The sequence below is a fragment of the Melanostigma gelatinosum genome, assembly GCF_949748355.1.
Source record: "Melanostigma gelatinosum genome assembly, chromosome: 1".
Classification (NCBI taxonomy): Eukaryota; Metazoa; Chordata; class Actinopteri; order Perciformes; family Zoarcidae; genus Melanostigma; species Melanostigma gelatinosum.
The window spans coordinates 31,111,837-31,239,734 of record NC_136634.1 but is presented as its reverse complement, the minus strand read 5'-3'; the positions used below and the strand labels follow the sequence as shown (position 1 = coordinate 31,239,734).

General features: G+C 42.7%; 6 protein-coding genes across 7 annotated transcripts in view; 2 read left to right on the top strand and 4 right to left on the bottom strand.

Annotated features, from left to right (window-relative positions):
- The window catches only part of gins3 (GINS complex subunit 3), a 5,069-nt gene extending 4,955 nt beyond the window's left edge, over positions 1-114 (bottom strand). Inside the window, exon 1 of the mRNA XM_079267856.1 lies at positions 1-114. This exon is cut by the window's left edge and continues 149 nt beyond it. Coding sequence (XP_079123982.1) covers positions 1-22 — 22 coding nt within the window. The 5' untranslated portion in view covers positions 23-114.
- Positions 115-13,687: 13,573 nt separating this feature from the next.
- znrf1 (zinc and ring finger 1) lies at positions 13,688-86,141 on the bottom strand. Its single transcript, XM_079280921.1, has 5 exons — positions 85,630-86,141; positions 41,218-41,313; positions 24,645-24,750; positions 14,521-14,611; positions 13,688-14,031 (listed from the first exon to the last, which is right to left on the bottom strand). The coding sequence occupies exons 1-4, from the start codon at positions 86,021-86,023 to the stop codon at positions 14,554-14,556; spliced, it is 654 nt and encodes a 217-aa protein (XP_079137047.1). The 5' UTR covers positions 86,024-86,141; the 3' UTR covers positions 13,688-14,031; positions 14,521-14,553.
- Positions 86,142-91,293: 5,152 nt separating this feature from the next.
- Positions 91,294-104,645, bottom strand: ldhd (lactate dehydrogenase D). Of its 2 annotated transcripts, XM_079267613.1 has the most exons (11): positions 104,525-104,645; positions 101,378-101,490; positions 99,332-99,473; positions 97,281-97,422; positions 95,675-95,834; positions 95,382-95,581; positions 94,649-94,777; positions 94,062-94,189; positions 93,604-93,694; positions 93,016-93,127; positions 91,294-92,510 (listed from the first exon to the last, which is right to left on the bottom strand). In XM_079267613.1, exons 1-11 carry the CDS (start codon positions 104,615-104,617, stop codon positions 92,330-92,332), a joined length of 1,491 nt encoding a protein of 496 aa, XP_079123739.1. In that variant the 5' UTR covers positions 104,618-104,645; the 3' UTR covers positions 91,294-92,329. The 2 variants fall into 2 exon arrangements, with proteins under 2 accessions (XP_079123739.1, XP_079123740.1); XM_079267614.1 differs by lacking the exon at positions 104,525-104,645 and having other exon boundaries at positions 99,332-99,571; positions 101,378-101,470.
- A 2,248-nt stretch (positions 104,646-106,893) lies between these two features.
- Positions 106,894-117,985, top strand: fam169b (family with sequence similarity 169 member B; the record flags this gene model as incomplete). Its single annotated transcript, XM_079267694.1, has 8 exons — positions 106,894-107,028; positions 107,320-107,422; positions 107,499-107,584; positions 108,490-108,652; positions 114,134-114,316; positions 114,858-114,983; positions 115,694-115,761; positions 117,489-117,985. 8 exons carry the CDS (start codon positions 106,894-106,896, stop codon positions 117,807-117,809), a joined length of 1,185 nt encoding a protein of 394 aa, XP_079123820.1. The 3' UTR covers positions 117,810-117,985.
- Positions 117,986-119,536: 1,551 nt separating this feature from the next.
- On the top strand, positions 119,537-124,871 carry arpin (actin related protein 2/3 complex inhibitor). The gene is given in 7 exon segments (XM_079287148.1): positions 119,537-119,674; positions 120,233-120,308; positions 120,577-120,690; positions 122,709-122,735; positions 122,739-122,898; positions 123,863-124,022; positions 124,359-124,871. Coding segments are annotated over 7 exon segments (729 nt in total). The 5' UTR covers positions 119,537-119,582; the 3' UTR covers positions 124,459-124,871.
- Positions 124,872-125,027: 156 nt separating this feature from the next.
- anpeplb (alanyl (membrane) aminopeptidase-like b) overlaps positions 125,028-127,898 on the bottom strand; it is an 18,173-nt gene continuing 15,302 nt past the window's right edge. Inside the window, exons 18-20 of the mRNA XM_079269189.1 lie at positions 127,779-127,898; positions 126,893-126,956; positions 125,028-125,719 (exon numbers count right to left, since the gene is read on the bottom strand). The exon at positions 127,779-127,898 is cut by the window's right edge and continues 21 nt beyond it. Of these exons, the coding sequence (XP_079125315.1) occupies positions 125,579-125,719; positions 126,893-126,956; positions 127,779-127,898 (325 nt within the window). The 3' untranslated portion in view covers positions 125,028-125,578. The remainder of the gene's footprint in view (positions 125,720-126,892; positions 126,957-127,778) is intronic.

Here is a 127,898-nt window from a genome sequence, read left to right as displayed (position 1 = left end):
GTAGATATGACTGTGTATCCATTTTGTACCCGAATGAGGTTGAAAGTAGGTTTATGCCAATATATTTACTGAAATATTGAGCAAATAATATCCTTTATTGCGTTCACAACTCTTCTTCCTTCCTATTTTTGGCGCTAGGACCTGTTGGCCAATCAGAGCGCTTGTTGTGAGATCCAGACCAGAGCAATCGGAATTCACATCCATGAGTCGAACTGAGGCAATTGATGGTGTATTTTTCTGCTTTAAATTCTAAAAGTTGCTTGTTATTTTTAAATCGTTTTCTTCAAGCTGTTTTAAATGTAAGTAAACTGTGTTGCTTCAGGGAAAAATAATAATCTTCCTATATTGCATTAGTTTCCAACAATGATATGAATTACAAAATTACATTCGCTTGTTTTGCCTTTAAAAGGCAGGTGCAATTACGAATTTAGCCAATAGAGGTCAGAATATTACCATTACAAATTCAAAGCCCCCTTGTGTAATGTTAATCGGTCATCAAGCTTTTTAAAATAATAATAATAGTATACTCATAATAATCAGAATAATAATAATACAGCTAGATGATCATAATGATAAGTTCTTCAAACAAGCACTGGAATGTCAAGCTTGAATTTCCATTAAATTAAATAGGAAAAATAGAAACTAGCATGCTAAATGCTTCTCTATTGCGCTGCCCTGATCACACTTAACGTTAATCCATGTTGTAATCTTGCATTGTCCCATCTGTTAGGGTAACGTTTTTAATATTATTAATTTATGTTTGTCATGATTACTCATCCTGCAGATTGCACAAAGTCATCAGACAAGGTACTCGGCGTCCCCAAAAAGCAGGCAGATGTCAGATGAAGTAAAGGCATATTAATTAAATGCAGGTACTGTATTGTTGTGTGTCTGAGCTGAGTGGGCGGGCAGGCGGTACAGTGGACCACTGTCTACTGTAGCAGCAGTCTGAGAGACTCATTACATATTTTCATTCTGCAAACTAAACAGACAAGCGCACATAATTTCTCAAATGAGATCATCCCCCTCCGTTAGCTGCAGGCCATGATACACAGGGAACACTGTGTGTCACACAGATAGGCAGTGAGGTTAGCGGTATTATCTGGCTTCTTAGGGCCCGCTGTTATGCACCACGATGTTGATCTCCATCCTCACTGAAGTCAACCCTGTCTGGAACCCTTTCACGTGTCACGGCCTAATCAAGGAGCAGGGACGATGTCAGCACCAACGGGTCTAGTAACGGTTTAGCTGAAGTGGTGCCAGACGAGGCATCATAACCACATAAGTGTTTTAATATTAGGTGTGATATTATGAGGAAAAAAACTCCTATGGGATTGAAAATGTTCTGCCCAAAACAATTTCATACCACATTGGAAGTCCGCCAAAGCTGTTATCGCATGATGGCCAACGCAAATGGCAGCGATTTAAAAAAAATGCTATGAGGCAAAGTCACAAAGCATGCTGATGTTTACCAAACAAGGGAAAAACAACAGAGTGATGACAACAATCTGTCACTCCATGCCCCAATAACTTTATTTGTTAACCATGTCTGAAGTTTTGTTGATGTTGACTTTTTTTCTGAAATAACCAGCAGCTTTAATGTATGTCAGTGCATTCTAACACTGATTGTTTTCTGAATTTAATTGCTAATGCTGCATCTATCAATTTTTGGACAGCACAACCATGACATGATCACCTCAAGTTTTTTACAGCAAACTGTTTCCTCGACATCCATAGAGCAACGTCAGCATCCATTTGGATGCTGTTTAGAATAGAATAGAATTGATACTATCGTTAAGGGGGACATTTGTCTCTGCATTTGACCCATCCCTGTATATAGGGAGCAGTGGGCTGCCAATGACAGGCACCCGGGGGTTCAGTGTATTGCTCAGGTACACTTCGACACGTGACACCAGTCGGGGACTGAACCATGGACCTTCCGGTTCCCAGCTGACCTCTTAACCCAGTGCGCCACGGTCGCCCCCATCATTTACATGATCGTGGCGGTCTCCTTTTAGCGCAGTTTTGGGTTAACTCCACTAACTTCTGAGAAAAGCCCAGTCCTTTAGCTGCTAAATGCTCCACTACGTTCAACAGCTAGTCAATAATTGTCGGTGTGCCACTAAGTGCCGGGCAGGTAGCATACAGTGGGTTTATCAAAGCGTTCTCCCTCTAACAGCTGCTGGAAACAAGGTTGACTGTGAGCGTGAACATAAAATAAAGTGTAAAACCAAAACGATGAGCTGAAAGAAAATGTCCTGTAGAGCTGAGGGGAACTTTCACTTTGTATGTTGTCTTTTGACCCACTGTTGATCAAACCTATTGATTAGTGCAGCTTTAAGCTAACACCGAGGGGCCTACACATACTAGATATATGTTTACAGTTCTCATAATGCCTCGTGTTGCACTTCAAGCATAACATTTTATGAAAAGATCTCATGATAGAGGTCCTCACGATGGACCGCGTGGACTCCATTTTTTTTTTTTTACAGGAAATAGAAATCACTAGCGCAGTGAGTGCAGAACAGGCCATGAGGTGCGAATGGTAGTCCCAATTTATCACATCTCTGTCAGCTTCCCTTTGGAAGAGGACTCATTCCGTTGTGTTAAATTACATACTTCCTGGTTTTAACACATAAAAGTGACTAAAGAGCAATAAAACAAATGGATAAAGTAAGAAGAGACAACTTCCTGCCCATAATCATTTCAGCAAAGATTCCTCAAGAAGTAGAATGATTGTGTTGGGAACTAAAGGAGCGTGTTTGGGTTATCAGCATTTAAGAAACTGAATTCTTGACATCAATAGAATTATTGATGTATGTAACAATTATTAATGATTATTAATATAAACGGGGCACCACCCTGCGAACAGGGACCAATAACCAAACGATAAAACTAAGTCTCATAATTAGTAGTCACTCATAATGTCAATAGTCTGCGTATGACTATACATTCAGTGACAGTGAAGGTTTTTAAGTTCGAGCACCGGCTACTACATACAGTCTTATCAAATACATATGCACAAGTAATCACAGACGACTGCTCCTGAAAGTATAACAGAGTTTATTGAATCAAAATAATAAATGATCAAATCAATTAATATTGCAACCAACAAACATTATCATACAATTTTATATGCCTAAACTAAAGAATGAATAAAATGGATGAGGGTGTATGTCTGTGTGTGTATGTGTATGTGTGTGTGTGTGGGTCTGTGGGTGAACAGGAAGGAGTCTTACAGCTACGCTAAAGACTACAAAGATGGCGGCGTCGAGTGACGCTGGCCAAAGGGGAGGGGCCTTAAGAACTACAGCTAGAAACTACAAAGATGGCGGAGTCGAGGGACCCGGACAAAATGGCAGAATGGGGCTGCTGTGCGTAATTCACGTTTGCCTGGGCAGCACGTGATGTGAGGCGCTCGTTTGAACGAGGTTCCCCAGGGGTAGAATTCGGAGCTGTGTGTGTGTGTGTTTCGTGAAAGGAGGAAAGAGAAAAAAGGTGGGGGCTCATGAATCAGACTTCTGCGCGCGGTGCGCGTTGTAGTGAGCCTGAGTTGGCTGGCTCTATCACGCATAAATATACCGCTGTCGTCTTGAGAACTGCCGGTAACTTATGCCGTGATAAACCACGCACCTCAGCTCACTCACCGAGTCGAGTTAATGAAAAGAGAACTTCCACACGGAGTGGAAGACAATGAATGAAATTAATCCCAAAGAAACAGTCATAGTTGATACACAAATACAGCGGCGCTTCTCTGCGCCGTAATGATTGCGTAATACCTCAATATCACGCGACAGTCTTAAACACACAAAAACACGGGAATATCAACATATAAATGAATGGCCTGAATTAAACTTAAGTTAATTTAAGCTAAGCTATGCCCAAATGCCAAGAATCTTACTTGTAGATGCTTCGTTGCAACGTGGAAGTGTTTGTGGCAAAGCTGTCCGTTTTCCTCGTCGGGAAGGGGGACAGGGGGGAGCTTGCGGGTCGGCGCGGCTTTGCAGCGGGCGCTGTGTGTCGCGCGGCGGTGAGCTGGCGCGGCTTCGGTCCGTTAGCGTGGCTCTGGAGCAAACGCAGGTCCGGTCTGTACTCGCTGCAGGGAGAACAGTTAACTTCGGATGAGACGACGTGTCTGCGCGTCTTGCCGGGAATCCTCGGTCACGAGAGGAGCGAGGCTTCGTCGGGCTCCTCTGTGCCGGTTTGTGCACAAAATAAAAAGAAACAAAAAGCAGAGAACGGATCGCTGATGCGGATTCGTTTCGCGGGCTGTTTCGTCCAGCGAAATGGCTCGTGACCTGTCAGGGTTTGAGGGTTTGAGTAGGGTTGAAGGGCCGTTGCTTCCTCGTGGCCTCGTCGTGCTGGAGGGGGGGGAGGAGAGGCCGATGTGTCTTCATGCGTCCAGGACGAAGGTCCGGGCGAAGAGAGCGGTTGTGTGCCTCCTAACTCAACCGAGGTCAAAGGGGGAAAGCCTAGAAGTGTGAACTAAAAACAGTTTTATAGAACATCGGCTGAACCACAGGGGTCCTGGGGTCTCTTGGCTCTCGGCCAATGAGATTGCCGCGGTTACCATGGTTATTTGGGGGGGGGGGAATTCACACCTGAGTGTGAAATCCCTTTGCTCTCCTCAAACTACAAGTCAGGATGAGACCTTTGCTTGAAAAAGCGAAGGCCCGATTGTCTTTGTCCACAGCACATGTTTAAGCCATATGCCAGAGCCCAACATCCCCCCTTTGTTCTGAAGAGCGAGATGTTGGCTTCGGTCTTTAGAGCAAACCAAGGGCTGGCATGTGCATCCATGTGGTGGGGAAACCTGAAGAGGTGAGACAGTCCAAGTGTTCCTGAGACCAAAAGCAGTGGTTAAAACAGGCAGTGTTCATTGTTCATAGAGTTCAAGGTTCATAATGGTCAAGTTCATGGTGTTCAAGTTCAGAGTTCATTGGCCATAGTGGTCAAGTTCAGAGTTCATTGGCATCTGGGCAGATGACTAAGGTGGCATCTGGGCAGATGACTTTAACTACTTCTACCTACATCTACTATCATACACAATTCAAATCATAGGTGAGCAAAACATTATTCCCAAATAATTCAATCGCTATTATGATGTTGTGATATTCTAGCATTGTGGCACAGTGTCAAAGAAAGTAACAACCCAAATAAACAAAACAAAACACAAAAGAGAGAGAAGGAAAGAATAGAAAGACAAGAAGCAGGTGAGGGGCAAACAGTGGTTACTGGTTCAACTCCTAGACAGGACTGGAGTCCGTCGGCGGAGCAGTCGTAGGTTGGCTACGTGGTGTTATGAATAGGAGGGAATCCAGTTTAGTCTGTCGCTTCTGGATCTATTGGTACATGATATGTGCGTCTACCTCTCTCTAATCGGTAGATTTAGAGCGAGTCCTGTGTCTAAGTTTTGGAATCTATCGATATTGGAGTTGCGTTTGCCAAGACTATAGGCCAGAGGTACCTGTGAGGGTTGCATAACAGTAGTGGTAGCAGATTTACAGATTTCGTTAGCACGGCTAGTGTGACTAGCTAGGCTGGTCTCTCGCTGCTCCAGCTGTTGACAGCTGAGCCTTCTCGGATGAGGTCCTGGGTTAAATCTGACTGCTACGGCAGAGGTTATGTCTTCTTTGGTTACTTCTGGTAGAGTCTATAAAGCATGCAAAGGGTTCTCTATGAGAGTGGAGCATCAGTTTACAGTCACAATGGTTTGTCAGGTCATGCAACTGTTCTGGTTGAAGTTGGATGTGTTCGCGGTTAGTGCATGTCTACAGGGTGAGTTGAAGCATGCAGTTAAACGTTAGTAGTCAATAGTAAGCTGCCATTCTGCCGGTTGGTTTCGGCACTGGCGAGATTAGAGTGTACTTCCTGTGAAGTACATCTCTCTAAGTTTCTGTTGTCAGAGATCCACCCCCCTCGCGCTGTTCAAGTGGCGAGGGCAGATATCCCCACGTTACCGCCAGCACTCAGGGCAACGTCGCGAACAGTTTCACTCTGGAGTGTGTCATGGCGGGCTGGTGATATCTCCCTCCCCCCACCCTCCTAATTAGAGATGGAGACAGGTCCGGCGCACAGGTCAAGTTCAGTTACCTACGGCACTGGCGACTTGACAGGACCGGGCGATGACTCGGCTGAAAGAAGGCGGTGGCTTCGTTGAACAAGCTGGAGGTGGCTCATGCTGAGAGAGCAGGAGAAGAAGGCTTAGTTGACGAAAGGTTTTACGAGCTAGGGTGCTCGAAGGGCCTCTAAGGTTGTGGCACCCTAGAGGTGTATGCGAAAAGGTGGGGGAACACCTGAGGCTCGTTTCTGACCCGGAGTCGGGTAGAGCAAGAGTGTTATGACCCCCCAGTAGGACTGAAGAATATGTATAGATTTATACATAACGGGCATTGCCTTTGCGAACAAGGTCGCCCAAGAAGGTTGAAGAACGAGGTGCGAAATTGGGAGTGGTCGTTTCCGGAAGTGTGCTGAGTTCTCTTCCCCCCCCCTACCACGTCGACTTGGCAGCAGGGGGAAAGGTCACTTGGCTTAGTCAGGTGGGCTGCGAGTCAGCGTTACCTGATGGGTTGCCCTTGAGGGCATCTTTCACCCCCCTGGTTCCGTTGGTCTTTCGACCGCCAGGGTCGTCTGTTCCTCGGGGGTGACCAGGGCTCGCTAGGCCAAGTCCTCTCGTCGTCTTCCGACGCTAGGTCGGAGTCGCTCGACTGTTGGATGCCTAAGACTATGGCGGTGTCTTCGTACCGATTTGTCGGCCGTCCGCGTGTCTTCCATGCAAGTTGCGCATATTTCCTAATCTCTGGCATGGTGAGGTTACTCGTTCTGCAGTGCATAGTAACATCGTATCTCACGTTGTCGTGGAGATTGTGCAAGAATAGCGACTTGAAGGCATGGTCTTCTTCTAGACCTGGGGCGTTACGTCCTTGGAAGTACGCAGATCTCAAGCGCCTGAAGTAGTCTCTCGGAGACTCTAGCCTTTCCTGGGAAATGGCAAAGGCGCCGAGGGTGGCAGAAGCTGGGTCGGTGTACAGGGAGTACTCCTCCCTAAGGGCGTGACAAAGGGATGAATAGCGGTCGCGGATGCTCGGCTGGAGCGTTTCAATGAAAGCGTGGACGCTTCGCGCAGTGGTTTTCCACACTAGCTTTAGCTTTTCGCGCGATGAGGGGCGCGATAGGTCGAGGAGGCAGTGATCGATCTCCCTAAGGTAGTCATCGATGCTCGAGTCGTGATTATCGGGATTGAAGCGCTCTACGTCTTTTACCAGAGACTCAATCTGTCGAGTACGCAGGCCTCCAAGGTTGATGGGGCCTGGGCCATCCGAGTCGTCTGAGTCTCCATACTCGCGATGGTGGTAACGACTATCATCCTCCCTCCCTGAGGGGGATGGGGTCAGTTCTTGTTGTGCGCGTGAACCGCGTGGAGGATTGCGTTCGCCTGAGGTGGTTTTGAAGCCACCTGGGCCGTCTAGGACCTGGTGTTGGTCCTCTCTCCTCCTGGTTGGGGAAAGCGTTTTCAAGAAATGCAAGGTGGTTCGGGTCTCGGGGAATGAGGGAGCCGAGACCAAGAAATGACTGGGCTGAAAGGCTCGATAGGGGGTAGCAGTACCTACCGGGGTTGCTGGAACACCTTGAAGCGCTTTCAATTTGTCATCACTCTCTGATGCTTTAGAGAGTTCTAGGTTGACCTCTCTGAGGTCACTGCGCAGGCTACTATTTTCTGACTGTAGGGCTCTACAGTCACGTGACAACTCCTGAACCTCTGTTCGGAGTGTCCAGATCTCGCGTTGCTGCTCGTCGCTCTGTGCCCGGGTTCGGGCAGCTTGCAGCTGCATTTTCTGATGGTAGATGAGCAGTATTTCGCCGATTACGTTCTGAATCAGGCGCTCTCTGTTACCTGCTGGGTTATTTACATAAGCCACCAGCTGCTCTAATTGCTCGTCGCATAGGACAGCAGTGTATTTTGCAAAGTACTCTCTTTCCTTTGCTGTGAGTCCGAGGACATCAGCCACTGCATCTCGTAATGCGGTGTCTTCTGGAGCTACAGCTCCAGGAATGGGGGATTTCTCATCGCTCATTCTCTCTAATGAGCACGACTCCCAGTAGTTGTTAATTCCCTAGTGTTAGAACGGAAACTGTTAGTGTTTACGGTTCTCAGTGAAATGTCTAGTTCTGTAACTTAGGATTTCTACTATTAGATGTTTATTACTGTTAGTGTTACGGTTCATGCAGGCGCACAGTGAAATGTCTAGCTCTGTGACTTACGTTTCTACTGTTGCTGCTCTGAGGTATCACTACTGCTTTGCAGCCAAAGGTGCAAAAATGCTAATGTGGTTTAGCACTTTGGGCCTGTGACAGCTGTGTGTAACTTCTTTGGAGGGATTTAAGAAAACAAGCAAGGTATTACAAATAAACGATCAAATCTACTACACAGCTGGCTGTTAGTTTAAGAAATGAAACGAATAATTAAACCTGGAAACGAAATAAAATTTCGAGAAGGGAATTAAAGATTAAGATTAAAAATCTGGATTTAAAATCAAAAATTTAATTACAATAAGACACGATTTTGAAGATCAAAGCCTACCTATTTTGGGAAATAAGTTTCAGGAATTTGGATCATTCAAAAGAAGAAGAAAAAATAATTTTTCGAAAAAAAATATTTTTTGGAAAATTAATTATTCAAAAATAATTATGGATTAATGTGCATATATACTGTAACAAAACTGGAATAACGTATCCTCACACGGGGCACCATTATGTTGGGAACTAAAGGAGCGTGTTTGGGTTATCAGCATTTAAGAAACTGAATTCTTGACATCAATAGAATTATTGATGTATGTAACAATTATTAATGATTATTAATATAAACGGGGCACCACCCTGCGAACAGGGACCAATAACCAAACGATAAAACTAAGTCTCATAATTAGTAGTCACTCATAATGTCAATAGTCTGCGTATGACTATACATTCAGTGACAGTGAAGGTTTTTAAGTTCGAGCACCGGCTACTACATACAGTCTTATCAAATACATATGCACAAGTAATCACAGACGACTGCTCCTGAAAGTATAACAGAGTTTATTGAATCAAAATAATAAATGATCAAATCAATTAATATTGCAACCAACAAACATTATCATACAATTTTATATGCCTAAACTAAAGAATGAATAAAATGGATGAGGGTGTATGTCTGTGTGTGTATGTGTATGTGTGTGTGTGTGGGTCTGTGGGTGAACAGGAAGGAGTCTTACAGCTACGCTAAAGACTACAAAGATGGCGGCGTCGAGTGACGCTGGCCAAAGGGGAGGGGCCTTAAGAACTACAGCTAGAAACTACAAAGATGGCGGAGTCGAGGGACCCGGACAAAATGGCAGAATGGGGCTGCTGTGCGTAATTCACGTTTGCCTGGGCAGCACGTGATGTGAGGCGCTCGTTTGAACGAGGTTCCCCAGGGGTAGAATTCGGAGCTGTGTGTGTGTGTGTTTCGTGAAAGGAGGAAAGAGAAAAAAGGTGGGGGCTCATGAATCAGACTTCTGCGCGCGGTGCGCGTTGTAGTGAGCCTGAGTTGGCTGGCTCTATCACGCATAAATATACCGCTGTCGTCTTGAGAACTGCCGGTAACTTATGCCGTGATAAACCACGCACCTCAGCTCACTCACCGAGTCGAGTTAATGAAAAGAGAACTTCCACACGGAGTGGAAGACAATGAATGAAATTAATCCCAAAGAAACAGTCATAGTTGATACACAAATACAGCGGCGCTTCTCTGCGCCGTAATGATTGCGTAATACCTCAATATCACGCGACAGTCTTAAACACACAAAAACACGGGAATATCAACATATAAATGAATGGCCTGAATTAAACTTAAGTTAATTTAAGCTAAGCTATGCCCAAATGCCAAGAATCTTACTTGTAGATGCTTCGTTGCAACGTGGAAGTGTTTGTGGCAAAGCTGTCCGTTTTCCTCGTCGGGAAGGGGGACAGGGGGGAGCTTGCGGGTCGGCGCGGCTTTGCAGCGGGCGCTGTGTGTCGCGCGGCGGTGAGCTGGCGCGGCTTCGGTCCGTTAGCGTGGCTCTGGAGCAAACGCAGGTCCGGTCTGTACTCGCTGCAGGGAGAACAGTTAACTTCGGATGAGACGACGTGTCTGCGCGTCTTGCCGGGAATCCTCGGTCACGAGAGGAGCGAGGCTTCGTCGGGCTCCTCTGTGCCGGTTTGTGCACAAAATAAAAAGAAACAAAAAGCAGAGAACGGATCGCTGATGCGGATTCGTTTCGCGGGCTGTTTCGTCCAGCGAAATGGCTCGTGACCTGTCAGGGTTTGAGGGTTTGAGTAGGGTTGAAGGGCCGTTGCTTCCTCGTGGCCTCGTCGTGCTGGAGGGGGGGGAGGAGAGGCCGATGTGTCTTCATGCGTCCAGGACGAAGGTCCGGGCGAAGAGAGCGGTTGTGTGCCTCCTAACTCAACCGAGGTCAAAGGGGGAAAGCCTAGAAGTGTGAACTAAAAACAGTTTTATAGAACATCGGCTGAACCACAGGGGTCCTGGGGTCTCTTGGCTCTCGGCCAATGAGATTGCCGCGGTTACCATGGTTATTTGGGGGGGGGGGAATTCACACCTGAGTGTGAAATCCCTTTGCTCTCCTCAAACTACAAGTCAGGATGAGACCTTTGCTTGAAAAAGCGAAGGCCCGATTGTCTTTGTCCACAGCACATGTTTAAGCCATATGCCAGAGCCCAACAATTGATAGATTAAAAAGATCAAAATATAGCGGCTCCTTTTCCACACACATACATACACAGCCCGTTCTCACTCCAAAGTTGTCAAATACGGCAGCTTGGTCAGTCAAATGCGCCAAATGACGTTCTACGTGGCCAGTTATGGTGGGAGTAAAGGAGGAAGTCCAAGAGACACAGCACCATCACTCAGGAGGTCTGTGTTTGTGTCCCATGTGAAACCTAAAAGTCTTATTTCAAATTACATAACTTTATTAAAGTTACGTTTTACTAACCCAACCAAGTAGTTTCCAGTGAACACTGCAGTTCTTTTTGAAAATACATCATTTCCATGTAATGTCCAAAATTGACAAGCAAAACTGACACTAGAGGGGTACCTAGAGCATCGGAGTTTGAAGCGTAGGGCCACTGACAAGCTGCTGTATTTGGGAATGAGAACGTGTTGACATACACACACACTTCTAAGAGCTGGATTCCTCAAGTTACACCCCAAACAAAAGATGGACCATGTAGCATCTGCTGTTGGAAAAAACAAAGGATGCCCTGATGCTGTTAAGGGCTCATCTTTGATCAGTCACTTCCCACCAACATCCAATCTGAAAAACAACCAGAGCATCTTAGCAGTGAGTCCAACTCTTACATACTGACTTGTTGAAGGTGTAAGAGTAGAACCCAACATGATTCATCATAGAGTGCAAGGTAGAAATGGTCAAGGAAAAATCCAGACTTCAATGTTTCAACAACATAAAGCAGCTTGTCGTGTATTTGCGATGCATTTCTGGCTCGAATTTAACGATTGGTACATTGCATTTCTTCCCTTTGATAACTCGCCAAATAACCTGGTCTCAAACTGGAATATTTCCAAACATATTTTGAAAAAGAAACATTTTTCCACCTTAGCCTTGGACTAATATACACAGTTGAAAAATGTGGTTCTTTGATAAAAAAAAAAGTGGAAGCTACAAGCTGGTGTCCATAAAATCAGAAACTGCAAAGTCGTGTTTACTTTAGATTAAAGAAACAATTGACTTTACAAAGGAACCGGAAGTGCAAAACTGCTGACTCATTTCTGGGTTTTAGGACTCACAGGGATCATGGTTATTGTCGTGTTAAATGAAAAATATCGAAAAATACTTTTAGAAACAAAGTTGAAATAATCAAAACAGATGGCCATACCATAAACTTAATATATTGTTGAATTATCCATGGTGAGCCTCTGTACTTCTACGTTTAGCAACATTGAGAGAATCGTTCGAAGAAAACTTTAGACATTTTCGGAGGAGAAAACAATCTTGTGGAGACAGCCCTTTTCTTGTCAAACGGCATTCTGGGAAATAGTAAAATGACTAAATGACATTGGACTACACACTGCCTTCTCAGAGAAAGAGGATACGTCACACTCCATCATAAAATAACTCGGACTGCTGTTGGAGTGGGAGATGATTTAAGACTTAACTGTATCACCATGTCCCCATACTGTACACCTAGAACACATACTGTGTGTCTATAGGCTGACCATAAAGTCAGGATTAAGATGTTTGATGGGAAGTCCAGTGCTATTCACTTTGGATGAATTGTATCTGGGTCACAGAGGGAAAGTGAAGAAAATAGAGTGTCATCTAGCACAATTTATTCCACCATTTGTTTACAGTAGCTTTGTAAATGCAGTTTGTTCGTACGTTGATTTGTAGAAGTCTTCATACATCAACTCTTGGCATTCTGAAGAGTGGGTAACACCTCACATGATTGGAATATTAAACAATTTTTGTTAAATATGAACAAATTAATAAATAAGCCCCGTCCAGTGGATCCACAGTGGGACTACAGAGTCCTTTTTTTTTCCTGATCCGAGTGGCTCGCGTCTCCAGTCAGTCAGCCAGAACTACTCTAGCGGCAACACAACGCGCGGGGGGGGGGGGGGGGGAGGGTCAGTAGCGTAGACCAAGAGGCGCCTTTGGAATCACACACGCTCACACACAAACAGTCATATGCACGGAGACGCACGCACTCGAGACTCTCACGGGAAAATGACGTATCACACAAAATCTGGCAGATCTAACAAAGAACGGGCCGAGAGAGAAGTCGGGCACGTAATTTACAATGTGCCATGTCGCTTCTCTGTAGCTGTAAACATCAGCAAAGTAAAGGGAGGACTGCCAGTCGCACACACGGGGAACATGGACATCTAGACTGTAAACATTTCAATACACTGACACACACATACGGCACTGTCCTAGTCAGTCCTCAACACTGACCTTTCACGCTGTCTCTGTCACACACACACACAAGGCTTCAGCAAAAGCTATGTTGTCACAGTTCCAAGCTCAGACACACACACACACACACACAGAGTATATACACATACCAGGTGAAGCCTGACACTGGAGCATCCCGAACACACATGTTACACACTAGGAGCGCAAACTACACTGCTGGGCCCTTCCTCCTTCCCAACCAGAACTGAGCATGCTCCAACCACTCCTCCGCCCCCATACATACAAGACAAGCTGACACCCCAGTTTGTTTCTTATCCCTCCATCTCCCCCTGCCTGCTCAGGTGTGCACAAACCAGATCTAATTATTATACTTGATTTGCTTATTATGAGTCATATTGGCGAGGGAGGGCGCAGAACAGAGGCATGAGCTATAAGAAAGAAGCACACTGTTATGAGAGGACGTCACGAAGTCGGACTCCTGCTGTGACATGAGAGGGCCCCCGAAGTCTGATCTCAAAGCAGGTTTCTGCAGCTCAAACAATCCTCACATCGTTGGTTTCCTTCTCATCCTCGCCGCCTTCCTCCTTTCTTGTGTGGTTTCCTTCGTCCCCCCCTCCCTTCTCCGCTTCCCCTCCCCAGTTAAGGCCGTGGGAGGGCTGGACACAGACCGTTGATGGGCCCGGGTCCGGACACAAGATGGGAGGCTAGCTGCTGGAGGCCTACAAGGACCTGTGCATGTCAGGGAGGCGACGGGCCTCTCGAGTCGGGGGGGGGGGAGCCGAGGCGGATGAAGCCCTTTAAGGGACTGTTAGCCTGGAGAAGTGGGAGGGGAGGGAAGGAGGGGAAGCGGCAGGGGGGTATCAGCGGTCTCTTCAGCGGATGTAAAACCGTGGGCTCGGGAGGGGCCCTTTAATGTACGATGGATTGACAACCACGTTTTTCTGGGTTCAGTTTAAAAGGAATTTAACATCTTGGATAGGATGATGGATTCTGTCGGGATAATGTGTTGATCGCTTTGATTGTTTCATCAGATTTGGTTTGTGTCTGCGTCCAGATATCCATGGCAGGACCACGAGATGTCCTGGAAACGGGGGCGGGGGGAGACAGACAGACATGATGTAGTCATATATGGTTCATCAAGCAACATATTAAGAGATGAAAAATGCTTTCAGTGGCTTATATGACAATCATTTTCTTTCTCTAGCTAGCAAAGTTGTCTCTTTAACACTAGTAACACCGGCGAAGACGTTACTACCATCATCGTTACTACCATACTGTGCTCATTTTTTACTCACAAAACTAACAAATTGAATATTTCTTTATTTAACTGTGTGTTTTAACTATATGAATTGCTGTATTAATGAACTAAATATTCAACATTAAATGTAATTCGGTGTTCCCATAACTTTACATCTAGCTACAATGAATTTGTATCAAGTCAAACGCATAAAATCCATCAGTGGAAGACAACAGTAACTGGACCACATCTGAATTTAAATACAAAAACATCATGAGCTTTCGTATGTTGGTTTCCATTCACACAGTACTGTGTTTGTGCCGTGTGTCTCACCTTGAACAGAATTCAGAGAGGGCTGGTGGTCAGTCAGTCAGAGGGGTGTTCGGGGCAGGACCGATTGATCTCAAACCACGAGTCTATACAGCTACAGACATGCACAAAAACGCACAAGTTATTTTGACAAACAGCAAGTCTATATAAAATACAGCTGCAAATACAGAGGTCATAAAATGGATTCAGCGCCACAGAGGATTGTTGCTAAAGTAACACGTAGGCATGTTGGAAGGCCTCCATTCACTCCCATATTAGGAGAACATACACAATATGCAATATAGAAATGAGACCGGGAGGGAATGTCACATTTTCACTGTGTTTTATGGAACAGTTTACTATCATCTCCCTGTAAGTATTCACGTTTGGTTGAAGAAGATCCTTTACTCAAGTTAAAGTAGTCATTTAAATCAGTGGGTCACGGGCCTTTGCCTGACAAAAAACAAAACAAAATCGAAATCTTGTGCTTTTATTTTGAAGGGGATTTTTATGTAGCGGAATTATTCCAGCATTTACGGCACTTGTTCAGCAGTGCAGGAAAAACACAGACCAATGCGTTGCGAATCACATCACGTGATACAGCTCAGCCAATCAAATATGGGCATTCTGACAAGTGTCCTGCCTCGAGTGAGATACACACACACACACACCATGACACACGGGGGAGAGACGAGGAAAGAGATAGAGCAGGACATTTATTATGTGAGTTGTGAAGGGGAAAAAAAAAAAAAAAATCACAGGACGGTCTCCAAAAGAGAACAATGGCCAGAGTCATTAGACTCTGACTGGACAGATTCGTAGAGGTGAATTCTTCTCACGGGCAGCTAAAAACATAATGTCTCATATGGAGCAAACGTACCCACTCACAACTGAAATGAAGACACAGAAAATAAACCCAAGAGTCCAATATGATCAGAATCCTAACACATCAATTCACTGTCCAATAATGTTGTAAACACCCTAAAAAATGAAAAACCTTTATAACGAAAGTTACGAACGTAACTACGGTTCTATGAATCCTGGATGACCGCCAGAGGCAGTGCTTAACACTGGATATCTTCCGTCGCGCGCATGCGCAGGTCGAATATTTATATCAACAAAGTCACGTGTGACCTCGGATGACCACCGTCGTCTATAAGTTCCGGTGTCATCCTGAGCTCAGTCCTATGGAATCTTCTCGCGAGTTCACGGGATTCCGAGTGACCAAGAACTCTGGCGGTCATCCAGGATTCATAGAACCGTAGTTACGTTCGTAACTTTCGTTCTATTTCATCCTTACTGACCGCCAGAGGCAGTGCTTAACACTGGATGACTTATACCAAAAGAGTCACGAGGAAGCACAGTAACTACCCCTTATAGCTCCGGCAGAGAAAATTGGCCAAGAACCCTCCCCAGTGGGTGAGGGTCGGCAACGTTAACTCTGTAGTGTTTGGTGAATGTGCTCGGTGATGCCCATGAGGCCGCCGCACATATATCCCCCACAGGCACACCACTCAGGCTTGCCCTCGGTGTGGAGACACTCTTGGTAGTGACCCTTCACCCCGGATGGCCGAGCGCAGCCGCTCGCCTTGTATGTATCGGCAATGGCCTCCACTATCCAGTGGGACAGGTGCTGTTTTTCCTTTTTTTTTTTTTTTTTAAAAAGGAGCACAGCCCTTCTTAGGCTCACCATAACTGACTATGCAGGCGGTGGCTTCCCTATAAGCTCTGAGGGCCCACACTGGGCACAGCAGCCTTGACCTCTCCTCTCCCGATGGGGGAGGGGGGGGTCAACTTTGCCAGCTGGATAGGCCGGTTTATATGTGAACGTATCCACCCCCTTGGGAGAAACACTGCCTTAGGCCAGAAAGTGACACCCAAGCCATCTGAGTTCCACCTCAGACATGATTCTTCCACTGATAGGGCATGCAGCTCGCCCCCACATTGAGCTGAATTGACAGCAAGGAGAAAACCGTCTTGCTGATAGCCATCTAGGCTCCGCCTGTGCCAGGGGTTCAAAAGGACAAGCATAAGCTGTCCAGCACCAAGGGTAGGTCCCATGCAGGGGAGACCGGCCCTTATCCAGGAGGGACTGTAGAAACTCAGTACAGCAGGCACGGGGCGCTGTACTGGGACCTTGTTCTGAGCCGCACACTAGTCGGAGAACAGCTTCCACCTGTTTCTTGTACTGCAGGCAGGTAGACCGTGCACTGGCATTCAGAATAGTCCGTCAGACTGGTTCTATGCAGCCACTCAGCCTCCGGTCGGGCCCTCCCGTGACCCCTAATTGAAGGCGGCAGGGATTGGAATGCCAAATCCGACCCTCTAGTTGCGACAGGAGATCCCTCCTGTCGGGGAAGAACTCTGACAAGCTTATAGCAAAAGCAGAGGGACTGGTGGAAAGGCATAAGAAGATCCTCTGGCCACGTGTGAGCCAGGGCATCTTGACCCAGAGGGCCGGTCCTCTCCGTCAGGGAGACCCAGTGGGGGTAGTGGGTCGACACGTCTGGATGCAGCCGCCACTCTCCTGGTGGAGGCTTGTAACGGAACAGGAAAACCACAACCTTGTTCCATTCTCCTGGTGGGTACATTGCCCACAGGCTGGTCAGGCGAGGGGCCTCCCAAGTCAGAAGGCTACGGTGATCCCCGTAGCAACTTCTGCAGATCTGGTGCCCCATCGATAGTTCATGGGAAATCACAGCAGAGGTGCTGTCCACCGGACAAGCACATGCTTTCCCTTCAAACATGGAAGGAAGTGCTCGAGCGCTAGCTCTAGAACCTGGACCTGCGGTCTTTCAGCAGACAACTGCCCCCAGGCTGTCCTGTTCTGTCACCCTGCACCCCGCCTTGAAAGGCAGGTATCTGTTGTGACAATCTCCTGGTGGAATGGAACAGAGCCCCTGGGGCTCGGTTCCTGGGACACTGTTCGCCAGATATGCACTCCCTCCATGGGGATAGTGACTAGATGAATAGACACTGTTTCGATAATATTATTGCCCTGTATCTGTGCCACTTGGCATCCAAGTGAAGGCTGTTCAGCCATCCGCACTGGGGCGACAGACAGGCCCTCATAGGGCCACACTAATGAAGGTTATGCTCTGAGAAGGGCTCAGGTAGCTCCTCTCCATGTTCACCTTGAGGCCCACCGGGCCACGTGAGAGAAGGCGAGCAGTGTCCTGTGGCGCCTGAAGCCGGGACGGCGCCTAGGTCAGCCAGTCTAAGTACGGCAGTATGTTCACGCCCTGCGATTGCAGGGGGAAAGGACAGCAGTAACACACTGTGGACACCCATGGGGAGATGGGAGAGTCCGAATGGAAGCACCCAGGACTGAAAGTTGTGGTGATGCACCATGGGAACAGGCGTCGATAGACATGAACCACTCTCCCTTGGAAATCCGCTGATGGGAGAAAGAACCCCGACAGCCGGCCTGGAGACATCTCCTGGCACCCCTGCCGGGGGGGACGGGGACGTAAGTAGGGTTGTATAGGTAGCGGTCCGGCCTCTCAGCAGGACGCCGAGGCCTGTTGCGGCTACTAGGGTAAGCTGGAGGCTGAGAAAACGGCCTTGTGGGCCAAAAATGGGACCCCTAGGTCTGGGGGTGCAGGCATGTCCCTGCAAAGACCAGAGAACTGCTGCCTGGTCTGGCTAGCTCTAACAGTCCGCTGAAGCGCCTGTACAGCAGCTGACTCGAACAGCTCACCAGGCTCCACTGGGACAGTATGGAGGGTCCTCCTACATGTCTCAGATAGGGGTGACTGCGCCAGCCAAACCTGGCGGTGAGTCTGAACCAGGGTGGACATCATACATCCACGTTCCCTCGATATGAGCGCAAACGCCTGCAATGAAGCATCACTGAGCAGAAGCGTCGAAGTAGCCCGCTGCAGAGAATCTGCGAGGGAAAGCATGAGGTGGGCGAGGGAGTTGTCGATACGGTGCACAGCGCTGCTGTGTCCTAAGCCCTGGATAGCAGGTCATCTTTGACCCGACATTGGGTCGAGGGCACCTGGCATCGGGCCTCAGAGTCTCCTCAGGGGAAACTGATGGACGCCATAGTCGTCTAACTGGCTGGCATACGTGCAAGGCCAGATTTGCCACCTCCTGCATGGTCTGATGTAAGGCGGGAGAGAGCCCTGGTGTCTCCACCATGCACGCAACTCCCTCAGATATTCCTCGGAGGGAGGAACAGAAAAGGTGGTGAGGGCGGGAAGGTGCCTGAAGAAGGCACTCACAGGTGGATGTTCCAGCTGCTGTGTATGCCCGGCGTGCAAGCGCCATACAAATGACCAGGGTAGGTTGGTCTGGATTCAGCTGCCCTGACAGGGGGAGGTAGACCTCCCGCATCAGGTGTTCCACTTCGGCCAGCCTAGCAGACCTTACTGCTCAAGGCGTGATGCCGCAGGTCCTGCCTGGGTTCTCCCTGCTAGGGCAAGAGGTCAGGGCCGTCCTCCGGCTGAAGAGGAGCTATACAGGTCCTACAGCCGGGAGAGTTTAACATGGCCGCGATTCTGGTGGAACCCTTGTCCCACTAGTTTCTGCGGAATTCCTAATCAGTCCGAGCGGGAGCGCTCTGCTGAATGTTGAGAGAACAGGCAGGGGGCAGTCAGTGGCGAGTGATCCTTCGGACACTCTTCCCTTGGCCAGCCGCTGCGAATATTGGTGACCCACCAGTTAGCCTGAGCGAGAGCACTCTGCAACTGTGGAAACAGGTCAGGCAAAGTCCTTATAGTGAGAGGGGCGAGGACACTCTCTAAGCTCACTCTCTTCACTAAGATAGTTGCTGCAGATATTGGTGTCCCACCAGTTAGCTTGAGCGAGAGCACTCTGCTACTGTGAAAAACGGACAAAAAGAACAGTCCTTACAGTGAGAGGGGAGCGAGGACACTCTCTTCACTAAGACAGCTGCTGCAGATATTGGTGTCCCACCAGTTAGCTTGAGCGAGAGCACTCTGCCACTGTGGAACAGGTCAGGAAAACAGTTCTCATAGTGAGAGGGGAGCGAGGACACTCTTCACTCGGATAGTTGCTGCAGATATTGGTGCCCCACCAGTTAGCTTGAGCGAGAGCACTCTGCTACTGTGAAAACGGACAAAAAAAAACCACAGTCCTTACAGTGAGAGGGGAGCGAGGACACTCTTCACTTGGACAGGTGCTGTAACTCTTGGTGTGCTACCAGTTAGCCTGAGCGAGGGCACTCTGCTAACTGATATCCGCTACCGATATGTCCATAATGTTTACAACAATCAATGGACACAATCCGAGTATTAGCTTGGTCTAGTTAGCCGGAGCGAACTCGACAGCCGTAATGCGTAAAAACCATCAATGGGCACAACCTCAATGTTGATTTAGTATAACTAGCATTCACCGAGTTAGCCTGAGCGAGCACATTCCGCTAACTGTGATCGTTGTAATGCTACAAAGTTGATGGCCACAGCCCCAGTACCAGCTTTGTTTAGCTAGTTTCCCACTGAGTTAACCTGAGCGGGGATGCTCTGTTAACTGTGACAGCCGTAAGGATACAAAGTTAATGGCCACAGCCCCAGTATCAGCTTTGTTTAGCTAGTTTCCCACTGAGTTAACCTGAGCGGGGACGCTCTGTTAACTGTGACAGCCGTAAGGATACAAAGTTGATGGCTACAGCCCCAGTATCAGCTTTGTTTAGCTAGTTTTCCACTGAGTTAACCTGAGCGGGGATGCTCTGTTAACTGTGACAGCCGTAAGGATACAAAGTTGATGGCTACAGCCCCAGTATCAGCTTTGTTTAGCTAGTTTCCCACTGAGTTAACCTGAGCGAGGACGCTCTGTTAACTGTGCCAGCTCTGTTAACTGTGACAGCCGTAAGGATACAAAGTTGATGGACGCAGTCCCAGTATCAGCTTTGTTTAGCTAGTTTCCCACTGAGTTAACCTGAGCGGGGACGCTCTGTTAACTGTGACAGCCGTAAGGATACAAAGTTGATGGCTACAGCCCCAGTATCAGCTTTGTTTAGCTAGTTTTCCACTGAGTTAACCTGAGCGGGGACGCTCTGTTAACTGTGACAGCCGTAAGGATACAAAGTTGATGGCTACAGCCCCAGTATCAGCTTTGTTTAGCTAGTTTTCCACTGAGTTAACCTGAGCGGGGACGCTCTGTTAACTGTGACAGCCGTAAGGATACAAAGTTGATGGCTACAGCCCCAGTATCAGCTTTGTTTAGCTAGTTTCCCACTGAGTTAACCTGAGCGAGGACGCTCTGTTAACTGTGCCAGCTCTGTTAACTGTGCCAGCTCTGTTAACTGTGACAGCCGTAAGGATACAAAGTTGATGGACGCAGTCCCAGTATCAGCTTTGTTTAGCTAGTTTCCCACCGAGTTAACCTGAGCGGGGACGCTCTGTTAACTGTGACAGCCGTAAGGATACAAAGTTGATGGCTACAGCCCCAGTATCAGCTTTGTTTAGCTAGTTTTCCACTGAGTTAACCTGAGCGGGGACGCTCTGTTAACTGTGACAGCCGTAAGGTTTACAAAGTTGATGGACGCAGTCCCAGCTAGCATCCAAGTTAGCCTGAGTGAAGACACTGCTAACTGCGAATTACGTCAGATGTAAAGATTAAATCTCCATGTACACAACGCCAATGCGGATCTAGTGTCTCACAAAGTTTGCCTGAGCAGGAACACTCTGCTAACTGTGATAGCCGTAACACTGTGAAGGGCGGGCTGACAGCGTAATTCTACGCTCTCGTTAGCGCGCCACTCGATTACTAGAGCGGAAGCGCTCTGCCAACCGTGGAACAAACAACTGTTATAGAAAACAATGTTAATCGATCTTACCGATTGCTGTCATCACGACTTAGCTGGCCCTTATCAGACTGGTGACGACCGATGATAGGGGCGTCCACCAGTCCGGGGCTCGATGTCCGAACGGCGAACACACCGTTCCCTCCGAAGAGGGACAGCTCGTCGCAGCCTTTGGAGGGCGAGAGAACCGCAACTCCGACCGGTAGTCACAAGGCTACAGCGACGAGCTCTAATATGTCTTGATCGTAGACACATCCTTGTTTATGCTACCATGGTAGCTAACCTGCGACGCGAGAAGAAAAAAAGGACTGAGCTCAGGATGACACCGGAACTTATAGACGACGGTGGTCATCCGAGGTCACACGTGACTTTGTTGATATAAATATTCGACCTGCGCATGCGCGCGACGGAAGATATCCAGTGTTAAGCACTGCCTCTGGCGGTCAGTAAGGATGAAATAGAACTGATTTAGATTACAATACTGATGCTAATGCTGTTATTAATGCAAATGACTAATTCTAGAGACAACATATCCATCATACATGTGTGAAATCCAATCAGACTTAACCTGCAACATTGCATTGACAGTCAGATATATAGTTGAGAAAAACATACAAAATGTATCTTTAAAGTTTAGTGAAGTAAAAATATGAAGTAGCATAAAATAAAAATACTCATGTACAGCAATAAAAAATGTACAATGGATGTGACAACTAATACAGGTTTTTGAAGCAGATCAAGGCATCCTTTAAAAACCTAATTTACATTGAAATCAAGGAGAATAATGCTAATGCCAATATTATTCACAAAGAAATCATAAGGACACCATATTCACTCATCCATGTGTACAATCAATTCAGTTTTACTCTGTAAAGCAACTATAACTGTCAGGTAAGCTTGGTTTAGTAAAAAGTACATACTTTTCCTTTGAAGTGTGGTGGAGAAGAACTATGAAGTAGCAGCAAATGAAAGTACTTGAGTAAAGTACCTATGTGGTCTTTTTTTCAACCTATATAAACGATTTCAAGTTATTTTTGAGAACAGTACGTGTGTAATTATATTGCCAATAAACTCATACTTATAGTATACTCTGAAGCTGCATTAAAAATTCACAACTCCTAGCATTATTTATGGTTTGTGTTGACAGATTGGAGCTTAAAGGGGACATATCATGCTCATTTTCAGGTTCATACTTTTTTTTATTGTGGGTTTCTACTGGAACATGTTTACACATCATTTTTCATGTCTGTCTGAATATACCTGTATTCACCCTCTGTCTGAAACGCTCTGTTTTAGCACCTGTCTCTTTAAAGGTGCAGTAGGTAACTTGTAAAAAAAACAAAAAAACAACCAGGCTCCTCTTATGCTGCGTTCACACCGGTCGCGTTGATTTTTTGACGCGCGTCGAGATTACATACAAAGTCTATGCACAGACGCGATGAGACTGGCGCGCCGCGATTTTGCGATGGCGCGGCACGTTGGACGCGTTATTGCAGTGCGGTGGACGCGGTGGACGCGTTGGACGCCGCAAAATCGCCAACGCGCGAGTTGAAATTTTTCAACTTCAGCGACATAATCGCGTGACGCTGTGGCGCGATGGCCAATCAGCGTTGAGTTGCTCCCCCTGTCATCACTGGCTTCCTGCCGTTGTTGAATCAGGAAATAAATCCTGTAGCCGTCTGTGTTCACCCAGAGCTCTACGATACCTCATATCAATAGAGACCGGACCAAACTATGTGTATACATGTGTGTGTGTAAACCATACGGTACAAACAATGAATAGACGCTGCCGTATTTATGTCTACGTGACGTTATTGAGTGCTGGTGGAGCTGCTACGATGTTAGCATAGCCTAGCACCGATCCATCAGAGCTCCATTGAGAAGACAAGTAACCTACAAATCGGCGGCATCATTACGTAGTTATTTCGGAGTCCCTTTTTGTCGGAGAAGACAAGTACAAATCGGCATCATTACGTAGTTATTTCGGAGTCCCTTTTTGTCGGTTTATTGCCGTTGAATCACAGCCAAATCTGTTTATTTTGTGTTCCTACAGCTGTAGTAAACAGCGACCGGTGGCTTGCTAGACACAGTGAATACAGCTCGATACAATCCACGGAGCTCCTCTGAACAATATTATGAACCAGACATGACGGCGTTTGGCATTCCGATGTTTGAGGGACTTCCACAACACGTACAAAACACGTATAAACACGTCCTTATTCCTTTCACGGTTGACAGCGGAAAGAAATGGCTGCCAGGTGAACGGCTTCCAGGACGATAAACCACGCCCCCTCTCCGGCGCTACGAGATTTTGCGGCGTTTGGTGTGAACACGACCGGCGGCGCGTTGGACGCGATTGTGCAGTGCGTTGGACGCTTTTTTGCAGTGCGTCAAAAAATCAACGCGACCGGTGTGAACACGGCATTAGTGCTCGAATCACATTTACAACATTTCATTGCACCCGAAGAAAAACAACCATGAGACAGTTGGAGCCAGGGTGCCAAAGCACCGGCCGCCAGCCGGAGCAAACTTGCAATTTTTCTTTTCCTTTTTTTCTCTCTTTTAGCTAAACAGAACAATGAAATATGTGTCTGAAGACACTACAGGGGAGAAAATGGCAATCTTGATTCATCTTTGATCGGCGCTGCCTAGTTTCACAGACTGATCAGAGTTCACAAGCTTCATGAGCAGTGATTGATGCATTGTTACAAATCCCACTGCTTTTCTTGGCAAGCTCTGTGTAGCTGGTTGAGTAGAGTTGATTGGTTAGGGTTAGGCATTGACCTTGAGTACTTAGGGTCAGGATGGCCTATTGGTCACAGCATAGGACACGAACAAATCGGGTTACGTGTATCATGGACGCCTGGCCAATCCTAGCGAGTGAATGCTGCACAGGGTGGGTCTTGCCAAAAAAAGAAGTGGGATTCATAATAAGCTGCAGTGGAGGCTCACTGACACTGATTGGCTTTGTCCTTCAGGCACAGTGAAAATCTAAATGCCATAAGGCGAACTGAAAGATTATCTGTCTCATGAACTACTGTCAGGATACAGTTTTAGCAAATATGATTTTAAAAAAAATCCCCCCCAACCACCTACAACATTAGAAATGTCTACTAGCTTCTTGACATTGAGTCAAATTGGAAGGGTGATAATCCAAATCGCTTTACGGCACAAAGCAAGCAGAGGTTCAGATGATGGCAGAATATCGCAGAAGCGAACAGCCAAACAAATTCTAATATTTGCAATTATTATTTTTGGGAGAAATAAACTGAACATAAAAAACTGCCAATCTTTAAGGATTATTGGAGTGCATTTAATTATAAGAAATGCAAAATGATATGAAGGGCAGTGATTCAAATATGTGCGTGTGTGTCACCTTTTGTGGTAGATGCAGAGGCACGGCAGTCTGGCTATGGTCTCCCCTTGCTGCAGTTCCTCTAGACAGATCACACACTCACCGGCATCCCTCGCCAGCACATCATCTAAACACACACACACACACACACACACACACACACACACACACACACACACACACACACACACACACACACACACACACACACACACACACACACACACACACACACACACACACACACACACACACACACACCAATTTCAGACTCTGACAGCATATCAAACACAGCAGAGAGCAGTACGGTTGGTGCATTACACAGTGGTTCGTTTCTGCTTGTACCAATGAAAATGCACAAGGAGGAGTTTCAGGATGAATTAGGAGCCTTGAATATGTTTCCACTGTAGAAAATATCACCCATCATGCGAAACTAACCACTGAATATTATTATTTCTACTTACTGTAATGAAGGCATGCCCTTAGAGAGTATCGGATGGTTTGGTGGTTTATGTCTCAAATGTGTTTGTATTTTTTCATAGGAGAGATTTTACATTCTTTCAGATGTAGTCAAGGCTGAGCTGGGAAGAAAGAAAAACAAAATAAAGCAATATGGCAAATAATGAATAAGGATTAAGATAATGAAAAAAAAAGTTATATAAATAAAAACACACAGGAACATGACAGTCACATGGAGTATTTCCAGTCACAGCATTTTGTGTCAGATGTCCTAGGAGTGTTAGTGGTTCACCAAATACTATTGACATATCATTTATTTATCACCATAGACTGTATAAAGGAAGTATACATGGTCACCACCTCTGTCTCGAGCCTGGAGTTTATGCATTTTTGCCGTCCCAATCTTGGTTTCTGGCCTTGTGACACAAGAGGGTGGAGCTAACTGAACGCTGAATAAGACATTTTCAGGGGGCCAAAAATTAACATTCATGAAGTGAATAAAAACACTGTGAAAGGGTTAAAGTTCTAATACGAAAACACAAGACAACTCACAGACTGGACAACGCTGTGATAGCGACCTGTCAATCACAAGTCAACCACGCCCCTAAAGCATAGCCTGCTTTATGGTCTATTTGACTCTAAATGGACCATAACTTACTAAATGAACATCATGCTGTATTGAAGAAGCGCTGTGTCTTTCACAAATAGAGGATATGTGTATGCTTTCCAGGCTGCCATGTTTCCTCTGACAAATGTATTCCTCGACCACATTCCCAAACTACTTTGATGCTAAAGTAGGAAGGGTTTTTGATCTTTTGTATTCTGATGTAAATAATAGATCGTTCCCCTTGCCATAGGTTCAGGTTACTTTTATTTATACCCGTAGGTAGACTTTGTTTGCAAGTAGAGAGAGAGGCATCCATCTCAACAGACATTACAAACAGCACAGACAACAAGACGAGAGTACACAAGGCTAAAAATCTGTCAATCAAGAAGTAAAATAAATAAGTACACACACGTCTCTATAGCATCTGTGCACTATGCTATGATTTGTTCACCTGCGTGATGGCTGCTGGAACAAAGCTGTTTTTATAGCGCTTTGTTCTGCACCGTGGGACCTCCGTTTAGAAGGAAGAAGCTGAAATTCCCTGTGCAAAGGGTGGGAGTCGTCCTTTAAAATGGAGCCGGTGATCCGTTGCATCTGTCTGGTGTACAAGGACTCTGGGCCAAGCTGTGACTCCCCAATCAGCCTGCTAGACCATTTCACAATTTGATACAGAGAGTTCCTGTTCTTTAAAGAGAGGTTTCCAAACCATGACACCAAAGAAAAGGATCAAATGGATTCAATAAAAGCACCATAAAATAAGGTCATCATGGTTTTGTCAATGTGAAAATAGGACAGTTTCCTGAAACAAAACAAACGTTGGTGCCCCTTTTTGCACACAGCTACACAGTTTGCTTCAAAGTTCAGTTTTGAGTCGATAATTGTCCCAAGATATTTGTAAGACTCAACACAATCCACTGTCTGATCCTTAATGGATATGCCTTCATGTGTGTGGGCTCGTCTTCTAAAATCAACTGTCATGTCTTTGGTTTTAGAGATGTTCAGTTGAAGATAGGACTCATCACACCACTTCACAAAGTCGTCGATGACCGGGCCGTGGCTGGTCTCATTGTCCTGGAGCCGACTAACAATAACAGAGTCATCGCCATACTTTAAAATGGTCCTATTTTCATACCTGCTCTGACACATATTTGTGTAGAGGATGGAGCAAACTTGATCAGACAGAATTCCATTGACTCTCACTCTTTGTGTCCTATTAGTTAAATTAAGAATCTAGCCGACGAGATTATGACTTAAGTCAAATCGTTCTAAAAGCCTACTGGTTCAAATATGGGGTTGAATTGTGTTAAAAGCAGATGAGAAAACAAATAAAAGTCTGACATGGGATCCATTCCCCTCCAGGTGTTTAAAAAGTAGATTAAACAAAGTGACTGTGGCATCTTCTACTCCTCTGTGTGGCCTGTAAGCAAACTGCATGGGATCAAGTGCTTGCTCAGTTTTTCTTAAAATTTCTGAAATTACCAGTTTTTCAAAAGTTTTCATTAAAATTGATGTGAGAACGACCGATATAAAATCATTTAGACTTTTGGGGCAACTGGATTTAGGAACAGGGACTACCACAGCATCCTTCCAGACCTTAGGTACATGCTGTGCCTGTAAAGATTTATTAAAAATGTAGTGCAATACAGGACTCAATTCTTTTGCACAAGATTTAAGTAAACGACCACAGATGTCGTCCGGTCCATGACTCTTATTTACTCTAGTCTTAAGGAAGGCCTTCTCCACATCCTTTTGGTCTATGTCAAAGTGCTGGTTGTCTTTCAGTTTGTAATTTAGTTCCTGAATTTCATTACTAAAATCAAAAGGTATCAAAACTAATATAAAAACGATTGAGGGCATTAGCATACTCAGTATCTGAATTAAAGCCATCCAAAGTGACATGACTGCTGTTCTTTGAATTCCCGAGGCCTGCTATAGTTTTCATGCTAGACCAGGCTGAGCCAAGGTTGTTCGCAGCCATCTTCTTCTCTAGTTCAGTTTTATATTTCTGTTTTGCTTTTAAAATTTCTATTTTTAGCTCTTTGGTAGCTATATGCAGATCAGAGGCTACTCCCTGTCTGTATGCTGGACTTAACAGATTTGGTCACCCATGGTTTGTTATTCGGGTCAATTTTAACTCGCTTACAAGGAATGATCATGTCCCTGCAAAAGGTAGCATATGAGCATGTTACATCAACAAGTTCATCCAAATCATCACCACAAGACTGGTTAAACATGTCCCAGTCAGTGCAGTCATAACATTCCTGCAGGCAGAGCACAGATTCTTCTGTCCAGTGTTTTATGTCCTTTGTCTGTGCTTTCTCTCTCTTTAACACCGTTTTATATATGGGCAGTAGATGCACACAGTTATGATCCGCAGAGCCCAGTGGGGGTAGTGGGAGTGATTTATAAGCGTTCTTTACTGACCCATAACAAAGGTCTAATGTCTTATCCCGCCTGGTTGGACAGGAGACATGTTGATAAAAGTTTGTAAGTGTCTTTTTAAGGGACACATGGTTAAAATCACCCAATATGATGTTTGGTGCATCAGGTGAAGTCGACTGCAGTTTTTGCACTACATCAAAGATAGTGCTGGAAGCAGAGGCGGCATTTGCCTTCGGGTGGATGTACACTGTTATAAAAAGTTGTGGAAACTCGCGGGGCAGGTAAAAAGGTCGCAACGATACCGATAAAAGTTTGACATCTGGCGTACAGATGCGTTCTCTGACAGTCACAGAGCTGCAGTATCGTTTGTTTAGGTATAAACATACCCCACCACCTTGAGTTTTCCCCGTCACTTCAGCCTTTCGATCCAAACGAAATGGAGCTCCAAAACAGTCGATGGCCAGGTCGGGTCCTGGTCATGCTCAGTGAACCATGTCTCAGTGAAGGCCATGATGCAGCAGTCTCTGAAGTCCTTCTGAAACGGAACATTTCCCTGGAGTTCTTCCACTTTATTCCTCAGGGACTGGACGTTCCCCATGATCATCGAGGGCAGAGGAAACCGGGTGAGCCGCTGTTTCCTCAGGCGTAGTTTGACGCCTCCTCGTTTACCCCGCTTCCTCTTCTTATCCCTCGTTGCACCACAGGTTCCATGAGAATCTCTCAGAATAAAGTCCGGTAACTGTAACGTGACATCTGTCACACAAGCTAAACTCGCAGAGTTCAGTTGCAGCAGCACATCTCTGGTGTACTGTGTCCTTTCCCCGTAGACAGCCCCGCTGACATCGTAGGCAAGCAGCAGATATAACAAGATCCACAAAGCGGCAGGATATAGAAGATCCATTGTAGATTAGATTTAGCAGCACTAGGAGCACTCAATCATAACGACACTCAATCGATTCATTTAGAAAGGACACGTAAAACATTCAAAACAACAAAAAACACGAGGACGCCAAACTGTCACTGCCGGTCGCTGCGTGCGCATGAGTCCTGAGAAGAACCAAAAGCAAGAAAGCGTGCACGTTATGCATATGGTATGATGTCATCAAACACTGCATAGACGCACTGTTTGCAACATATAAACCATGGATGTCTGAACCTGAAATAATGAGATCGTATAGTACGACGTGTTATATCACAACACCTCATGTCACATCTGTCACTGTGGAGCACAGCTACAAAGACCCTGCAGCCCGGTTGCTGCTCCACTTTGGGATTGGCTGGCTGCTGGAGCAGAAGCTGAATGCTCAGTTTCTAATCCACCGTGAGTCAATTAAGAGCCAAGCTGGTCGCAGATTCTCTCCAATTATCTGCTTGTTTTCTTTTTTTTTTTGGCATGTCATCTTTCGGTGCTGAAACGACCAGGTGAATTTGACTGCTTCAACTGCTCGTCATGGCTGGTCTCTTCATCTTTTCACTCATGGTGGGTATTCGATTATATTAAAAACGTGTTATTCCTTATGTTAGAGGCGAAACATAGAACCACACAAAACACAGCAATTCATTCAAACAAATAAGAACATGAAAACAAACTAGAAAATGCATTTCCTGCTGAAAATGCGTTGGAATGCTGAAAGGAATCTCAAAAACATTGCTGAAAATAGATATCCAATTTTAAAACAATTGCAAAAAGCTGAATAATTCAAAAAGTTGAAACATGGCAAATATGAAGTTATATCACCCCTCTCCTGAAAGAGCTGAACATTTTGATATTCGAACGGTTTCTGTTACTTAAAAGAATTCCAGCGGTAGTGATATTTGTTGTAGTAGTAGTAGAAGTATTATTATTAGCAGTATAAGTATTCGTAGCATTTGAATAAGTACTAGTTGTAGCAGTAGTGATATTTGTAGTAGCAGTAGAAGTTGTAGTCGAAGTATTAGTAATTAGAAGAAGTAGTAGAAGTAGTAGTATCAGTAGTCGTAGTAATAGCTGTAGTAGTGGTCGTAGTATTTAATGTAGTAGTAGTAGTAGAATAAGTAGTAGTAGTAGTAGTAGTAATAGTAAAGTCAGTTTTTGAAGTAGCAGTAGTAGTAGTACTAGTAGAAGTCGTACTAATAGCTGTAGTATTGTTAGTACTGGTAGTAGCAGGAATAGCAGTATTAGCAGTTGTGGTATAAGTAATAATAGTAGTGGTAGTAATACTAGAAATATTAGCAGTAGTAGTAGTTGTCGCAGTATTAGTAAGAGCATTCATTATTTCAACAAAAAAGCGTAATTTTGAGCTAAACGTTGAAATACAGTTAATCCATGAGGCTTTTATTTTGAAAGGGTGGGACTGGGTGGGGGAGAGGAGACATAATCATAATGTTTGACACATAAACAGAGGTTATTAAATGACAGGCTTCATCACAAGCAGTTCAGTTAGAATTCACTCTCTGGGGCTTTTATTTTGAAATGGGGTGTGGGGTGTGGGGGAGAAGGGGAGAGGAGACAGAATCATAATGTTAGATAAACACAAACCGGTTATTAAATGACAGGCTCATCACAAGCATTTCAGTTAGGATTCATTCTGTGGGGCTTTTCTTTAAAAATGGCGTGTGTGTGTGTGTGTGGGGGGGGAGTGGAGGAGGGGGGAAAGACCTCTAAAGATCCCTAAGACCTGAATGACTGTATGAGAGAGACACACAGAGAGCTAGAGGGAGAGGAGTGTATGTAAATGTCACTCGAATCAGGAAACTTATCAGAATACTCATATCTGATTGGCCGAGCTGCAACACGTAACAGCTGCAACAAATCATGTGTGTGCAGCTTTTATTTTAAAATGGGGTGGGTGTGTGTGTGTGTGGGGGGATCCTCTAAAAGTCTCCAAGACCTGCATGACTGTATGAGAGACACACACAGAGAGAGGAGCGCATGTGTGTCTGTGAGTCTGTGTGTTTATCAACATCACTAATTGGCTCAATCGCAAACACCTGTGTGCCTGAAGCCATTTCATGGAGATAAAACAGGGAAACGCCTCTCAAACAAATCCTCAAAACTCCCATAACCGTAGCTCCTATTGCTCCAATATTAATAATTGAGAGGAAGGATGAGTGGAAGAACAGATCCTATAAAAATTTTGTCTGTAGTGTAAAAAATGTGGCTTAATTGGCGATCTAGAAATGGGGTACCGTGTTCTGTGGAAGATGTTTTTGAAGCAAAATTTAACATTGGTCTCTATGGAGCAGAAAGTTGGTTTTCCTCTCAATTAACGGCTTCTGTGTCAAATGTGGAAATATGTGGGATTCCAGTCATTTTCCTACGACAAGGACAAGATTAGCTACTTCTACATCCAGAAATTATGCATGAAGAGTGAAGATTGTGGACACAGTGGCAAAATACAAATGTTTTTTTCACAAGAATCTCAAGCTGCTCTTCACTCTAGCGGTGACATCACGCACTCTAAGCTGCGCAATACACACCCATTATAAAGTCAGAAAAGGGCTGAAAAATCATAAGTTAAATTGCTGCAGTTCAAAAAGTGTAAAAGATATCAGAAAGCTGAATTATGCGGCAATAGTTCAGGGTTTTCTCAACATTTGAAAGTTGAAATGGTGTCTGTAGCTGAAAGTATGAGGAACTTGAAGGATTTGAAAGTTGAAGAAGTTTAAGAGGATTTGAAAATATTCTCCATAGAGATCCCATTGAAAATAAAAAGCTTAATAATTCAAAAAGTTTAAAGGTTAGAAATATGAAAAGTCATAGCACCCCTCTGGTGAAAGAGAAAGAGCTGAACATTTTAATAGTTGAACGGTTTCTGTAGCTTAAAATATGAAGGAGAAGAAGAGGTGGGACGGAATAAATAGAAGTTGAATAAAGATTCGAAGAACAATAGTTGCTAAACAGCATTCCAACAAATATGATGTAAAGATTTAAGAAAACATTGCCTCATGGCTTCTGGAATAAAACTAAACTACATGCAGGTAATCTAAAGGACATTTCTGATGCCATTAGCCTGAAGGATTCAGAAAGGACATGTGTGGGGTCATTGATAATAATTTGCTGTTTTTTGAGGATTTGATGACTGTTTTTTGAGCTGAGGTTTATGACACCTTGTAATTGATTTCTTTTGACAAAGGGATGTAAACCAGCAACTGAAAATGTGTAAATACCCAGCATCTCTCTGCTGCGGATTAAATTCCAGGATTCTACATATACACTGTCTGATGACAATACAGCAGCTCTACTCCTCTTCCCCAGATTTCCTGAGCAAAAACACCCAACCAGGAAACACTCAGAGATTAATCAACTCCCAAAAATGTCTGCATTAGACTGTGAGTGCAAAGTGCATTAAGTCTGAAGTCCACATCGGAAGAAAGCTCTTGTAATCAAGTGAAGAGGGTTGTTCAATCGTGTTTCCTTCACCTGTGAAATTTTTAAAAAAATGAGGTCATCCGGAGCGAGTGCCCTAACTCATCACAGTCCCGCCTCGTCCAAAACTCTTCACACCTGCAGTTAGTACGAAATGCACCTGCGAGGCTGTTAACTGGACCAGAGAGGAGTATATAACCAAAGTTCGAGCTAACCTCCACTGACTTCAGTGAATTTTAGCTGATATGAGATTTTATTAATAATCTATGAATCCGTTTAAGACCTTGAAGCGACATTAGTGAGTTTTTAACCCTTTATGTGGCAGCATCGGACCCAATATCCAGCTGAATCTAGGTCAATGCAGTACAATAACATACTGTACTACACGAGAGAACAAACTGAAACTTGTTGGTCCATGACCTCTAGAAACAAAATTATTGACATCAATAGAATTATTAATGTCAGTAAGATTATTAACAATTATTAACAATAACAGGGCACCACCCTGAGGACAGGGACCAATAACCAAACTATAAACTAAGTCTCATAATTAGTGTTCACTCTGGCTTAATCTCCTTCAACCATTCCTCAACGCTCCAATGAATCGATGCAGACTTGCCTGCAGGCCCAGCTCAGATCCCTTTGTTGACGAGCACATGGTCAGAGCCAAGTCTTTGTCAGACCGCAACATCACTATCAGCAGGACATCATTTATTTGGCTGTGCCTTCCAGAACAACTAAATCTGTTCAACAATGTTAGAACGCTATGGTTGATATTTGTTTAGGTTGCTTTACTAAAATGTAGTCCGCAGTTACACTTGTCTTTACAATGCAAATTTTGTCTTCCGATCATGCCAGGACACGTTAACTGTCAAATCTGGACACTCCAAGATCAGAACACATGCCGGGGTGGGAACCCTCACATTGAGTCAGGATCTCAGTTAGGTGTGGAAAACGTGGGCTCAATCCAGACAATTTGTCAAACGTAGGTCTCATCATCTTCCTCCCACACGGGACAGCAAAGGGAAGAGAAGAGGAAAACCGGGACTGTCTGAGTCCTGTTGATACCCAAGATTTCCTGACTTTGCTGATTCAAAATAACATTTTAAACAACAAAATAACGGAGGACTTTTATTGTAAAAATGTTGTAGGAAATTTTGAATAACACAAGTATCCTAATACTGCAGGGAGGAAGATAATAGAAAATAACAAGGGACTTTTATTTGGTGTCTATCCACCGTTTTACAGCCGCTTCTTTGACCACAAAATATATTAGATCACCATCGAATCAGGCAAGTCATACTGTAAACACACAAGGACACAGCTGAGTTCGAATTGAAAAGTGTAGCCTTATCCTTACTCTGTTCTCCAGTCCTAATTAGTGAGTCTGAAAAGACTGATGCTGCCATTGTTCTTGGGAGGACAGTCTCTGTCTGTGTTTAGCATTAAAGCACTCTAAAGCTTCATTGGACTGATTTGTTAAGGAGGGCGCTAGAGGAACATTTAACATGAAAATGCTTCACCCTCTGGGGAGCATGAACATGCTCAGTAAGTTTCATTGCAATTGGTCTGTTTCTTGTCCACAGCCAATTTTGGCCTTCTGAGGTTACTTAGGAAAGGACAGAAGGCCATTAGGGTTTATCCTCTGGGAACCATGAATATGTCATAGCAATCGAAAAAGTAGTTGCCAAGATACGGTAGAGACTGACAAATGAAAAGATAAACGGACTGACATTTACGTTGGCCACTAGCAAATAATATAAAGAACAGACAACACTGAATATTCAACCTGATTGCATTCCTGCTCGTCATATTTTTCCGCTTGAAGTGTCCCTTTTGTGTCGTATCTTGACGCTAAAGGTTTGCACATGGTTAATGGAAATGGCGTTTATGAATAAGTGTGCCTGAACGCCTACATGCGACTACAACGCCAGTGTGCGTCCGCTTACACCGGAGAAATGTAAGAAAATTAGTGTAGTGGACTTAAGGACTGTAGGACTGGTGGTGGGGTTAAGTGATTAGGTTATAGGGCTCACAGGGATAGCACTCTGATGCTGCTCAGGTTAAGGATGACGGGTTCCCTTTTAGGTTGGGGGTTCAAGGTGAGAGGAAGTCAGTCTTTTGAGATGTCATGATTTTGAGAGTTGAAATAAATGGCGACGTTTGCTGTACTTATTTATTCCGGCGCTCCTACCGTAGTTTATTTATCTACTTTTAAAGCCAATTTCATTAAATTCTTTCCCACTTTAACGAATACAAAAGGTCAAACAGACATCTGTAGAACATTAGTTACATTACAAAACATTACAATTAGTGCTGGGCAAGCTAAGGTGTTAATTTCACGTTAACGCATTCATTAATTAACGCCGATAATTATTTTATCGCGCGTTAACGTATTTTTTAAAATTGATTTATTTATTTTTTTATTTTATTGAAGGACAAGAGACAATACATAGACATAACAAAAAGAGGATGACAGGAACAGTGGGATAACAGCCAGCAAACGTCCTATAGTCAGTTGTGTATGTATGCGTGTGTGTGTCCTTGAGCCTTTTGAGATGGGAAAAAATAAACACAAACCAATGGGTGCCGCCGCAAAGACTACGTCCACTTCTTATATGTAATCTATTCTACAAACTCGCGTGACTAGAAACATGTCGTCTGCAAAATCCTTATTTTCCTATGGTACGGTGATTTTCTAGAATTTTTAGATGCGCACAAGCGTGAAAATCTCCTCAAATTGGAGCTAGTCAATGTCACACTTGACCCAGGCCGCCAATCAAATCAAGAAAAAAGGATTTTACTACCTTACCACTGACTTCCTGTTTTGATGCCGATAGATGGTAGATGCCTGGGAATTCATATCTCATGTGATGTAGGCTACGGTAAGTGAGGGAACGATTGAATCAATTTCATTGATTGAATTTGGAGAAATGGGATGAGTGATGTGCGGGTCTCTCAATCATCAGCTCTCTCCTCACCTGCCCCGTTTCCCTCCTGATTTTCAGCTGTCTCCCCCAGTTGCCGGCTCGCCAACAGACATTTGGCATCCAACACCTTCACATCAATTATGAGTTAGAGAAGTTGCAGAGCTTCTCTGAATCACAGCGCTCAGTTCCCTCTTTCTTGTCTCTTTCTGTGTCCTCCGTTGACCTGAGCTGCAGGAGGCAGAGTGTATGTTTCCCATTTCTCTCTCTCTCTCACTCACACATGGTCTTTCTTTCTGAGTCCCTATGCAGCCCTTCTGACTTCTCTGAGTGTATCTGGTCCCCATCTTCCTCTCTGTGCGAGGGGGCTATAATTAGTGGGAGGCATTAAAATATCATGCAAAGTCTAAGCCCAGAAAAGATCCAGTGGTCAGCTCACGTGTGCTATGTAACCCTCAATGGCACGTGGTGCAGACAAGTTGGTAAGCACGGGGGGACACATAACGCATGTGGTTTGTGTGTTTTTCTTAAATATGCGTTTAGATTTATACAGGATTAAAGCTGCAATGTGTAAATGTACTGCTCAGTCAGAGCGGCAAAGATGGGGCATTAGGTGTCACATTGTGAAGTTATTTCACCTAGTTGTCATTAGTGTGCAGTGAAAATGTGAAATCACATCTTATGGATAAAATAATTAAATAAAAACTTTATGGATTTCAACTTTACTATAATTATCTACTATATCTTTTCTTTCCTACCGTGTCATTTAGAGCAGGGCTTTACAACAACTAACTAATAAATAATCGACGTAAAGCTAAGGTGGGTAATGTATCTGCCTGCCTGCCTGCCTGCCTGCCTGCCTGCCTGCCTGCCTGCCTGCCTGCCTGCCTGCCTGCCTGCCTGCCTGCCTGCCTGCCTGCCTGCCTGCCTGCCTGCCTGCCTGCCTGCCTGCCTGCCTGCCTGCCTGCCTGCCTGCCTGCCTGCCTGCCTGCCTGCCTGCCTGCCTGCCTGCCTGCCTGCCTGCCTGCCTGCCTGCCTGCCTGCCTGCCTGCCTGCCTGCCTGCCTGCCTGCCTGCCTGCCTGCCTGCCTGCCTGCCTGCCTGCCTGCCTGCCTGCCTGCCTGCCTGCCTGCCTGCCTGCCTGCCTGCCTGCCTGCCTGCCTGCCTGCCTGCCTGCCTGCCTGCCTGCCTGCCTGCCTGCCTGCCTGCCTGCCTGCCTGCCTGCCTGCCTGCCTGCCTGCCTGCCTGCCTGCCTGCCTGCCTGCCTGCCTGCCTGCCTGCCTGCCTGCCTGCCTGCCTGCCTGCCTGCCTGCCTGCCTGCCTGCCTGCCTGCCTGCCTGCCTGCCTGCCTGCCTGCCTGCCTGCCTGCCTGCCTGCCTGCCTGCCTGCCTGCCTGCCTGCCTGCCTGCCTGCCTGCCTGCCTGCCTGCCTGCCTGCCTGCCTGCCTGCCTCAATCGACCTGCCTGTCTGCCTGTCTATCTATCTACCTACATTCACTCATTGCTCGTCATTAGAGTTTTCCAAAAGCGGCCATATTGACAGCTGTGAGTACTAACAGCAGCCATATTGGTTGTTTACGTTCCTAATGTATTCATACTAGCTTATTGCACTTATTGTATTCATATTAATTTGTGGCATGTATTGCATTCGTTTGTTTCTGCACTGTACGTTGGCACTGGTTTATGCTCTTAGATGCTTGTTTGAAAAAAGGAGATGTACTTATGACTTCTGGTGACTAGTAGTTCTCTCGAAAACCGATGTTGAATACACTTATTGTAAGTCGCTTTGGATAAAAGTGTCTGCTAAATGACGAATGTAATGATAAGTTTGGGGGAGGGGCTTTGGAAGGAAGCCTGATGGGATGTGCTGTCAGTGTTGAGGACTTGTAGACTAGATTTAATGACTTTTAGAGCTAGTGCTGCTAGCTACTTTCATTGGAAAACAGTTGGCAGGACTGGTTTGGGTTTTTAAGTTGGATCATTTTTTATTTTTTTTATTTTTTATTTTTATTGTTTTTAAATCGAGCGACCAATGTTAGCGACCCATGCTTTAAATGATTGTACCAGTCAAACAGCAGAGAACTCCAGTGATCTAGTAACACTTCCACCAAACAAGGATACTTGTGAAAGACCGATTTTAACAGCCAAAATGAATGGTGAGATATCCTGACTTTTAGTCTCTAGTATGGGCTAGACTTGCACCAGCTGCAAGACTTACCATTAAGTACGTTATAAATGCAGGTTTGCCATCTCAACTTAGAACATCCAAATTAATCATCAGTTTTAATGCCTAAACCTAACTAAGTATTTCACAATCTTTTCCCAAACTAAAGTAGTCTTGTTGCCTTAAACATAACCGAGTTGTTTCCTGGAAAGATGGAAGTTCATTTTGAAAAGACATTTTGCATGTAAGGTGCTGGAATTGACATGTGCCGCAGGACTTTTGTAGGGAAACAAATAAAAAATGAGGAGTAACGTTTTGTCAGATATCATACAAACCGTTGTACGAGGATATGTTGAATGATGACATATTTGGGCTTTTCCATCCTTTTAGATTCGTGCATCTCTTGCACAGTAAATGAGCGATGACCTTGCTCAGAGATGTGCTGACGCGCGACAGTTATGGGGCCCAGGTGATTGACAATGGACACCTGTGCATGCTGGGAAACAAGATAAACTGCAGCTCGGCCCGTTTTGTGGTTCTCAATAACCCAAGAGAGAGCGAGGGGGAGGGAGGGGAAAAAGACAGAGAAATTACAGAGCGATTACACGGCGGGAACAGAGCCTGACGGACAGACGGACTCACGGAGGACAGAGGGAGGACGAGAGATTTGCTGGAAATAAAGTGACAGGACAGACAGAGCCGTAGAAAAAAAGAAGAGGAATTATGGGAGTCCTTCTCCTTTTACCCTCTCTCCTCATCCGTTATCAGCCATCAGGGTGCTCCATCACTCTGGATTCCCATCTTCCCTAAGACAGTTTCACTCTCCTCTGTCACTCTCCTCGTTCCGCTCACGGTCTGAGTCCGGCTGCAGGCGTGAAACGTACATTATTTTTTACTGCGCTGGCCTCATGGGCCCAGTCAAATGCTGTCTGTGGCGCTGTAAAATAACTCCCCACCTCTGACGACTTTACATGATTTAATCTGTGTGGTTATTACCATGAGACACAGCATGTGCGCGTGCACACACACACACACACACACACACACACACACACACACACACTTCTACAAGGTGACCTTCAGGCTCCAGATCAAACAAACATGTGCCTAGTCTTGAGTCAAACTGGCTACAGTCAATCACGTGTCTCCAAGCCACCAGGAGGGGTCGTCACTAAAAACAGCAGCCTGCTCGAGTAAGTAAACAGTTGGGATGAAGGTGTCTGTAGCAGTGTTACTCGCTCGTTTTGCTCTTTGTGTACATTTTTATTCCATTCATAAATAGCCCCATATGGTATTGCCATGGACACAGAGTAAATAGCAGTATAAACATGATCTTTATTTTTTTTTATAATTTTGCTGAAGTGAGCAGAAATGGCCAACATTCACCACTGCGATGATTTGCTGCTTTTCTACACTTTTCAAATCAATATTTTTGGGGATTTTGGACTGTTTGACAAAACGATTTGAAGACATCATCTTCGGCTCTGAGAAAGGTTAGTAGCAGCCTTATGTATTCACATTTTTTAAATATCATTCATACACTCTCAAAGGTAGCGTGTGGTGCCATGTTCTTGTGAACGATATTGTTAATTGTCATAGTCTTCAACCAATCAGATCTTTACTTTGACATGTTGGGCATATTCTTTGACATACCAGAGCCTTCTAGCTGACAAGTACATCAGCATTAACATGCAGCTTGATTGGTCAGTGGGCTAGCGTGACTGTTGTGAAACTAGCTATCAGAACTTTGTAGTAGTAAGAGTTCAAGTTTAAAGATATGTAAGAAGTTTTGTGACATTACTTTTCAGCATTTTGGCATGTTTGGCTGTGACAATCCCAATATCAACTGCCTCTGTCGAGCGGACATTTTCAGCCCTCAAACGCATTGAAATGTATTTAAGAAATACAACTGTGGAGGCTCGACTGTCATCACTGGCACCCATGAATTGAGAAGGACCTCTTGCTGGAACTGAACTGCACCAATGTGCTGCACAACTTCGTCATTGAACTCTTTGACCTTTCCACATTCAAATCACAAATCAAAACTCACCTGTTCAAAACTGCTTTTAATGTGTGACTATTATTGTGTACTTTGTTTTTAGTGTATTGTTTTTATATGTGATGATTTTAATGTAAAGTGTCTTTGAGTGTCAAAAAAAGCGCTATATAAATAAAATGTATGATTATTATTATTATTAGTAGTAATCAAAGAAAGGAGGATGGACTTTGTCTTTATAGTTCGACTGAACAGCAGCTTTGGTATGTGAACTGCTTTTGTTTTTTTTACATCTGCAGTAGCGTTACTACTGTGTTCATTTTTCTATCGTGTCGTTTTTATGATATGGTTAATATTGTTCCCTCTGATGTGAATAATATTTAAATGGTGAGTCTGTGGCGGAATGCGTGTTTTAGCACTGCAGTTTTGCTGGAATGTGCAGAGGCCTGTTGAATCGAGTTATTTGGGTTTTATGTTATTCTACCTGCTTTGTCGTCATATCAATATATGTGACTGGTTCTTGTGAGTTTGTTCTTGTCATTGTGTTTACTACATTGATTTTGACTATATTGCCCGTTAATGACGAAGCATCCCGTCATGCGCGTATTCATGTATCTGCACTCTGCAGTTAGTGTATTTGTAGGTGTTGAGCTTCATGTAACACTTTATTTCACTTGTCAAATGTTGCAGTGTTATGTGAATATGCATTTTTTTACACGAAAAAATTATAACCCGTAGCTTTGGCGTCATGAGGTTATTAATAATGGTTCAACTGTAGCAGGACAGCACTGAAGGCCCAGGTATTAAATACACAGCCCGCCACTGGTATATTCAAAGTTATTGTCTTTTTAGCACCAGATTTTGAGGGATGCACTGATGGAGATTGTAAAATGGGTTGTCAGATACAGATGCACTGAAATATTCTTCTAATTGATTCGGTAGATTTATAGGATCTAAAGGAGTGTTTTTTCAAAGAATCTTCCTCATGTGAAAGTTGATATCAAAGGTTGTGACATGCATTTGTATTATTGAATTTGTGCTCATACAAAGACAATGTAATGAATTACTTTAAAACAGCTGTTTTTTTAATACATGAAGATGTTGTAACTTTGTTTTCTGCTGTCATATGCGCCACCTTTTTTGCGTCGTCATCCACCAGGGACACTTGGATGATTTTGTCATCTCAGTCATCTCATTGGTTGGTTAACCAATACGACAAATTCCGAAAAGTGTATGGTGCTCCTTTAGGATTCACTAAATAGCATTTCCCCCAAAACATGAAATACACTACGGAGTAACAGATTAGTGGTCACAAAATCGAATCAGTCAACTGATGGTTTAATAACAGGCGGAGAGGAGAGACAGTAAGGGATGAGCTGACAGAGTAACACATATCAGCTGATGATCAGGTGATCAATATGGCAAAATAAAAGACTTTTCCTGATTCCCTCTCATTCATATTTATCCTGTTTTAGAAGATCTAGCTCAACGGCACGCACCGGTCTGTGGACCCGGCCACCTCCTCGTGAATATTTATTAGCACAGCAGCATCGTCAGGAGACTTGGCATGTCGGGAATGCCCATACGTATGAAAAAAACTACCAAAGTATAAATCATGGCCGTTATTAGCTCATTACTTTCCCACGTTCCACATCGAACCTCCTGTCTGATGAAGAAAATGTACCTACAGAAAGAGACAAAAGCCTTCCTTACCATTGTAGGAGAGGCGAGGCTTGCTTAGACACATGATGAAGTGAACTTCCATTTCATTTGACGGCACGGACTTGGAGCAGACAGGACACTTGAATCCTAGGAAGAAATACAGAGGACAGATGAGTGAAAAAAAATCAAATAAATACCTCTTAAATAAATAACGATCATAAATATATGATATAATGTTAATATAGTAATAAAAGCTGCATCATGATGTGATTTTAACCCAGTTGACAGCCTACAACATCATTACAAAGCATATTAGGGGTGTAACAATACGCGTATTTGTATTGAACCGTTCGGTACGCATAACGGACCGAACATACGCTTGAAATTTTTTTTTTTAAATCCTTTATTTAACCAGGTAGTCCCATTGAGATTAAAAATCGCTTTTGCAAGATGTAAGTAACAATACAAGATGTAAGCAAGATGCAAGTAACAATACTACATAACATTAAGGAGCAGTTTTTGTTTTTTATGCTTATGTGTTGCTAAGAAGACACCCCAGAAGATGGGTCACTCAGGTATTGTTATGTGGTAGTGTAGTTAGTGGACCCAAACGCACGCACACAGCAGGTTTACTCCAGCCAAGACTTTATTTAACGGTGCAGGAGCAGTCACAGAATGAACCAACAAAAAAACAAAGACTAACTGTCCAACAAACTAAAGTCACTCCGATAATCTCCTCCGGAGTCGGGAGGGAAGCTCAACCGAGGCCGGGACAGGTAGCCTCCGGAGTCTGGAGGGAAACTCGACCGCACTCAAAACTGAAGGAACAGAAAACAAACAGATAACGATCGTCACTGAATCGGTGTTCAGACTTACGTGACCAGACAGACTGCCGAGGCAGAAGACAATAAGGGGTTGAAGCGGGTGAAAGACAGCACAACCTGACAACACCAGACTGCAGGACCAGAGTTTATATAGTGTCTAGAACAGGTGAGGAGAGTTGTGCTGATGAGGGAGTGTTTGATTAGTGATCAGGGGCAGGTGAAGGGAATTAGACTGGTGAGGGAGTGGCAGATAGGTAGCTACAGAAAGAAAACACACAAAGACACAGAAGGCAAAGCCTGATCGTGACAGGTATAGTTCCATCATTGTTGAAAGTCAAAGAATAACTTCATGATGTTAGTTGTAATGAATAAATATATTTTAAAATGAAGTACATTTCTCTGGCATTTATAGTTTTCTACTGTACCGAAACGTACCGAACCGTGGCTCCACTGTATCGTACCCAACCCAACCGTGAATTTTGTGAACCGTTACACCCCTAACATATATATACATCTCTTTTGCAAGAGATGTATATATATATATACATATATACATATATGTATATATATATATATACATATATATATAAGGGCTTGAGATTAACATTATGGTACACATTTATCTTCTAAGACAATGATGTAATGTCTAGGAGCCCTGGTGATAAATCACCCATCAGTAGACCGAGTAGAAGTGATGCTGTTTTTTCTCCAGGGCCCGTGCATCCCATCTAATGACAAACCATGACAAACTAGGCGTGGATGCTGTGATATAAAGCACGGTTCGGCCCGGACGAAATATTCCTCTTTGAGTCTCCAGCAAAGTCACGGTAGGGTCAGATGGTGGAATGCGAAGCTATTTAACACCAGTGATGTTTTACATTTCTTTATTATCACTTTAGCAGCTAAAAGGCTCTGGCGCTAACATCTAAAAAAGTGTGAACCAAAACTCTAAAGACAACTAATGAAATGTGGATTGAGGCATTGAATCTTTTTTTCCCCATTATTCTGAAACAGCTATTAAATCAGTAAGGATTGTAGCTGCTGCACTTTATACAAGCAAATGTTAAGTGAAGCAAGATCTAAAGGTCGGCACGATAATATGACATGAACACAGGCAACACAACATAAATGAAAGACGCCACTGTGACAAGGATCTTCTTCTGAATGAAAAACATTGCCCTTCAATATGGTGTGTGGTTGTGTTTGCATTTATCTTTATACAGCTACTTTTCTGGGTTGTACTGTAACCTGTGAGTACAACCCAGTAAGTTAACTGGTGACTTTCAGCCGAATGCATCCATGGTTGCTCGTCCACACATTTACACACACTACCTTGGTTGTGCTGTTTTGATGGAACCCATTAGGCCTAACTATATTAGTTTAACACATAACAGATAATTACATCAACCACTGGGCCACATGAGCCGAGTTTGCACACAGCTGAAAACAGACCCGACTGCTCTGCGATTAAGCAGACTTTTGATCAAAACAACAGCAGTCCTTGACTCTAAGCAGAGGTCAAGGATCAGTCATATTGGGATAGCAGGCCATATATATATATACTTGCAAAGTTATGATACCATCAAGCTGGAAAACATGTTTTCAGCCAACGACCCCTCATCAGTTTGGAGAGGTCTGCAGATACTCACTAACTACAGGAGTCTTCACATCTTCACACAGATCTTCAACCAATCACTGGAGCTGTGTGAAGTCCCCGCCCAAGAAATCCTCCATCACAGGAATAAATGACTACAGGCACGTTGCCCTGACGTCTGTGGTCATGAAATCCTTTGAGAGACTGGTGTTGACCCACCTGAAGGACATCACAGGGCCCCTGCTGGACCCCCTGCAATTTGCCCACTGTGCAAACAGGTCAGTGGATGACACAGTCAACATGGGACTGCACTACATGCTGCAACACCTCGACTCCCCAGGGACATATGCAAGGGTTCTGTTTGTGGACTTCAGATCAGTGTTCAACACCATCATCCCGGAAATACTCAAACCCAAACTCTCCCAGCTCACTGTGCAGCCTCCCCCTGTCAGTGGATCACAAACTTCCTGACAGACAGGACGCAGCAGGTGAGGCTGGGAAAAATTCCATCCAGCACCCGGACTATCAGCACTGGCGCCCCCCAGGGATGTGTGCTCTCCCCACTGCTCAGTGGACTTCAGGAGGAGTGCTCCAACACTGCCCCCCCCCTCACCATACTCAACAGCACTGTGTCTGCAGTGGAGACCTGCAGGTGTCTGGGTTCCACAATCTCCCAGGACCTGAAATGGGCCTCCAACATCGAAAAAGGCCCAGCAGAGGTTGTACTTCCTGCTCCAGCAACTCCTGAGGAAGTTCAACCTGCCTCAGGAGCTGCTGATTATTTTTTACTCCACCATCATCCAGTCTGTTCTCTGTTCTTCCATAACTGTGTGGTTTGGATCGGCCACCATACAGAAACAGACTACAACGGATTGTCAGGTCTGCAGAGAGAATCATTGGTTCCAGCCTGCCCTCCATCCTGGACTTGTTCTCCTCCAGAGTCAGGACACGGGCAGGAAAGATCACTGCAGACCCTTCACACCCTGGACACAAGCTGTTCCAACTCCTCCCCTCTGGTAGGCGCTACAGGGCTCTGTACGCCAAAACCACCAGACACAGGAAGAGCTTCTTTCCACTGGCTGTCACTCTGATGAACAATTAATCAGTCATACTGCACGACTACCTCCAATTGCACTATCACCTTAATTCTATTGACACTGTTGTTGTATTGTTATATAGGGTTATGTTCATTCATATATATATATATACTTTTGGACAGATATTTATATTGTACATAGTAGTTAAATGTTTATGCTTACCTCTGTTATACTTTTTTTGTTTTTTTGTTGTCCTTGTTTTTTGTTTTTATATCTTACAATTTTTTTGATTGATGAATAAAAAAAACGACATCAGTGGTGTATTATTTGTCCGTGTTTTAATTGTTTAACTGTCTGCAAACACAATCAGCTGTTTGTCTAAGAAATATTGTACAAATATGAATTTAAAAAAGCTTCAGAATCAGAGATATGGAGGTTCGGCAGTTTTACAATTTGTCAGGTTACACACATGGACAATTTCCCAACACTGAACACCCCCCCTCCACATGGCACCTGACCCACTTTTCCCTTGGCTGCTATTTTCAGATGCTCCATAGGGAGGAGCAGGAAGAGAGATGAGTAAAAAAGAGGTGCAGAAGGACGGTGAGAGAGTCCATGAGGAGGAATGAAGGGTTATGATACATGGTCCAGCAGGACTCTAGCCGTGCAGTCAGGGAGATGTGTGTGTGTGTGTGTGTGTGTGTGTGTGTGTGTGTGTGTGTGTGAGTGTGTGTGAATTTGCCTTTCGACTCAGCTAAGCACCACAAATCCTTCAGGACTTTTCATATCCAAGGAGCGCTTAAGGTCAGATAGGGATGAAAATAAATGAAAGGACTGGATCATAAATTAATTATAGCGGTGCCTATGTGAAAGTGTGGATGTGCGTGTTTGAGCAACTTGTGCCAGAATTCCTGCACCGCACAATACTGTGCAGATCTGGTTTATGTCGAATTGGCACATTTCTCTCAAATGTGTTTCTTGACTGTCATCGCTGTGGACGTCAGTACTTTGATGATCACCAGCGACGGGACACTCTCTACCAGAGACTGTAAAACCTGTTGTGCTATGACTGTGGCTATGCCATTGACATTTTTAGACATTATTTCAAGTAATATTTTAGACACAAGTGCTTTTTTTCAGGCGAACCTGAAACTTTTTCAATTTGAGCTGTGCCATATGTGTATTTGTTATTAACCAGTAACATATACACAATTTTACAGATATCAGCACATCTCGCAAGTGTTACCTGTATTATACAATCAAAAAATTATTAAAATACACTCTTCAGTATGGGTATGCAATTTTCGAGCAGAGGCCTAAAAATAGGGCTCGTGTTCAAGAGGATAATTCACAAAATTAACATCAGAAGACTTGAAACTACACTGAAAAAAATAAGTAACATTTACTTGAAAAAAGCTAGGTAACAATTTGCACGCAGAAATTGTGAGTCATTTTTACTCAGATATTCTCAAGTTAAGTTTACTTACTAGTAAGAATTGTTTTTTATCCAAAATATGCAAGTAACTTTTACTTGCAAATTTCTCCCTTAGACATAAAATGTACTGAGCCTTTTATAGTAATCTTTACTCAGGCTACCTTTGGATCTAATTACAAAACCCCAGTAAAAATCAATTAGGTGTTTCATGTATATTTAACCAGCTTTTCTTTACTTTTTCTGTTGAGAAATATTAAGTAATATTTACACAATATATCTTTAATCTACTACTTCTCTACAAAACTATTCAAATATGACTGTTGCATTTTCTAAACTGGGCTACTGTTATTTAATAAAATTGTCTTAACATAAGGCTTCTACAAAACATGAAACATCTTCTTTTAAACTGCAGCAGCTTTACTTGTGAACTGTGAGAGGTCACTGCTGACCGGCACACACCAATACCAACATATATAATCTGGTTGGCATTGCCAGACAAAACATTTCTAAATCAGTGCTGCCAATAACAAATTTAAGGACACAAAACGCTTAGTCATTTAACAAACACTTTTAATTAGAAACGATGGGTATTGCTTGACAACACTTAGATACACAGATGAAGCCCATGAGCAGAAGGAAAGCCTTTGCCACACTTTGACAGTCATCAAGAACCTCTTTTCCCTCGATGACGACGAACACATTGTCAGGAGTGAAGCCTTTCTGTGTTGCATTTCCATTGATGACAAGGATCTTCATGACATGTTGAGCATAGTCCTCTTCAATGACATCTTTGAAATTCAAATTTACGAATGTTCATTTTTATGTCTTCGAGTCTGATGTGTTCTCAAAAAAGGACAATAGTGGGGGAAACTAACAAAAATATTGAATGTGTTCAAATGCGTCATTATGTATCTATTCTCAGTGTATATGAGGCCAACATAATTTTATATAATATTAATATATGATATCCAAACTTTACCAGGCTGGGTGAATCCAGCATGGGTCTTTGGTTCCTGCAACTCCGCCCTTTGTCCCAAGTATCTCCAGAAAGTTGGTAATGCAATTGTCGAATTTCGACAAAAAGGTTCGCTCGAGATGAACTGTGGTTATTCTTCTGAACTCCTCATTGATCTGAAACAAGACACAATAAAAAACAACATGATCAAGATGAGGTACCTTGCTAAAACAATTAATGCAGTTGTCCTTATAGTAGTCCTATAATGTACTATTGAGCAGCAACACAAACTACGGCCTTCAAAATGAATCAGGGTGTTTTTCTAAGAATTCAAATGTATATGTCAAGTTAAACTATAACACTACTAAGTTGATTTTACCTTGTGTCAACTTGCTGATGTCAACTTGCTGATGTCAACGTCGTTTAATATCCTGTGAAATATATAGAGAATTATGTTAAAACATAAACACACAACATTAAATCTGAATTTGACTTAAGTCTTCATATCGATAGCATGTTTTATCCCCACACAAAAAAACAGCACATAAACAAGTCACCATAACGTTAATACTGAGATACACAGCAGGCCTGGTCATGTTGATATGTGACACTAACTCAACACAGTACTGGCACCTTGTTTCATGCCCACAGCCTTCATCATCAAGGACACCGCATTGGATAGAGACATAAGAGACAAGTTTAAAACTGATGACAGAAATATAAGTTACTGTAAAAATATATCAGAATATGATAGTGACAAAATATTGTTACGTTTAGCACACGACCAGTGTGCTCGTTACTGCTCAGCTATGACTCCGTCTTGTCACATTTCCCTCATTCGACCTCGGCTGGACTTGAGGATGTCTGAGAGGAAGCGCGCTGTGTGCGTGACTCAGCACAGCAAAGCACCTGTGTGGCAGAAGTGGGCTTCACTTAACCAAAGTAATTCAGCCCCCCTCCCCCCACGTCGACGGAGCGCAGCCGGTCGAACACCGTGTCCCCAGGCCAACAACTTTTCAAGAGAGAACCCTGTAAAGTCGCGACCAAAAACAGCCACAAAATGTAGCGCCGTGAGCCATGTCTGTAATGCTGCCCCAAGTTAGCTAGCATGATAGCCTAACTAGCTAGCACGCTAAACTGACCAGTTCGCTACTCTTCAGTATTCACAACTCAAACACCGACTTGACCGAAGGCTCAACAGCAACGTAGAGCATTAATTAAACATATAACCTACCCCAATGGCTCCCGTCCATGAAGTTCCTCTCCTCAGGTGAAACTCAGCCGTCCTTCAGGTTCTGCTGTTCCGTCGTCTCATTGAAGAAAGGAGCGCGAAATCTCCTCTGACGTCACCCCGAGTACGCGCTATAGGTTGCCAGGTTTTACTCGTATTACCCAAGTACATTTTACTTTGTTGTGTCAGGTAGTGCATTCAATACAGTAGTTTAGTAGATATTACTTGGTGTGAATGATTACAATTTACTTATAAAAATGAGGATACATAATTACAAACAAATACCAAGTAACACATTCAGTAAAAGGTGATATTTTAAAGTAAAAGCACTGAAATGATAATTTCTTGTAAAATTTACAAAAATAATCGAGGTAATAATTACAGGGCCAAAAACTCTTTTTTTTCAGTGTACAGATAAACTCATGTTTACTGAGGTAATAAATCAAGTGAGACATAGAGTAATTTTCTCATAGACTTCTATACAATCAGACTTCTTTTTGTAACCAGAGGAGTCACTCCCTGCTGTTCAGCAGAGATAATGGAAGTTTTAAGACACTTCCGCATCGGCCTCAATCGGCAGAACTGGAGGTTGTCGCCTGGTTGTGACGTTATTATATGTTTTTTACAAACCTCAACCAAGTCGTTTCAAAATATTAACCACATGGCATTGAGGCAGGTATAAAAAGTATTTATGAAACGTATTGTATATTTAAAAAAATCAACATTTAGCATAATCTTGTGGTTTGCAGACACATACTACGCCCCCAAAACAATTCTGGCGACTGGGTTGGATCATTTCTTTTCAAATTATGTGCTTGCATAGAATCTTTTTCTGTGCTCTACATGTCCAGTTACACTCTCAGCATTTAGGAAAAAATATAATTCCATGTAGATAGAAGGAAGGGAGACACTACACAGAAGCTCAAATTCAAACACAATGTTCTCCATTCTACCTGTCTGTGCGGAATATCCTAAGAACACACAGGCAATATACACACATATGCACCTACACGCCAATGCACACGCACTCTTTGCATTACTATGCAATAACAGTGAGAGAGATTGAATAGATGGAGCCGTCACACACTCTGAGCTGAAGTGCGATTAAATGGTCCCAAGGCGACTTATTCTTGTCAATCCCTGCACAGAAAACACACACTCACACACTTCTCAGGCGAGGTCACTCAACTCAATCTCTGGCCGATGCATATTTCATCAACCCTTGGCAGCTCGGGCCCAGCCTGAGACCCTGACGCAGCTCCCAAATATCCACTGATGAAGAATTCAAGACAAACAAAGATACGCAGCGGGAAGTTGAGCTACAGATAAACAGCGCAGCTTTGCTGGGTATGAAATGTTTGCACAGATTGGTACTTTTTGTGCCTACGCTGCAGCCGGTGGAGAGCTGCTGTATTTGCTCTTAAATGTTCAGTCTCAATCTATTTAATCTCCAGGACACACATTAGTCTGGGATGTTATTTAGTTACGAACACAAGAGAATATTAAAATCCACGAGTTTTATGTTGTTAGCTGGTCACTAAAACATCCAAGATTCACCGTGCTTTTGTTTACAGTGGTTATGACTAGAGGTGCAACGGATCATAAAACTCACAGTTCAGATCGTATCACGGCTCAGTCACGGATTGGCTCAAAAATCACAAAAGAAAAAAGAGCAAATATAACTGTTAGAGATCCCTGATCATGTTGTTTTGCCACTGATAGTAATTGCAGATCATTGATGATCCATATTAACAGATAAAGCACAGGGTGAGGAAATTTCCCCACCTAAATCTCCACTATCATCTCGTCAGTCAACTCTCCCCCGTCACGTGCTAAGTGAAATCTGACCTCTCACTAATCTGTGCGGCGACTCTGCTGCTGCTGTATGGAGCAGACACTTTCAGTTTCTATTAAAAATAAGTTTTATATCAGTTTTTGTTAAAAAAGAGGGTGGAGACGGTGGGTAAGTTACCTCGCAACGCAGCTGGATTCTCGCGATATCACGATATTCCGAGAAAATTTTGGTATGTGATGTTGATGTACAGTAGGGTGGGACTGCTGTTGACATAGTTACCACCACAATACACACACACACATGTGTCATTTTTAGCTGGATTCTCAGAAGACACTTGCCGCTGCTGCGCTGAAAAACTGCTTGAGTCTCTCTGCTCAATAAAATGGCTGTTAATCAGACAGGCCACAGGTGACTCTCACCCTGTTTGCCCTTGGGAGGTGTGTGTGTGTGTGTTTGTGAATGAGAGACAAAGAGGGAGGGTGATGGGGGATGAAAAAAGCTCAGAACCAGTGTAACAAGGGACAGCAGATTGTCTCTTTAAAATTAAAGACAAAGGCCGGTGGTGATGCAGAAAAGTGTGTGTGTGTGTGCATGTTGATGAACAACCATTCAGATGTTAAGAGATGCGTTTACTAGGCTAAAGTTAATCACGACACAGACCAGTACAGTAAGAGCCTCGCTGCAATTGCGTTTGTAATATAGCCTTCTGTGGTCCCCGCCTTGAGATTGCGTCCTAACATCCTCTAATGCACACACACGCTGTCAAGACACACACACACACACACACACAAAGCAGCAGCAGCAGTCAAGTGGCCTCTTCCTCCCATCCATCTTCGGTCCGGTGCAGGTAGAGGTCAAACAAGCCACGTCGGGGTGCATTAAATGGCTGCTGCTTGATTCAGGAACATGAATGAGTTTGAGGATTCAGCATTCATTCATGTTTTTTACAGCAGCTTTATTTCTGTTCCCTTCTCCATTCTCACTATTGGACTGCTGACAGAACATGTAGCTGTCAGTGTCAGTGAGTGGTGGTGGCTGTTCAATAAAAAGAACCACAGCTGGAATTCAGGAACTGAGAATGTTTTTATTTTTTTGTGTGTAGTGTTGATTAAGAAAACAATGTTCTTGCAACATAATGTCTAACCTTGTCCATTACGTTTTCTTGGCAATGTGTAAGCAGCAGTTGAAAAACCAAATTAGAAGATGATTGGAAGTAGATGGAATGTGATGCGAACAAGCAGTCTTGCAGAATTCTAAAAGGCTGTTGGTTTGTTTTAGTGACATATGCCAATTCTTTCTACACAGATTCTGTCGAATGCTGCTGAATGATGATCAGTTGCTGTTGTGTACCTCATCAAAAATAGATGTTACTCGCATTCAACTGACAAGTGTCAATGACAAAACCATAGCATTTTTAAACAGAACTTTAAAATGACAATCATAGCGTAGCACCAGCCAGTTCTGCTCCATAGACTCGCATGTAATGGTTTCAGGTGTTCTTCATGTTCAGGCTGGTTTAGTGGAGTTGGATCTCGTCATGGTTAAACGTTGTGCAATAGTGTTACTCGTTAATCTGAGAGGTCGAAAGGAGATATACATTTCTAAAACATTACGTTTCTACATAAAAACCTGTGGAGCTAACATTAGCAGAGTACGGCAGTAACTAGCATTAGCACTTATATGCTATGCTAGGTACTGATGGTAGACTGAATATCTAGATATGCTTTAGCTTTTTAATGATTGTACAGTGAATAAAGACCTACCCAGCTTTACAGGAACAGTGTTGTTCCTTCATTTCATTGTGTTCTGTCTCGATCACCAGGTGATGTGTTTTTTCACTTTTACAGCGTGACTTAACCCTTTATCTTTATTTTCTAACCTGATTTCACTGCTAAATCAGTTTTACATCCTGTATATATTCGTAAAAGCCTATTGTAGACCCTACAGTTTTTTTTGATTTTCCATAAATTAGATGTTTCTTCAGGGACTGCAGTTAGTGACAGTGTGGGCTCCGTGGTAGCAGCAGCTGCGGGTTTTAGTGAAGGGTCAATTATGCAACATGGCTGGGAAGAATTATTATTTATGTCTATGCTAGTAGAAGAGCAGTTGCATGCACAAAGTGTTTCTTTGCACATCCCACTAAAAAAAGAGCAGCATACATTTAGCCACAAAGGTAGCATTACTTTGTACAATTCTACTAAACGGAAAGTAAAGAAATAAAAGACACAGTTGCCTGAGATGCGGACAACATGGTCTGATTGTTTTCAAAGTTCAGTTTTATATAATCCTATATGGATTGTCACTTTACCATGACAGTAGTACATCAAACAGATAATCTTCCTCTGCCTCGTTTTAGTGCTCCTGATGACATGTAAAAGATTTCACTATATATTCTGTTACTGCATTGTCTATTTCTCACTTTTCATAAACATATTTTAGTTTAACTGTAAAATTAGTATGTTTGCTCCGGTCGGTCGGCGGTGCTTGGTTTTGGCTTGACTGTTTTCACCACGCTGGGTGGGTTACAAACTTTCTCATTTTACAGCTGAACAGTCACTAATATATGTTTCTGAAAACATTTGAGGTGATTCATATTTGATCAGTTTGATCAGAGTTCACACTCCTCGGCTCTGATTGGTTGGTTCCTTCGGGCGCAATAGAATCTTGCAAGTGACTTTCGGAGCACTATAAGGAGGCAGAGGAACCTGATTTTTTCATAAATTATCTGTCTCATGTAGTACTACTTTAAATAATGGATAAACAGATGAAATAGTTCCCCAGTTAAAACTAAGAAACTGTTGAAACATCCAGCCTCTGCCCTAGTAGTATAAATGCAAAGTTATACAAACTGACCTAAACCTTGAAAATGTAATTGTATTAAAAAGGTGTTGCAACAGATACACTTAATAGGAAGAATAGTAACATCTTTGGAACATGAATGGTGGATGTCGACGAGGGGGGACTGGAGTTCATCTGACCAAATGGTCTGGGAACTGCTGTAGATCCTACTAATAGGTATGCCACAGGTGCAGTGTATACCAAAAGGTGTCTTCGGTTAGGTTTGTTCATTTGCTACATCCAACTCAACTGAGTGACCAAAAGACAGTCAACCAGAGGATATTATTATCATATATATACATATATATATATATATATATGTAGACTGATGGAACACAAATACCAACACAAACACAAATAACTGAATTTGCCCAGTGCTTTAGCAGGCCTTTGATCATTATACCAATCAGTCATCCCTCAGACCAACGGGCCTCTCCTACCGCCCTTCTGCCTCTTTATCGACACGTCCCGTCAATACAGCATCAGTGCTTCATCAATACAGTTTTGCTTTTTTTTCGTGACCAACATGTTTAATCCCTGTCCACCTTGGCTGAAGATTCCCCCAGTAGCGCCTTGCAAAGTGGGAAAGCATTTTTAAATGCTTAATCACATCGCCTGTTTGAACAGAACAGAACAGATAGGAGAAGAACTAGTTTACAATTCAATACAGGCCTTTGCGGATGACTCACGAATCTCCCAGTAGCACAACCGGTGCGATCACCCAGGTCCGTTTGTCGCGCGGTTGAACAGTAGTGATGGGTCAATTCACAAATCGATTGTTCATTTTTACAAATACTTTTAAGCGGATGTGTTGATTAAGTTCATCGCTGGACCTGAATCAGATTCTCAGACCAGATAAGCCTCCATGGTTAGACTGTAATTGTTTAACACAACAAAAAATCATGAATCTAAATTGATGATTAAATGATATTATACATACGTTTTCCACTGCAAATATTTTAACTGCCAAGTAGTTTTTTGACAAATAAATAACTGAACAATATATACAGCTCCATTGCTCAGTTGTAGACCCTTCCTGACACTCTGTTGCTGCCTCAGCTGCCACAGCAGAAACCTGGGAACATTCTAAACAAATTAATTGGATAGCTAATCACACTGTTCGGACTGTTTAGCTTTCCCAGGTGTGTCCTCTGGTCCAGACTGTCCTTGCGTCCCCTCGGGACGAGACCTTTTGAGTAATTTGAAAGTATTTTTCAATATTCATCTGGATTGACTGAGCAAACATTCAACGTCAGAGTTGTAGAAGTAGCGTTCTAACTAGCTATCTAGGCTCCTTACATGTTTGCCGATAACTTATTTAAAGAGTTGGGTCTCCAACATTGACAGCATTGTGTTAAGAACATAATAGACTAACTAATGAGAATTTACCGTAGACTGTATATAAGAAGTGGAAGTAGTCACCGTGATGTCACCCATCGAACTCGAGTTTGGCATTTTGGCCATCGCCATCTTGGTTTTTTGCAACCTGACAAGAGGGTGAAGCTAAATTCAACTAAACACTGAATTAGACATTTCATCATTTTTTTTCTCTTTCCTCTTACACATACTAGGAGTAAGCGAAAACAGATGGACTGGCCACGCATGCTTTTAGTTAATGTAAGTGCATGTGAGCGTGCCCCACTGGTTAGCTCTGCACTGCTCTCATATGCCGGTTACACCTGATAAATCTAATAACCCTAAAATAAACACTATTAACTCTGTCAGCATGTTTTCCATAGTATGAACTGCTAGCGCTATTAGATGCAAGCCACCGGCTCAGGCATCACCATGTTGAGAGCCATTAGGAGGCAATTGAAATGCTTCCAATCTCACATAATGCACCTTTACAAAAACATGGCCGCCTTGGTAGCGACCTGTCAATCACAAGGTAGCCCCACCCTAAAGCCTACCCTGCTTTATGGTCTATTTGACTCTAAAGGGACCATAATGTACTAAATGAACATCATGCTGTATTGAAGAAGACTTGAAACTAGAGATTGAGACCATAAACTCATGTTTACAATGTTTACTGAGGTAATAAATCAAGTGAGAAATAGAACCATTTTCTCATAGACTTCTATACAACCAGAGGAGTCGCCCCCTGATGGACATTAGAGCGACTGATGGTTTATGGCACTTCCGCATTGGCTTCACTTTTCAGAACTGGAGACTGTCATTTACTTGAGTTAACTTGAATGCATCAGCTTAGGAAAAATTTGCGCAGAGGTGTTCATGATACTAACGATTATTGAGCTCTGTATTCTGTATTCTATTTAGAAATTCAGCCCTCTACTGCAGGGAAAAGCCAAAAACTAATTCTTCCTCCTGTGCATGATCACGTTTTGATTCAGAAAGGAGTTCTACAATGAAACAAGAGTGAACTCACTTTAAATAGTAATCAAATATAAATGTACATGTATAACCACCACTGTACTCTCTCCCATACACAAAAAGGTAGTGCAGGTAAGGTATTCACATGCATGATAGACACATGTTGTGACACACAGTGGGAAAAAAACAGAGTTCTATCCTCTCAAACAGACACATGCCCACTGTTGGCTTCAACCAGGTTAGAGGGTGAACTGATGACGCTGCATGTAATCTGTTCTGTGGAGTTCACTCACCCTTCTGAGGTGAAAAGCAATTACTCAGCAACCCCATTACTTCCTCTGTCCTCATCTCTTTGTCTCACTGAGTGGATGTCTGCATGCTATTGTTTTCAGATTACAGACACATAAATCAATCTTCCACTTTTATATCCCGGTGCTTTTTAATTTACTGCAAATGGCAATAGTGATACAACCGTACCTTGTTTCTACAGGACAATAATCTGATTAAATTATTCACTCTTAAAGTTCTGTCAGTTGCAGCAAAGTCAAGCTCACATTCAATTCTACCCACAATTCTCACGAAAAAAAACAATTATGGTGTTAAAAAATGGCATCTTTCTTCAGACACATGAATGGCACAATCTTTGAATAATGATCAAATAGTTCCAAGTGAACTATTTTACTTCTAGATACGACCCTTTTTCTGTATGTCATACCGCTGTCTCTCTCTCCCCTTGTTTCCTGTCTGCCTCTTCACTGTCGACTCTCATCCATGCCTTCAGCCGAATACAATGGAGGTCAATGGAATTATTTTTCACTTAGTGGTGCTAAAAATGTAGAAAATACATTAAAATATAACAGTAACAGTCTGAATCAACTTGCCTGATATGCTAAGTAATCCATACCTCACCGTAAACAGTTGTTTATTGGATCTCTAGATAAATTGATCCAGACTCCAGAACTTTGGCAAACCTCTATATGCTGTATTTCCTACTTGTAATGATGCAGCCATGGGATGAGCGAGTGTAAAGAAAAAACTCCCCCAGTTCTCTCCGGTAGAGAGAATGATTAAGGGTCTGCTACCTGAAATAACTCTTCCTAGCTGCTGCTCGGCCTGTGCTTGCATGATAGGGATTTTTTGGAGGGATGAAAAAGAGCCTTCCCACCAGATTCTGATTATTGACAAGTGTACATCGACGTACTCCAACATGTACATGGGGTCGAGTACAGTGCTTCTTTATGCACAGAAATAAATCATCCTCCCACACATGCTCTGCACACACAAACAAATAAATACGCAGCTGATACATCACATACATGGGCCACACAGTTAGCAACTGACCGGCGTTCACACAGTCGGCTGGATGTTGTGGCTGGATTTCACGGCCGAACACAGGGATTGGGGGAACATCTGTGCCGCTGAACTGATTGCGGGATTCGGGAATATAGGTCAGCACTGCAATTTATTCCTCTGCCTCTCTCTCCCACACAGACACACACACATTCACACTCTCCCCATCTTCCCTCTTCTCTTTCCTCCCTGTTAGCTCAGCGCAGTGAACGCACAGAGGAGGCATATGAGGACACAAACATACACATTCTGCATACATACAAGGGCAGAATGATGTGATGGAGAAACTGCGAGCGAAGTTTGGAGATTTTTGTTGCTGTGACAACTACATAGCCGCCCGACACTGCTGGTTTTTTTTTAGACACGCACGAGCCCTGCGTGCATGCTGTGACACAAACACACACACTTCCATCACATTTTAAATTGTCGCCCCAACCTCAATATTCCCTTCCTGGATGACTTTTGCCGCATGCACACACAAATGTTATTTACACACGCATTCAAAAATAAATTTCAAAAAAAAAAGTCAGAACACGAGGTCAGGAAAAAGAGAGACAGAGTTAGAAAAGGAGGAGAAGACAGATAGTCTTGGACCTCATTTTAAATGGTCCCTACAAGCAACAATGTAAAAGGTATAAAGGGTATCAAAGGTTGCATCAGGCGTGTGGCTGTATGTCAACACCATAATAGGTACTGCAATTGCTATGGGCTGGCCAATTACGAGCGGCGAGGGCTCCGGCGGTCGTCGTGGCAGTCGGTGGGCAAGGCGACAGTTGCCATGGACAGCGCCTAAATGTCGTAACGGCAGAGCAAAAAGACTTTCAAAAGATAAACCTCTGACTTTGGGTAGCAAGCGGAGCAGGGACAGGTAGCAGCATTTATACAGACTGTGTTTAGGACAGACTACTGTAATACATTGGACTGTCAGAGTTACAGTGAGAGTTACAGAAAAATACCCGCCATGCAATGTCAGACAGTTCAACTTTCTTGCTTTATCCACTTCTCTTTGTTATGTCTCTTTTACATAAGTAAGTGATTTCCTGCATTTCCCAGAATGCACTTTAACAGTGGCGGGCCATGCATTTTATACCTGGGCCTTCTGTGCTGTCCTACTACAGTTGAATAACCTAATTATGAGCCACAGCTATGGTTATTATTTGTTTCTAGGGGTGTAACAATACACGTATTCGTATTAAACCGTTCGGTACGAGGCTTACGAACCGAACAATACGATTGAATAATACTAATGCATTTGGAAAATGTAGAAGCTTAAATTGTGGGAAATATAATGTTTTCGGTGGACTGCGCTCACGTAGGAGACAACGGGCTGTGTGACCTCTCAACCCGGAACAAAACAAAACAAAAAACACCTGAGGCTACGCTAAACTAGCTTAATGGGAATTTAAGTTTAAAAGCATCCCTAGTATGTTTAATAGCACCCCTAGTGGTGGATATTGTATGTTACAGTATAGTTACTTATAGAAGTTTTAAACCAAAAAGCATAGTCATTGAATGTAAGTATAGTCACTAAGTGTATTAAACACTGTGAAGAAGATTTGCTGAAATGTATTGAACCATGAATGAGATTAGGTGAGTGAGGGTTTTGCAGGAGACGACCATATATGAGCCAGCAGAGACACCGGCATCTGGAAGGATGCAGGAAGTGGTCAGCGAGGAGGACTGACCATCGGGTCAGAGGGCAAGGAGGAGTCCGAGGGAGGTCAGCCAATCACTGAGCTGATACAAGACATTCCAAAGACATTCGTAACAAAATACTCTGTTTCTCAGGAGAATATTCAGACCTCGTGCCTTTCGTTTTACAGCTAAACGGATTTCGTCGGACTGTTGGATGGAACTCATTTCGTCTCTGCTCCATGGACCATATTACTATTAATAGTGTGATTCAGTTTGTAACTGTTTTTGCTTCTATTAATTATCAAATACTTTTTGATTATAACTCGAACCAGCTGATTTTTGGCACTGCTTTGTTGACGGAAGACGGAGCAGAACGGAGGGGCGGCCTTCCATTGTCTGCGAGAGTCTGGACCCTAACACAAACCCCGCGATGACGGGATGCTTCGTCATTAATGGACAATGCATAGTCAGAATCAATAACAATAACAAGAACAAATGAACCGCCCAACATGTCAAACTAAAGATCTGATTGGTTGAAGACTATGACAATCAACAATATCGTCCATATACTTAAACTGCAAAGGCATCGGGCATCGGACCTCTCTCCTTACATGGAGACATAGGGGCTGAATCTGATTGGATAAAAGCTCTCCTTAAAACAAGCTGTGCTGGAAGCAGCGCTGCAGGCTGGAAGCAGAGCAACAGAGGAAGACAGGAGCTGTGCAATGAGAAAATAAGCTAATGGGAAAAAAAATGATAACACATATAGTGTACTTGTGAAAAATGATTAAATTGTAAAATAGCTATAACTTTGTGATTCTGTTTAGGCCAGCAGAGAAGGCTTAGCTGGCCCTGACGGCCCACCACTGTCCTTTAACAACCCAACAGGGAAGGAGCACACACTTGCTGCAAAAGACATTTCCAACAGAAAACTGTTCCTGCCTTGTGAGCAGTCCGATTACAGAGAGTTAATTACAGCAATTGTGATACATTTTTTTTGTGCAAATTGCCCAAAACACAAACCAAACAAAATGCTGGTTCCAGCTTCTTTTCTTTGTCTTGACGAATCATAAATGGGATGTCTTTGGGTTTGGCTGAACAAAATCAGCAATTGGAAGATGTCAGCTTCAGAATTAATGATTCATTCAGAAATTGATCAGCAGATTTATTGATAAAGAAATGAAAAGGAGAATAATAGTTATTTGTAGCTCCAAGCTAGACATATTAAATATATGGCATTTGCTGTGTGCAATATATTGCACACAGCTGTTTTTTTCTTCTGAAGGTTCATGTATAATTTCATAAAGGTATGTTCACGTTTCTCGCCAAGAGCTACATTTGTTCCCAAGATTTAATTGGAATGCATCATAATAAAGTTAAAATGTACCTTCGCCCCATACCCATTTTTCAGCAAGAGGACTTGAACACATCATAATCTAACTTAATGCAACCTGCGCTGATGTTAGCTGTAGTTATTTAGCCAAAGCAGGACTGTGCTGCCCACCGGCTGCTAACAGCTAATGCTAACTAGCTCTCCTCCTACAGGTTTCAACACAGATTTCTTGTTCACAAAGTAGCAAACAGGGAAATTTACTATCTGTGTCTGATAGGGGTGCAACGGATCACAAACCTCACGGTTCGGATCACGGTACTTGAGTCACGGTTCGGATCAGCAAAGAAAAGGGGAGGAGATAAATATAACTTTGCTTTCCATTTATTAATTAAAGAACTTCAAGAACACTAAAAGCAAAGAACTTTGGGCTATAGTCTTACATAACAACAAAAATAGTGACGATGTCCAATTTGAAACAAAATGAAATAAATAAATAAAAAAACATTCAAGAATACTCAATTCTGTTAAGTTTAAGTGCAACATGACGTATGTTGATACCCTCGTCCTTTGATCAAAAAACAGCCAGTGAGCTAGCTTCCACTGTTTCAACTGAACTGCTCGGCAACAACTTGGGTCTATGTTTACTTCGTGACAGGCGAAGTCATTCAAATACACTGCAATAATGTTTGCATTACTGTGAAATGGTCTACAATTTTAAAACATTTTTCAAAAAGATGAGAATATCTACATTGTCTGGGGAGAGGGTAGACCTTTCTGTGGTGACTGGGATATTGCTATTGGGCCTGTATAGCTTCCACTCTACTGCTTCTCGTCAGGTGTGTGTCTGTGTGACTCTCACAGAGGGGGCGTGTCTACAGCACGGACTATGAATCTCCCACTCCGCCGTGATGAAGTGAGCCGTCCCAGTCAGCCGTTGTCGTATGTCTTTCTCTTTAAACAACGCCTACATACCGTAACGGTTTTGTCCAGCACCCTCATCCCATCATTATATGTTACAGTGAAGACGAAATGCTCCCAAACTTGCGACTTAAATGACGTGGGGGGCTTCTGAAGTTCCTCTGCTCACCATGACTTTCATCGTTAAATGCTTTTAACACGCTCCGTTCACATGAACACACTACTGCTTCATATCTGTTCACTGACACTCTGCATTGATATTCGGGGACTTGTTACTAAACAGCAGCAGTAAAACGTTATTACACACTACAATGATTTAACAAATATGATTTAACAAATACATTTAAAAAAAATACTCCACGGTTCACAAGTGATCTGAACCGGGAGGGGTGATCCGAACCGATCACAGATCGATCCGTGATCCGAAACACCACTAGTGTCTGATACCCTGTAGCTATGCTACCTGCGATATTGTAGAAAGATGAGTTACGTCATGTTTTCAGAATTTTGTCATTGACTTGATACGAAAGTATCGTTTCCCGTCACATCCCTACAAGGCAGCCATTACTCCACTTAGGGCTGGGCGATAAATCGATTTAATCGATTAATTCGAATGTGTGCTTTAAGGCGATGTGTTTTATTGAAAATCGAGAAAATCGCCCCCACCCCTCCCCCCGTTGGGTTCCCGTAGTTGAGTGCGCGCGCATTGTTTACAAACGAAAACAATGGCGGCCAGCAGTGAAGCTCTCGTTCTTAAGAGAGGGAAGAATGTGTCTTCCGTGGTCTGGAAATGGTTCGGGTTCGTGTCATCTGACACAGAACAAACAGCCTCAAACAGAGGCATGCCGCCGAGTGGGAGAAGTGTTGCGCCCTGAGGAGGGAGCAGGACCGCGGGAGCACAAGCGACGCTGTCTTCCTGGCAAAAAATATTTAGAAAAAACATGCACTACTGTTTAATACTGTTGGTTATGTTGTGAATGCACTTGATTTTGTTTACATGCACTTATTTACTGTGCACAATATGTTATGTTGATGTTAGATCAGATGTTGGACTTTTGAAAATGTGAATGGTAAAGGGTCACATACATTTTATTTCATGCTGTGTTTGTATCAGTGTATTCAGTTAGAAAAGCTTACTGTCAAAAGTTACATTTGCACAGTTGTTTACAATGGAAGGCTACTATTTAATGCCATTTAATGTTATCTTTAATTTAATTTTATATTTAAATGATTCAGGCAAACAAAAGAGTGACCAAATACTTTTTGTATACTACAGGCACCTTTCTACAATGTTCAGGTTTTGTTTGCACTTTATTTTTATCAACCTACGAGGGAAAATCATCACAAAATAAAATAAAAAATTGTTTTCAACAGCTTCTGTCATCTGCAAAAATTTGTGGGGGAAAAAATCGATTTAAATCGTGAATCGGATTTTTTGTAAAAAAATCGGAGATTTTATTTTTAGGCCATATCGCCCAGCCCTAACTCCACTCTATCTTTACATTGCAAATAGCTGCTATGTTAATGCTCTGTATATAATGATATAATATAATGTAGAACCTTTTAATTAGTGAGTTTCAGAGGTGGTTTTCCCTGCTCTCAGTCTCTGTGCTAAGCTAAGCTAATTGGCTACTAGCTCCAGCTACATATTTAGTATGCAGACAGAGTGGTATTGATCTTCTTATCTAACTCTCAGCAAGAAAGCAAAGAAGTGTATTTCTCAAATGTGGCATGTCATTTGACTGGCATTTTTACCTGACGAATTGAGACTGAAAATAATTGTTAGTTGGAGTATTGCTGATGTAACAGCTCATCTTTACCGCATGACTGTTGAGGTTGCACTGTGATTGGTGTTCAGACCAAGTTATGTTCACCGTGTTGTTTACTGATCCCTGTCGGGCCCCCTGTGCCCTCTGGAGAGACGGGCTCTGAGGGGTTGATGGAGCATTCAGGGCTCTCCGGAGCAGAAATCCTAATTTAACCCCCGGTGACGCAGGATCGTACAGACCCAAAGCACAGGCCACAATGTCTCCAAGCTGAGGCCCTGTTCTTTTTTTTCTTGGTATGACTAAACATTCTCTCTCTCCCTCCCGCCCCCATTTCACCTCTACCTTACCTCCATCTAAGGTCATGTTACCTCTCAGTGAGACAAACAAAATAGACATGTTTCTCATTTTTCTGTTTCTGTTACGCTCTCCTCTCTCCAACACCCCCAGCCTCCATCTCTCTCCGTCTATTTTTCTCTTTATCTTGTTCTGTCCTGTTCCCATGGAAACTGCGGGTCTTTCCGGTAAGGTAAGGAGAGTTTATCAGAGAGAGTTGCGTTAGCTGTAAATTGTGATGTAATTAAGCCAACAGTTTCCAGGGCTGCCGTTTATGGTCATGTCAGTGGTAGGCTGCGACGATCTGGCTTCCTCCTGTATGACTGTATGAGGCTCTCTGAGGTGGAGGGTGTGTGTTTGTGAGAGAGAAAATATACTACAAATACTGCTGTCTCATCCACTTATTGTCTACAGCAGGGGTGTCAAACATACGGCCCGCCACGTCATTTTATGTGGCCCGCGAATCCGCCAGATAAAAATAAATTAATTTAAAGTTACATTTGATAAAAAAAAATATCCCCATAGTCGAAATTATGAGATAGAAAGTCAAAATTATGAGATAGAAAGTCGAAGTTATGAGATACTTAAACACACAGTCATAGAAGCAGCTCTTTGGCAGGTCACTGTACATTTGAAATGGAAATGTATTGAGAGTACATTGAAGACTACTTTAAACGTGGCTTTACAACAGATGAAATACTTCACGTGGGATTGTGCAAACGCACCCTTGAAAGGATTTTAAGCATTGAACAAAGTTAATGTAATAACTTGTGTTTGATATTTGTCTTTGATATTTTCTTTAATAGTTTGATCTTTGATAGAGTAATGTGGGTTTCTTAACCCTACATTAAAAGGATTTAAGTTATAACAACGGAAATGTGCTTAAATATATTTTTACATTTATATAACTGCATGTACAATATTTTTACACTTGAATGAACAATAATCAAATGCAGAGACAGTTATTTACCAATATGTTAGGAGTAGTTACATTTACATAGTCTTACATTTACAACCGGCCCTTTGAGGGCGACTGCGATGCTGATGTGGCCCCAGAGTGAAGATGAGTTTGAGACCCCTGGTCTAGTATCTGTCTGTGTATGTACTGCTTTCTTTGCGGAGTTCTGAATGCAACTCCTGCTGCTACATAAGAAAGGTGGAAAAAACTAAATGGAGGTGACAAAGGGAACCTGGTTACAGTTAAAGGTGGAGCAAGGATATCACATATCCATTAAGTACAACAACATTGAAAAGACAAATATCAGCACAAATAATAAAAACATTCGCCATGAAAACTAGCACGCAAATGTCCTCAGGACATTCGTTGAAAAAAACAAGAGCCTGTAAGTCTTAAAGGATAATTTTGGCTTATTACATCAAGATGAAGAAGAGTTTACAGCCATGCTTGCAGTTAATTGAGGCTGCCAGGCCACAACTTCCGGTTCTAAAAAGTGAAGCCAATGCAGAAGTGTCTAAAGCCTCTACTGTCCTAAAACCTCTACTGTCCATCAGGAGGCGACTTCTCTGGTTGCATAGAAGTCTATGAGAAAATGATTCCACTTCTCTCTTGATTTATTACCTCAGTAAACATTGTGAACATGAGTTTATGGTCTGTTAGATCCTGGGGTACTTCTGGCCCGATACGGGGCTACTTACTGACTCAGCTCTCTATTAAAAGATTGTCGAGCTGGTGTTCTTGCGAGGGAACTCGCCTGGCTCTTCTAACTGCCGTTACTCCCGACGTCTACCCTGCTTCCTCCGGTCTGAGTGCACTCGGTCGAGGGGCCACCCTGACCCCGGGCGCTCCTACCAGTCGCGTCGGTTATGGCAGCTTCCCTCTTATGGATCCGTGCTCTTGGTAAATGCCAGGTTAGGTTTTAACGGCTAGGATTACTTCTTTCTAAAACCGTAAGGGATTGTTAAGTGGATTCGGTCTCTAGGATAACCTTTCAGAACTCAGTTGTTAGACATACAATGGCTTTAACTTTTTACTGCCAGGAGGAACTTTTTACTACTTGAGCAAATGAATGCACTTGAGAAATTTACTTTAAATGCAGATTAGATATTTATTGCAGGTTATATTTTAGTTAGTTTGCAAGGGTTAAGCTACAGCTCACATAAAATGTCACTACACTTGATTTGTTACTTTAATTTTCTTCTTCGATTATACTCATTAGTTTTAGATGCTGACATGGCTCGGTTGGAGCTGGATGTCCAATGGTGCGATGAAAAGGTTCTTTTGGAGTTGTTAGGAGCGAAGGTCTGGCCAGACCCTCGGTCCTCCTGCTCTGCAGCAGAGTCCGTTCAACAGTCCTCAAAACTCAGTACAAAGTCTTTCTCGGGCTGCTGCGTCTTCTCCGTTGTCCAGTTGGTAAAGGCGAGCAGGGGGGAGAGGTGATTCTCCGTCTTTCAATCTTATTGTCCACGAACAGCGGTCTTCTTTCCGTGAACAGAGACGAAGTCCTCAATACATCAGTCGCTATCGTCCGTATCTCCTCATCGGTGCACTTGGACGGCACCCGTGTCGAAATCCCGTCTTGCTGTTTGCAAGTTACTTCTTTTATAACACTTTTGGGCTGCCTCTCGCGTCTCTCCCCCCTCTTCCTCAACACGGGGTCCCTCAGCCCGTGATTAACATGACATCATTGATCTGGTGCCTGTGCTTCGAAAATGACCTAACTTTTGTGTGTGTGTGCATGAGGAAATCACCCCAACTTCCCTGTCTGGGTGTTCAACATCTGTTGCACTTCCCCTTTTCCTACACTCGCACATTTGTTCCTAACTTCACTCTTTCTGCTGACTCATCCTGACAAAACACTCTTCCCACATCTCGGCTCCGGTCACACAGAACATTTGTTAATCAGTTTTTACATTTGTTAAATCAGTTTACTTAGTACACATTTGCTTATAAAATGATTATTGATCTCATCCTTCATCATTATTGTGCTTTGTGTCTTTTCTTCTCAACCATCATTATTTCCCCATCCCTTGAAGCAACCACCCTGCTTACTTCCTCTTTCTCCGTACTTTCTACACTCAGACTGCACTATACTCAGATACTTATTATTATTATCAGGTTTACATTTGTTAAATCACTCTATGCATTAGACATTCGTTACATATTGATTAAACATTTTGTTATATAATGATCATACACTTTATCTTTCGATTACACTTTAACTATTGATTTCTGAGTATATGCTTTATGCTTTTTATATCCTGACCTTCCCCTGATCGTGTATGCATGTTTTCGAGGCAGCTCTCGTGAGCTCAACTCTTCTCGACATAGGACTGCCGCGTTCCTCCGTTGTTCAGTTGTTAAAGTCGAGCAGTGGGGAGAGGAAACTCTCCGTCTTTCAATCTTTGTCCACGAACAGTGGTCTTCTTTCCGTGAACAGAGACGAAGTCCTCCGATGCGGCTGTCGAACGAGGTCCAGTGTTTCTCCATGGATGGCTCGGTCGGCGTCCCATCGTGAATTCCCGTCTTGCTGTTTGCAAGTTACTTATTTTATAACACTTTTGGGCTGCCTCTCGTGTCTCTCCCCCCTCTTCCTCAACACGGCCTCCCTCAGCCCATGATTAACATGACATCATTGATTTGGTGCATGTGCTTCGAAAAGTACCTACATTTTGGGTGTGTGTGCATGACGAAATCACCCCAACTTCCCTGTCTGGGCGCTTACTTAATCAAGCTCTGCGCGTGTCTGGGTGTTCAACATCTGTTGCACTTCCCCTTTTCCTACACTCACACATTTCTAACACAGATTAGTTATCATAATCACAGTTACAGTTGTTATAATCAGTTACAGTTGTTGTAATCAGTTACAGTTGTTGTAATCAGTTACAGTTATTATAATCAGTTACAGTTGTTAATCGCTTTATTCAGCACGCGCTTGCTTTTAAAACACTAATCCGATTTTTCTCTCCTTCTCTCTGCAGCCGTTATTTTCTTAAGGCCTGCACTCAGCTCACTTCCTCTTTCTCCGTACTTTCTACACCCAGACTGCACTATACTCAGATACACATATTATTAGTAATATCAGGTTTACATTTGTTAAATCACTCTATGTATTAAACATTCGTTATGTAACGATCACACACTTTATCTTTCGATTACACTTTAACTATTGATTTCTGAGTATATGCTTTATGCTTTTTATATCCTGACCTTCTCCTGATCGTGTAGTATGTATCCAAGGCGGCTTTCTCTGTGAGCTCAACTCTTCTCGACAGGTCTCAATCTCCAGTTTCAAGTGTTCTTCAATGGAGCATGATGTTTATTTCGTAAATGATGGTCCATTTAGAGTCAAATAGACCATAAAGGGGAGTATGCTTTAGGGTGGGGCTACACGGTGATTGACAGGTCGCTACAATGGCATTGTCAGTGTTTTTGTTCACTTTAACTCTTCCACAGTGTTTTTAGTACTTGAAAGTTCATTGTAACATTTTGGTCGCCGAAAAATGTCTCATTCAACGTTACGTCACCAAGTCGTCGAGCTATTTGGATTGTTGGCTAATGCTAACTAGCAGCTAAGTTAAAGCTAAGTAGCAGCAAGATGCCTCCCTTCTCCACGGATGACTACTACAAACTCCTACAGAAGATTGCAGTCTTGGAAACAAAAATCCACAGACTAGAAGTAAACGTGGCGGCAAATGGACTGTGTGGGAATGATACCACTCTACCATGGACTCAAAACACTGGACAAACGCTAGCTAAGACACAGCTAACTAGCACAACCAGGCCTACCAAGAAACAGGAGGAGAGAGCAGATAATGAATCTTCAAATGGTAGTCCTCCCTGGAACTCTCTCGGTGCAAAGCCGAAGAGAAAATATGTGGGAGGACGACTAACAGGCAGAGCCCAGCGCCCTGAGATTTGTGATGCGGCTGGCTGGCCTGCACTAGCACACAGGCAGAACTCCTCCTCAACCCCTGCACCCAGATGGACAAAGCCAAGGACAGCTAAGAAAAGTAAAACCTGCAAAACACCTCCACAACAACCAAGCCTACAACTTCAAAACAGATTTGCTCCATTGTCGCAGGATCCTAAATCTCCATCTGATGACCTGGATAAGCAGCTATCTCCTCAAAGCAGGGTAAGAACTGAGAGTAAATGTGAGAAAGGGCCGCAGGCAAAGCTAATGACTGGGCCTGAGACTCTGATTGTTGGTGACTATGCTGTAAAAGATGTCAGAAAACTGTGCAGCAAGAACACCAAAATACTCTGCTTTCCGAAAGATATGGTCTCTGACATGAGAGACAAAATTCTGGACATCGTAGCTGACTATCCCACAGCGAAAAACATCATTGTGCATACAGGAAGCTGTGATATTGTGAAACAACAGTCTGAAGTTCTGAAGCGAGACTTTATTGATCTGTTAAACACAGTCAGCTCGGTCAAGGCTGAGGTGTTCATCAGTGGCCCTCTCCCACCAGTCAGAGGAGGAGATGAAGGATTCAGCAGGCTGTTTGCACTGAACAAATGGCTGTCAACTGCATGTACTGACCATTCAGTACATTTTATCAACAATTTCTACCTTTTCTGGGAGCGCAGACATGTTTTTACAGCGCATGGAGTTTGCCTAAACAAGTCAGGGGTAAAACTGTTTACCTCTAACCTATTTTTCTCCCTGCGTCACTCGTCTGTCCCTACTGCCAAGGACAAGATACAAGAGGAGTCTAAACAAGAGATAACCACACAGCATCGCCATGGAGACCTTACGGGAAGGATGCCCCCGCCTAACGACAGCCAAAAGGAGGAGTCTCCAACCTCATCATCAGGGACCGCCTCCGATCTCCCACTTTCCCCACCCTTCCTAGATGCGGAGTCTTTACCTCCCTCCCCAGCACCTACTTCAGGTCCATACTTTGGACTGCAACTCCCACTTTCCCCACCCTTACCTCCCTCCCCAGCACCTACTTAAGGTCCATACTTTGGACTGCAACTCCCACTTTCCCCACCCTTCCTAGACGAGGAGTCTTTACCTCCCTCCCCAGCACCTACTTCGGGTCCATACTTTGGATCGCAAGCCTCTCTCACACTCTCCCCATCCTCCCCCCACCTGGAGTTCACTGACCACATGAAAGAGCTGGTCATTGCTGGAACCAAACACACTCCTCTCCCCACTCCTCGACGGTACTACAACCATCCTCTGTCTCCCCTAAATAATTGATATCTTCTGGGTCCAGGCTACAAGGCTAATGATACCAATGACTCTCTCCAGGAAAAGTCGGGGCCCTGTATGCAGCTAGCCGTTTCAATTCCTGTCCTGCAAGTTTATAGAAAAAGAAAGGTGAGGCTGCGAAGAAACAATAGTAAACATGCAAACTTATTGTCAGGATCCAGGATCCCTGTCTGACCAGTTGTGTGTTTCCCCTGATCTCCTCTACTCATTCTCGTTATTGTGTGCCATGTGCTCTGTGTTTGTCCTCTGCCTCGAGACACCTCCCATGGCCACACCCGTGATTGTGCACAGCTGAGGACACTCCAGCCGATCACCTCCTGCGGCCTGACACACCAGACTCAGGTCCCACTAATGATTCCCCTGTCTCTATATAAACTCTGGTCCTGCAGTCTGGGGTGGTCAGGTCGTACCGTCTTTCACCCGCTTCAACCCCGTGGCATCCTCTGCCCTCCTTGTGTTCTACGGATTACACTCCGCCGCTCTGCCCTCCTTGTGTTCTACGGATTACACTCCGCCGCTCTGCCCTCCTTGTGTTACACGGACTACACACGCCGTCAAGCTGCCAGCCCTCCGGTGTCGAGCCACGGGACTCACACCGTCGATCTGCCTACTCTCTGTTATCGAGCCATGGGACTTCACGCCGTCAAGCTACCAGCCCTCCGGTGTCGAGCCACGGGCCTCACACCGTCGATATGCCACTCGGGTGTCGGACCACGGGCTCCACACCTTCCTGTCTTAGTCAGGCTAAATAAAACCTGTTTCCATTAACTTCTGTCTATCTGTGAACTCCCGTGACACTTATCAAACTTAGCATACATTCCTCGTCAGCCTGTCCAAATAAATTGGGCAAAGAAAGCTTTAACCACATTAAACTTAGCTTTATTAAATGTCAGGTCTGTCAGGAAAAACATTTTTAATCAATGATTTTATTATTAGGCACAAACTGGACATTTTGTTTTTAACTTAAACTTGGTTAAATCAAGATAACAGTGCAGCTGTTCTTATTGAATCAACACCTCCCAACTTCAGTTTCATGAGCGAAACAAGAGCGCATAAGAAAGGAGGTGGAGTTGCTGTTTTATTTAATGATTCTCTTCAATGCAAGCAGATGCCCTTTGGTCATTTTAGTTATTTTGAATATGTGGCTCTGAATTCCAATCAAGCTTTATTCCTAAACATTTACAGACCGCCTAAATACTGTGCAACCTTCTTTGATGAGTTTACTGAACTGCTGTCTGTAATCTGTCTTGATTTTGACTGTGTTGTTATTGTTGGTGATTTTAATATCCATGTTGATAATCCCCAGGACAGAGAGTCTATAGAACTATGTGGTGTCCTTGATAACTATGATCTGACTCAGCATGTGACAGGACCCACCCACAACAGGGGGTACACTCTGGACCTAATCATCACCAAAGGTGTAAACATTTCCAAGGTTGCTGTGACTGATGTTGCACTCTCTGATCATTTCTGTGTTTTCTTTGAGAGTGCAATCTCCTTGCACACAAATGTCCAAACCAAGGTTGTGACAAAGCGTTACATCTCTGAAAACACCAGTGAACTTTTTATTCAGAAGTTTTCCTCCACACCAGCCCTCTCTTGCCTCTCAGTCAATGAGCTTGTAGATGGCTTCAATTTTAAAGTTAAAAATATTATTGATGCCATTGCACCCACTAAAGTGAAGGTTGTCTCGGGTAAGCAAAGATCTCCTTGGAGAAATGCTACGTTGGTCAAAATGGAGAAACGAGAGTGTCGGAAAGTTGAGCGCAGGTGGCGAAAAACTAATCTCCAGGTTCACTGTGACATCTATAAAGAGAGACTTCGCAATTATAATTTGGAACTTAGAAATGCAAGGCAGTCATTCTTCTCTGACATCATAACCAAAAACAAGAACAATACACGCGCCTTATTTGCTACTGTCGACAGGCTAACAAACCCTCCAGTGTCGGTAGCTGCTGAACTCCAATCCACCTGGGCATGCAATCAATTTGCCTCCTTTTTTACTGACAAAATTCAGAAAATTAGACAGTCAGTGCCTCCACATCAACCACAGGCTATGTGTTGTCCCGATCTCTGAATAACATCCATTCAAATATCATGACACAATTTCATTCAATCGACCGTAGAAGCCTAGAAGACATTATACAACATCTGAAGTCATCCTCCTGCTGCTTGGATATTCTACCAACACACTTTTTCAAAAATATTTCACACTGCATGACCACTGATCTTTTACAAATTGTAAACACATCCCTTCTCTCAGGTGTCTTCCCACAAGCCCTAAAAACTGCAGTTATTAAACCACTCCTAAAGAAGGTTAGTTTAGACTCCGCAACGATCAAAAATTATAGGCCAATATCAAACCTCCCATTTTTAAGTAAAATAATTGAAAAAGCGGTTTTCCAACAGCTGACCAACTTCTTGACCGTAAATAACTGCTTTGATGTTTTCCAGTCAGGCTTTCGACAGCACCACAGCACTGAAACTGCTCTTGTTAAGGTTTTCAACGACATCCACTTAAACATAGACAATGGCAGAAGTTCAGTCTTAGTGTTACTAGATCTCAGTGCTGCATTCGACATGGTCGACCATGCCATACTCCTAGAAAGACTAAAAATCTGGGTGGGACTCTCTGGCACAGCACTTAACTGGTTTGAATCCTACTTGAAGGGCCGAGAATACTTTGTGTCTGTAGCTGATTACACATCAGAACTGACTAAAATGACATGTGGTGTTCCCCAAGGTTCAATACTAGGGCCTCTTCTGTTCAACATCTACATGCTTCCACGAGCTCAGATTATGGAAAACAACAAAGTGTGTTATCATAATTATGCAGATGACACACAAATCTACATAACTATGTCACCAGGGGACTGGGTAACTGCATTGAACAAATCAACAACTGGATGTGCCAGAATTTTCTTCAATGAAACAAAGATAAAACAGAAGTAATTGTTTTTGGTACCAAGGACGAACAATTGAAAATCACCGCTCAGCTTCAGTCACTGATGTTAAAACCCACAAACCAAGCCAGAAATCTCGGTGTAGTTATGGATTCAGACCTCAACCTGAACAGCCATATCAAGACAATTACAAAATCAGCCTATTATCACCTGAAGAATATATCAAGGATGAGAGGACTTATGTCTCAACAGGATTTGGAAAAACTTGTCCACGCATTTATCTTCAGCAGACTGGACTACTGTAACGGTGTGTTTACAGGTCTCTGTAAAAAGTCCGTCAGAAAGCTGCAGCTGATTCAGAACGCTGCAGCTCGAGTCCTCACTAAGACCAGGAGGGTGGATCACGTCACTCCAGTTCTGAGGTCTTTGCACTGGCTTCCTGTCCAACAAAGAATTGACTTTAAAATCCTGCTGTTGGTTTACAAAGCACTGAATGGTTTCGGGCCAAAATACATCTCTGATCTGCTGCTACCTTATGAACCATCCCGACCCCTTAGTCAGAACTAAACATGGAGAAGCAGCGTTCAGTTTTTCTGCTCCACATATCTGGAACAAAGTCCCAGAAAGCTGCAGGTCTGCTGAGACCCTCAGCTCATTTAAATCAAGATTGAAGACTTTTCTGTTTGCTGCTGCCTTTAATTGAACCACATTCAATTAATATATTAATCAATTTCCTGCATTTTACTACTGTATTTTATTTCTTACACTGTTTTAAAAAAAAATGTTTTAATGCAATGAATGTTTTTAATTGTTTTTAAATCTCCTTTCCTTTTGCCTTATGTTTTGATGCTTTTAATGGTTTTATGTGAAGCACTTTGAATTACCTTGTTGTTGAAATGTGCTATACAAATAACTTGCCTTGCCTTACAGTTGGTAAATGGCAAAGCTGTCACTACTGGGCTGCTCATGTGTTTTAGACCTGTTAAAGATGCTTGAGCACTTTGCAGCTGCACCACAATTCCACAATAAGGAGAAATTCAGATGCAAGTCAGTCTCTAAACTCGACCACACTTGCTTTTTTTTCTCTCCTCCTACATTTGATCTGTGTCATTTTCTCCGCTCTCTGCTTTTCTCTCGGTTCAATCCGCCCTTTTTTTGTCCCACTTGACTCCCTTCCTCCTTTTCTCTGTACCACTCTGTATCCCTCCACCTCTCACTCTCTTCTCCGCCGCTATGTTCCTTTTATTTAATCTTAGTATTCTCCCTTTTTTCCTTTCTATTGCTCCCTTGTGCACTTAAATTAATTCCCCCTTCAACTTTCTGTCTCGCCTTTTTTCTCCCCTTCTGTTCTGCCTTTTCCTCTCCTCCTCCTCACTTCTGCACCATAAAGTAGACGGCTGGATGATTCATCTCTTCGTCTGCCCCCGGACTGTTGTGATCCTTATTTTACTGCACAGTTGAAGCAGACTCCCCCTTCCTCCTCTCTGACGTCTGTCTGTACTCTGCAGCTATTGACACTCATCAACCAAAGCAACTACTGTTAACACAGATAACAGCTCTGACTGGAAACAATGACAGTGCCTTCATCTGCTCCGTAATTATTGTTCTGCAGATATTTTATGTGAGCTTTGAATACAGTCAGGATTTTACAGTGCTATTGATTTGATCTGAGTGAGTTGTTTGTGCAGCCATTACGCTCCCAGGCACTGGTTTGATTTAGACCAGTAGACCCTCTCGATGGATGTCGCTATGTACAGTCCAGCTGTCCTCTTCTGGATATAATTCATTATTATGAGACAGGCTGATCCATGTTTTAATCATCAATTAAGAAATGCATGTGGGCGACTGTGGCTAAGTGGAGAGCAGGGTCGTCCTTCAATCAGAGAATCAGTTCTTCGATCCCCGGCTCCGCTAGTCGCATGTCAATGTGTCTTTGAGCAAGATACCTAACCCCAAAATTGTACGGCCCGAGCTGTTGCCGTCCGGCCCGCGGAAGGTCATTGGTAAATTAGGAATAAAACGTAAATAAGTGTACATCATGAACAGAATAGAGCTGCATTGCTTTTATTTTGAAGGCGACTTTTGTTGTTTTTTTTCTTCTCAATTTACGTATGTCAATGAACGTATGTGAGCAGCAGCGTCACTGCAATGTGTTGGCGAACTGAGTTTACAGGAGATATACCTGCAAACTCATGAGAGGTGAAAAAGGTGACAAGCCCGAAACCCTGTCGGGGGAGGAGGGGGGGTGCTCCGAGAATTTTATTTTAAATTTGAGGTTTAAAATGTAGCATTCTGGTGTACTCTGAGAAGAAAATTAAGTGATAAGACATTTACTTTAAGCAAAAAACTAATTTATTATTCAGTTATTAATCACTATTTCAGCTCTATTATTATTAACCTTTATTTAGACAAAATCCAAAGAGACAGAGGTCTCACTTTCAAAAGTTTTAGTCATATAAAAACAAAGATAGCAAGAGTAGTGAGAACCATCGCCTGTACAAAATAAAGTGATTAGTTTTCATTGAACCCTGTTACTGTATGGCTTCATATTAACTTCTACTGTTACTGTAAAGCTGTTGGAATTGTGGCCTATCTAATATTTGCAATTAATATGCATTCAATCCAGTTAAATTATTTAAATTAAATGATAATCTACTCTGGCTAAAGTAGCTTATCAAGAGTAAAATAATAGCTGTGATCTATACACTCCTCTGCATTAACAACCTGCTGAAATGAAGGTACAGGCACCTTAACCCTCTCATTACTTCAGGGTTCTTGAGAGCAACGTGGGACTGTTGGTACACTGGCTGTGGTCATCACAGTAAACAGTGTGATGAGAGGACATGTGAGCCCTTGTTGCTGTAGTTCATCTCCTTGGGGCAGAGGCTGCATTCAGCATACCCTGCCTTATCAATGTATTTAAAACACTGTGACTGCAGGAAGCTGTACTCACGTCTGTTTAGACCTCCACCTTTATCCAGGCCCAGCTCCACTCATAGCTCAGCCCTGCATCAAGCTGCGCTACAGACAGCCTCCTCTCCCTGAAGCTCTTTGACCTCATCATCTCATCAGTATCTGGGCAGTATCTCATGTTTCGTGGTCATGAAAGTTATTCTGACCACGAAATCGCCTCATTGTACTTTGAGTTAAAAAACAACCTGCAACCAGATGCGCCGGTGTTCCGGTTTAACGGAGTGACCGTGTGAACTGAACCAGAACACGGAGGGCTGCATGTTTCATCACGTTATGTTTTTTCCGTCTAAATCGCGATAATGACGAACGTTAACAGTCGACAAAGTTCCGCATGCAGTGGACGTTAACTTACACCAGCAAGTCTGAACGGTAACGGAACATAACGGAACTTAAACTGTGACGGAGGGAAATGAAGACGCTGTAGACATCTGAACGTTGATTGGCCAAGACTCGACACGTCAAAGATGTTCCATTGCGAAGATCACGACATCACATTTTCTCCTCGTATGACTCCAATCTGAGAAACGCTGGCTGGCCAGTTGAACCCCCCCTCTATAAAAAAAACCTCTATGGATCTATACGATTCACGTGGATGATATATTTTGATTCAAAACTGCGAATTTCGCCGAAAAGCAACAAGTTTGCAGGTATGACGAGATGTGACTTAGCTGTTAGCCCTCAGAAATGTCAGCCTGTGTTCAAAATAAGAAAGACTGACACAGAGTGTAGAGTTTTTAACACAATATGGACTTTAAAGTGTTTTTTACTGAAGTCAAAGGTAAAGCCGTGTGCTTAGTTTGTGGAGAACAAGTCGCAGTGTTGAAGGATTACAATTTGAATCGTCATTACGAGAGGAAACACGCGGAGACATACGAAAGAATTACTGATGCAGAGCGAACACGGACATCTGAGGCTTTGCTATCTAAGCTGCAAAAGCAACAAGGCCTTTTTCCCAAGCTTCACACATCCAGGAATGCAGCCGCCAAGACCAGCTTTGTGATATCCCACAGAATTGCAAAAAACAGTAAGCCATTCTCTGATGGGGAGTTTGCACGACTATGCTCTCCAGGCGCACCGTAACGAGGAGGATCGAGGACATCGAGGGAAATCTGGAGCTTCAGCTGCAAAAAAAAAAGCTGGCAATTTCGAACTTTTCTCCTTGGCTCTGGACGAGAGCTGCGATGTCCGCGACACAGCCCAGTTACTCATCTTTGTACGTGGGATAACGAAAGTCTTCATGATTACAGAGGAGCTGGCAGCAATGCAGTCAATGAAAGGGACGACGGCAGGGAGTGATTTGTTCACGGAGGTAAATGCATGCTTCCACAAGCTGGGACTGAAATGGGACAAACTGGTGTGTCACAACCAATGGTTGTCCAAAAAATCTGACGGGGAAAATGTCGGACTTTTAAAGCGGATGCAAGATAAAGTGACTGAAATCAACCCAGAACTGAACTTGGTATTTTTGCATTGTATTACATCAGAATGTGTTGTGTAAGTCAGTGCTCAAAGTTAACCATGTTATTGATGTTGTAACTAAAATAGTTAACGTTTTGTTACAAGAGTTTTGTGAGAAGAAAGGCAAGGACATCCCAGAGCTCTCTGATGTAAACTGGATGACATATATTGCATTTGCTGTTGATGTGACTGCACTAATGAATGATCTGAATACCAAACTGCAAGGGCCTCTTTGCATGACACCATGTAGCCTGGTGAAGGCTTTCATGACAAAGTTGCAGTTTCTTTCAAGCCAGATGCAGGTAACACTCTCACCCACCTGCAAACCCTGAAAGAAGCCACACCATCAGTTGTACATCTCCACAGGTACTCATCCATGTTAGGGGCACTGCATGGTGAGTTTTCAAGGCCATTTCAAGACTTCAAAACAGTTGAGAGTGAAATGCACATGATTTCTTCTCCTTTCACGTGCAGTGTGGATAATGCTCCCAGTGATGTTCAGCTCCAACTCATTGACCTGCAGTCTGATACAGTACTGGCAGAGCACTTTAAATCAGTATCACTGCTGGATTTGTATTCTTCTCTCAAAGAGGAGAACTTTCCACACATGAGGAGGCATGCTCAGAAGATGTTGGTTCTCTTTGGATTTACCTACATCTGTGAACAAACATTCTCCGTGATGAAGTTGAACAAATACAGATACAGAACCTCTCTCACTGACATCACCTGTCAGCTGTCCTTCATATCTCACACATTCAGCCTGACTTCAGTGCACTTGTTCAAGCCCAACAAAGACTAGATTTCTCACACTGAACTGAAAAACAGAAAGAGGTCATTTGTATAGTAATAGTTATCATAATGAAATTACAAATGTTGCAAAAACATGATCCCCGTCAGTGTTCTACTATTATATATGGATATTACAAATGTATATGTTGTTTGGATTATTCCTGCTGCAGATGTTTTAGGTGGAGCTCATTTTAACTCTTTTATACTCTGTTGTTCAGTTAGGAAAGGTTTGAAAAATTATAATGTGCAAAGTAACTAGTAACTAAAGCTGGCAGACAAATGTAGTGGAGTAAAAAGTACAATATTTCCCTCTGAGATGTAGTGGAGTAGAAGTACAAAGTTAAATAAAATATAAATACTCAAGTAAAGTACCTTGAATTTCAGTACAGTACTGAAGCAAATATACTTAGTTACATTCCACCACTGATCATAACATTTACTCTTACCACTCACAGCTCATCAAAAACATACAACATACTGCTTTTTATAAAGAGGTGGAATAATATAGAGCAGGATTGAGTTCAGTCTATTGGTCCGGCCCTCAACAACAGTCCCTGTTTCTCATGTGGCCCCTTGGGAAAAATAATTGCCCAGCCCTGAGCTAGACAAATCTGCCATGCCTGCCCCTTTCTTAATTTTATATCATTTTCACAGAAAAACTTCAATCTGCTTTCGGTTTCATCATTTGATAATGCTAGCATATTGCCACTTTTGGTAGTAACACTCCACAGGACTGAGAGAGGTATGGGTTGGTGTTGTCAGATGGGATGAATGTCAGACAGCGCCTCATATTCTCAAAGTCAAACAGAGTCAAACATTTCTTTCAGACAATACAGTGACACCACATGTTTAATAGATTGCCTTTTCTATTATGCAGAAATCTGGTGTTAAAAACTCAGTTTAAATGTAACTCACATTTACTGTCTTCTCTTCTAGAGTGCATTCCATCAGCAGTGTTAGGATACATAGCTACCGTGACCTAACATGCTAAGTGATATCAAAGTCAAAAGGTCGGAAGAGTTTACCAGTGTTATTGGCAATATGTTAACCTCGGTAGTCGGGGTTACCGGGGTTACAGTGTTTTGGCACATAGATTACATTTCTTGCCCACCAACCTGACTGGCCACATGTTTTTTTGTAAACAAACCATGTAACAAACCAGAACAAGCCAGAAGCCGTTATTAGGAACTGTTTGGAAAAGGGCAGGTAAAAATATATTGTTAGGTGATTGGATTAATCATTCGTCAATCAAACTTCTACCAAAGCCAGTCGGGAGAAGAGCGAAAGCATGTTTTCCATCGAGAAAAGCGAGTGTCGTTCTTTGCTCTTCAATAAAGAAATACTCTCCAGTTCTGATATAACTGATGCTATTGCAGGATCTACGCTAACCCCTTCATCATCGCTTTGAACAAAATAGTCAACTCCCCGTGTCGTTGCGTCACACATAAACCACGACTGTATCTGCCTTTAGCTGCTCACAGAATGCTGATTGATCGGGTCACTATAGTCATGTTTTCTTTCAATTGTCAAGTGAACATTTAAGCAAACTTTGAAATGAAGCAAAAAGAGAACCACAAATTAGGTGCTGTTTCCATCAACTTTCTTTTTTTAGCGAATAAATGAGAAAGACTGGAGAGGGGTCGTCAGGAATTTCTCTAAATTAGGTAAGTTATATCTCCTTCCAACCTCTCCGGGTAACAAGTATCACCACTAAACAAAGTTTAACTGTGACTAGCTGGTCATTCTGCATTTGAGAGGTGGGACTTAGCGGAGGGTAAGTAAACCACTAAAAGAATCCCTCAGGAAAGTCTGGCTCTGTGCAGCATACCAACACTCCATCTAGGGCTGGGCGATAAATCGATTTAATCGATTAATTCGAATGTGTGCTTTAAGGCGATGTGTTTTATTGAAAATCGAGAAAATCGCCCCCACCCCTCCCCCCCGTTGGGTTCCCGTAGTAGAGTGCGCGCGCATTGTTTACAAACTAAAACAATGGCGGCCAGCAGCTTCACTGCTGGCCGCCGCCGCCGCCACCTCACAACGACAACCCAGCATTTTGGAGACATTCACCAACTGTACTCCGCATGAGAAGAAGAGTGCCCGGTGGAAAGCCATCACGGATGCAGTCGCGATGTATATCGCAAAAGATATGGTGCCCATATACACCGTGGAAAAGCCGGGGTTTATTCACCGTCTCAAAGCTTTGGACCCCAGGTACGTGCTACCAAGCCGTAAACATTTTTCTGACGTTGCCTTGCCTCGGCTGTACAATAGTACACGCCAAAGGATCTCTGCGGAGCTGGAGGGGATGTCATTCTACTCCGCAACAACTGACCTGTGGTCCAGCAGGTTGACCCAGACACCGATCCACTTGACTGGTGGAAGCGTCACCAACTTAACTTTCCAAGGCTAAGTACTTTAGCAAAGAAATACCTCTCTGTGCCAGCTACAAGTGCCCCCTCTGAGAGGCTTTTCAGTGTGTGGGGGGGGGCATTGTTACATGCCACCGTGCATGCCTGAAGCCAGAGGTAGTAGACAGGCTTGTCTTCCTGGCAAAAAATATTTAGAAAAAACATGCACTACTGTTTAATACTGTTGGTTATGTTGTGAATGCACTTGATTTTGTTTACATGCACTTATTTACTGTGCAAAATATGTTATGTTGATGTTAGATCAGATGTTGCACTTTTGAAAATGTGAATGTTAAAGGGTCATATACATTTTATTTCATGCTGTGTTTGTATCAGTGTATTCAGTTAGAAAAGCTTACTGTAAAAAGTTACATTTGCACAGTTGTTTACAATGGAAGGCTACTATTTAATGCCATTTAATGTTATGTTTAATTAAATTTTATATTTAAATGATTCAGGCAAACAAAAGAGTGACCAAATACTTTTTGTATACTACAGGCACCTTTCTACAATGTTCAGGTTTTGTTTGCACTTTATTTTTATCAACCTACTTGGGAAAATCATCACAAAATAAAAGAAAAAATTGTTTTCAACAGCTTCTGTCATCTGCAAAAAATTTTGGGGGAAAAAAATCTATTTAAATCGTGAATCGGATTTTTTGTAAAAAAATCGGAGATTTTTTTTTTAGGCCATATCGCCCAGCCCTAACTCCATCCTTTCCTATTTAACCCAATGACAGTGAAGGATGATGGATGACATACAATGATAATCCCCCTGTTAATGTCTACAAACAAAACTGGGAGCAACAGTCATATATGAAGTAGCATATTATGTGGGTTTGTTCAGACTATATTTTGTTTTGTAAATTCTCAACAGACTCAACAGAAGCTTCCGAGAAGAGGAGCAACTTGTACAGTTTTTGTCCGGTGGATCGTTTAGCGACAACCACGATTGGTATCTCGTATCTTCTCTAACCACATTCTATGACCCAGTCTGATCCATACGCTAATAAACACTAATAAATATAGACAAGTGACACAAAACTCATTTCATCTAGTCTAGTTCAAGACCTTATGTGATCCTTAACACCATCAAACCTTTTAACACTTTCATTAACACACATTCATGGCAAAAATCGAACTGAACATAATGTTGGCAGTGACAAGTTACCTAACTGAAGGAAGGTTAACTAGTTAGGTTTCACATGAAGATGTTGAAATGAGCCATATTTCAAAAAGGAAAGATGCATTTTCATGGTCCACGAAGGAGACTTCTTCCAGCATAAACAAGCATGAAGCATCGGATATGAAGAGCATTGAATTTGTTTAAAGTAGTATTCTATAAATAAATAAAAAACAATTATCTTCTTTTTTCTGGAAAGAGATTCACAATAAATAATAATAAAAATCCTTTTCATTGAGATGATTTCCTCGTGTTGGGAACAATTACAAACTGATTGTATTAAATTCATATTAGCCTGTCCTTCCTATCGCTAGGTGGGAGCACAGCTGCATCAGTCCCAACAGATTTGAAGTGAAGCCTCAACCGAGTCTTGCTCTAGTTCTTTTGCTCTGAAATGGACGTGCAGCTGAAAAGCTCCGGGGTTTGAAATGCCTACTCTTACTAGGTGTGATCAGGCAGAGGCCAAACCACAGAAAAGCAGCACGCGGCTTTACAGGCATCACGTTGGACTTGATCCTGAGGGTGTGGTTCTTTTATTTTAACCCTCAAACACAACACCCCAGTAGTATTCTCTGCTGTGTGTTGTACTATAATTACAGTTGTTCCGGTATAACACAGCGTCGGAAATACACGAGGGCAAAGGGCAAAACTGCCCCGAAGAAATATCATTTTGCCCCTGATATCACTAGGAGAGGGGCAAAAAATGCCCCCGAAAAAAATGGAGCACAGACCTGTGACTGCGAGACTGCGGTCAACTCAGCAGACACTTACAAGTTAGTGCACCTACATGCTGAAATTCACGGTAAACGCATTTAAACGGCGGAGATCGGGAGCGAGCGAAGGACTTTCAAAGTTAACGGAAAGATTAACGTGAGACAACATCCGGTTTCTTCAGACGAACATCCGGTTTTCAGAATAAGATGCCAACAAAGTATACAAATTGCATAATGGAAATTTGATTAAATGAATTATATTCACATTAAGTATAAAACATGCTACCTGCATCTCGTGAGTTAAAGGGAAAATACACCTAAATTGTGCGTAAAGTGTCTTTTTTCTTTGATTTGAGGGTTGCTGGAAATGAATAATACCTGACTGACAGTCAATTAAGATATTTTACTGAGTAAAAACTCTGAACTGAATTTGTACCTTCAAATGGCACATTTTTTTAAATTTTAAGGTGCTATAAAAATGTTTTTCTCAAAAATTCCACACAATGACTAATGCATAAGTTCAGGACAGAAATGGGTAATATCACAATATTTGAGGATGCTACCAAAATATCTTTTCTCAATAATTCCATACAATGACTGATATATATGTAATCAAGGCATCGTTGACTTAATAATTGTTAATAGTTGTTTAAAACATTTAATAATAACAATAAATAACCACAAAGAAATAAGAATAAAATTGAATGTGATTGTCTGATTTATGTTTGTTTTTTGTTAAATAAATCGAAGAAAACACTTTGAATCTGTATGCTACTGCCTAATAGTCTTATTATTGCCATTTGATGACAATTGCTCATATATTGTATGTATTATATGTATTATTTTGAACAAAGGTTAAATGTTATTTCACAAGTTTCAAAAAATGCCCCCAATTTTTTGAAAATGCCCCTGGATTTCAGTCAGTGGGGGCAAAAATTGCCCCCAAAAAAAGATGTGAATTTCCTACCCTGATACACCACCAGTATCAGAAATGGCTCTGATACGGCGTAAAATGCTGGATCTGGTATCGGTGAGTGAGCAAGTCTATGCATCGATCATAAAATGTATCAGCTCATTAATGCTGCACAGGAACGACAACATGTGTCACTCACTTCCCGATCACCCACTTCCCGATCATATATCCTAGGGCAGGGATTCCCAAAGTGGGGTGCGCGCACCCCTGGAGGTGCGCGAGCTGCCTCTAGGGGGTGCGCGAGAGGAAAAGTGTAATGGCGGTCTGATGGTGTAATAATATTAAATATTTAAAAAAAATGTAATTTTAATTTAAAAACTGTCAGGTGGGACATCTGAAGCTATCAGTCGTAAAAGAGGAGAGGGACAGAGAGAGAGAGAGGAATCGGAGGCGAGGGGAACGGAGAGGTGCGTTGGGGAGAGACCGGGAGAAGAAATCGAGCCAGAGTCAGAGGAAGATGAGACGGAGGAGACCGAAAAGGAGGAAGGGATAGCACAGACAAATCGGGAGCACATCGGCCCATCGCGGAGTCAAGGTGAAAAAAGAGGAAACGAGAGTGAGCATCAGACTGGGAAAACAAGAGGAAATATGATGAAAAGTATCTGTGTCTGGGCTTCACTTGGATTGGCAACGCAGATTCCCCAAAGCCACAGTGCGTGGTGTGCAGTGAGGTTCTGGCTAACAGTCTGAAGCTCTTATTTACGTCGCCACCTGAACACCAAGCATGCCAGTGCAAGTCAAAAGCCCCTTACATTGTTTATATCCAAATTGGAGGAGTTACAAAACAGCCAAAAACAACTGGAGTCTCATTCATGTGTTGGGTCTATAAATGACGCACTACGGGTTTCATATCTGGTTACAGAATAGCGAGAAAGGGGCTACCGCACACAATCACTGAAGACGTGAGCTTGCCAGCTGCCAGAGAGATGGTGGAATGTATGATTGGAGAGAAAGATGCAAAAAAGTTGGACATGATCCCGGTGTCCAACAACACTGTGTCGCCGCATCGATGCTTTGTCCGAAGACATCCTGGCTTCATTAGTCGGCCATTAATTGTAAATTAAATGTGACAATCTGCCTCTGAGCCTGTGCGTGTGTGCTCGCATCCGTATTGCTCTTTAAAAGTGACGCCTTGTGTAACTGAAAGTTATTGAAACTTTGTTGCAGTGTTTCAGGGCGTTTTCACACCTTCAGTTCGTTTGCTTTGTTGCAGTTGCTCCTTTGTTCGGTTTGTGTTCACACTGCAACATTTAACAGCGGACTAAATCTTGTAAACAAACGCCACGCGCGAGCAAACTGTTCTCTCATTGGTCCGATTCTTATGCGGCTATGAAGGCTTAAAAGGCTCTGTTGCTTCTTTTTATTTATTTTTTATTATGGGGGGGGGGTGCGCGAACCCGGTCGGGATGTAGAAGGGGGTGCGCGGCCTAAAAAGTTTGGGAACCGCTGTCCTAGGGGACAATAACTGACCCAAGGTTTGCAGATGAAAATCACTCTTTAAAGCTTGTATTTGCCATAAGTTTAGAAATAATCCTAATTGGCGGGAAACAATACTGAAACAAAAGTTTAGTACTGAAGAGATCGACCATTACTCAACAGTTCAGGATGCGTAGACGTACCTTTACACTCCTAGTGCAGAGTCTGTTCCTCTGTAAGGTAGGATTGTAGGATTTTAGCTTCATGCTATATAAGAAATGGACGACTATGTCCATTTCTTATATAGCATTAAGCTAAAATCCTAAGAAATGGACATGGTGACTATGTCCATTTCTTATATACAGTCTATGGTTACGGCATTAAAGACGTGACATTTTATTCCGAGCAACCTTTAGACCGTATCCTGTAAGCTTATATGCCTCCACCCTTGACCGCACACATGTTCAAACACTGAAAAAAAGAATAACAGATTGAAGCCACAACTTTTCTGACAGAGACAGTTAGAGTATCGTCATTCATGCCCCCCTCCCCAGTTCTCACTACAACAATTGTCACTCATCTTAATGGCCTGTCTATCTTTTGTCATTAGATCTTACCCGAGGTGGAGGTGTGCCGCATCTATCGGCAACACGTTTTTGATTAAATTTGTGGTTAGATCTTTTTTTTTTTCCTGCATGCCTCTCTTGTTGCTATGAAGCATCACCTCTTCAGCCACAACAAGCCGCTAGCCGCTAGCCACTAGCTATAACAGAGTCAAACAAGACTCTGTTATCTCCTCCCACTGATATAAAGGCACATCAGAGTCGCTATGGAAATGTAGACAAGGAAAAACAGCCGAGATGTTGACGTCCAACTTGCTATTCTCCTGCAATGAGCTGGCCATGGCTTTGGTAATGAGACCCTGGGGACCTGGCTGAGCCTGCTGTGAGTGTGAGTGTGTGTGTGTCTGTGCATGTAGAAGGAAAGTGTGTCTATAATCTTCCTTAAGAACTTAATTCTGTATGAGTGTAAGTGTCTGTGTGTGTTTCTGTAGGCGATGTGTGCAGTTGGAAGGGAACCAGCTGTGGCCAAGGATTTGTTTGTATGTAGGCATATGTGTGTGTGTGTGTGTGTGTGTGTTTGTGTGCGTGCAGGTGAAGGTGTGTGAGTGTACCCGTTGGCCCAACAGCCACACACAGAAACACATTGTGGAGCGAGCGGTAAGCCGATGATAAGCATGAACCCCCCCCCCCACACACCCACACACCTCAACCCTTTTCTCCATCCTCTCCCTCCCTGCCTCACCTTCTTCCTCCGTCTCTTTTCCTACTTCCTTCCCCCTGTCTCTCCTCCCTCTGTCCTCTCTAATCGTCGGGCTAATTGACTCAGCCAGATTTGGCAACAGGCGTATTAGTGTCATTTCACACAACAAGAGATGACCTATGCAGACGGCGCAGCGGTGACAGTCGAGACAGAGCGAAGCCCTGCAATGTTGTGTTCACCAAATCCAATATCCCACCCGCACACATACACAGCAAATACATTTCTCTCAATTTATAAATTTACTTATTAACACAAGTTTTATGTGTTTTCTTCCAGACACCTCAGCCACCTCAGGGAAATGTGTTTTACACGGGTCAGCTGCTTTTTTCTGTCTCTCTCTCACTTTGAGCATCCTTAGACTGACACTGGACTTCCCTTGACATGAAATGACACTGCACTGATGCCATTCCCACAGTGCCAGCAGGTAAACAAGGTGTTTGCGTAGTTGTAGGTGTATTGGAGTGGAAGTCCGGGGCAAATGTTTTTGTATGAGGTTTTCTCTGATGATTAATCCATCACTCAAATTCTGTCCAATGGGTGTCATTGTGTGTGAGAACCGAGGACCAATTTGAGAATAACACCTTCAGAGTGAGGACATTTTGGACAGTCCTCACTTTGGGACAGACCTTTAAAGACTTGGATTAGGTTTAGGTTAGAGTTAGGGTAAATTTTGGGGTCAGGCATTTATGCGCATTATGTATTCAATGAGTGTCCTCACAAAGATAGATGTACAAGCTGGTGTGTGTGCAGAGCCCTTACCGCTGTGCGCGCTGAACCAGCGGGGTGCGATGTGCAGGGGCAAGGTGTCAGCCAGCGACCCCCGGGACCCCAGATAGAGCACCCCGTCCGTGTGGTGCCCTCCGCCCCCAGTGTCCTGGTATCCAGTACCTTGTGGAGCAGCGGTAGTGCCCCCTGACCCCCCTCCGGCTCGTTCCGAGTCCGTCCCTCTCGGGGTGTAGAAGCCGAAGGGCACGGCGGGGCTGTGATCGATGCCCATCCCGGCCACGGAGCTCACCGAGCGGCTCCTTAGGCCCATGGTGCCGCTCGTCCGGTAGTGACCGAAGTGGGCCGAGGGTGGCACCGCGCTGTCATCCGTAGAGACGCCAGGAAAAGCACCCCGGGGCCGCCCCGCCGTGCTCTGCTTTCCCCCCATCCAAAGCGGGAGGCAAAATGGGTGGGGGCTCTGGGTGAAACAGGAGGGGGCTCGGCTCGATCCGCAAAGGGTCGAGAGAGCCTAAACAGGCTGTCGCCCCCCTCCCTTCGTTCCTGTCTGTCTCTCGGCCTGCCCGTCTGTGTGCCCGCCCGTCTGTCCGTGTGTCTCAGCAGGCTCGTCAGCTCTGACTCTCCGCAGACGCAACAGCCCGTTTCGCGGCTGAGCGGAACATGAGCCCGCCCCGACGGCTGGATTCCCCTCACCCGTGGACAAAAACCTTGACACAACCGGGGGGATGGCTGACGAGGTGAATGACGCCGAAAAGCCCAGAATGACACGCAGCTGTAGGCTACACTCCCCTCGTGGCCCCAGGTGACGGCTGTATCATTGCAGGCGGGACATTATCCCGCCCGGCCAAGATCGAAGAGGCGCTGCAATGTTCACTCCGCTGCTCGCGCCTCATCTGATGTCAGACATCGTGACAACTGTTGCTGTCGTCTGACCGCTAAAAAACGACGGTCTGCCTTTGAAAAAAAATGACGTCGCTGTCCCCGCTGTCTGTCCGCTCTGGTGGTCTCCAACCAGAGGTCGCCCTTTTTTCCCTCGAATATCGGGGTCACAGTGACGCTGCTCCCCTGCGCTCAGATCAGCGCTCCGCTGTCTCCGCTCCGCAGCTGCTACTGCTACTGGCCAGACAATGGAGGCGCTCAGTGCGCAATCCTGGATCATAAATACAGACAGGACAGGAGACAGTATAGCGTACAGTTGCTTTCATTCCTAATCAAGGGCAATGGTCTTGGAAATCGTCTGCAGTGTTACCGTAAAGCCTTTTGAATCATGGGGCATTTTAGGATGTAAGGTGTGGCAGTGGACACCAGGTAGCCCAGAATGAGATTTTGTGGTTTTCACCATGAATTGTGATTTTGAGCAAAGAAATATCAGGACTTCATTTAGAAGTTGTATAAAAAAAATTAAATGAGCATCATGATAAAAGTCATGATTTTTCTTAATTGAGGGATAGAAATAAAGCTACCTTGTATTACCCATGCCCCCCCCCTACACACACACTGCCAGGCCTTCAGCCAGCATATTGTACTCATTATCAAGTTATGCACAGATTTTCCACCATATGCTAAATTATTGGGATTACTGGCTCACATGTTGTGTTTGGGATTACTTAGTCTAATCCTGAGCGTGTGTGTGTGTGTGTGTGTAATCATCAAGCTGTTTTTGCCTCTTTGTTTCATCACAATAACACACAGTCAGGCTTGACTTCTAGTTCTCGAAACCCAATAAGGTAAACTATGGTAAAGCATACTGCAATAGGTGTTAATCCATCCTGCCTTAATGACAACAGGCCTATACATGGTCCCCTCTCTGCCCCTCAAGCATTCAAACAAACACACACATACACAATCAAATGAAATAGTTCTAAAATATAAAACCACAAGGAGAAAATACATAAACCTGCAGGGCCAAGGCAATATCTTCCGGTTTCATTTGAGTGCTTCCTGTCATTATCACAGTTGGTCTAACTCAAGGTTTACCACACATGAAATTAGCCAATGACACTAACCGAATCCTGTCATAGTTCTAGACTGTCCTCACACACACAGTCTTCTTAAAGGGGACATATGAAAAACATTTTCACTGTTTGTGAACATACATTCAGATTATCTCCCCCCATGGCGTCAGAAATACCTTTGCAAAGGTGCGCCATATTTTTTACTCACAAACCAATCAGAGATCAGAGCAGACCAGGCGGTAATCCCCAGTTCTGCCGAGTGAAGCCAATGCAGAAGTGTCTTAAAAGTTGCATTCTCTCTCCTTCCCAGCATGGTGCGACTCCTCCATTTGCAAAAAGAAGTACAATTGCATGGAAGTCTATGAGAAAATAACTCTTCTTCTCACTTGATTTATTACCTCAGTAAACATTTTAAACATGAGTTTATGTCTCAATCTCTGTTACAAGTCTTCTTCAATACAGCAGGATGTTCATTTAATAAATGATGGTCCATTTAGAGTCAAATAGACCATAAAGCAGAGTATACTTTAAGGCTGGCTTTCTGTGTTTGACAGGTCGTTGCCACTACCAGAGCCATATATGGCGTCTCTAACAAATTAACAAATTTCCCCTTGCGGGATGAATAAAGTATCTATCTATCTATCTCTACGTCACTCCTCCGCATTCCAAATATGGTAACCTCCCTTCATCGGTTGCAAAAAGTCAAGATGGCGACATCCTTAATCCAAGATGGCGACGTCCTTAATCCAAGACGGCCAAATCGGCGAATTTAAGGCTTCATAACAGCAGTCCACAAACCAGCGATTGACGTCACAATGACTACTTCCACTCCTTATATACAACCTATGGAGAAGACTGGGCTTTTTTGGAAGGTGTTAAAGAGACAGGCGCTGTCTGTGTTTCAGACAGAGGGTGAATACAGTTATATTCAGACAGATATTATTAAAGAAATTATGTGCTTTTTGAACATTAAAGCATGTAAGGTGGTTCTCATAGTAACCCAAAATACAAGTATGATCCTGGAAATGAGCATGAAATATCTTGTACATATTATAAGTAGTAAGTAACAAACCTGGTGTCACAGAAAGACAAGCAGAATACAATTCCTCAGGAAGGTGTTCATCGCCTGAAAAAACCTGTGGCGAGTCTTGATGAAAACCCATTAATTCATAAACAATTATAAATGCTGACATGATGGCTTATCAGACAGCAAGAAACCACAATGATTCATGGATTACCAACATTCATAACTGCATGAATATCAAACGCCAAAAGAAAATACCAAAAAAGTATAAACACAAACAGAGGGTTTTTCACAATCTGGCTAATCCGAAAGAAATGTTTGAAAGCCTTGTCTACACCACTGGGGGAGATTAGTAGTATTTGTAGCCTACTTGGGCAGCTGTGGCTCATAGTCCACTAATCAGAAGGTCAGTGGTGTGATCCCAGGCTCCTGCAGTCTACATGTCAAAGTATCCTTGGTCAATATACTGAACCCCTGTGAATGTGAATGTTCATCGCTCCTGATGAGCAGGTGGCACCGCCTCTCCTACCAGTGCATGAATGTGTGTGTGAATGTGTGAATGCTGGCTTGTGTTGTAAGGCACTTTGAGCATGCATGGATTATTGGACGGGCCTACCGGGTAAAGGTCCAAGGGCCCAAAGTGTCAGGGAACCCCCTGGTCCACACCTCCAAAATGTCTCTCAAAGCGACACATACTAACCAGGACAAAGACTTTAAATGACCACAAAGAAACATAAAACGACTAAAAAGAGATACAAAAAGACTATGAGACCAACATAACAAAGACATACAAAACAGCTGCAACGAGACACAAAAAGACTTACATCAACTTTGTAAAGAGGCAAAAATGACAACAAAGAGACACAAAGGACAACAAAAAGAAACAAAACTACAAAAGACACAAAATTACAACAAAGAGATCTAAAAAACTATAGAAAGACACAAAATGACTACAAAGAAACACAAAACAACTTCAAAGAGACAAAAAGTTTACAAAGAGATACAAAGCAGCTGCAGAGACACAAAAAGACTTACAACTATGAAAAGAGGCAAAACCACTACAATATGGGACTTAACAAATATAGACAAAACAATAACTTGCAAAACAATTGCAAAGTGAAACAAAACAAATACAAAGAGACACAAAATGACCACAAAGTGATGAGTACCGACTAAGAGACACAAGGAGGCTAAACAACTGTAAAGAGAGGTAAGGGGCGGGTTTTTTTCATGTCTGTTCCCAGGGGCTCATTGTCTCATAATCCGCCTATGGCTCGGAGTGGTTTCTATAGAAAAAAATTATTTACTCATGATATTATAACCCCAAAAAGAAGAAAGTGGCTCAAATAAAACACCAAAAAAGAGACTTCGCTTTTTTAATGGTGTTAAGTTGAAAAAGTATCATCTTCTACACCACAATGGTATTCACTGATTTCACTGAAACCAATATATGTAATTTATGATGTTCTGTAATGTAATGGCATTCAACTCCATCACTGCAGGCAGAGATGGGCAGTATTTCTGTTACTTGTATTTGAAATACGTATTTCAATTGCTTTTGAGTATTTTGTAATTAGTATTTGATAGGGCCGATAAAAATCGAACGTAATTTGTAACAAAATACTTTAGAGTGGAGTAATTTTGCATTTAAAATACTCAAAATACTTTCTCCACGAATCAAAAAACAGTTCACGAGTTCAGTCTTCAGATCTTCAAGTTTAACGGATTGTCTGTCAAGTTAAATATTTTATCTGAGTGTGACAGATGTCAACTAGCTTGATGTATAATTGATGTCTGGTCTGGCTACATAGCCTATTGTATAGTAATGGTTATAATATCAAGCTCGATGCTAACATGCTAATGACGCTAGCATGCTGTCTAGGCTAGTGCATAGCCAGTGTTTAGCAAGTTAACTTATCAGTCGATAGCTGGCTATGAAGAGGAAGACCGGGAGCTTGTATGTTCATGATAACCTTATCAAGAGACGTCTGACCATCTAATCTTGCACTGAATTACAAGTTATGCTGTATCTTCTCAATGTGGATGTCATAATGCCATATCAATTACTGGCAGATAATATAGTTCACAGTTAGCCAGGCTATGACAGTAGATGTCCATTTGTTAAAACATTCAATATCCAATTTATATTATTTAAAAGGCATATTATGAAAGTATTCTTAGTTTTATTATTTCATACATTTTACAGTTGGCCAGGTGGACAACATGTCTCAGCAAGATGATGTTCAAGAAGGACCATCAACAAGCACAGATGTGCTCAGTTACACTGACATGTCTGTGACTGTGCTTCCTTTTGGGAAGTTCTTCCTCTGGTGGGCTTCACCAGAGCTTTGTGTACATTATAGCCCAAACCTGAATGCTCTGCTATACCAAATTGTGAGAAAATGGAAAATCCAGAAAAAAGTATTTCCTATATTTTAAATACAAAATACATTGTATTGTATTTTGTTACATTTTCTGGCACCAGTATTTTGTATTTTATTTTGATACATTTATTTGAGGGGTATTTTGTATCAAAATACATTTTGATCTTTGCCCATCTCTGACTGCAGGTGGCACGTGCCCATCTCTAAAAACTCTTTATCAACACTGGCACTAATAGCTCAGAAAGATCATTAACTATGAAATAAACAGTCTAAACTGTGAAAGATGTAATGACGTCAAATATTGCTTTGAATTAAATAGACTTTATTGCATCTCAGTGGCAGTGTATGGTTATTACATTCTTAATGTTCAGTTAATGGCTGCAAGCTATGACAATATTTTCAGGCCAATGAGTTTACAGCATTTTATTTTATCCGTCTTCTAAGACGCTGCGTGTTAGTCCCACAGTCTGTCCCCAGTGAGCTTCGGCGATACTATGCTGACACTCTATGGTGCAGCACAGTATTACTGCCTCACTGGAACAGGACTGGATCCAGTCAATATACAGTAAACAGTCTGAATGCTAAGTTGCCACGTCCTTTTTCTGTCCATGGGACCGTGATGTGAGAGCAAACTGTTGAGTGTCCCCTCCCCATCAGAGAGAGCCCCTGAAGTGCAGTTTGTTTTGCAAAAGAAAAAGCATGCAATTATGTCTCAAACATATTCAGCAATATTCTATATTTGACGGTGTTTCACTGCTACAGGGAGGTAGAGTGGAACTCTGATAATTCCAAAATCTACATGTTGTGGTGCAGATAACCTCTGATGCCAAAATCTACAAGTCTCACAGTATTCTGCTGTCATCTTCAATTTCCTGTGCTCCACAGTGCTATCCTAAAAATGCTGAAAGAGGTCACAGAATCAGGCTCCTGTAGGATAATAATCGCTAGGTTCTAGGTATATAGACCAGATTTATAACTGGCATGGCTTGCATCAAACATGATTGCAGACATTTAAAAAATTGCTTTATAAATTTGCAGTGAATCTCAAGGGAAAGCCTGACACATCAAGTGCAAAGTAGAAAATGATCTACTTGGTGTTCAAGATATGAAACTTTTTCACCAAACAGTTTGAAGGAAATACACTAACTCACTATTTCCAGAGTTAGGTAAGACGATTGACAACACTGTGAGGCTGGAGCCTGTTAGTTTAGCTTAGCATACGTCTTTGCCAGAAGAGAAGCAGGGGAAACAGCAAGCCCGGCTCACTTACAATGATCAAAAACAGGAAGTAGAAGTAGCAATCGTCTCTGATCAAGCCGCAAGCAAATCATAATGAGAGTCACGGTGACTTTCCCTCAGACTGCCCATATGGTCTATGACTCTCTCGGCAGCAGAATTTTCCCAGGATTCATCAGGTTCCTTGGGTCGAAGGAGTCCTTGAGACGCTGCATGACCTGGACAGCCACGGGTCCCATCTCTTCACACAGCAGCGCTCTCTTCCCCAAGCCCACTCCGTGCTCCCCTGTGCATGTACCGTCCATGGCCAGGGCTCGCCTGGAGGGGAAACGAATCACACGACCTTACTGATACACAATATTTGTAGGTGTGTCTGCAACGACCACTGCTGTACCGAACAGATAACACAGCGTCTTTTCAAAACTTGTAACTTAAAAGTTTAGTCCTCTGAAATCAATATCAGCTAAGAGAGCTGGGTGAGAGGAAATAATTAGGACAAAGTGTGGGGAGGATTAGGGAGAAGAGAAAGAAGTTGATGAGTGAATGACAGGAAAGATAACAAGGACAAGTGGCCACAAGGAGAAGAGAGGCTGGCTTCGGGGCGGAACATTTACTGAAGCTTGAAGCTAACTTTCTTTAATAACCCTTAAAAAACCGAGAGTAATGCTGCCATGATAATCTGACATTCAGATGTAATCTGGACTTCAAATGATCTGTTCAGGATGATCGTATTTGTGAACGGGAACCAAATTGAATTACAGTGGTTCACAAAAAGTGAGCTTCTGGACTTGTGAGTGTCAGAGGGGTGGGAGGTTTTTATTACCTGGCCAGTCTCTCGACGAAGAGGTCGACCCTGTGCAGCTCCTCGGGGTCACCGGGGTCCACCACCATCAGACAGTGGAAGTTACCATCACCCACATGACCCACTATGGGACCTGAAGGTACAACAGATAGCATGTACACTCGTTATGCTGGAAAGCACACAGTATCATTTTTTATTTAACTTGTATTCCATCCCTTCTCTCATGATGAATCCATTGAAGCCCTAAGTGGCAAGTGAGAATTGTTTGTTTTTTTTATGACGAAAAAACTGTTGAAACAAGTTAAAATAAAATACACGCTACGGAAAACCTGCGCGCCACACTGCCAGTTCAACATGAAGTGCTATGATTTTATTGGGTGGCCCCACATTAAATGGTTCACACAAAAATGGGCCATATAGTAGATGTTGCATTTTGTAAATACACTACTCATTGGTAAATAACAATCAGTAGCAATAATATAACGTTTACTCAACTGTCATGTGGTTGTAATGTATCCCTATGAGGTCTATTTTCTCGAGCAATAATGCATTAACATTGTTAACTGTTCACATATACACCATTGATATTTTTCTCTGCAGTGCACTCACCCGTAAGCCTGTTCTCAATCAGGTCCTCCTTTGTCTCCACTAGGATTTGAGGCAGGCGAGACAGAGGGACACACACATCTGTGGCGTAAGCCTGTGGGACACACACACACATGCTAACTTATGTCACTTTTGGGAACATCACTTCAATTTAGATTAATTTCCTGAGACATACTTTAATCTTAACCATAATCACAGCAACACTTTATCATAACCTAACCCTCAACTTTACCAAAACTAAACTTCCCAATTGCAGACAAGGCTTTTGTCCCCAGTTCTTTAGTCTGACATGTGCCCCTGAAGGGGGAACGAGGAGTTGTTTTGGTGGTGAAATGTGGCATCTTATTTTTCCTGAACCTGCTCTGTATGCTGATCAAGTATCATGTTATTGTTATCATATTTTTGTGTCTTAAGATTTGTTGGACATTTCAGTGATAAAACTAGCAGGTGACTGTCTTTACCTTACAGCCTGGTCTGAGAGCCAGACTGGCGTACCAGGCGTCATGACGGGCTTTCCACAGTCGCTCCCGTGTCTCTGCATCTCTAGCCCACTGAAAACCCGAACCGCCATTACTCTCAGTGATGTCCTCTGTGGAAACACACACACGTTTTTTTTTACTTTTGCGAAACCCCTGTGAATGCGACTGAGCTGTGGCTCAGCTGTGGAGGGGGCGGAGTGTGGGAGTGGTTCGGGGAACGGTGCCGGGAAGGGACTTAATTAGGTGCAGCTGAAACGGATCTGATTGTCTCACTCACGACTGTATTTAATCCCACAGTAGAGACGGAGGCGAGAGGGGCAGCTCGGGACGAGCGCAGAGTTATGCGGAGACGGACAGCACGGAAAGCTCCCGCGGCGTGTGCTCGGAGGCGAGGCAGGAGAGCACACGGCCAGGCCCGTTAGGGTATAGGACAATAAAGAACATTTGAACCGTCATTCCACCGTGTGCTGGCGTCATTGTGCTCCCCAGACCCACCAGGTAGCAGAGAACCTGCTACAGCGACCATTTGGCTTGTAGTCGTTAGGGACCCCCCCCACACACACACACACCAGCTGTGTTGACCTGCTCCTGCAGGCTTCCCTCAGAGCCGTGGAACTCCAGGAACAAACTCGGGGTCACGGCATAGGACAGAGAGCTGAACCTGTTGCACGCGTCGATCATCACGTCATCCAGGAACTCTGAATGACGCACAGTCACAACAAAGACAAATGTCAGTATGATGACAGACTTCTTTTACTTAATGGTCAAATACATATTTTCCAACTGCCAATAACAGCTATTGATTCTATTTGCAGAGCTAATGTTAGGATACATTTTATCCTCTTACTGCAGGTACCCGTTCTCTCTACAGGATAAATAAGCTTTCATTTTTTCAATCAAATCCAACCAGTTTATATTACACTGCAGTATGTGTCGGCCATGTTGGGGTTATTTTGAAATCTGGTCTTGACGTCACGCACTTGCTTAGAACAATCGTAGACGGTGGACAGTTTCTGAGAAGTCAATTTTAACTACATCACCTATTTTTGACAGGTGTCCAATATTTCTGAAGGAGGAAGCCATCAAATCCCACTCATCACCGCCCACTGACTTGTTTTCCACCCAGGGTTTAAAAACGTTTTTCAGGAATTTTGAGCATTGCCTAGACCAGAGCCAGATGTGGCCAGTGGAGAAGACCACAGGTCAAAGGGTGTGATGTACAGTATGATTACGTAAACCCCATAGCACACTATAACCATGATGTGATGTGCACAGCTGTGATCACATGCATTGTCTCCTCACCGATACGAGCAATGGGTACTCCCGATTGCAGAATCTGCACTGTGCTATCTACAGCCGCCTGGACGGAGGGGAACGAGCACACGGCCGACACCGTGGCTTCCGGGATGCCGTACAGGCGCAAGGTAGTCTTGGTGATGATCCCCAGGGTGCCCTCCGACCCCACAAACAGGTTGGTCAGGTTGTAGCCTGCTGCCGTCTTCCTACAGATCCATAAAGATAAGAGAAGAAAGGGTGAAGTTTAACATGCACGAGGCGTTGTTCCATATTTGCGGGTGCTAATAGCCCACGCGTACCTGGGACGTCGGCCCTTCCCGGCCGTGTGAACGACGCTTCCATCAGCCAGCACGACCTCGAGGTTCAAAACGTTTTCCCTCATGGTTCCATAACGCACTGCATTGGTGCCAGACGCACTGGTGGCAGCCATGCCACACAGAGATGCATCGGCCCCGGGGTCTGAGACGGTAAAAGAACACTTTTTAAGACAGTACGGCGTTTTGATAAAATATTCAATTGTGTTTATTTGAACTTATATTGCAAAATGATTCGGGATAATAGAGGGAATAATCATTTTTACATCATTACTCTCATTTTCATTAAAAAACATATCAAAAGGATTAAAAGTGTAAGTTTTGCGAGAATTTGTAGCAAACAAAGATATTTTCTTTAGTCTGTAGAACATGATGTGTCAGCTGGGACGTCTCTGCATCACCACAATATTTCACACACATCTCGCCTTTAACAAATATTGTGCCTCCTGCGATTAGAAATTTCAGTAGACCATATCCTGCACATCCCTTCATATTTAAATACACTTGACACTTTTACATTACACTTGTTTAAAGTACTGTTATCTGTGCACTTGATTTTATTATACATTTTAATATTTTCTATTTTTTGCACTGTGTTGATTGTTTGTTATGCACCATCCACCATGTGAAATTCCTTGTATGTACAACATACTCTTAAACTTCTATTATTCTTATCGGTGTGCTCAGATATTTTTTCCAGCTCCCCTCACCCAACTTCAACCTAAACTGAGGTCCCAGGGCTCCAAACAGCACCTCGTAATTCTGAGCTCGACATGCACCGGTGCACGGGACTGTTCAGGGCCACCAACTCTCACACAATTGACACTTTTCACTCGCTCTCAGCTCACATGGACATTTATTTTCTCACTGGACAAAAAAACAAATTTATCACTGATAATGTTGTGATGCGCAAAAAGAGGATGCTGAAAAGAGCAGCAGAGTTAAACACTTCAGCCCTATAAACACACAAATTAACTCTTTGTTATTGGGCTACTTTGTATCCGTTTTTATGTGTATGTTAGTGCACGATTAAAGAAATTGGAGGTGTTAACTTTTTCTTCTAACAGCCACTTTGGCCGACACAGTAGGTGGGGATATGCCCCTGTAAAGTTGGTTTGCGAATGCGATCCGCCAATAAACACAGAGCAGAACCTTAATCTGATTAGTCGAGAAGATACAGGAGGAGACGTAGCTAACTTACCGCCAGAAGTGTCTCTCTGCATGTACTTAACCAGCACCGATAAACTTTTCAAATCTGATAAAAAGGCAATTTATGAAAAAGTGTTTCCGTCGTGACATGATTTAGATCAAACATCAGCACCAACAGCCCAGCCTGGTAGATGCTATCAACGAGCTGTTCTTTAACATATGGGGCTAAACCGAATAGGACTGTTTTATCTTTTCCACAGGCAAACGTCTTGGCTATTTCCCAATCTGGGAACATTGCTTGGAAAAGATCTGAAATCCCAGACGCAGATGCAGATACATTTTTTCCACTGAAATGAATGTAACTTGCTGTGAAACGGTTCTTCCATGTGTTCTGCTCATGGAGTGACTGGAAAACACAGAGAAAGCTGAGATTGTGACTGACCCACAGGAAACCACAGGCCGGTGTCTCGCAGGTAGGCGTTGAGGGCCTTCCGAGTCACACCGGGCTCCACCGTCACGTCAAAGTCGTCCTGGTGGAGATCCAGAACCTGGTCCATGTTCCTCAGACTGAAGCACACGCCACCCTAAGGGCAGAAGGAAGACACACGTAGACACATGGTACATGCACCCACACACACACAAAAGAGCCACCGATTTTTTTAAATCATATTTAGTGTATTTTCATGTGGCATTTATCAAAGGCAGGTTGGGTGATCTTGAGAAACTAGCACGAGTAGGCTAGATTTATTTTAATTATCCAAACCTAAAAAAACAGCCCAGTGTTGCTAACTCTTTTCCAATGAAAGTAGCCAACAGCGCTAGCTCCAAAAGTTGCTAAATGTAGCAAGAAAGTCGCCAAGTTGTCACCAATGACAACCCGTCCCTTCAGGAGTCCCAAAGCCACTCCCACAAAATAATAATAATTCTGAACATAAACAATAAACATGGCTGTTGTTAGCACTCACAGCTGTTAAGCTAGCAGCTTGTGGAAGATTTTGGTGACGACTAATGAGTGCACACAGGTAGACAGGCATTGACGATTGAAAACGTCATGAGGTCAAGGAAAGATGTGAAGGAGAATTCATGAGGAGTTAGGAAAAGACTACCGCGGCGCTCAAGTCCACTTTTACAAAACATAATTATGATGTCACTGTCGTAGGTCTGCCATGGAGAAACTACAATGTAGAATGACAACAAAATAATAAATGCGAGAGGCTGCTTCACTCGTGGTGTAAAGGAGGGAAACCGGAGCTCCTTCCTTCCTGCTGCTGTCACACTTAATCAACATCTTAATCAACATCTTCATCTTCAGTAGAAACTGACAATTCACTCTTGCAAAACCAATGAAACTGTTCAATATCAATATTTCCTTTGTGCAATAATAGAGTTTCAACTGTTCGGTTATACTTTGCTTTTCACAGCGCTGTTAGAAACAGTTGAATAATCTATCATAGGCCGAGCTTGTTTTCGTTTTTTTACTGATGCTTCTTGTTTTTGAGAATGACAGTTTGCTCTATTTACTTTTCATTTTATTTGGTTACATGTCAGAAGTGAATAAATACATATCAAATTAAATGAAATGGTTGTCATTGTCTATTCATACTCATCAACATAAATCCCATTAGTTTATGACTGTATGAAAATAATTGTTGAACCTTTGCAAGAATGGTGCGTTACTTTAAATGTTGCCGCCGCAAGGAATTGTGGGGGGGCATTATCTTCTTTCCTTTGGTAAAGGATGGTCCAGTGTTTCCTTTGCTAAAGGAGATGAGAAATGAAGCATTGAAGCACCTTTCCTTGACAGTTTGAGAATTCAAACAGCTCTTTTCATGGCCACTTAGATACTTCTGGTTTATTTCATTCAGTTAAGAACCTTCTTAAGCAAAAAGGACTTTTCGACCGCAGCCACGGTTTGCTGTCAGGATATAATGAGAATTTCAACTAAAAAATTCAGAAACCTTTTTGAAGAATATTACTAACCCTGCCTTTAAACGTGAAAAGGCGTCACTCTTTATGATGAACCTAAAGTGAATTATCAGCTGAATCTGCAGCTCCCCTCGGCTTCATGCAGCTTTATAGTGAGTTTCAGCTTATTGCTTAACTGTTCAGCCCACGACTTCACTGTTCTGTTTCACGCTTGGCGCTCTCATAGCCTCGTTTTCTGCCGTCTTTAGTGAAAACATCAGACTAAACATCAGACAAACACAGTCAGAAACTAGTTGGTGAAAGAAGCAGAGCATTTAGCAACTAAAGTATATTTCTCTCAGGAGTTGGTAGAGGCATTTTGTTTGATTCTGCAAAAGTCGTACCTCCACGGCTCTCCCATTTGCTTCCTTATATAACAGACAGATTTTTGCTCAAAACAAACCTAAAAGTGCACATTATACTGTACAACACATTACTTTAATTACTGCTCCTATTTCCAAAGAGTTAAGGCACACACGCTCAGTCACAGATATACACACACACAAACAGGGGCTTCCTCTCTCTCACCTTGACTGCGCTGACTCCTCCCTCCAGGCCAGTTCCAGTGCCAAAGGGGATGATGGGTAGGCGGTGGCGGCTGCAGATTTTGGCGAGGGCGCTGACCTCCTCCACACAACGGGGAAACAGCACCACATCTGGGGGGCAACATCTGGACAGCAGCAAAAGCAATGCTCGCTCACTGTTCTCCATATTTCTCCAGTGAACAGAACTTTATGTTATTACCGCTTGTTGGAAAATATCTTCCTCCTGGTGATGGTGATTTAAAGGAAGTATTAATAAAGAGTACTGGTGTCATGATGGAGGTCCATGTGAGGAGATGTCTGTGTGGATATGACCTCCAATCCCAGCAGACATGAAAAGGACGTGATAAGGGTACACACCTTTTAGTTCTGTCGAATAGGCCAAGCTGCATCAGCTGTACTTATCAGTGTTTCTATATAAACTAACCAGTGTTTTCATATAAACAATGGATGACTATTTGTAATGCAAAAGAGGTCATTCACACAGAATTATCCAACGCTACAGCTTCACCTAGCACTTTGGAACTTTATATCATCTTTAAAGTGGTAAGCCCACTCCCAAAGTTCCCTCCATAAGGCCTTAAACCCTGAACCCTCAGGGACGTGATGTCACCAGGTAAAGGTGGGAGTGTCTGAGTCTGAAAGAGCTTGAAATCAAGGCGGGTTGATTTTGATCAGTTAATTTGAATTTATGGTTTAGGACCATAGACTGTATATAAGAAGTGGATGTGTTCATAGTGGCTTTTTACAACCGGTGATACTATATTTGGACCGCGGAGGGGTGACGTAGAGACGCTGTATCTGGTAGCAGCAGTGACCTGTCAATCACAATAAGCCTGCCCTAAAGTATCCCCTGCTTTATGGTCTATTTGACTCTAAATGGACCATAATTTACTAAATGAACATCATGCTGTATTGAAGAAGACTTGAAACTAGAGATTGAGACCATAAACTCATGTTTACTGAGGTAATAAATCAAGAGAGAAGTAGAGACATTTTCTCATAGACGTCTATACAACCAGAGGAGTCGCCCCCTGATGGACATTAGAGAGAATGCAAGTTTTAAAACACTTCCGCATTAGCTTCACTCGGCAGAACCGGGAGTCACCGCCTGTTTAGGACGATGAAAAATGAAAAGCAGTTTTAACTCGAACTTAGATTATAATAGTCCTATTGTACGGAACCACCACTACTTCCGATGGTGTATTGCAAAACTCTGATGACTTAGTGCGTAGGTTGTGTGCGTTAAGGAGTGTGTGGTCGAGAAAGAGTGTGTGAGACGGTCACTGTGAGGTTACCAGTAACGTAGCTGTGAACATAGCAGTACAGTGTGTGTATGTTTATTTGTCTGTGAATAAATGATACAACTCCTCAAGACCTAAACTATGCTCCTGCGTCTCGCTCGCTGATTAAAGTGAAGGGGCTTAACCCTGAGGTGAGCAACAACTTAAGGAGGGCTGATCTTTAAGGTGGACCAGCTGTTCTCATTTTAGTGATGAGCTGCTTCTCAGAGTTTTGCTCGGTAAAAGCAGGTAACATTACATAACATTCTCTTACAGTATCTCGTGTAAGAAGAAGGGAACCCTGGTGGAAAGACATCATAGATTGCAGTGGCGTTTTACAATGTGTTTGTTTGCTTTTGTAAATCTTTTTTATTGATGAAATAAAAACAAAACTTTATTTGAATAATTTCTCTATCTTTTGTAGGTTGCTTTTAAGAAGAAGAAAAAAAGAACAATTCAAATTGTAAATCGGGTGTGGATTGAAAGATCAAAGATTACATTTTTTAGCTATATTGCAGAAATGCAGACTTATGGAAAGTGTTCATAAAGGGCTAAACATGTCTGCAGAGAGCCCTAATGGTGAACTCTAACCAGTTAACTACATTATGTCTCAAGAAAATCCCAAAGCTCAAGGCTTTTGTTCATGTATTCTTTTGGGATAACATGTTGTTTTTTGTATATTATTGAAAACACCATCAACATACAATATTATGAGTGCGTGTCTGCATGAAAGAGTGAAACAGACTGACCTGTGTACGGACTCGTCTTTGCCGTGTTGCTCTCTGACAGCTTCACCCAATGAGACACCGTCCTCGCCACATATAGACCTGAATGCAGACAGCACACTGTCCAGAACGGCACTCTGTGCAGACACACAGTGATGGAGGGAGAGTCATTCCAAGAGAGTGGGAGGAAGAGATAGAATATAACATGTTGCACTCAAATAGAACAGTACAATGAACATGAGCCTAGATATGTTAGGATTCATCTCTTTTGTAGAGAGGAAATGTCTAACTCCTTTCAAACCATAGACTTTACATAAGAAGTGGACATCGTCACCATGATGTCACCTGTTGGTTTGTTGAATATCATTTTGAAGCCTCGCGTTCTGCATTTTGGTTGTCGCAATTTTTTGTAGTGAAAAGTGACACATGAGGGTGGATCTAAGTGCAAGCAAATGCTGAACAAGACACTTTTAGGCGACTTGAATGTTACCTATTAACTTTCATGAGCTGAAAACACACCGTGAAAGGGTTAAAGTTCTGAGACAAAAACACTGACAACGGTAGAGACCTGTCAATCATAAGATAGCTCCGCCCTAAAGCATACTCCTCTTTATGGTCTGTGTGACTCTAAATGGACCATAATGTACTAAATGAACATCATGCTGTATTGAAGAAGACTTGAAACTAGAGATTGAGACATAAACTCATGTTTACAATGTTTACTGAGGGAATAAATCAAGAGAGAAGTAGAGTCATTTTCTCATAGACTTCTATACAACCAGAGGAGTCGCCCCCTGATGGACATTAGAGAGAATACAAGTTTTAACTCACTTATCGCGTCATTCGCGCCGCCGGTCTCGCCGGGGACTATTTGCGTGAATCGCACTGGACGCGCCGGAGAGGGGGCGTGGCTTATCGCCCTGGAAGCCGTTCAACTGTCCAGATATCCCGGGAAACTAAACGCCGTCATGTCTGGGTTCATAACATTGTCCAGAGGAGCGCCGTGAATTTTATCGAGCTGTATTCACTGTGTCTAGCAAGCCACAGCTCGGCTGGTTTACTACAGCTGTATAAAAAATAAACAGATTTGGCTGTGATTTAACAGCAATAAACCGACAAAAAGGGACTCCGAAATAACTACGTAATGATGCAGATTTGTAAAAAGTCTGAATTCATGTTTAGTTAGTTCTCGCCGCAAGGTTTACACACACACACACACACACACACACACACACTTATACACATAGTTTGGTCCGGTCTCTATTGATATGAGGTATCGTAGAGCCCTAGGTGAACACAGACGGCTACAGGATTTGTTTCCTGATTCAACAACGGCAGGATGTCAGTGATGACAGGAGAAACATCTCAACGCTGATAGACTATCGTGCCGCAGCGTCATGCCATTTTTTCGCCGAAGTTGAAAAATTTCAACTCTGCGGCATCGCAAATTCGGTCACTCCAGTCTCATCACATCTGTGCATAGACTTTTTATGTAATCTACTTGCGCAAATAATTCGCGCCGCGTTTGGTGTGAACGCACAATTATACATCGACTTCAATTTTCCAGACACAGAGGTTGCCACATAAAGGGACCCTTTTTTCATCTGTTCCAGCTCTGCTCCAGCTGTTTAGCATGACCTTTTATTTCACTTGTAACTGCAGAAATAGATTGCAAAGGCGGCGCATGTACATGCTGCGGCAAGTAGCTCCCATGTATTTCGCTACAGTTTTGTCTTTATTTTTTTTTCGTGTTTATCACTAATTGCATATGGCACAATACAGTGGCGGCCGGCCAATAGAGGGCCACGGGGCCTGGCCCCACCCACCTTGAGCCACAAAAAAATGTAATAAAAAATTATAATATTATAAAAAAAATTCTTTTTAAATAATATTAATAAATTATACAAATTGTCAATATTTGTGTTTTTGAGCTATGTAATATACCCAGTAATATTTGTAAAATAGGATATCTGCGCAAAATAAATGCTTTTCTCTGCTTGTCCTCTCCGCTGGTGCACCTCTCAGCTGTCCCCGTGCATGTCTCTACTGTGCGTGCACGTGCTGGGGCCAGATCGATTTGGCCCAAGGAAGACGGGTCTAATAAGCAGCTTAGCCAATCACTGATTAAAGAACTAAATGAGTGACTTACAATTTAGCCAATCAGCGCCCTAAAAAAGACTTCCGGGACAAGGTTCATAGGGGCATCTTAAAATGTACTTGTTCTATTAGACTATATATGATATTTATATTTTATTATAATATATTCATGATATTTATATTGTATATTTATGATTATATGGTATTTATATATCATATTATACTGAATATTATTATTATATGATATATATATATTGTTTTTATTTTTTTTTATTTTATTCATATACTCAATTGTATGAATAATATGTCCTTATTCTGTCAGTGTTGGAATAAATGATAACAATGTAACTGCAAAGTACTAATGTGTTTTTGATACTTTTTTTTTTTTTTTGCATTGAATTATACTATTTGGTGAAATTGATTGGATGGCCCGACCCAAAAAAAATCCACCAGCCGCCACTGGCACAATACATTCATCACCATCGGAAAATAAAGCGTGTGGAATGGATAAAGTGCAACAGACTTTAAGACAATCACCATTACATGGCCAACCAACCAGCCAGACCTGCAATACCAAACAGCCCCATGGGCAGGTAACGTGAGTTATGACCACCATGTCATTACGTTGTGTGCTTTATTATATGTCACTGGGTTACTTACTGGATTTATCAACGCTAGCTAACGTCACGCACAGGGGCAAAAGTAACAGGCTAATACTGTCTCTGCTGCCCAACTTAAAATAACAAGCTAATACTGTCTCTACTGCCGAACTGTCAGTAACAGGCTAATACTGTCTCTACTGCCGAACTGTCAGTAACAGGCTAATACTGTCTCTACTGCCCAACTTAAAGTAACAAGCTAATACTGTCTCTGCTGCCGAACTTAAAGTAACAGGCTAATACTGTCTCTGCTGCCGAACTTAAAGTAACAAGCTAATACTGTCTCTGCTGCCGAACTTAAAGTAACAGGCTAATACTGTCTCTGCTGCCGAATTGTCAGTAACAGGCTAATACTGTCTCTACTGCCCAACTTAAAGTAACAAGCTCATACTGTCTCTGCTGCTGCCCAACTTACCCTGGCGGTGTTTTCTGATTTAATGCTGCGGCACTGCAGGAGGCAGTGCCGGCGAGAAAGCAGCCGTCGGCTCAGTGTCAAGCCAAGCAACATTTTGTGTCAATGTAATATGTCACTGACTGGCTGACAGATAAATAACACAGTCTATAGTAAACATCTGGCTAAACTTCCGGTTAATTATTTTCAGAATAAAAGAAAACTAATAAAAATGTCTAGCGTAATCTCAAACAATTATACTGAACATGCTTTATTGTAACATTTGTAAGAATTGTTTATATTACTAATACCTCTCTTCATCTTTATTTTGGTACAGTCAGGTTAAAAGTTGCATGTGACCTCACTGTTCAGCAGTGGCCAGATCTTTAACAACTACTTAAGTAAAAGTAGCAATACTGCAATGTAAAAAATACTATGCAACAAGTTTTCAACATTTTACCGAAGAAAAAGTATTGGCATCAAAATGTGCTTAAAGTGCAAACTTTAAGAGTATTAATTACACCGAATTTCGTAGTAGTATGTACTGTATATGATATCAGTATAATTAGTGATGCATTATCACTTTGTCCATCACTTAAATGTTGCAACTGGTAAAGACTTTATTTGCTTTATACACTGTTGGGTATCTTAACCTACAATAATACATCATGATTTATTTTTTAATTATATTTTTGCCTTAATAATCTGGATCTACAAAGTAACTCAATTTGTCATGTAAATGCAGTGAAGTAAAAGTACAATATTTGACCTTTGAAATGTAGTAGAGTAGAACCATAAAGTAGCATCCGTTCATCTCTTCGCTAATGCTGGCGATCTTGACGAGCTTGCAGGAGGTCGCGGTGACGCCATGACGCTCTCGTGCCAGTGGGTGGCGCTGCAGGTCAAAGAAAATAACCGTCAGGGTGGCCTCAAAGTAACATTTAGGGAAGTACAGGTGGCGCAGAAAGCGGCTCTGTCAAAGTCGGCGAATCTGCTATTCTATAACGTATTCAGTCGTAAAGTAAGTCCGTTGTTACCGTGACACCGTACTAAATTAGGCCCACAGTAACACCATCTGTTATGAAGTCGCTTTGCGAGGCCTTATGGGTATTGTTGTCCTTACATGTTGTGCTTGTTAGCATTGTTAAGTTAGCAGTTCAAAGTGCGACGCTGCGTACCAGTCATACAATTGTGAACAGTCAGACTGTCACTTCAATGCTTTCCGTGCACGTGAAGTCGCGTAAGGACGTCACATATCACTCGAACCACTTCTTTGATTTCAAATAAAGAGTTAGCTTGCTGATACAGTCAAGTGGACTGTATTGAGGTACGTTAACTTTAAACGACTTTTAACGGAGACACTAATCCATCCAACGTCCACTGTGGAAGTGTTGCCTGAAAGCTAATGTTTAGCTTGCTAATCCGCTCCACCCGCGTTGATTACTGTAATGTATCTCTACCGATCTTACCATACGGAACTAACAGCTTGGCAAATGTCTAAATGTACACGCTACTGTCATCGTTTGCACAAGCAAGGCGACTTTAAATTGACAGGATTTTTGACGTAGTATGGTGGAAAGACATTTTTTCGAGAAAACTGGACGAAATAGTCAGTTTATCCCCAATTGATAAGTAATTACATTCACGAAGCCGTTACTTGTTGATTGTTAAGCCCTTGTACATACTATCCCATAAACAGTTGTATTGTCGAGAGGCCATGTACCCCGTAGACCAGGGGTGTCAAACTCATTTTCACTCTGGGGCCACATCAGCATCACGGTCGCCCTCAAAGGGCCGGTTGTAAATGTAAGACGGTGTAAATGTAACTACGGTACTCCTAACATAGTTAGTTTCGTTTCCCGGGATATCTGTGACTTCCACAACACGTACTTCCAGTTGTGTGATTTCTCCTCCGCCATTGTTTCCTGTTGCTGGTGCAAAATGCATTCTGGGATATTTGGCTGTCCCAAGTACAGACAAGTCACCTCCGATGCATCCCGGGTAAAATGGGCAGAGCGAGCCACATCCGGGCATTAGGGCCGTGCTTGGCTCGATGTGAACTTTGAATTGGAACAGTACTTGGGCTGAGACTGATGACGTTTCAGTACAGAGAAGTACGCATGTTGAGAAACTTGTTGGAAATCCTCTTTATGGGCTGTTGCATCTCCTGTCCACCTGTTGTGATAGTTTTAATGTCGGCACACAGACAACATGCCATCTCATCACTTCGACTTTCTATCTCATAATTTCGACCATGGGGATATTTTTATTTTCACATCTAACTTTAAATTTTTGTAAAAAAAAAAAAAAAAAAAATTTTTTTTTTTTTTTTGCTGGCGGATTCGTGGGCCACATAAAATGACGTGGCGGGCCGGGTCCGGCCCGCGGGCCGTATGTTTGACACCCCTGCCGTAGACCTTCCAGCCGTGGTCGATACTGACCTGACATCAGCATCTGAGGAGTACCTCTCCTCTTTGGAGTCAAGGCCTGATGATAACGAGTGGTTTCAATTATCACAGACTTCAAAGGTACCATAACATTTATAATAACCTTTTCCATAATGACCATGATGGTGTTTTTTTTTATATTACTATTTCCAATTAAGTAAAGTAAATCTCTACAATATTAATATCTTGATTACTTCTCAATTGAATTACTGATAACACTTGGGAGCATGGTCGAGGTGGACATTCTTGACACTGGTTAATATTTTGGTTCCTGAAAGGTTTCCTCTGTAGTACAGCCATTCAGTTTGACATTAGGATGTTTTGGGAAAAGAGTACAGAGCTTATGTTGAAGTTGTCTTCCTGTCAGCTCAGGTAGCGATAACAGCAAACCATGTGAGGCGGTTGCAGCTGTTTGAGGACGACCAACCCGACTGCCCACTGCTGGCTCTTCACCTTCCTGATGATCCAACACAAGGTTAGGGACTGAACTCAGTGTCCTTATCAGACACCCATGAAGACAAAAGACTAATGCTCTCTGCTCTACTTTCCAGTGGTGGCTTTATACCTGCATGAGAAGTGGTGGCACGTGGACGACGTCTTACGCACTTCAAGCAACTCCAGAATTGGTTTGATTTCGGTAACTGATGTCAGCATTTAAAGTTACAGTTAGTGCAATGTGTGTCTTTGGAAGGGCACTGAAGGGCACTGACTGAGTGGCAATTGTACGGAAGCCGAGAGCGGCCGAGTTTTCAGTCATTTCTTTCTACTCCGGTATCCTCAAGATTCTCAATCCATCAATTTGGGATAACAAAGATGTTTTCTCACAATAATAAGTTAATTAACGAGGCAATTATCTTGTTCTTTTGAGAAAACAAATACTGTTATCCTGATTTAAAGGGATATTTTTAATTTTACGGCATTCAGTCATGCTTATTTGAGTATAATAGTGGAATATACGGCCTGTTCCTGCCGACTTTCTTGGCTCCAGAATTTCGTATGAGAAGTTCAGAGTAGCTGATTTACATGTTTATTTATGAGACATTACTTGTTTTCTTAAAAACTTCTTCATAACATTATAATTTACTCCTGAACTTGAGATGACGATTTTAAAAATATTGTGCGATTGGGATTCTTTTCTATTCATTAAACTACAGGCCTGTATTTGTGGTCTACAAGGTATGAGTTTACAATTTATACACAAATGTTTTACAACACTGGAGTCAGATAAAAGAATGGTGAGTGATGGTTTATAAAGTTTATGTTGGACTAAAGACACACAGTTATGAGGCTGATGGCACTGCACTGTAGCGGCTTGAGCTAATGCTAGCTTCGCAGAGTGACAGTTACTTTTTTTGTTGTTTTTAAAGTTGTTTAGGCTATGAAACCATGCTATGGCTTCAATTTCCATTTGCTGCTGCTTGTTAAGACATCGTTATATATTACATATAAATCCCAGTTAACATCTTAGCTCTTCTCGATTTTAAAGTTGCGATTTTGCCGTGCTGGTTGTTCTCATCGGTTCGGTGTCCATGTTTGGCCCAGGTGCAGTCGCTTACGGAGAGGGTGATTGTGTTCCTGCTCAGTCAGGTGGTGGAGAGGTCCTCCCAGGAGAAGGTGTTGTTCTCCCTGCACCCCCGCACCGAGAGCTGCAAACTGCTGTGGAGAGACGGCCAGGCGGTCGGCTTCTACACCATCAAACACAAAGGTAGGGTGGAGAGTGAGAGGGTGGAGGAGGTTGCTCCTTCCTGCTCCTCTGTCACAGATGTATTTTTACATGTCAATTTCTAGCATTAAAATAAATTCCCAGGCAGCAACTTCCTGGTCTGAAAAGTGAAGCTAATGCAGAAGTGCCTTAAACTTGTATTCTTTCTACTGGCCATCAGGGGGCGACTCCTCTGGTTGTATATGAGGAAATGATTCTACTTTTCACTTGATTTATTACCTCAGTAAACATTGTAAACATGAGTTTATGGTCTCAATCTCTAGTTTCAAGTCTTCTTTAATACAGCATGATGTTAATTTTGTAAATTATGGTCCATTTAGAGCAGGCATGGGCAAGCTACGGCCCGCGGGCCGTATCCGGCCCGTTGGGCGTTTTAATCCGGCCCGTCAAATATTGGTACAGAATTGTCAATACTATAAGGGCTGGGCAGTATACCGAGTTTTTTTCCCGTATGATATGCATTCTTCACACACCATCATACCGGTGCATAGCCGAAACAATTGCCGTCTGCTTTCAACAGGCAGCTAAATGTATTTTTTGCTGCTATTTCTCTGCAGTCAGAGCTAGTTGTCTTATATGTATTGAGAGATAACTCTATTTATGGTCATAACTTTATACCACAAACAATTAACAACCCACAACTAACACTCTTTAACAGAGAAAAACACCACAGCACACAACAGTCTGTGACACATAAACAATTTGTAACACGAATAATTGTACATTTATAAAATTTCACCGCAGAACTGCATGCTGGGTACAGCTCGCTCGCGAGCCTGCTTGCTAGCACAACAGTCTGCTAACAGCTGGGAGAGGCTCCGTCGCTCCAGTAACGTTACATTAAAGAACAGAACAGAGCGATGCAGGATGAACAAAGACAGACCGGAGATGCACCGATAGAGTTTGACACATATGCAACGCTGATTACCGTAATATGCGTGGTATTTGTTTTAAATGTACGTTGGTGCAAAGAGGGTGATAACAAGCTGTACAGGGAGGGGCTTAGGACCCAGGGGAATGTAGGTGAAGGAAACGGGAAGAGACGGAAGACACGCCACGCCAACATCTGTTCACCGCTCGTCACGATCCTGCAGACCAGTGATTCTCAACTGGTGGTTCGTCGCGGACCCGTTTTCAGTGGCCTTTGCTTTATGCAGCGGAGTTATTCACGCTCCTTTCTAGCATTTACGGCACTTTGTTCAGCTGTGCAGGAAAAACACCGACCAATGCGTTGTAAATCACGTCACGTGATGCAGTTTAACCAATAAAATAATGGTATTCTGATACGTTTCCAGTGAGATGTACCCACACCGTGACACAAGGGGGAGAGACAAGGAAAGACTACACAGAGCAGAGCTCTGACAATGTTAGATGTGACAGTTAAATATCTGTATGATCCCTTCAAAGAATCAAGCTGCTAAAAAGACCACAGTCATTAACCTTTACACGAGAAACTCCGTGTCAAAAATGACTGCTTAATAAGTAAGTGCATGATAAAATGTGCATTTATGCAACAAAAAAATACAGTGTAAGATCCCATTTAACTGATGAACACCTCAGATCTGTTCTGAGAATTGTCACACCCAAACTGACACCAGACGTTGACGCACTGGTTAAAAAGGGAGACCAACAGCACTGTTCCCACTGGAATTAAATGCAAGTTACTTTTTAGGTCATGGCTTTTACTTGTAATTTATATTAGTTCACACAAACACTCCATTCATCTGCTCCTGGCCCGGCCCGGCTGTCAAATTTTAAAACTCAATGTGGCCCCCGAGCCAAAAAGTTTGCCCACCCCTGATTTAGAGTCAAATAAAATATAGGCACCTGAAATCGGATGTTTGCACGGCAAGTCTCAGAGCTTAACAAGCATCCACAGAGAACCTGCATCAATTACCACAGTGCCATTAGCAAGAAAGATAAACAAAAATGATACTTTTTAAGAAATGTAATGACGTTAAATTCCAAAAATCTAATTGAAAACATTTTAGGGATCCACGCAGTGACGGCTGGTAAATAGAGGGCCATGGGGCCACACAAAAAAAAAAAAAAAAAAATTCTAAGAATCATAAATTATACAAATTGTCAATATTTGTGTTTTTGAACTGTGGAATGTACCCAGTAATGTGTGTAAAATATGATATCGGCGCAAAATATATGCTTTTCCTGCTCGTCCTCTCCGCCTGTGTGCACGACACGTCTCAGAACGCGCAGCTAAAGGGGCCAAATCGTTTTGGCCCAAAAGAGGCGGGTCTATGAAGCAGTTTAGCCAATTGCTGATTCAAGATATAAATGAGTGACATACAGTTTAGCCAATCAGTGCCCTCAAATAGATTCAGCGTGGGGCCAGAACGATTTGGCCCCCCTAGCTGCGCGTTCTCGTCAGGAGAAGTCTCTACAGGCGAGCGGGCGCTACTCCTCCAAGACCCGTTTGAGAGGAGAACTTTGGCGGAGATCCTGCAGCCAAAGAGCTGATACAGATCAGTCTGACCTCACAATCAGACAGCAGACTAGCAGGAAAGGGAAGCAGTACATGCGAAGCTTCTGTACTAGCTGTACACCAGACAGGTTTGGCTAACTGGATGACGTCATGCGAATTATTTATTTAGCTTTTTAAAACAACGGGGACGGATCCAGCACGGACAGTTACGGGAGTGAGGGATGAGGAGGTAAGGAAACATGAGAACACCAGGACACACATGAGAACTCTGTCAAGCTACATATTCGGCAAAGTGAACATCTTTTCTTCTACATAGTTGTCCTCAGTCTCATCTGCTTAACTTGGTCATGGATACATCAACATGTAATAGTAAATTAACAGTGAAAACTCATCATAGCTTAATTGTTGGAATGCTGTTAAGCATTCCAACAACTCTTAAACTTCTTCAACTTTCAAATCCTTCAACTTCCTCATACTTTCAGCTGCAGACACCATTTCAACTTTAAAATGTTGCCGCGTAATTCAGCTTTCCGATATCTTTTAAACTTTTTGAACTGCAGCAATTTAACTTTTATGATTTTTAAGCCCTTTTCTGACTTTATAATGTGTGTGTATTGCACAGCTTAGAGTCCGTGATGTCACCGCTAGAGTGAAGAGCAGCTTGAGATTCTTGTGAAAAAAACATTTGTGTTTTGCCACTGTGTCCACAATCTTCACTCTTCATGCATAATTTCTGGATGTAGAAGTAGTTAATATTGTCCTTGTCGTAGAAAAATTACTGTGGAATCCCACAGATTTCCACATTTGACACAGAAGCCGTTAATTGAGAGGAAAACCAACTTTCTGCTCCATAGAGACCAATGTTAAATTTTGCTTCAAAAACATCTTCCACAGAACACGGTACCCCATTTCTATATCTTTCCCCCCTCCTCCACACACACACACACGCCATTTTTAAATAAAAGCCCCACAGAATGAATCCTAACTGAAATGCTTGTGATGAGCCTGTCATTTAATAACCGGTTTGTGTTTATCTAACATTATGATTCTATCTCCTCTCCCCTTCTCCCCCACACCCCACACCCCATTTCAAAATAAAAGCCCCAGAGAGTGAATTCTAACTGAACTGCTTGTGATGAAGCTTGTCATTTAATAACCTCTGTTTATGTGTGTCAAACATTATGATTATGTCTCCTCTCCCCCTCCCTCCCCCACCCAGCCCCACCCTTTCAAAATAAAAGCCCCATGGATTAACTGTATTTAAACAAGCTCAAAATTTGGCTTTTTTTGTTAAAAAAATGAATGCTCTAACTACTACTGCAAATAATATAGTATTACTACTACTGCTACTACTACTTCTACTATAACTTTTGCTGTTGCTACTATTACTACTACTGCTACTGCTATTACTGCTACCATCAATGTTACTACTACCACTACTGCTATTACTACCACTACTATCACTTATGCGACAACTGCTACTACTACTGCTATTCATGCTACTACAAGTAGTAATACTACTACAGCTATTAGTAAGACTGCTACTAGTACTACTACTACTGCTACATCTTCTACTGCCATTACTATTACTATTACTACCACTACTACTACTGTGATATTAAATACTACGACCAATACTACAGCTATTACTATGACTACTGATACTAATACTTCTACTACGAATAATACTTCTACTACAACTTCTACTACTACTACAAATATCACTAATACTACTACTAGTAGTTATTCTAATGCTACTAATAATACTTCTACTACAACTTCTACTACTACTACAAATATCACTACTACTACTAGTAGTAGTTATTCTAATGCTACGAATACTTCTACTAATAATACTTCTACTCCAACTTATACTACTACAAATATCACCACTGATGAATTTCTTTAAGCTATTTCTTCCGTCCCACCTCTTCTTCTCCTTCATTCTTTAAGCTACAGAAACCATTCAACGATCAAAATGTTCAGCTCTTTCACCAGAGGGGTGCTATGACTTTTCATATTTCTAACCTTTAAACTTTTTGAATGATTAAGCTTTTTATTTTCAATGGGATCTTTTTGCAATTAATTTCAGTTTTCAGCATTCCAATGCATTTTCTGCAGGAAATGCTTTTTCTAGTTACACTTCATGTTTACTTCTCCTGATCTTTACCTCCTATAACAAGGTCCATAGGGGCATCTCAATAAATGAACATGTTATATTATATTATATAAGTGTTATTTACTGATTTTTTTCGTGTTGGAATAAATGTTAAATATTTAACTGCCAAGTAATAATGCGTGTTTGATACTTAAATTCTTTTGCATTAAATTATACTGGGATGTTTGCTGAATTTGATAGGATGGCCCTACCTAGAACATGTTCCACCAGCCGCCACTGGATCCGCGGTAACCCTGTTAAAACAGAGTAGGCTTGTAGCCTATCGCAGGTTGGTTAAGACTTCTATTAAGCACAAATCAACTGAATGGAAATGGATGCATCCACTAACCTAACCATAATAGTCAGCATGCTACTGATTAGCATTAGTGATTAGCATATGCTAATTTAAAGGACTATCATAAACAGTAAGTTAAAATCAGTTCGGTTATATGTATAAGTATCATAGATCAAGCCCAGATGTTTATGTGGTGCTTTTTATTCTCAGCCCTCTCGTGTCTCTGGTGGTTGCACTAAAACCAAGATGGTGATGGCCAAAATGCCAAACTCAAGGCTTCAAAACCAATGGTTGAGGACACGGTGACTACGTTCACTTATTAGATACAGTCTCTGATTCCTCCTTACTTACAGGAATGGTGCACTCCGTCTCTAAAAAAAGACAACAACTATATAAAGAGGTCATTATTACTTTTTAAATGTAAGTAAATTACATTTATAATTGTAGAAAAAAACATGCAGATCATAAAATTATTAAACTCTTTTGTTGGATTGTGCTCTATTCTACAGTTGTATGTGTTATTTACTGTGATGATGTGCATTAGTTAAAACTGTAACTTACGTATTTCAGGCAGTCTGTGTGATGGCTGGAGCGGTCGCTGCTACCTGTTGCCTGCTCTGGACACGGTGCTGGTGAGGAGGAGCTGGAGGAGGAGAGGCCTCGGTCTTCAGATGCTGGCAGATTTCTGCTCTTCGTTCTCCGCCAAGCAGTTTCTTGGAGTCAGCTCTCCATTATCACCCAGCATGGTGGCAGGTCAGCCAAGGTTCTCTTTTATCCCCCGCAAAGCCCATTTATTCGTTAATTTACATTCTCGTTCTCTTCCTTCCTTTCTTCACTTTGTATTATCTAGATGAGACTTTCGTCATATTTGGCAGATGAATGTATATTTCCTGTAATTTCTTTTTGTCGTGATCCTGGCTGCATTGACGCCGTATGGTAATAATTAACAAAATTACTTGAAAATGTTCACATCCCCATGCACTCCGAGATGATTTATTCATGTTCCATGGCAGATCAAACACCCAAAAATCACAACACTATAAAGATCAAGTAGTTTTGTTCCGCTGTGGCATTTTAATGTCAATCCCCTAACTATTTCCCAATTAACTATTACAATGCCACAGAGATCCTCTGATAGTAATGACTATCTGAAAGCTGAGCGTAACAGTGTTTGATTTTTAAGAAGGCAGTGTGTGAATGCAGCACAGACACTCGTTCAACCTCTTCTTTCGTTCTCTTAAATTAACTAATGCTACAGCAACCAGTTAACAGGTTGTGTCTCCTGTGTGTTCAGTGTGCAGGAGCTTTCTGCAGCAGCACGAGGAACATCTGGAGCATCTGTATGAGGTGGAGGCTCCAGGGGGCTGGACTCAACGACGGAACATCTGGCTCAGCATCCAGCTAGGTCGCTGCTCCCTCGGTGCAGATTATATTTATTGAATTTTTAAAATTTAATTGAGATGCCTTTAAGAGTTTCACAGATTAGATGTCATACTGAAAAGCATAGTTTCACAAAGATTCCAATTTTTTTTTGAGCTTGTCTACATTTAAAGGATGAATGAAATCCAGAGTCTGCCTCCTCACGGCTCTCACCACAGTTGGATTGACAGTCAGAGTGTGGGCCGACAGTGCCTGCAAGCAAGTATGGATGTGGCTACTGGCTATCAGTGCTAGCTGCGCCATTGGGCTAGCCGCGCCAATGTGCTTGCTGCGCTAATATCTAACAGTGCTATAAACAGCAGCTGTGCTGACGAAGCTAAAGTGTGAATGGGGGATAGCTCAGACTCAACGAGGTAATCTGGCATCCGACCACTGTGGGTCAGGATGTCGTTATCAGTGGTGTTAACAGTGTTGACACAAAGGAAGGGAGGGGAAAAGACTGGGAGGTCCAAAGGTTGGAGAGACTCGCGTGCACAAAAAGTACGCACGGTCACCCAGGCAACCAAAACAAAGCACAGAGAAGCTCAGATTAGGAAGTGACTTCATTCTCTGCTCAGGTAGACATTACCCCACTATACCATTACATGGCTAATAACTGTTTGCTGCTATATTAATGCTCTGACTATCGTATAGAGCTTCTTTCAGTACCCCTGCCTCTTGTGTGACCTCATTTGACTCCTGTCTTTCTAGGTATTAATGAGGAGAGTACTCTAACATCAGGAGAAACGCAGAGGTATGAAGATGACTCCTCTCAGAAGGTGATTTGGGTCATGTTGAAAGAATCCCTCCAAATCTTTCCCATCAGCCTCAGCTGTATTTTGTGGTTCATGCTAATTAACAAATGCAAGGTAAACATTGTACTTGCTTAGCATCAGCAACAAAAATTAGATATCAGACATTAGAAAATTTGACAAAAATATCGCAATGGATCAGATCCGAATTGCTGTAACGGCCGGTAATCTTTATAAAGAAGCTGAAGAGGAAGCTGCACAACTGAGCTACTCAGCTGTAGTCTGTCGTGCTGTTGAACTTTACTGTATTATACTGAGAGGTGTTTCTAATATTTATTCATATTGGATGCAAGAAATACCTAAAAACCCTAAAATTGTAACCTTACTGAGTTAAACATTTATTGCAGGGCTGATGTATTACATTACACTGCATTAGCTTTATCAAAGGTCAAATAAAGGTTTAACAACAAAACTATATAATATTTATATGGATTAGCCTACTTTCACTTACACACCTACCGTTTGTCTTCTTGGTACTCAAACATCAAAAGGTTGAGAATCAGTGTGATAGTCCTTGTACAGTTAAATGCACAAACATCACCATACAGTCAATTTAAGAAGTACTTGTACCACATCTGTGTCACGTACATCAGTTGTCATTGAGCAGGACAGACCTCAACACAAAGAGGACATTTCATGTCTATGATACAGTGATCATGGAGGCCACAGTAACTTTTTGACTCTGGTAAGAGAGGTGAGCTCTTACACTGCCTGACAAACAATAAAATAAAAGGAAACCTTCTCAAGCATAAGCAAGCACCTGACCAGACAACATGTGTTTCTGGTAGACTTCAACAATTCATATCAGACAATTCCTATTTTGCAATAATTCATTATTACTACAATTCAAAGTCCCTTTCAAAGATATGTGCAGATCAAGGACTGTGCCATGTTCTTTTCTGAAGCTGACTTGATACCAGGATTCAGAAACAGCATCAACATGCTGGTCCAAATGGATGGAGCCATGAACTTGAGGTGCCGGTCTACTGGCTTGCCTGTGGAGTCTCCTACAGGGTCACTGCAGACATCTTTGTCATGCCACTTAAGTTATGCACCTTAACTTTCCACTTAGCCAAACTAATTTAACTTTACCAGTGAACAAACAATCGACTCTGAGACCAAAGATTGTTCGTTAGATACACCCAAGCCAAATTATATCTCATGTTTAACCGCTACATAGTCGTCAATACCAGCGGAAAGTTTCAAAAAGACTTGCCTAGATAAGGCTGTTCTTGGCGAGTACTGTGAGCGCTGACCCCCGGTGCTTATTGCCGCTAGCGACACCTCACATCTACCAAATCGTCAGAGCAAATTTTTAAGCAGACTGAATCTTTTCAAACCGACCACAGATTTGCACTTTAGTGCAAAGACTTGAGTCTTAGAGTGAAATTGAAACATCAATGATACAATCAAATCTTGAGAGCTTAAGTGTTTAGATAAACCAAAACACAGTAGTCCTGTAGTAAATACCAGTTTACAATAATGCTCAGTTTGTATTGAATCTGTTAGAGGCTTCCTTTTAGAGTGAGAATGTTTGAGAATATACATGGTAACAAACACGAAACATTATGAGCTTCAACAAAGTGGAACTTTTTTTAAATTTTTTTATTGTGTTCTTACATTAGTTAGTTCACCTTGTGTTGCTGACTTTTATGCATCCTGGGATCTTAAGAGTCTCCTTTTTTTCAATGCAGACCTACAATTGCAGAGTGGACCAGACCTCATTGACCCGCTGTAATGTGAACACCTACCCGGCAATAGGCTCTTCAGTACAACAAATGAAAGCTTGTGATCCAAGCCGAGGAGGGAGCTCCCCGAGCAGCAAGATCTCTGGAACAGGATGTAGTCCTGCAGCCTACGCCAATGATCTAGACTCTGGACCTCCCACCAGACCACCACCGTCCCTAAACACAGAACGCACCCTGAAATCCAACCCTTCTCCATCTGCAGACTCTCACGGAGAGAAGCCAGAGGAGGGAACACAAAGCAGTGCCAAACGAGTCAGGAGGACATGAGGTTATGCGGACACAGGCAACTTGTGCAACAGCAGAAACTGTTTTTACAGATAAAGTGGATGATCTATCCTCCTAAACTTAGATGACCTCTATTTATGTAATAACGTTTACAGACCTTTTATAGACTGATGTATGGATAAATTGATTGTACAGCACAATGTGAGTTCTATCCCAAAGCATGCAATAAACAATTTTAGTACAATAATACAAATTGTCTTTCACTTTTTGGTGGCATCTTTCCAAGTCTTGGCAAGAGTATTTGCACACGGCACAACAGCAGCCCGTACATAGTGTTAAGGGGCGTTACCTATGATAATAATTAACAATCAGCCACACGCCTCAAATTTATCATTTAGTACACCAGGAACAGATTTGGGTCGTTAAGAACGTTTGGTGTGTCTTTAATCAGTAGTGCCGAGATCAAAAAGGGGCCAATAGCATGCTACTGTGTTCAGCGGCATACACCGATGCCTGGAGTGGTATGCCACTGTGTTCAGCGGCATATACCCCTGAAGTGGTATATCCAAACTCAACACTAGGGTCTCATTGGACGAGGGCCATATGCACCTGTGTTACGGCCCTGTCGTCACGAAGGCTATAAAAATCAGCACTACCTCGATCTCGGAGCCATCCCACGCAATTTGATTCGCATGAATAGACTCCACGTTTCAAGTTAAACATAAATTATATAACTCATCAAACCCGACACTCGGGAATGCCTCACGTGACTTGAGTGAAATGATGATAAATGATGTAAAAAGTGTTTTGTCTCTCCAATTCTCTCCTACTTTAATTGTATATAATAAAAATCATTGAGGGAAATATCAGATCATGAAAAGACAAATCTTTCTAATAAATGAAGAAAGTTGTTTGTGGTCCTTTTGTTGTTCAGACCTACAATGAACATATATTTAAACGAGATGGTGCCATCAATATGGCGGAGCAGAACAATTTCCGGTTCAAGCGAGGATCGAGGAGCGAGGAGATGACAAATAAGATACTTGGGATGTACCCAGGTGCGGACTGCAGACTGTACACGCCCTCGTCTGACATCACACACACCTGATCACTCCGCTCTGCCTGTCAATAAGATAGTACCATTACATTACAGCATCGGTAGATGTTGCTGAACACAGTGGCATACCACTCCAGGCATCGGTATATGGCTGCTGAACAACAGTTCAGCCATTCTTTGATCTCGGCCTCACTCTCTTTAATTGACGTGGCATTTTTATTTCTAACAGAAAATGAAGAGCAAATATTCCAGGCATTTAAGAGAATGTTGTTGCATGATTCCCATTCTTGCTACTCATGATATGGAAGTCCGTTTCTGACAGTATAAAAAAGATAAATGTTAAATAGAACCTGCAGGTTCTATTTAACAGTTATCTTTTAGCATTTATGACATCTCCCATTATGACTGTTAACTTTGTTGCACCATTAGCCAGAATAATTAAAAACACCTGTGACCATTTTGACTTCCTATCAATGTAATAATCAATGTTTAGACAGAAATAACACATTTCTGTCTAAAAGGATATCCATACATTGACAGTGCATGTCAACAACTACCATTGTTTAAGACCTCGGTTTTCACCGCGCGCAACATACTTTTCCCTCATCTCTTTGACACGGCTATCATCCGTCGGCACGTGCCGTGTAGAAAACCGAGCGCACCTCTCTCACGCAACTACGCGGAGGAACAGGGAATCAGGAAACAGAAAACAATCTCTAGGGAAGTAGGGATACAAGTTCGAGTACAGTTTATGAAAGATGAGCCGAATTTATCACAACACGTCTTTACAGAACAAACCGGTACATAATGAGACATTTGAGCGCGCGTGGTCCCTCTCTACGTATGATAGGTAGGGGCGTATTTGTTCATTTAACGTGACAGGCAACGAGTACAAACGTTCAGATGAGTTCTAGCTAACTTACAGTATCTTCTTATGATACATTTGTTTCCTTGTTATGTAGAGAAACAACACCAAACTCCATTTACTTCCCTCGAGATTTAGAGCAGGTGGGCTAATTTGCACAGCTCACACACATGGATCAGTAATAAGTAATTGTTATATTCGGCATCAATGTATATTGCCGACTGTACTATATTCGGCATCAAATGAATCCCCAGTCAGCACTTAATCTCAGTAAAGTTGCAAATGGTGTTTAGTTCACGGAAGTTCACACTATGTGAGCAACCCCTTTATAGCTTAAAAGTTGAACATGTATTCAAATGAAGTCATTCAATATAAAGAATTGAGCTTGATGTTTTTCAATTAGCCATATTTGGCCGGTTTTTTTAATGGAGTTTTGTTGGTAGCTCTCCATATTTACATAGGCTACCTCTACTATACGCAACAGAATGCACAGTTAAAAGTGGAAGTAGAGATTTTAATATTTGATATTTTTCTTCCACACAGTGGCCAGGGGGTTCTTCTAGAAGGGAAGCTGCTGGATGTTTCCAGACATGCGATCAGTGATGACAGCAATCAAAAGGTACTGAAATGGCAAAATCCAGCCTGGTCTTAGTGTCCCCTAAACTGACTTTTATTGGAAAGTATAAACATGTCTTTCACCATCTGCCACGTTGACAGAAATGGAAAGCTTTAGCTCCGATGATGCTTTAAAAGAAACAACCTCCCTTACTTTGTTGTTTCAGCAAGAACTTTTGCCCAAATCCTAATCGGCTTTAGCATTTAGGACAGACTAAACATAAACGCAGACAGACCAAGCACAACCCGGGCTGTGTCTCTGTCATCGACAGGGCCGTTTCTATGTGCTGATCAAACCCAGCCGCATCCACCAGAGGACGTTCAATGAGATTGAGCCCAACTTCAGCGACACCAAAAAGGTCAACACCGGCTTCCTCATGTCCTCCTAGTACATAACAACATTTTGAGTTTATGTTTGCATATTTCCTTTCCTCTCAAACTTCATTCTGTTTTGTCTTCCATGTCCATGAATGCAGTTTAGGATTCATTTTGAATCTGTCTGCCAACTCTGTCAAAATGGCAGAGCGAGCCATCAGAAGGCCTGTGGTCAGGTCACAGTCTCTCCTTTGGAAGTGTGTGTTTGAGTCCCACTTCCAGTCTTTGAAACGCAGCTGCATCCTTGAATCGAACAAGCAACAGCACATAGTCACCTTTGTGTTGAACAATGAGGGTATTTAATTTGATGTTGTGTAGAAGCCAAAGTATGGTTTTTAAGATTTAAGTGTGTTGTACGATATAAAATAGGTCAGTAAATACCCCTCTGGTGAATCTACAAGCTTTTACGGGTCTTAAAAAAGGCGGTTGGTAACAAGTGTAAATGGGACTACCGTAGTCCTCTTTCAGCTTCGTGGTGGTGACGTGAAGCCTAGCATTAGCTTTTTACTTCTGCTGATTTCATTCACGCTTCCAAATTATGAAAGTGGTGTTTATCGAGATTAACAAAACGTGTAAGTATCATAAACATTAGTGTGGTGGCCATTTGTCCGAAAAATCAAAAACGAATCCACAAAGGGCCACTGACGCACCATGGGTTTGTGGTTTACGCAGGCAAAAGAGTTCATTGTCCATCCATGATTCTGTGTGTCTCATGATTAATTTAACCAAACAAAACAAGCAAGCAAACGAAAGAACAAAGAAAATCCTGTCGCTGCCTCTCCTGCTGTGGTAAAAAAAACACCACCCCGGTGCATGCTGTTCCTATACTAGACTGTGGCTCAGTGGTAGAGCAGAGTAATGAAAGAATAACATCGGAACAACATCATTAAAGAATAACTAAATACTATCATCAAATGAGTTGCTCCTACAGTTAGTTTACCACAGAGCTAACTTCCTGGTTGGATTAGACCAGGGATTCCCAAAGTGGAACCGGCGGCGGGTTGGACGCGATTTTGCAGTGCGTCAAAAAATCAAGCAAAATCGCGTTCAACGCGCCGCCGGTCGTGTTCACACCAAACGCCGCAAAATCTCGTAGCGCCGGAGAGGGGGCGTGGTTTATCGTCCTGGAAGCCGTTCACCTGGCCGCCATTTCTTTCCGCTGTCAGCCATGAAAGGAATAAGGACAATTGCTGCTTTGTACGTGTTGTGGAAGTCCCTCAAACATCGGAATGCCAAACGCCGTCATGTCTGGTTCATAACAGCTGTAGGAACACTAAATAAACTGATTTGGCTGTGATTCAACGGCAATAAACCGACAAAAAGGGACTCCGAAATAACTACATAATGATGCCGATTTGTAGGCTACTTGTCTTCTCAATGGAGCTCTGATGGATCGGTGCTAGGCTATGCTAACATCGTAGCAGCTCCACCAGCACTCAATAACGTCACGTAGACGTAAATACGGCAGCGTCTATTCATTGTTTGTACCGTATGGTTTACACACACACATGTATACACATAGTTTGGTCCGGTCTCTATTGATATGAGGTATCGTAGAGCTCTGGGTGAACACAGACGGCTACAGGATTTATTTCCTGATTCAACAACGGCAGGAAGCCAGTGATGACAGGGGGAGCAACTCAACGCTGATAGGCTATCGCGCCACAGCGTCACGCGATTATGTCGCTGAAGTTGAAAAATTTCAACTCGCGCGTTGGCGATTTTGCGGCGTCCAACGCGTCCACCGCGTCCACCGCACTGCAATAACGCGTCCAACGCGCCGCGCCATCGCAAAATCGCGGCGCGCCAGTCTCATCGCGTCTGTGCATAGACTTTGTATGTAATCTCGACGCGCGTCAAAAAATCAACGCGACCGGTGTGAACGCAGCATAACCCCATCATTTGATTTGTTCCATCATGTGTTTTTCTGATTGCTCGTGTTTTCTTAAGTTGCTGAGCTATCAGAGCCACTGTGAGTCTTAAATTCCTCTAACCTCATTGGCTTTGATGCACTTGTTCTGTCTGTACAGAGGTGGAAGCTAAAGGGGAGTCTGTCTGAGGAGCAGCTGTCGCTGATGGTGAGCTGCTGAAGATTACCGACAAGCACCGACCCAGCGGGACCTGGGCCTTCTGGTACCCTGAGTCCCAGATGGACCAAACGGAGCTGGAGACGGGGCAGGATGTACGGCTGAAGACCAGAGAAAACGGTCCTTTCATATGTGAGTCTGTGTTAACATGCTATTTCTACTGCTTAGCTACTCCCACATATTTAACACTGAAAACAGAAAACAGTGCAGAGTGTTTGAGCCATGCTTAAGCTTCAGGCTACTCAGAGCCAGTAGTCTTAAGTGGATCTTTGTTCGGGGATGCAACAGTAAAAGATTTGATCAGAGATCTTTAATTAGTTTTCATTAGATGGGCCTGTTTTTCAAAGCCAGAGGGTCCTTTTATGTTTTCATGACCCTCACGTTGAGCAAGCTTGTCCCTATGTTGACCTCCATGGCAGTGAATGAAATGAAATTCGAAATCCGGTCCTTCACAGTTTCACAAGTGGCCTCTAAGGGTGAGTGAACAGTGTGTCACTGGAGTCATCCAGCCCTTTGATATTCAATAGTCCGTTTTCAGACGAGTGGAGTGCTTTGGTCTTCTAGATTTTCACATTTTTGGCCAAGAGTCATTGCGACATGATCGGCATTTTGATGCTTTACAATCTTGAGGAGATCAAGAAAAGTTAGTTCATTCTAGAAGTTCATCATATATATATATATACAGGTATATATGATATCTCAATATCCTGTTAAATATGTGGAAAACGGATCTGCTATATTCAGTCAGGCATTAACCCTGCTCATCCACCAACCACCTCAATCTGAACCTAAAAAACGTTAAAGTTTGTACATAGAAATATGGCAAATACATGCAAAACAACACAAAGCCATAATCTATTTTTGGGTACTTTTTTGTATTCAGTACCGTATACAATGTTTATAGTTAATTAGTTACCACATCCAAAACCCACCAGTATATGGAGGATGACTTTAATCAATCAATAAATAAATTGATACACTTACATTTTGAAATAAACACAGAAAAAAAGAAATATAGGTTGTATGTATTAAATACAATAAAACATGCTTTTTTTCTGAAGCACTGAAATAAACCGACTTAATTCTGTGCTTCCAGTCTCCTTAGCCAAAGTGGACGGCGGCACGGTGACCAAGTGTAACTTTGCTGGAGATGAAAAGGCCGGAGTGTCGTGGACGGACAAGGTTCTGGCCAACAAAGCAGACGCAGTCAGCACTCAGAGGCCCGGAGGGGAAGGAGAGGGAGCAGGAGAAGATGAGTGGGTGAGGACCCATGCTTATCTACAGGGGGCTAAATGAAACCTACCTCACTCAATACACCTGATTGGGAACTTGAAAATACATTTACTCCTGTGGACCCTGTGGTAAATGAAACCTACCTCACTCAATACACCTGATTGGGAACTTGAAAATACATTTACTCCTGTGGACCCTGTGGTAAAGGGAACGCTACCTCTTTGACACTTGAATGGATGAAACAATGATTTGACCAAACAGAAAGCTGGCAGCAGAGTCCCTCTGTTTCTGCATGTGTTGTTCCCAGTGTACACAAAGCAGACCATGTCTTTGACCCACACTTTGTTTCTCTCTCTCAGGATGACTGAGAGAAGCGGCTCTCTACCCATCAGCCTCTTGGCCCCGATCCAGTCTCCTAGTCTGACTGCTTCAGCTAGGATCCATTACCCCTGTCTTTAGATTGGACCCGACATTTCGACCGGGGTTCCTAATCTCTTCCATATGTGTGGCCTCTGGGCTGGAAACCTGGCGTCACTGGACTCCCCCAGCTCGTCACTAAGTTTGGAACTTCACCCTTGTGTACTTTGGATTCTTTTCTTGGTTGATTCCTCTACTCTTACCCGTTTGTGTCCAAGTTAAATCCAGAGTGCATACATGGGATTTTCTGCTCATCTTGCTATTAATTAGCTTATATACTGGTTTAGTTGTGTTACAACTGAACAGTGGTGAAAAGTGACTATGTATATTTTCTTAAGTATAATTTTAAGGTACTTCACTTGAGTATTTCCATTTTCTGCTACTTTATACTTCTACTCCACTAAATACTGTATCAGAGATTAAAAAAAACAATCCAGTGGAGAGTTATGTTTTCACACACACACACACACACAGAAATGTATTTGTAATTAGATCCAAACATAGGTATTGTATTACCTAGTATTGTCATGATCATGAAGTCAGTAAATAGGACCTGTATTATTGTTGTACTGGATTAAAAGACTCATATTAAACACAATGTCGATGTTTTATTTATTTTTTTAAACACGTTTTAGCAACATACAAGAATGATTTGGTTCCTTGATTATAACATATGTGATACACATGTAGACATGTTCCTATAACAAATAGAGGGAGTTCTGTCCTTTGGCTCAGATTTGTGCAAAATGCTGGTGAATTTGATGATTTTGATAGACAACAGTAACAAGAAAACAAAAGTGATTTTAAAAAGTACATATGTTACAATTTTTTCAAACATACAACTCTACATTCAAATTGATGTTATATCTGCATCATGTGCAAAAATGACAAACAGTGGCGTAAAAAACTGGTCTACGTAAAACCCTGCTGTGTCTTCACTTTGGTGCTACACGTCTCATGAATTGTCAGCACAATACTACGTATTAGTATCTATTAAAGGAATTATATGTCCTATTTTGTGATTACTTTCCTGACTAGTGAGAGTCAGGTCTTGGATCGGTTTGAAGTGGATTTAATAGAGACAGGTCTGCAGAATTGAGAACTGCCAGCACCGCTGATCTGTGAGGCTTTAAAACAATCAACGTCAATCAGTGTTTTTTCTCTACAAAGCTGTTTCACTCTCAAACCACTCCAGTATGCTATCTTTGTTCTCGCTGACCCACTGGATGTTGACCTGGGTTTGCTCTATGGTCTGGTGCACCACACTGCCGAGCAGATTGTAATCCGTCGCGAAACGCTTCAGCTGCACACACACAAACAGATCAGACGGGGATGTTAGATGTTACAAGTACAATGTATTCTCCAAAGAAAGAAACATGACCTTTTTCTTGTAATTATGAGATCTTGTTCTCACCAGGATAGTTAGTCAGAATAATGAGAGAATTTCTCCAATTTCTTTTCGTGGATAAATGCAATGCGTTTCTACAATGCAGGTAAGCAACGGTTAACATATTAAAGTACAAGAAAGGGCGTTATTTTATGTTTTTCCTTGTTAACAAATCAGACCAAAACCAGCCAGTGTGTGAAATCCGGGCTTAAGTGACTAGGCTAGGCCCCTCTCCCAAACAGTGATTGTCCAATTATAGCTCAGCAACTGTATCTAGGCTCGACATTTAGCATTTCATACTTCAATATTTTGTGAATGTTTGCTTGTGACTCGAGGCGTGTTATCACCCAAACCCTAGCCCAGCTTGTTGGTGTGAGCCACCTAGCTGCTATGTTAGCGCCACAGTGTTGTTTAGCTAGAAAGACACTACAGCTAACCATAATAACCCTTGACGGGTATGGAAAGTGAAAGTTACATCTCCTTTCTCGTACAATGTCAAAGCCTCGGGCTCCGTAGCTATTTCAGTCAGAGCAGCTGCCAATCATGTCACAGCCTCTTCTTCTTCTTTCTAGCATCTAATAACTAATTAAAACTTGAGGAAACAATTTTCATTTGGGAAATCTGCTTTTTTTCAATCTAGTCACAATCAAAACTGACAAGAATTGTGAATGGTAAGTGCATATATGCCATGTGAGAACGGATTGCTATGTTAACGCTTTTCAAAATACAAACATAAATCAAATATATAATGCAATAGGACCCTTTACAGCTTTGAAATCCAATTTGCAGTCTATATCCTCGAGAACCAAATGTGAATTAATCTGCCGCTTAATATAGTCCCTTTAAACTATAGATTAGAAATGGCGTAAGTGTGAGAAATTTGGATTTTTGTCTCAGAGGTAAAACTAACATGCTGTCACCCATATAACTCACGATGACAGAGAGACTTCTGATAAGATCAGGGCTTATCAACTCACTCATTGGTTATAATAAATCATTGGTGCGGGACTGGACAGCAGAGTCTCCACTTGACGTCACTGCATGGTCCTATTATCATTTTGACATAATAAAAACATCCATAAACATTACCTCGTCCAGTTCAAATTGCGTGGAGAACCTTCTCGTCACACCCTCAATCAGCATAACTGCGTCCCTGGAGACAGGCAGGGTGGACACAATATAAGAGACAGTTTTTAGTGTAGTGCAGTTCAACAACACAGCGAAACCAAGCCTCTAAGAAGACCACAAAAGTTGAGACAACACGTCTCTTAAACAGTTTCAACACAAGCTAAGCATCACAGCCTTTATGAAGGCAGACTTTATTGCAGCGATGTTTTATTAGACTGCATTCGTTTTAGCTAGGTGGATATAATGCACCAAACAAGTATAAACTGGATTATATTCTGAAAGAAATTTGAGGAAATGATTCATACTGATGTCCAAATGCCTATTTATGAAAAGAGAATTTTACTTGCCTGCTGATTACTTGATTTAAATCAATCTCCTGTGTCACTGTGTGCTTATGAAATTAAACCTGGTCTGCTATGTGTGTTTAAACTTTGATACAGATCACGTTAGCTTCCTGGTAACAGCACAATCAGCGGGGACTTTATGAAAGATAAGCACTGATTGAATAACAAGACCTTTGTACTCGATGACACCGTGTAAGACTTTTTACAAGCCGCTGTTTATTATAGTCTGAACTTTTATGGCAGTGTCTTTTATTCAAGTGACTCGACTGGACATCGGTTCAGGCCATGGTGTAAACTACTCTTACGACAATCCGTCTACAGATTCTGCATTCACCGGCAGATATCTCTTTTCTGAGATGGACAAATTACTGACCCACAGAATATTATTACAACTTTTAAGTTCATATTGGTGAAACCCAACACAATCTCAAATGCTACTTGGTCATGACTCAGAAAATAAACCAATATAAGAGGCAGGTGACAGAGTCCAAATAGCAACCTACCCCTGTGAGACGTACTCCCAGTGTGCTCTGATAAAGTTCCAGGCCAGCGCCTGCCCCGCCACGTTCTTAGCTATGTAGTTAATAGTGGAAGCAACATCCATCAGACGAATCTTCTCAGGG

Coding starts and splice junctions, on each gene's coding strand:
- znrf1 (XM_079280921.1), bottom strand. CDS start 86,023: ATGGGGGGAAAGCAGAGCACGGCGGGGCGGCCCCGGGGTGCTTTTCCT. Junction 41,314..85,629: donor CTGGTTCAGCGCGCACAGCG/GTAAGGGCTCTG, acceptor ATTTCTTCCTAG/GATTCAAGTGTCCTGTCTGC. Junction 24,751..41,217: donor GCCTCGCCTCTCCTACAATG/GTAAGGAAGGCT, acceptor GTGTGTGTTTAG/ATGATGTGCTGGCGAGGGAT.
- ldhd (XM_079267613.1), bottom strand. CDS start 104,617: ATGTTGCTTGGCTTGACACTGAGCCGACGGCTGCTTTCTCGCCGGCAC. Junction 101,491..104,524: donor AATCAGAAAACACCGCCAGG/GTAAGTTGGGCA, acceptor GTGTCTGCACAG/AGTGCCGTTCTGGACAGTGT. Junction 92,511..93,015: donor TTCGTCGAGAGACTGGCCAG/GTAATAAAAACC, acceptor TTTCCCCTCCAG/GCGAGCCCTGGCCATGGACG.